The following is a 130460-nucleotide window of genomic DNA, read 5'->3' as shown; positions in this document are numbered from 1 at the left end:
GTAATATAAAGAATAAAGATTATATAAGAAAAAGGAAGAAGAGAAGAATAACTATAGGGGAATCACGGGAACTTTTATCTATAAGGCGAATAGTCGCCTTAGTTATAAATCCGGCCGGAGAGGGAGTAAGTATAAAGAACGGTAAGAATAAATTTAGTAATACTATACACTATAATAATAAAGGAAGGTATAGCGACGAGCGTGATATTATAAAACACGGCGAGTAATCGCCGGCTATTACACAGGACGCTAGAAAGGGAATAGTAATTAGTAAACGAGTCTGCTATATAATTACCGCTAACGGTTTACCGATTACCTAATAATACGTGGAAAGAAGTCGTGATATTTAGAAGGAGGTATATAGCCTTATAAGTACCGATTAATTATAAACGCTAACCGGATAGCGGACTTCGTATAAGGCTAAAGTTATATACACGTTCTGCCCCGGGGGGGGGGGATAGAATAGGCCTAAGGGACTAGCCCTATTAGAGAGGGGGTAGTATACGGAACTAAGTAGCACTATAGATTAATACTATATAGGATCGGAGATACGCTCAGATCGCCGAGTATTCAGCGAGACTAAATTACCACGTGTTAGATGCCCCTGCCTAGGAGATAGAGGCCGGATATATAATGGGACTATAACGGGTTCCCGTATAGATAAGACCGGGCGCCCGGCTTAACGTGGCTATGGCTGCCCTGGGCCGATGCCACTATGCAGGGCCGTGGCCTAGGCTTAGGCGTAGATATCCGTTTACGATATCCGTTTAACTACCCTAGCGTTGGCCTAGGAGTATATAGTGCTTATATAGTACCCCCTCCTTAGTATAGAGAGGGTAGCGATTATTCTGATTCTTTAGGGCCACCTATATTCGGACTAGCCGTGACTACTACTTAATCCACGTCTATTCCCTTTTAGACCCTCTCGCTACTACCTTCTTACTCCTTATAACTACCTATCTAATATAATAATCGCTCTACCTTTCTAAAGGGCATAAGGACCGTTAAGGAGTACTGATAGGAAAATAATATCCTCCTACGAGAATAATAAGACCTATAATATAGCTAGCCTCTCCGACCTTTTACTAAATATCGATAATCCCTTTAGCCTAGGCGCCTCCACGATATAGGTATAACGTGACTAAGCTATGCCCTAAACGGAGATAGACCTTAACCCTTACCCCCCGTCCCCTTAGCGTATAGTACCCTCTATTACCCCTACCCCGTCCCGCCTATCCTATCCTTATAAGGGTATCCCCTATAACTAGCTAACCGACGTATAGGTTAGGGAACGGATTAAGTGGTTCGAGGTATCGGAGGCGCGGAAGCGTAAACTCGACCGACTTATCGCCCTCGAAGCCGTTAGGACTAATTCCTTGATTTATCCTGACCTTAACGGCCGTGCTATTATACGATAACGTATCGCGGAGCCCTATCACTCCGTTCTAGATACCTAGTCCTTTATTCCCTCTTCTTCTATAATTCGAGGCCATGTTAAGGCTAATCCCCCCCGGACCTCTACTAGATCTAGGGCTAATTCCTTATAGGCGAAGGTTAACTACGTAGTCCCTAAGTAGAACGGTGAGTTATAGATAAAATACCGGATATTTATTTAGGAGGTAAAGTAACGGTTTATAATCGACCCTAATAGCCTTCCTAATAACACCTCGAAGAACTACTACGTTATAGCCTCCCTACTAAACTATCTTAAAGAAAGATAGTAATCTTACCTCCGGCACGCCTACGATAATAATTTGTCCCGGGTTATTTAGGGAGCCCTAGAAACCTAGTTAGGCGAATAAGTTAAGGATTATAATACGCGTTTACTTAAGGTCGCCCTTAATATATAAACTAATAACCGTTCGAACTAGAAGCCCGGTGAACCCTTTACGAAGTTTATCTAGCGGTGGGAAGCCCTAGAAGCGGAACTCCCTAGTCGCCTACTAGACTAATAGCGGATCTAGATAGTCTTTACTCGAGTCCTACCCCTAATCCGGGACCACGTCTTATCTATATATAGAATACCGAAAACCTACCTAGAATATAATAAGGAATATAAGAGGGCCGAGTAACTAAAAATCAAGCCCCTAATAAAGGGATAGTAGCCGAATACCCCCCGTACTAGCCGTGGCCGAGGAACCCTCCCTAGAATAATAGCGACTTCGAACCCCCCTAGAACCGCTAAGAACCCGGGAGAACTATAGGATTAGGCTAGGCCCCCTCGTACCCTAATTAAACTTATTATATACTTTAACTATAACTAGAAGGGTTATTACGCTAGTATTTACCCCTCCCCTACTCGTGCTAATCTAAACGAACTGCCTATTTCGCCGATATGCCCGATAGTAGGTCGCGTGGTAGGCGAGATAGCCTAGGAACTAACCCCGCCTTAAGCGGCGGCCGCTACTACTATACTAGTAAAAGCGCGCGTTTCCCTCTATTAAGGTAAGGAATAGGTATAGACCCCGGCTCTCCTGGATAGGGGAGCCAATATTAACGTTTTAGACCGATCCTTTCTAAGTCCTGACTAAGTCCCCTTTAGACTACCCCTCCCTATATCCTAGATCACGGAGGGATAAGAGAAATCCACCCTCGGCTCCGTTACTCGACTTATCTTCGCGACTAACCGATAGAAACGAAGAAAAGTATAACGCGTTAAATTCCACGTTATAAACCTAGACCCTAAAGGCTCCTGAATGATCCTAGGACGACCTTAGCTAGTAGCCGTTAACCCTATAATTGATTAGTAAACTAGTACCTAGAATTACCCCTTAGAACGCTCGGACCTCCACGTTATCTCGAGCCGATAAGAACTACGGAAAGCTATAAGGGAGGCCGCAACGGTTTTAACCCTATCCTCCTCTATATTAGTCTAACGCGTAGCTAGGGTAGGCCTTAATATTAATCTAATACCCCCCCCCTAAATCGGCTATCCTCCCTAAACTATACTAAGATTTCGCTAACGTATTCGATATCGATAATACCGGACGGCTCCCCGCCTATTAATAATAGGACCACGTAATTAAAATCGAGGAAGGGAAGAAGCCCCCTTTCGGCCCTATCTACCTACTAGTCGTATAAGAGCTTAAGGTCCTCCGCTATTATATCTAAGATGCTGTCCGTAAGGGTTAGATCCGACTATCGTTTAGTCTTTACGGGGCTCTTATCCTATTCGTCCCTAAGAAGAGTGGTAAGTTACGCCTTTACATAGACTATAGGGGATTAAATAAAGTGACTATTAAAGATCGTACCCCGCTACTATTAATTTATAAGATTCTAGACCGTTTATCCTTAGCGTAGTACTATACTAAGCTAGACCTTAAGGACGCTTATTACCGGCTCCGGATTAGCGCTAGCAATAAATAGAAAACAGCGTTCCGTATAAAATACGGCTACTTCGAATACCTCGTAATACCCTTTAGCCTAACTAATACCCCCGCGAGTTTTTAACGGTATATTAACTAAGCCCTCGCCGGATATATTAATACGATCTATATTATATACTTAGATAATATCCTTATCTATAGTAATAGCTTAGAAGATTACCGGAAGCACGTATATTAGGTCCTGGCTAGGCTCCGGGAGTAGTCCCTCTACGCTAACCCCGATAAATACGAATTTAAGACTCGCGACGTAGAATTCCTCGGTTTTATCTATAGCCCTGATAGGGTACATATAGATCCCGCGCGGGTTAAGGCTATCCAGGATTAGGAAACGTCTAATAGTATTAAGAAGATCTAAATCTTCCTCGGTTTTACTGGGTTCTATAAGCGCTTTATTAAAAACTATTCTAAAGCGGCTACCCCCCATACCGACCTCTTAAAAGGTGCTTAGTCCGGACTCCTACGCCTATCCCCGCGTGCCTATACCGTATTCGAACGGTTAAAACTAATATTCTAGGACGCCCCGGTACTATAATATTTTAATCCTATGCTACCTATACGTGTTAAACCCGATACCTTTATATTCGCTATCAGCGCGGTAATAAGCTAGTAAGAAGATAGTTTATAAAGACCCGTCGCGTTTATATCCTAAAAGTTATATAGCGCCGAGCTAAACTATAATACGCCCGATTCTAAGCTAATAGTAATAATTAAATCGTTTCGGATATAGCGGTACTATATCGCTTATAGTTAGAGCCCCGTTATAGTCTTAACGGACTACCTAAACTATTATCACCTTTTTAATAAGCTAAAGCTTAAGGGATAGTATGCCTAGTAGCTAGAAGAACTAGCCCCTTTTGATTTCGAGATTAGGTATAGGCCCGGTACGTTAAACCCCGTTAAAAGCCTCTCGCGGAAGCCGTAGTATACCCCCTACGAATAGTCCTTAATCGCTAATCGGACTCGCGCCGTAAAGTTATTTTTTAAGAAGTTTATACTTACCGTGATTAGCACGGGAACCGTATAGGACCCCGATATACCTATAGTATCGATAAACCCTAATATACCCCTGCTTATAGTATCGACGAACCTAAATATACCTATAGCGCTAACCGACCCTACCCTAGTAGAAGAGGTTGTCGAGGCGTAAGCCGAAGACCCCTTTTATAACTAGTAGCGGGAGGTCTATAGCGACGTGGCTATAAAGGGATATTAGTCTAGAGACGTCGAGGGCGTCCTCCGTTTTAAGGGACGAGTGTTCGTGCTAAACTATTCGGGGCTATAAGATAAAGTGCTATAAGCTTTCCACGATAGACCTAATACTAGTTATTACGGGGTCGCCTATACCGTAAAGCGCGTATCGGGCTTTTACTTTTAGGACTACCTCCTTCAAGACGTTAGAGAATTTATACCTACCTGCGTAGTATACTAATAAATAAAACCGCGGTATTATAAGCCGTACGGCGAGCTAGCGAGTCTTTTTATTCTAGATCGTCCTTTCGCGGAGATTTTAATTAACTTTATTACGGGACTATCGCCTATCTATTATAGGGGCAGGAAACGCGACGCGATTCTCATTATCGTATACCGTCTAATGAAGTACGCGTTATATATCCCTATAAGTAGTAGCCTTACTACTAAGGGACTTACGGATATATTATAGTATTATATCTTTCGAGCCTTTAGAGTCCCTAATAAGATTATATCCGACTAAGGGTCTTTATTTATAAGCCGTTTTTAGGCTACCCTTTACCGTTACTTCGGTACTAAGCGAAGCTTATCTATAGCGTAGTACCCGTAGACTAATAGCTAGATAAAGAGATAGAACTAGAACGTGGAATACTACCTTAGGGTTTTCTATTATTAGGAATAAAACGACTAGATAGACCGCTTAGCCCTTACGGAATTCACTTATAACACGGCGTGGTACTCCGCTATACGACGAATACCCGCGGATATACTAATAGGTTATAACCCGAGGGGCCTTAACGAAATCTAATTACCTAGGGCGGGGGAGGCTTATTTAGCTAAGGCCGAGATATACGCCGAGTAACTTGTGGCTAGCCGCCGCTCCCTTATAGACTTAATTAAAAAGCCTAAGGAATATACGAACGATACTATAATAATAGGAGGACCTAAAGATAATTTACGGTTAACGAATACGTCTTACTCTCCACGAAGAATATCCGATAGCGTAGGCCTGTAAAGAAACTTAGCGATAAGTTTATCGGACCGTATAAAATCACTAAGGTTATAGGCACATATAGACTAGTATATTAACTCGCCCTCTCGAAGACTATAAGGATCTATAACGTCTTCCCTATCTCCTTACTAGAATTTTAAAGGACCTATAATAGAAAGATACCCGAACTATAGGATATCGATATAGAACCGGACTCTAATAAATATAAGGTCGAAGTAATCTTAAACTATTATTATTAGTGGAGATAGCGCTAATACCTTATTAAATAGGTCGGCTATAATAACGAGGAGAATATATAGGAGCTAAAACGTAATATACCGAATAAGCTTATTAACACCTACTTTAAGTAGAAGCTCGATATAGCGGGAGTACTATAGAACCACGATATACCTGAAGTATCGTAGGACCACGACTAACCCGCTAAGTCTTTCTTCTCTATTCTTCTTTAATCTGCCCCCCTTAACTGGTTAAGCGTTTCCCTTCTTCTATCCCTTTTTCCCTCTTTTTTATCTCCTACCCTTAGGCGGTTACACGGTTATAAGTCACGACGGGACTATTAAGGGGGTATAATTAAAGTGGTGAGCGGGCGTACCCTATAAGTTATATTAAAAAAAAATAGTCCTCTATATATACCTTTAACCACCTACTATAGCTATAGATCCTCGGTGTAACCCCTATTTAATCCTCCTTGTATACCTTTAACCGCCTACTATAGTCATAAATCCTCGATATAACCCCTACTTAATCCTCCGTATATACCTTTAACCACCTACTATAGCTATAGATCCTCGGTATAACCCCTAAGGATACCTACTACGGTTATAGATTATCGGCGTAACTCTCTAACTCCGAATCTAAGGATATAGGTGCCTAAAGGCCCTCCCCGTTTTCCTCTATATATACCTCGCTCTACCCTATAGTAGTAACGCTTCCACTTACGTGGGTACTATTCCCTTCCACCTTTTACCCGTTAATGGATAGCGTATTATCCGAGAGAATAATAGGAGGCTTAGCCTTTTACTGTTTCTTCTTCTTTTTCGGTATGGGTATTAAAGGCGTTATCTTCTTAGGCGTAGCCTTCTTCTTAGCCGGCGCCTTTTTTTTCGGCGCCGGGGTAAGCGTTATAGGCTTAGACTCGGGGATATTATAGGGGTTAAGAGGGCCGTAGTATATACCGTCGTGGTCGTTATTATCGTCGGCGAATAAGTCAGAGGGCGTAAAGGCGGGAGGAGAGATATCTAGCTAGGGAAGAGATAGTAGGAGAGGAAAAGAAGTTAGTAGTATATTAAAAGGGGGGACTACTAGAGGGTTATACGCTATACTAGCAGTAACCCTCTTAAAGGCGACGGCGAGGTATTCCTACACGGCTATCTATTAATCCTATTAATCGATATACCGGCGAAGCGATAACGCTAAATTCTAGAGAGACTTAAGGATTTTATCTACTATTTTCTAGCGGGCGTCGTTAACTTCTTCCTTCGCCCGATAAGCGGTATAAGACTCGTCGGCGGCGGTAAAGGTTATCTCCCTCTTAAGCTTACCTAGCGAGGCCTTAAGGATATTCTAGTACTCTATAGCTATAGTCTACGATACGGTTAATATACGCCTATATTAGCTTCCCCCCTAAAAAGAATTTACGCGACGGCTATTATTAAGGCTATTCTTTATAGCGACGACGATAAGGACCTTTTATAACTAAATAGCCGCGTTATAGCCCGCGGTAAGAAGCTTATTATAACGACGACTATTATACCTAAAGTAAAAAGTATACTTAGCGGAGGTTATACTAGAGTGCCGGCACGACTTAAACCGTAGGTAAGACGTTTTATTACTAAAATTGATCTTAGCTAGCTAGCCGGCGTAGCGGGAATAAGGGTCCTTAAGGGTTAAGCCCCCGGAGGCCCCTTCCCTAATATCCACCACCTCTTAATAAGGGGTGGTTAACGACGATAACGCTATAGTCGTCGCGGTCTTACGCTTCTTAGAAGCGCTACTAGCCATTAGCTTAGATACCGGCCGCTTACTACTATTATTATTATTATTATTAGTCTCCTTAGGAGGTATAATAGCGGCGGAGGAGGCTATATAAGATAGTTAGCGAAGCTATATAAGTTATTTTCCCCTAGGACGGAGAGATATTAGAAGGATACTTATAAGATAATAGGGAAAAATTAGGAAAATTAAGGAGTTATAACACGTTAATAACTATTAAGCCCTGCCCCTATAAGGAAAACACTATAAGGGTTAACTTACGGAACGCGGCGGATATCGATAAAAATCGAAAATCGGAGGCGTGAAGAAGAAGGAAAACGGAAGAGAATAGAGTTATAGAGGCGTTAAGGAAGATATCCCCCTTAAGGGGTATATAGTTACCGTTCCTGCCTATAAAGAAGGTATAAGGGTAAAAGGAGTATAAGAGGAAGGAGATGAATTTCTATTTTTAGATATATTATATAATAGCGCCGGCTTTTTATTTAGATTAAAGAGATATTAACGGCGGTTCTTTATTTAGATTAAAGGGATATCGGCGCTAGTTCTTTATACGGATTAAAGGGAGGCCGACGCTAGCTATAGTATAGGAGCGAGGGATTAAGAATAGGACTATTATAGGACTATAACGGGTTAGTGTGCGGGATTAAGGATAAAAGGACTATAGGAATAGAGCAAGGGACTAAGGATAGGACTACGACGGGATTACTACGGGGTCGTATATAGGAGTAATAATAAAAGGATAGTGGGAAGATAGGCCGACGCCGGGTATAATCGGGAAAAATAGCCCTATCCGGCACCGGCCGTTCCTAAGAATAGGAGTACTCCGGGGAAGGTCGCCCTATTAGGTGCCCCTGCTTAGGAGATAGAGACCGGATATATAACGGGACCACGACGGGTTCCCGTATAGATAAGACCGGGCGCTCGGCTTAACGTGGCCACGGCTGCCCTAGGCCGATACCACTATATAGGGCCGTGGCCTAGGCTTAGGCGTAGATATCCGTTTACGATATCCGTTTAACTACCCTAGCGTTAGCCTAGGAGTATATAGTGCTTATATAGTGCCCCCTCCTTAGTATAGAGAGGGCAGCGATTATTCTGATTCTTTAGGGCCACCTACGTTCGGACTAGCCGTGACCACTACTTAATCCACGCCTATTCCCTTTTAGACCCTCTCGCTACTACCTTCTCACTCCTTATAACTACCTATCTAATACTATGTTAGCGTAGAGGGGGAAAAGTCCCCTTTTCCTCCTTAAGTTAAAGTCTTTATAATATACGACTAAAAAGTCCGAATAATACTATCCGTTATAGTGTATCTTTTCCCTAGTATTATAGTCTATTCCTTAATATATCGTATACCTCGCGAGGCGTGCCTCCTTATAGTAGTTATCTACGGCTTTAGTTAATAGTATTAACCTACTAGGTTAGTATAGCGTTAATTCCCTTTAGGTAGCTATCGTATTACGCTTATAGGATCTTCTAGTACGCGATTTCGATATTATACGCTTTCTAGCCCGCATCCGTAAGGTCGAGATATTATATAGAGGTACGCTTAGGCGTTATAGAGGGGAAAGAGTCGTAATTCGGTATTATAGGCTCCTCGGGGGACTAAGTCGGATCGACTAGACGGAGAAACCTCTATACGCTATTATAGGTGGTAACCAATTTATATAGGCATCGCCAGAGCTCTTAATCCTTATAGGTTTTATACGTAATAGGGCTAAGATACAATATCTTAATAGTTATTTATAGATTAACACGCTATATCGGCGCGGCTAGATAGCTTTTTAAATCGATAGTAGTAAAGGTAAAAGGGTGGGTAAAATAGGTATATCTTTACTTAGTAAGTAAGACCCTTAATTATCAGATAAAGCGTAGTCAAAATCGTCACAAAAATAGGTCAAAATTTGATTGAGGCAATTATGTATAATTATAACTATCTTAGACCGTCAGGGAAACGCTGCCACCGTATTTTATATGGTGCAGATTCTGTAAGCGTCCACCCGGATTATACTCTTGGCAATCCGGCCTATTACGTAACCGAAAAGACTGTGGTCTGTTCGACACAGCTCAGCACCCTAAGGTACGGTACCTTGGCAAGAGGGGCAAAGATCCTTTTGGAAGGGGGGCGACTTGTGTCGAACAGACCACAGTCTTTTCGGTTACGTAATAGGCCGGATTGCTAAGAGTATAATCCGGGTAGACGCTTACAGAATCTGCACTATATACAATACGGTGGCAGCGTTTCCCTGACGGTCTAAGACAGTTATAAGAGTATATAATTACCTTAATTAATTTTAACCTATTTTTACGATGATTTTAACTACGCTTTATCTGATAATTCAGAGTCTTACTTACTAAGTGAAGATATACCTATTTTACCTACCCTTTTACCACTACTACCGATTTAAGAAGCTATCTAGCTACGCCAATATAGCGTGTTAATCTATAAATAACTATTAAGATATCGTATCTTAGCCCTATTATGTATAAAACCTATAAGGATTAGGAGCTTTAGCGACGCCTATACGAATTGGTTACCATCTATAATAATATATAGAGGTTTCTCTGCCTAGTCGATCCGACTTAGTTCCCCGAGGAGCCTATAATACCGGATTACGGCTCTTTTCCCTCTATAACACCTAAGCATACGCCTACGTAATATCTCGACCTTATAGACACCGGCCAGAAAGTATACGATGTTAAAATCGCGCGCTAGAAGATCCTATAAATATAATACGATAGCTACCTAAAGGGGATTAACGCCATACTGACCTAGCAGGTTAATACTATCGACTAAAGCGGTAGATAACTACTACGAGGAGGCACGCCTTATGAGGTGTACGAAGCCGTTAAATACGATACGGATTAATACCTGGCCACCCGCTAAACCGACACCCACGAAGAGTATATTAAGCATGCACGGTACCCTATAAATAGCCTTAAAAAGCTCGGGGAGTGGTTAGATAAGTGGTAGCTACTGCTATAAAGCTATAAAGATACCGGTTCGAAGCCTGCCACGTATATATAGGTTATAGATTTCTTTAGGTATACGCCCCTATACCGGCCGCGATTAGACTAAGGCCGAGGGACGCCTTATAGATAACTAAGTAGTTATACCCGAAGACTTTCACACTCTCGGCTAGAAGTATATTAACACTAGACTTAAAGATTAAGAAAAACGCGGTAGCCACCGCGCTATAGTATTCCCTGTACTATATACCGGAAGCGAAAAGGGTAAAGATACCTTAGAGGCCACGGCTAAGCCCCGTAAGAAGGGCGACCGTGGGAAGAATAAAGCTAAGAATCCTACTACCGCGGTATCTATAGCTATACCTTTAGCTGCTTTACCTAACCGTTCCTCTTCTAAACGCCGTTAATCTACTCTATAAAGAGGTTAGATCTACCGCATATACGCTATACCTGGCCACGATATTAACGCCTACTTCTATGTATTCCCGGATACGGTATATAACGATTAGACACCCTTTAAGAGTACTAAAATAACCGTCTAACGGATCCTTAAATACGACCCCTTACTATGTGCGGAAGTGGAAGAACTACGCGCCGTAAAGAAGGTGAAGAAGGATATAAGCCGGGACTCTGTATAGCTTAAAAAGGCGTGACTTAACTATAGTAGCGTCCATAACGGCGTCTCCCACGCCGCCACCTTTACGGCTAGCACTACTACTAGTTACCCTCTTCGAACCTCTGCTATCCTTAATTCCGGCGCTACTATTTATATATTTAACGACTTTTCCCGTTTTTCTGATTTTATACCCGCTACGCTAGGAGACTACGTAGTCGTAGGCAGTTTATCCTTGCCTATTAAAGGTTACGGTAATATAACCGTGAGATTAAACGGACTAATAGGAGGCCTCGATTTCAGGCTATTAAATATCGTATACTATAAGGATTTTACCTATAATTTAATTTCTAACTAACGCCTATATCTTCGAGGATACTAGTAGGATTAGAAGCCACTAAATAACTGTATTCGGCGTTCCGATAGATCTATACTATGCTAGCTAAGTCACCGCTTCGATTAAACCGTTATTAAATACGTGCCCTCTAACCGATCTACGGCTGCTTTTCTAGGCTCTTCTTCTTCTTCTACTACCCGAAAAGCCGTCTATAAATTAACGATACGATATTTAAGTACTATAGAGGGCATCCTATAGTATCTACGGCTAGGGCACGTAGGCCCTAAACCACTTCGGCACCTAGAAGAGCAGACGCAGGGGTTTAAAATCAAGGGACTAATAACTATTAACTACGAGGCCTACGAGCTTATAAAGATAAAGCAGCACGTTAGTAGGCACCCTTATAACGCACCTGCTTCTATAGGGGAGCGGTAGGCAATTAATTTCACGGATTTTAACCGAATATCCGACGGAGACTCGCGGTTTATATTTTTCACCGACCGTTATAGTGGTTTTAAGGCCACCTACGTTATAAAGAGTAAGCTAGTAGTGGATATCCTCGTAATAATAAAGGAATTCCTCGCCTGGGTAGACTGCTAGTTAGGCTATAAGGTGCGCGTTTTCGAATCTGATAACAAGCTAACTTAATCCCACGATATCACCTAATTCCTGCATAACGAGGGTATCCTTTTAGAGGTATCTACTACCGATACTTAAGCGTAGAACGGGGGTGTCGAACGCGCTACTGCCGTGGTTATCTTAAAAGGTTATGCGATGAATATCTATATAAAACTGCCGCCGTTTATATAGCCTACGGCTATTCCTATGGCCGCGTACGTCTATAACCGAACGCTATAAAGGCAGTATAATAATAAGGATTAGAAAACGCTATATAAGGTCCTCTTTAAAAAGAAGCCGATTTTATTACACCTTTAAGCCTACGGCTATAAGGCGTACGCGATAATAAAGGACGCCTAAAAGGTGGCTAATAAGCTATTAAATCGTATCGCTCTACGCGTATATATCGGCTACCTTATCGGCTACGATTCTACTAATATCTTCCGTATCTGGGTGCCTGGCCTACGCCGCTATAACCGCGTTATTCGAACGCGCGATATGGATTTTAACGAACGCGCCTTCTTTAACGGCGATATCGCCACCTTTAAGGACGACCTCCGTTAATTAACCGAGGAGTAATTAAAAGACCTAATTAGTTAGATCGAGTAGGAGAGGGCTAGATATTTACGGCCGTTTACGGACGTATAAGCTAAGGACCCCCCCTTTTATATAACTACATATTTTAAATTATTAGATCCGGGGATAAACGCCCCCGGGTCCCCTTCCTCGACGGCTTTACCGTTAAGGTTATAGTCCGTAATACCCGGCCGTAAGGGGGTGGAGGAGGCTATCTTAAGTTAATTAGAATAAGATATAGGTCACGAATAGTGTGATTTAGCCGGTATAGCGCCTAATCACTATCTATATCCGCCCGATCTATTACTTCCTACTCTACTAGTAACCCCGTTATCGGTTATAACGCTAATAGCAGCCGTTATATTAGAAAACCATAATACCCTTACGGCCGTAGGGTTTTAGGATAACGGAACACGGTGCTATAATACCCCTATAATTATAGCTATAGGGCTCCTTATAGATAAGGGAGCGCGACTAATTAAGTAAGGAGATAGCTGGAAAAGAGACTATTAGGTTATAGTATTTAACGCTAGCCGTTACGCACCTAATATATATATATTAAATAGGACTCCGCTAACTAAATTACGGTTAAAAAGGTCCACGCCTATAGCGTTATAGCGACGCTTAATAATACCCCGCGAATCCACGGCCCGGCGGTAACCACCGGAAGCATATCCTAGGAGGCTATCTCGGGAAATATAACCCCGGCGGTTACTTCGGCGGGTACTCCGGCGGTTACCCCGGCGGCCATAAAGATCTACCGTAAAGACCTCCCTCCTCCTCCGAAGAACCCTTACGATATACCCTTATACCCTTACGGCCACCTATTCTGATAGGTATAAGAAGACCACCTACGGAGCCACGAGGAGATAGGGTCATAGATACGGGTACCGGCGTCCGTAGTAGATAGATATTAGGTTCTTAATTCGATATAGGTGATAGTATATAAGTTCGATAAGCATAGATTTCTATATAAATATAAGGTAAGGCTTATAGTACGAGGAGATTAGCAGTATTAATCCTCGCTTAAGGAGACGTACGCAGTAATACTAGCCGGATAATCATTCCGCGCGTTAATAGCTATCGCCGCCCGATTTAACCTTACGCTATCATAATTTAACGTTATAAACGCGTTTATATACGCGCCCCTCTCCCACAATATCTTTATATACCCGCCGCCAGACTTTCTAGCCCCTAGGAGTTATTTACACCTAAACAAGGCATTATATAGACTTAAGGAGTCTTTACTATTTTAGTAAAAGCACTTCTCGGCTATCCTTTTAGCGGACGGCTTCTAGATAATGCTATAAGAACCGTGTTATTTTCTACGCCGCGGTTTAATCCTATTCTTCTACGTTAACGATATCGTTATTACTTATAAGGAATAATATAAGGCGTAGATAAAGCAGGCCGTTAATAACCTATAATGCTACTATAACCTATAAGGTGGCGATCCTCTATAGTGCTTCCTTAGTATTAAGTTTATTCGCGACCGCGTCGCCCGTAAAATCTAGCTATTATAACACGACTACGTTACTAAGTTAGAACGCCTATTAAAGCCGAATAGTAAGTATAGCAGTAACTATCGCCTAATACACCTAATTAAGGTTATAGAGCTACTGCCCTATTCAGGGACCTTAACTAACGTTAAAAGCTATTAACGGAAGATAGGATTTATACTATACGTAGTAGTGATATCGTGGCCTAATATCGCGTTTATAGTATTTAGGCTATACCGGTTTAACGTTAATCCAGTGCCTATTCACTATAAGGCCGCCGATTATCTAATCCTTTATCTAATTAATAGCTAATCGTTTACGTTAGAACTAGGGGGTAGCGATACTATCGAAATCTATACTAACGCCTTATTTACCGATAATACCCTTAATCGAAAGAGCAGTTAAGCATACGTGATACGCTTATTTAGCGGTATAATAGCGTGGCGCGCTAATAAGCAGGATACGGTTATAACGTCCATAACGGAAGCAGAGCTATTAGCGTTAGTATAAGGTGTAAAAGAGGGTATCTTTATATAACGCCTATTACTTAGTATAGGAGTGGAATTTAACGATCCGGAATTAAGGATCTTATACGATAATAACTAAACGATTCGATTAGTTAATTAAGAGATTAGCACGTTAATAACACGCCTCCGCTATATCGATATCCACGGCCACTAGTTACGTTAAGTAAAGAAATAAGGGTAAATACTTATAACGTATATTACGAGCGTGGAAATAGTGGTAGACGGATTAACGAAGGCGTTATATAGCGAGAAATTTAAGATATTCAGGTCCTAGGTAGGCGTGATGGATATACGGGAACGGTTATAGCAGAAATAGCTAGAGGAAGTCCGGATAGAATATTTAGAGGACCTAGAGGATGAATTTAAGGGCGGCTATAGCGAATAGATTATATAGCTAGATTATCTACCGATTACGAATAGCTTTAATCGCCTAACTAACGTTTAGGGCGATTAGGGGGTGTATCGAGTAGACTATAGTCTTTTCGGTTATGTAATAGGCCGGATTACTAAGAGTATAATCCGGGTAGATGCTTATAGAATCTGCACTATATAAAATACGGTGGCAGCGTTTCCCTGACAGTCTAAGACAGTTATAAGAGTACACAATTGCCTTAATCAATTTTGACCTATTTTTGCGACGATTTTGACTACGCTTTATCTGACAACTTGTGTGACCTTGGTTGGCCCTTACCCACCAGACCTACAAAGTACACTAGGGTACCCCTAAGGTGAAGGAGTGGTCGAAGCCGCGACAACCTCACTTATTAGGTAAGACGACCCGTCTAATAACCCTTGGATAATATATTTCATTCATTTTTTATTTATTTATTTATTGATTGATTGATTTTCTCCTTATCCCCACCATAGGGATACAGATAAAGGTTCGTCTTTTTTAAGCCGCTCTCATGGACTCTTCACTGATCTCTCCCTTGCTCCACCTCCCTACCCTCCCCTGATCGCACGTCTCCCACACCCTCCTCCGCAGCGCCCTCAGGAGCCGCGCCTCCTCCTCGCTCCCGCCCCCTTGCTCCATCCGCACGGCCTCCTGCGCCTCCAACCAGCTCACGATCCCAAACCTCGTCACCAGCGTCGTGCTCCCCCCCTCAATCTCCGTCGCCCGGTACACGACCCGCAGCACCCTCGTCACGAGGTTCGTCCGCATGTACGGGTTCGCCGCCAGGCCCAGCACCTTCTCGAACCACTTCTTGTGGTGGAACACCGCCAGGTCCGCCCGCGTCCGGAGCCCGTCGAGCAGGTACGTCAGCAGCCAGCTGACCTCCGTGTAGTACCTGTCGTCCGGGGACGGCTCGCCGTGGAAGATGTCGTGCGCCAGCGGCATCTTGTCGGCCGGCCACACCGGCGACCGCGTCAGGTACATGTTGACTTTCGGGTAGAGGCAGTGCAGCGGGTTCTTGATGATGTCGACGGAATGGAGCGCGAACGCCACTAACGGCGACGCGACGGGGCCCGATGGCACGAGGCCCTTGGACGACTCGGCCAGCTCGGAGAGGAGGAGCCAGAGCTGGTCCTTTTCCTCGTACGACGACTCTTTGATCTTGGCCGCCATCTTGAGCAGGTTTGTGAGTGCTTCTTGCCTGATGCTCAAATGCTCCGACCACAACAGACGCATCAGCGCCGGGATGTATTCCCCGTCCACCAGGTCGTCAATGGACTTGGTGACCCACTTGGAGAGCGCCGAGTTGTCCTCTTCCGCGTGCAAGGGCGCCTGAAGAATGGCTTCGAGACGGCCATCGCCGAGTGCTTTGGTCGTTGGCTGCTCAGCAGCGTGGTGGTCAGCCTTGGAGGAAGTGGTCTTCACGCCAGAGTCGTTGGATTTTGAGGAATCGTCGTCATCAGCATCAGCATCAGCATCAGCATCAGCATCAAGCAAAGCGGCTTTAAACCGTGGCTTGACCTTAGCGGGAGCATGAAGCAGAGTATTCAGCCTCTCCGCAAGGACGTCGATCACCCGTTCGTTCTCTCCCGATCGTTTGGCATAACCCAAAAACGATGAAAGGATTCTGACGAGTGCCTCCATCTGCTCAGCGCTCGCGTCCTTGGCCGCAAAAGGGGCCTGCTCGACCATCGTCACCAGGACCAAGCTAACAGGCGAGCGCGGCTGCGACCTTGACGGCGATCCCCCCGCCTCGATGATCTCCTCCATCAAGTCCATATACTTGAGAGGAGAGATGGCGCACCTGTTCACGCAATTGTCGAGAAACTTCCACAGCATGTCCCCATGCTTCTTCCCTACCTCCCGCGGCACGCAGAAAAGCAAACCCGGCCCATTTTTACTCTGGACCACCTGGTTCTGCGTGGAAACAAACTCGAGCACCTCTCGGAGCCTGGCCAGCGACCGTTCTTGGGAGACACCGGCGTACACGCGTAGCAGGGCGACGAACGGCGAAGTGCCCAGTCCCTCGGCCTTGGCGAACCACCGCATGCCGGGCGAGTATCCCGCAATAGCGAGCAGGTTCTCCAGCTCCATCAACCCGAGCGCTTGCTCCTGCTGGTCCCGCTGGTCCTCCCTCATGTTCTCGAGCCGGCCCAGCGCGTCGAGGAGCGAGGACGACACGTCGTAGTTGGCCATCAGCGCCATCTGCGGGATCACCTCGTAGTACAGTAGCAACAGCCGGCTCGCGGCTTCCCGTTGCAGCACGTTCTCCTCCTCGGGGATGGCCTTGTAGCATTTCGTGACCTCTTTCATGTCCGGTATCCTCTGGCAGAACTCGTCGACAAGCCGACGGGCCGCGGCTTCCCATATGGACTTGTTCGCGGCGCCGTCGGCCGCCTCCCGGTGCATCCGCAGGGCCTCCCTCAGCTTCTGCAGAGCCAGGATTAATATACGTGTGGCGAAGAAGGATATGAGGTTCGAGTCGCTCGATAAACTTCGAACCAAATCCTTCTGCTTCAGCGGCGCTGGGAGGATGTTGCCCAGGAGCACCCACGTCGGGGGGGGGATCCGGTGATACCTCGACCTGTTACCGAAATACCTGGGTATCGGCAGCTGGACCGTGTCGAAAATGAACGTCGCGTATCCGATCCACGTCATGGACAGCTTCGGTTCGAACGAAAAGGCACTGTTCGCCAGAAAGTAGCTGGCGGCGAGCTCCGGTGCCGCCGCGAAGATGGCCACAATCAGCTCGCTCTGCCTCAGACTCGACCACGGGCGCATCTTCTGGATAAACTCGTCCAGCACGAAGTTGGCCACGGGCACCTCATCCCTGTACTTGTCCAGCCAGCCGACCCTCTCGAGAGCAAAGTCGTCCGAGTCCTTCACGTCTTGCGTAATCGCGTCTCTGCCTTTGGCGTCTTTGGGGTACAGCCCGGTCCCCGTGTATAGAATCCCCGAGCCCGGGGTCGTGCACGCGTGAATGAGAAAACCGTGCACCGTGTCTTTGACCGACGGTCGACCTTCCGCTTCCTCATCGTGCCTGTAGCTGTAGAGACCCGCCAGGCGATCCAGGGTTTTGGTCCCGAACGCTCGGAATTTGGCCTCGCGGGCGACCTCGTCATCCATCAGGACGTGCTTCTTCAGCGTCTGCAGCATGTCGACGATCAAGTAAGCCGGATCCTCCTTGAGCAGGAACGTCAAATGCGAGACGACCTCCTTCTGCATCAGCAACTCCTTCTTCGCGTCCCCCGGCAGGAATTTCAGGCACGTCATGAAAAGCTTGATGGCATTCGTCCGGACCGAAGGCTTCGTGGGGTCCTCGGGTCCGCTGTCGGTCGAGTTCCGCACCTCGAGGTTCCGCGCGAAGGAGGCGAATGTGAAATCCCGCGCCCTGAACAGCCGTCTTGCCAGCGCACCGCCGTCGAGCGAGGCGACCTCGCGCAGGAGACGCAGCGTGGGCGAGATGATGAAGCCGCTCCCCTTGGACGCCGAGAGGTTCCTCGCTATGAGCTTCAGTTGCCTCTCTTGGAGGAGAGTCTGCGCAATGCCCGTGGCGTCGGGTAGCAGGTCTAGAGACCCCGAGATGATCTGGAGGAGCAGCGCGAGAACGGCGGGCACGGCGGCCGTGATGCTGTCGTTGTGGACCTGGGAGCCGAACGCCCAGGTCTCCATGAGGTCGGATAGATACACCGCATCTTCGCTCGCGATTCGGGGTCTTTCTGATTCGAGGTATTCCCTGAGTAGGGCGAGGCGTTGTTGGTTATTCTCGTTCGTGTCGGAGGCGAACTTATCTAGGAAGACTTTGAGGGATTGGATGCCTGCGAAGAAGAAGGTAGGTGGGCATTAGTTAGTTATACGATACCATACCATGTGAGATAGCATAGTAATAAGCACATCCTTGCAGACGGGATTGTTCGACCTACCATGCCTCGCTCGCTTCAGATCCTGGTCGAAAGATAGGAGCTGTCGCAATTGGCGACCCGTGTGAATCTCCTCGAATGTCGGCGTCTCGTGGACCAATCTTTGTCTCTTGCGGCCGCCGTTCGGACCATCGACGTCCCTGAGTTGCCGCTTGCTCATTCTAGAAGAACTGAATTTGTGCCGCCAGGTATATCTGTGATCTGAAGATGTGGCATGTCTTCGCAAAAATAGCAAAATATCCCCACCTAAGGGACGAGGCCGGACCTGCTGGGGAAAATGCGATTTAATGTAAGGAAAATAAAAAGATTCTGCCGGGATTGACCGCTTTCGATAAGACCCGATGTGAGTTAGTGTGAGGCGGGTAATAGTGGGTTCCTTATGCTGGTTGGTTATTGATTTTATTTTATTTTATTTTGTTTTGTTTTGTTTTGTTTTGTTTTTCTTTTTTAAAGGGGTTTATTCTGGTGGTCCTCCCCCTTAAATCCTCCACGATATCAGTGTTCGAGGCCATCAACGTCCGACAGTGACCAAGCTCAGGACTTTAATTAATGGTATTTCTTCGCCACTTAATACTTCTCATGAAAATGACCAAGAATCGTGACATTACTAGGGAATCACGGGAGAAAAAAAGAAGAAAAGAAAGAAAAAAAAGGTAACGCCTCATCCCAAGGACAGCTCCCTCCCCTTTTCATGCTACCGTGAATCCAAACCAGACACGAGTAAGAAATGTACCAGCTCTTCGCTTTCCTCGCGGTGTATGTCCGCATCTCTATTATTCTGCTATTATGAGCCCCTGATCAAGTAGATGTGAAGTTCCATCTTTGACGTGACGGACACCCCCGTATACTATCCTCCTGTAGTCACGATTACAATATCCCGTAAGTTGTCCTCACGGAGAGATCGCAAGTCAGATAAATACGCGGCCTCCTATAACATAGCCCCCTGTGAATACGGAGGCTGCGCCTGTTTAGAGGTGAACAGGTTAGCCGGCAATTTGGGAACCGGCGTCGGGGGCGCCGCGCGCTCAGCCCGCAACAGCTCGCGCGCCCGATCCGCCTCGCGCGTCCTCCCACCCGTCAGGCGGCGGATGCGCGTCCGCGTGCTCTGCGCAATCGGCTGGATCATGCTCTCCAGGGAAAACGAACTCTCGCCACTATCCGCGTTCGGCCTCTCGTCGTCGGCGTCCGAGAACACGTCCTCGGTATTGTATTCGTCATCGGACGTGAACTCGCTGATGTGAGGCTGGTAGGACGCCGGCGCCGAAGGCGAAGTTATGGACCTCGTGTGCAGTGGTGGCCGGGGTGCTGTCGTCGTCGTCGCTGCCGCTGCCGCTGCCGCCGCCGCCGCCGCCTGGAAGGCACCCGGCGTCATGGTGTTGGAGATGCTCGGCTCCCTGGAAAAGGGGGGCCTGTCGGTGAATCCGTTCTGGAACGTCGCGTTCTCCGAGACTTGGTGGAGGATGGGGAGAATCTGCTCGTCGTATAGCTGCGGCCCCGACTCGTACGTGTCTGGTGAGAACTCGGTCACGGTCCTCGACGACCGGCCTTCGCTCGGCGGTGGGCTGACGCCTAGATCGTCGAAGAAGTCGTCCAGACTGTCTAGCTTATTCACAATGTCGCCCATGATACCTCCGTTCCCCCGACCCTCATCCGACACCATCGTATCTGTCCGATCGGGCAGCATCTGGAAGTAGCCATACGTGAAGTCGTCGGCGTGGAACTCGACATCCGGCGTCGAGGAGACGTCGGCCATGGTCCCCTCGGCATTCTGGCACATGTAAAACGCGGCATGGATGTTGGCACGCGTCGAGTCCGTCTTCTTTGCAGGCATGGGAATGGCCCAGCCAGACGACTCCGGGATACCGAAGAGACTCTGCGTACGCTCGTATTCCTTTCGGATCGTCTTGGACGTCGACCGCGTCATGCTCATTCGCAGGTGCTGTTTGTCCATGGCACTCCCCGACATGGTCATGATGTTGTCCAACACCCGGAGTGCTTCCATACAGTACTCTGTCTGTAACAATCGTAGCAGCGGGGAGATGAGGTCGGAGCCATGGCCTGCCAACTCCGGTCTCCGCATATCGACCTCCGGGATGACCGTGCTGAGGATGCTCATGGTTTTGATCTTCACCCACGGAGTCGAATTCGTGAGGAGACCCATCAGAAACACGATCATGTTGAACTCGAGTCTGGGGAGGAAACTGTCTCGCAAGGCGGAGAAGAGATGCCCCTGGAACTCGCCCGTCTCCCCTCTGTACTTCAGAGCGGCGTAATCCCCGAGGACTTCTGCAATGCTGTCGTAACCTCGAGCCTCCGCCACGGCGCAGAGAATCTCTGCCGCATGTAGGGCTTTGTCGCCCGGCATTTCCTGCTCCATCTCGTGCAATAGACGGGGGAAATGGGCCAGCACGGCGAAGAACAGTCGGCTATCATCTCCGACAAGACCGTCGTTTGGCAATTGGACCACTTTGTTGATAATGCCGAGCGCCGACTCCATGCAGCGGGAGGATCGCAGCCCCTTATAGAGCAGAGCTTGTAAACCGTCGAAAGGGCCCTCCCACCGCGAAGGTTGTCCGTCGGAGAGGAGCCTGCGCACGCTCGGGGACTGGAAATCCAACATCGACAAGAACACGTCGAGCATGTTGACGGCCTCCAAGAACTCCAGTTCGTTAATGGATTCAAGACAGGCGCACGTGGTCCAGAAGAGTTGCGGGAAATCGGTGAGGTTCTCCGCGTCGAGCTTGATAATGAGTGTCTTGAGAGTCGTCAAGATCTCCATGGAAAACGTTTGGATCTCCGAGTCCTCGTCCGCGATCGTGTTCGACAACCGAGCCAACATGTCGCCCAGCATGAACTGGTCCAGCGACGTGAGCACGCAGCGGAAGATCTGGAACGAACGGCACGCAAGATGCCGAACGGGGCAGGACGTTGCCCAGGTCAACGACAACCGTCCCCATTGCTCCTTGATGCCGGGATATGTCATCGAAAACGTCTTTACCACCTCGCTCGTTAGATATTCCATGCTTGCCGGAACCTTGTTGTCGTGATCGTCGCCGTCAACACCTTTGCTGCCGTTGTCGCCGCCTGCTTTGCCGTTGCCGTTATTATCTTCGTAACCCCATACAACCGACTTGTCATGTCGGCGAATCAGGTCGATCAAGTTTTCGATCGACTTTCTTGCTGCCGCCGGCGTCTGCTCGTCGAGCCGCGAGATAACAAGCTCGTGAACGAGATGAACAAGCATCTCCCGAGCCTGTTCCTGAACCAATGGTGTATAATGGTCCCACAGAACGGCGACGACGTGGAGGAGGAGGGGCACGTTCTCGGGAGCCAGTTGAACGGGGGAAACCATGAGGTCGACCAAGAGAATAAGAGACAGTTGGCCCAGGGAGAAGCCGGCCTGCTTCGTCCCGATCGGCCGGGCTTCGCTGAGATCTGCGCAGTATGGCAGCTGGACGATGTCGGGTGGCGGCGGTACGACCTCTCTCTTCTCGTTCGGCACCATGGCCTTGGGAGTTATCTGCATCAGCAGAAACTCCACCACCTTGATCCCAGGCGCGCTCGTGGTACTCGCAAGGAAGACCACGATCTGCCTGGCGTACTCCACGAAGCTCTGCTCCCGACGTTCGAGGCATAGGGAGATGATGAAATCGAGGATAAGCCGAACGTTGCCAGGATACGGGCCCGTGGCGAGAGCTTGCCAAAGTGCTTGGACCTCGTTATGGAGCGCCGCGCTCGACTGGATGGTGATCTCTAGCAAGTTGGCTAGAAGCACGTACGACTGCGCAGTAGGACCTCCGTTCGGATCCACCTTCAGCTCTATCGACTGGATCCACGGGAGGATAATGGCGACGACGTTCCGTTGAGAAGCGGGCTGGAGGTTCTTGAAGTAGAGCGTAAACTCGGAGAAGATGTGGAAGGCCAGCTCCGTGTGCTGCTTGGCCAGCCGCTTGGATATCTCAAACTGCGCGTTCTTGTATACCGCCTTGGTCTTGTCCGAGATGCTAATATCGAAGTCCTGAATCCTGGAGCTTCGGGCTGGCTGTTGTCGCTCCTCGAGTGCCCTCAAGACCCGCGCCGATTTCGACCGTATTTCGCTGCTGTCGTTCCCCAAGGTGAAAAGGCACAGGCTTAGGAGCCTCCAGAACGGGGATGGGTAGTCGGGATAACCCAGGAGCACCTGGCTCACCACGGCAAAGTAGCTCTCGCGCAGCTTGGGGGCCTCCGACAGGTAGCACCGAGCGATGCACCCCTGTTCGAGAAGATACGGATACTCCCGGTTATGCACGATCAGATTCTGCAAGGCCCGACGGCCGATGAGGTTCATGCGGTTGCTGTCGGAGTTGAATATCGCCTCGATCCAGGCAAGCAACCTCCGCAGGTCGAACTGCAAGGTGGCACCGCTCTCGGTCGTGATACTCATGGGACCGCCGCACAGCGCCGCCATGGCACTGAGGGCCGCGGTCCGGAGATTACGCTTTTCAATCTCCATGGCAGCCGTAACCGTGCCCCGCTCGCCATGAGATTGCTGGCTGATCAGGGACTGTCTCATGGTATCTTCCCTGACCCGAATCTGGTTTTGGTTGGGGGAGAAGCCACACCAGTCTTCCATGAGGGAGAAAGCGGACTTCCGGGACTCGAAGGACATCCACCTCGACGGGTCTTCCGTCCGGTTGATCCCCTCAAATAGCTCTTCCATCAAGCCGCAGTAATGGCGCCGCAGCTTCTGGAACTCCCAGTCCAGTTGGACTTCCTCGTCCATGAGGAAGAGTTTGAGATCCCGAGTATACGAGACGAGATTGCCCAGGATCCACTCATCCTTGTAGACCTCCGGCTCCTTGAGGAAATGCGACGTCAACTTGTAGATGTGCGTGATCTCGGTCCGAAGCAGGTCCATCTTGCGGTTCCGGCGCGGGTTGCTGTTGGCACGTTGATGAATCCTTGCACGGGCCTCGTCGTTGCAGCGAGACGCTTGACCCGCGAGCTCCTCCAACAGAGGACGGTAAATGTGCATGTTGATCGAGCCCATGGCCAGCACGACAGCTTCGCGGACGGAAGCAGACGACGCCGACAGGAGGGGAATAAGGTACTTGAAGAGGAGCCGGGCCGAAACAACCGTCTCGGTGCTGCCCGACTTGGACGTCCTGCCACCGTGCGGCGTCTGCGAGGCCTGGACCGGGGTGGTGATTTGAGTCCCCGTGTCGGTCAGGGTTGTACAGGCAAAGATGAGATACAACTTCCACTGCTCTATTAGGACTTCTGGCTGTGCCGTCGGGGCGCGGCCACTCATCCGTCCACCGCCCGAATCGCTGCCGTAATAGAGCCCTCTGGAGGGTTCGGAGAGGACGGTTATGCTCTTGTACATCTGGAGTATCCGATTGCATATCAGGTCACGAGCAATAGTGACCGTGAACGGGCACTTCTCGTAGGTAATCCGAATGAGGTTGGGGAAGAGCTTGAACCAAAGGGTCGTGTCGTACGACACGTCGCTCGTGCAAAGCTCGAGGAGCGCTCCCCGGTTGTTGCTGTTTTGCATTCCGCGCTGGAGTCTGCTCCTCTCGGCAACCGAGAGATGTTCATCCTTAAAGCTCATCACCTGCATTGAGTCGTTTTCCAAGACGTCGATCACTCTCAACCCGTCCTTTTCTTCGTTCTTTGTCTTGCCGAGTGCCTCGTCAAAGTCTCTGATGAGCCGGAGCACGGTGATGGCGAAGTAGCGCACCCGGCGAGACTGGGAGCAGAGGAAGAATAGACCGTGAGCTTCAGCCTGGTCGACCTCAGCCCAGACGCTAGACAAATCGAGCTTCGTGCCCCTCATGTTGCTCGCCTCGCCTTCTTCTGCTGCAGCGTCTCTGGTCCTCTGCTTGATCTCCTCGATCCAAATTCGCAGCAGCTCGATATATAGCCGCAGCGTGCTTTCGATGTGACCCGTGCCCAGCATACCCCCATCGGACATGGTCGAATACCGATCGTCAAAGTTGAAGATGAAGCGGGCGAACCCCGTAGTGACTTGCTGCGCATGAGATTGGCGGGCGATGGCTTTCAACGATCGGGCCGACGACTGAGCGATATTACCTTGGACATGGGCCGTACCAGTGCAGAGCAGGTTGATCAATGAGTTGAAAGGTATGTCGGGAGAGAGACAGCGAGGAAGCGCCTGGACGGCAACATGCAGCAGCTCGTAGAACTGTTGCTTCGAATCGTTCGGTGTTTGGTGATCATCGCGCCGCGAGAAGTTGAACGTCTCCGTCATGGGCGTCTTGGGCGGCCCCGGGCTGCTAAACTTCTCATCGAGAGCTGCCTGGCCCCCGAAGGTGTTGTCGCATAGGATGGTAATCTTTCCGAGGACTTCGCAGAAGCGATGATAGTACTCGCGAGTCCCGTCGCTGAGGAGGCCCGTCACGAACGGACGCGACTGCTCCTCGGACTCGAAAATGGGCAGAGCAGGGGTGAGCAGAGGGACGTTCCGCGGCGAGGCAACGGTGGTGGGTGACATGGGCGCACGTTCTGTGTTCCAATTGGGAGCGTACGAGACGGGGAACGGCGGACGGCCCTGAACGCCTTGTTCCAAATCCGAAATGATCATCATGAATGCTCGGATACCCACGACAATACGGTCAGGATCCAGTTGCTCTACCTTGGATTCCCTGTTGGACATGAAGAGGTCGGCGTGGATGAGGGGGAAGACGATGTTCTTGAAGCAATACTCGGGATATTTGAAGCCGATGAGGCGGATAATTTGAAGAAGCGGATCAACAACGGCCGCATCCGATGCGACCAAGATGCGCCTAGTTGGCGGTAGAACGATCTTCATCACATCGTCAAGCTTCCGCGCGGCGTTGGCAGGGCTGTCGCTGGTGCGGTAAAGGTAAGTCCACACAAGCCTAGAGATGACCTGGAGGCAAAGTGGTCTGGTATATCGATCTTTGATCTTGGTCTGCAAGGGCAAGATGAGCTGCATCCATTGCGAGCTGAACGAGTCGGGTGTCGAGACGCAGAGAATGGTTACCGCAAGGGGAAAGGCAAAACTCCAGTGTCGCGGCTTCAGGGACATCTGCGCAGGACGTGATCCCAGCGCGGCGAGGGCCTCTGGCCACTTCGGGTGGGAGAGCTCTTGAACGCTCGCCTTGGCCGCAATAGGGAGCAGAAGGACATCGATGACTTGGCAAAAGGCCGTTTTGACCTTCTGCCCATGCGATCTGTTGAATAGCCGTCCGAGGGCCACAAGAAAGTCGCAGGATTGCTCCCACGCCTCCGTGGGCGCTAGCTTCAGCTTGAGATGCTTCATTCCCCCGAGCACCAACTCGATTTTGCCCTCGATGTCGCGGCCCGCTGGGGCGATGGAGCTTTTCGCCGCCAATTCCTGCAAGGACCGGTCGATGTCGGTCAGGAATTTATCGGCGACGGACTTGAAGTTGATGCCGCTCATGACGCCCAGCAGCTGCGCGAATAGGTTCCAGTTGGCAAGCTTGAGTGGGCTGAACATGAGCTGTTCGGTATCGGCAACTTTGAGTTGCCCAAAGATGATGCCTTCCAGCTTTTCTTCCATTTCCACTGTCAAAAGGGGAAGAGTGGTCTGGCGAATGACCTCGAGCAATACGCGGCAGAGGATGTATATGGAAACGGTGGATCGGCGCTCGGCGTGTGCCACGAACTCTTGTTTGGCCGCCAAGGACATCCCGGGACTCGCTACAGGATTGTCGTGGTTGGGTGCGGCGGAAGCGGACTGAATGGGCTCTGTGTTCCTCCGTTGTAGAGGGCCTGGGAGGGTTGCTTTGGACTGTTGGAGCTGGCTTCGGGCTTCATTGGCGGCGTCGCTTTTACTTTTTCTCCAGAGCATCATCGAGTCGATCAGAGGTTTCGGTCGAGGCCGCGCAATGTGGCCGAGGGCCGCAATAATCTGGTCGAAGGCCGGATCCACGCCAATACCACATATTTGCTCGACTTGAGGTTCCGGGTCGAACGGCACGGTAATGCAATCGTTGAGCTTTTCCTCGGCTTGGGCAATAAACTAAACTGAAGCGTTAGCATCTGCATAAATTGGTAGGAAAAGCGCCGGGAGGGGGGGGAGGGGGGGGGGGGGGGGGGGGGGGGGGGGGGGGGGGGGGGGGGGGGGGACGCACCTGGGTGAAAAGCACATGCAGCGCATATTCTCCCACTGTCTTCTGCTGCTCGTCCTTGTGATGTTTGGACGAGTGGGTGTGATGATGCGCACCCTCGCGCCTCGCCATGCTATGCATGCGTTCGATTCTTCTTTGGGTAGCCGAATGGGGTGTAGAGTCTAGGGGCAGAGGTGCTCTCTCGGAAACATTGGTGCCCGGGCCGGCTACGACGGTTGCGCCCGACAGTGAAGTCGAGGGCCGAGAGGAGGCAGGGGTGTCAGCTTCGAGTCGTGCCACAGCATGAATATCTGGTCGGTCGGCCGCAAAAGCAGCACCAGCCGCAGCGATCATCTGCGGGCTGAGGGGACTAGAGGATGCGCTGGCAAGGCTCCCATTGCGGGAATGCTGGATACCATGGACAATGGAGGTTTTGCGATGGTGGCCGTAGGAAACGCTCTTGGGATCGACGACTCTCTCGATAACGACGCCGCTGAATGGCTGGCGCGACTGGGAGCCGAGCCCCCGCGGGGAGGCTAACGAGGAGGAAGAGGAGTTGGCAGTGGCATTCGAGGAAATGGAGGACACGCCGCAGATTTTCTCAAGGGACGATTCGCGCGAGTGGGCAACGGAACGGACGGAGCGAATGGAGGGTGGTACCGGTTGGTCCAACGCGCCGGGCCTCAGGGTGCGGTCCCAGTCGGCCTCGAACGTTTCTTCTTCGTCCTCCTCGTCGAGGGTGGTGACGGACCGTGGAGAGAACTTGAGCGGATCCGAGAGATGGTCGGGCAGTGTCTGGGACGGGGCTACTATGCAAGCAGAAAAAGAATATTTTGTCAGTCAAGGTCAAGGCCACTTTCTTTCCCCTTGCCGGTCGGTCGATGGGGGATGCGGTGCTACGAAGGAGGAAGCGACAGCGGAACCATGCAAGCCTATATCCCAAAGTCCCTACGTCATCCGGGACAGCGAGCGAGTCGAGAGAGACGGCAAGACGGAGACGTGAAACGCGGGGGGGTGCAATGGAGGGAACGAGGTAAATGAACTGACCCATTGTCGCGTTGGACCGAATGCCATAGTTTGTCCTACGACATGCGAGATGCGAGAAATCGCTACCGCCCAGCAACCGGCAGTAAGCGATACCAGATAGGCGCCTACTTCGTCGATTGTTTCGTTTGTTGTAATAGATTGAAGATGGAGAGGGATGCAGGCGTTGATCCAACGGGTTGTGGTTGGCAAGACACGAGGTGACGTTTAGTCAGGGTATTTTTAACAAATTAGCCAAGGTACCGGCGCTCCTAAACAGACTGAGTGTGAAACGGATCGTTTTAGGCTTAGGCGGAGCACGCGACAGGCCAATCAGGAAGAAGGACGCAAACTGGGGGTGACGTCCCCTGTACCCCTATTCAAGGGTCCATCCAGTGTTGCGGCTGCAAGTCCGTACGCTGCACTGACTCCAGACGCGTATCTGTACTACGCAGTATGTAATTACGGAGTGAGTACGCATACGGATATTAAACAATATACTTTTTAAGGTACTTCGTAATGGCAGGCGAGAAACTGAGAGGTTCAGGTGCCAGCCCGCTCACCGACCTCTCCTCGATGTATTCGTGTAAGGTGGGGAGATTGACCAATTTCAGCTGGAAAGTTAGCAAGGCTCTGCTGTGCATTTGCTTTTTCTTCTGCTTTTTTCTTTTCTTCTTTCCAGGGAATAAATAAGAATGATTTCTACGGTACTTGGACGTTTCCTGGGTAGGTACTTATATACACGTGTGGAGCTTAACAGCTAAACCCCATTTCAGAAACTCATACAAATTTTCATTTATTGTTTTCTTTTTCTTCGGCGACCGCGGGTGCATTTGTTCAATGGCGCAGTTCCAGCAGCAAGGCGGATAGGTTTCTCTGAGAGTCGCTCCTCCTGACGGGAATGCCTTGTTCTGCATTGATCTGACTTTAGTATGGGATTGCCCTGTCTATTATTGATCGAACGATTAACTGTTGATAGCGCCGCGTATCTGTTGACGGGATCAACCTGTCGAAAGGACAGATTGTTGCCTCGAACACATTACTTTGACATGATGACTGGTCTTTGATTGACTTTCTTTCTTTTCTTTCCGTTTTTCCAATGGGGAAACATTCCGTTCCAGTCCTCCGTATCCCCAACGGAATCGGAAGATACCTCTTCGATCGGAAGTCAAGGCACCCCACCGCCCATGGGATCCTACCTACGATAAACTAGACTCGTATTCGGATACCGAAGGCCAACGGTCTACGCTAAGAGCACTAGAGACACGTATTTCGCAAGCCCTGATACCTAACCCTATAGGAATAAATATGCGATCGTGGGGTCGCCACTGTGCCCTTGTGGCCTTGTCCGCTTGAGCCTGTCCCGCCTCGCCGTTCCAAGTATATAAAGTACGACGCAGTAAAATCTGACGTTAGGACTAGAATCGGTCACAGCTTGCCGAACTCGTCCGATTCTTCGCCGAATGCTAAATGCCGGTAAAATCAAAGAAAATAAAAAGAAGAGTAAACAGCAGAGGAGATCACAGATCCTGACGGCCACCTTCGATGGCCAGGGTCCGTAACGGGCCGGAGGCGGAGTCCTTTCCCGTGCCGGCCCCCACCTTTTAGGCGTCTTCTTCACTTGCCCCCCACCATGTGGATGCGTGCGGTTCCCAACTCAAGTCACCCGCATGTGCAGCTGTGGGGGGCGGGACATGAATGGCGAGGTCGCTGAGAGTGAGAGGGAGCCTTGTCAAAATGACCCCTTTTCTACTATTTTGTATTATTATTTTTGAGACCTTTATTTTACACTACATATGAACACCTGTCCTCTTGGCGTCAATTTCATCATTATCGGTCTTTCTTGCATCTGCGTTCCCCTGCTCTTCCCTTTTTTTCCGTTTTTTTTTTTCCCTTTTCCTTTTCCGCTACGCACTTACCTTGCCCGGCTCTCCTGAACGAATAGTTGTCGTCGTTACCTACGTTGTACGTGCTAAGCTCGGGGCGTGCTTCGTACGGTACGAAGTACCTATGTACATCCATCTCGTCTAATCTGTCTCGGACTCGGTATTCCGTCTTCTCTCTCCCATCTGGACTTCCGAAGCGGGGCACTCAGGGCAGGGTATGGGAGAATACCGAGAGGAGATTCTAGAAGCTCGGAACACGATACGCACAACACACACACACACACACACACCCGTGCTCTGTGCTTATTTAATTTCCCCAACCACCAACTTCGTACGTGCTCCGTGCTCCGTACACTCCCCCACATGCTAGCCAATCCTAACTCAGTGCAAGTACTCCGTACACTCCTTCCTCTGCCAGTCGGTGTGCCTACCGGAGGGATCCTTCAAAATTGTTTCTCGACCCATACCTGGTCCCCAAACTTTTTTTTACTTTTACTTTTTTGTTTGTCTTACTTTTTCTTTTGTTCCGTTCGAGCCTCTCTACCCCCTTATCTTCCACCTGCCTTCCTACTTGGCGAATTGGTCGACTTGATCTTGACCATTTAGGCCTTTCAACTCTACGAGGTACGAGTCCTTTTCGTTGTCCACACTCCTTCAACGCCTAAGGTACCAACCGGGTTCAGATGAACATTTATTCCCGCTTACGGAGTAGTTGGCGTTGATTGGACCCCGTTCCAACTAATAAACGTGATTTAGGTTCCGCCTCCGCCCCCCCCCCCCCTCAGCCTACCCCCATCCTCCGCATCGGATATACTCGTGACTCGTGCATCAAGCTCACCGGCTTCCGAATCGGCATTTGGGCATTTGGCTATCTGGGTGTCTGGGGATTTTGGCACATCTTCCTCCTACCTTCCGACAAATTTTCATCTTCTGCCTCAGCAACTCGTGTTACGTCTTCTCAACACCATTTTCGTACTGGCAGCCTCGCGGTGATTTCGTTGCCTTGCAAAGCGCGTTTTCGTTCGTGCACAATATTTTTTTGCCCCCTCACTTTCCGCGATCGACTGAAATAGAAGACGCAAACGAGAGACAACCGGCGACATGGCGCAACTGGACACGCTGGACATCGTTGTCCTTTCCCTCATCCTTTTGGGGACGGTGGCGTACTTGAGCAAGGGCAAGCTCTGGGCTGTTGAAAAGGACCCCTACGCCAATGGCTTCGGTTCCGCCAATGGCACCACCAAGGCCGGAAAGACGAGGAATATCGTAGAGAAGATGGAGGAGTCGGGAAAGAACTGTGTCATCTTCTATGGCTCGCAAACCGGCACTGCCGAAGATTACGCGTCGAGACTCGCCAAGGAAGGCAAGAGCAGGTTTGGATTGGAGACCATGACCGCCGATCTCGAGGAGTACGACTTTGAGGATCTCGACAGCTTCCCTAGCGACAAGATCGCCATGTTCGTCCTCGCCACCTACGGTGAGGGTGAGCCGACCGATAACGCCGTCGAGTTCTTCGAGTTCATCACCGGCGAGGGTGTGTCCTTCTCCCAGGGCAACGACCCTCCCCTGGGCAACCTCAACTACGTCGCCTTCGGCCTCGGTAACAACACCTACGAGCACTACAATTCCGTCGTTCGTGACGTGAACAAGGCTCTCCAGAGCCTCGGAGCCAACCGCATCGGTGATGCCGGCGAAGGTGACGACGGTGCCGGCACCATGGAGGAGGACTTCCTGTCCTGGAAGGAGCCCATGTGGGCCGCCCTGGCCGAGAAGATGGGCCTGGAGGAACGCGAAGCCGTCTACGAGCCTATTTTCGAGATCGTCGAACGCGACGGTCTGACCCGCGATTCTCCCGAGGTCTACCTTGGTGAGCCCAACAAGATGCACCTCGAAGGCGAGGCCAAGGGTCCCTTCAATGCCCACAACCCCTACATCGCGCCCATCGCCGAGTCCAAGGAGCTCTTCAACGTCAAGGACCGGAACTGCCTGCACATGGAAGTCGACATCAGTGCATCCAACCTCTCGTACCAGACCGGCGACCACATCGCCATTTGGCCCACCAACTCCGGCGACGAGGTGGATCGCTTCTTGGACATCATCGGCCTCAAGGAGAAGAGGCACGCCGTCATCAGCGTCAAGGCTCTGGAGCCGACCGCCAAGGTTCCCTTCCCGACCCCGACCACATACGACGCCATCGTCCGGTATCATCTCGAGATCTGCGCTCCGGTGTCGCGCCAGTTCGTCGCCTCGCTGGCCGCGTTCGCCCCGTCGGAGGCTGCCAAGGCAGAGATCACCAAGCTGGGTGGCGACAAGGACTATTTCCACGCCAAGACGGGTGCTCACCTTCTCAACATCGCCCGGTTTTTGGAGTCGGTCAGCGGCGGCGAGAGGTGGCCCACCATCCCCTTCTCCGCCATGATTGAAGGCCTCAACAAGCTACAGCCCCGTTACTACTCCATCTCGTCATCGTCCCTCGTGCAGCCGCAGAAGATCTCCATCACCGCTGTTGTCGACAATCAGCAGCTCCCCGGCCGGAATGACCCGTTCCGTGGCGTCGCCACCAACTACCTCTACGCTCTCAAGCAGAAGCAGAACGGCGACCCGAACCCGGAGGTGTACGGCCATACGTACGAGATCATGGGCCCGAGGAACAAGTACGACGGCATCCACGTTCCCGTTCATGTCCGTCACTCCAACTTCAAGCTTCCTTCGGACCCGTCGAGGCCCGTCATCATGGTGGGACCGGGCACTGGTGTTGCGCCCTTCAGGGGCTTCTTGCAAGAGAGGGCCAAGCAGGCGCAAGATGGTATTGACGTCGGTCGCACAATCCTCTTCTATGGTTGCCGGAAGTCGACCGAAGACTTTGTCTACCGGTCTGAATTCGAGGTATGTTGTTGTTGCCTGCTACCTTTACATGCTTTCTTTTCTTTTCTTTTTCTTCTTTTCTTTTCCGTCAGGAGTGACTAACCACGTCGGACCATTAGGAATACAAGAAGGCCATGGGCGACAAGTTCGAGCTCATCACGGCCTTCTCCCGCGAGGGCAAGAACAAGGTTTATGTCCAGCACCGCCTCAAGGAGAGGGCCACGGAGATCAACGAGCTGCTTGAGAAGAAGGCCTACTTCTACGTTTGCGGTGATGCCGCTAATATGGCGCGTGAAGTCAACGCTTTCCTCGGACAAATCATTGCCGAGAAACGTGGCTTGTCAGAGGCCAAGGGCGAGGAGATTGTCAAGAACATGAGGGCTTCCAACCAGTACCAGGTACGTCCCAACAAGTCGCATATATGCCTCCTTTTCTTCTTCCCCGGCTAATCTTTACTTTCTCTTTTTTTGCAGGAGGATGTCTGGTCTTAAAAGGCGACTTCGTCTCGGAACACATCGATGAATGGGAATTGGAGAAAGAAAGAAAAGAAACACAAAAAGCGCGGCGCTCATGGCATCCGGGCGGGATCACTGGCAAGGCAGCAGAGATTTAGGGTGCTACTCGCATCGGCTGCTTTCTGTCAGGATTCTTTGCCATGGTCGGGTTTAGGTCTACGTTCTTGTTTTGCATTGAGGACAAACAGCGAGCCAGCTTGTAGAGACGAGCGAGTCTGACAGGCCAGCCTCACCTCCCAACATGGGGCTTCTTTATTCGCATTTTTGTTATGCGTTCAAGAACTCTTGGTGTATGATCTGGTCAGCAGATGGATTCATCACTGGGTCGATTTGGTTATAAACGGCATGTATGTCTCCTTTTTTCCCGTGTTGCACTTCTAGATATGACTGAATTTACACACAATATCCTTCACTTGAAGACTCTGGAGATGGGAATCGGGAGACATGCCGTCAACTATACGCATAGTTCTGGACTGAGCGTGGCTTCTTTGATGATCGTGTGGCCACGTTTGGGTCATGGACGATTTCATTTACACTTGCTCTGTACGGAACACCTGCTTGCTACCCTGGAAGGCTATCCCGCATATCCAGCATCTTCAGTCAAAGTAGAAGCACGCACACCCTTCACCTTTTTTCCTGAACGAGCCCAGAATCCACCAATACGTTGTTTTTTATTATGCGCATCGTCGGTCTAGTGAGCCGACGTTGCAACGTGGTGCAACGTGGTAATTAGTATCTCACCGCTGACATGACTCGGGAAGTTTCCCTGCAATGGCACGTACTTGGCACTTTTCGCGATCCACTCCTCCGGCCGTCTCTCGGTCTTCTCTCGCCATTCGCTTACGCTGAGTCACAAGTGAATCCTCTTCGGCTGCCTGAGATCCGGGGCCCCATATACAGTGTAACTGTCTAACGCAGAGACAGATCGAGATGGGATGCGAGTAATTCTGTGACAGGGATACCTTTGAAAGGTGTCTTGTCTTGCCTTGTCTCTGGTCTTGTCTTGTCTTGATACCCACGCGACGAGGTATCACGGCACGGCCCATCTTGATCACTGCTCCACTCAAACGTCTCTTTCTGCACACCGAAGCGGGCTGGACTCGATGGATCCTACGAAAGCGCAGAGAGCCAAGACGAAGTCGGAAAGTGGGCGTTTATGATGTGATCGGCATGCGTTAGCTTGCTGGATGAAGAGCATCGTGCCGAAACCAGACACCATGACTTGCGAGGACGGGCTTCGTACGGTAGTAGGTATAAGATCCTTGGTATATAGGTATGTACGTCTTAGAGAGACTCTTACATCGTGCCATGCATATGTATCGACAAATATTTCTCTATTGGGTTCGTCATCTTTCTCTCGCTCTTGTCGGATGCAGCAGAAGGATTTATTTGTAGCCGCTTGTTTCACCACGATCGAAGAAAAGCGGGACGCGGGGAAGAAGAAGAAGAAAAATGCTGAGGGCTGAGGCCCCCTGGCATGAAGAACTATCCATGATTGGCCCGCTCCGTTCAGCTTTCTTTCTTTCTCCTCCTCCGTCTTCTGTTCTTCCCTTCCCTTCTTGGCGAACACTACCTGTTCGGTCTATTCGGTGACAGTGTACCCAGGTAGTTAAGCCCCGGTACAGTTGCTTTCCAGAATACTGTCCTGCACAGCTGTAGCAGTCATATATTCTCCCAACAACCAGGCGCACGGGTGGTAGCAGGCCCAGAAGCACCAAGGCGGAGAGACCGGTGCAGTTGGGTTTGCAAGATGCCATCCACTATACGTTATAGCCAAGTTTGCCCGTCTTTTGCTGCAAAATTAGAGAGGCTACCCACCATCAGGATATTGCCTAGGGGGGTGCGGGACTGGAATTATCAGATCGGATCGATTCCTGGCTCGGCTTGGACGGGAAAGGGTACGATGACCTAAGGTAGGGGAGGGAGGCCATCAAATCACGGAGTACGGTGGCTTTTGCGGCACACGTCTCCCGTTCGCCCTACCCTCTTTCCATAAGGTACGCCTGGTTGTTTGAAAGGTGAGAAGTGAGGACATGTGTCATTGGGCGACTTTTTCAAGTGGCCCGGGAATCATTGGTGTGATCCGCACTTACAAAGTACACTTGCAACCCTTTTTCAAAGTACGGAGTGATATCCGTACTGCGGAATGCAAGCGGGCTGGCTCATGGAGCAATCGGCTTGCATAATCACCAGCTGCGTCTTCACTTAGTTCAGTCTCTACAGAGTTACATGCGAAGTACATACTAGCATCTGGTCTGGACTTAGATACAGTAAACTGGGGCCATGGCAAATGGGCGATGTCTGCAGCGAGAGGTTTCTCGCGATACTTCGCACCAAATAGGAACGACATATCTATCCGTGCCTTGTGTGGTCATCCAAGGTGCTACAGCCTACACGGCAGTTTAAATTATATGCCAGAGAAATCCGCGACCTGAATCAACCCCTGGGATGGTGGTAGAAAGGCTCTGTCAACTTTCAGTCACTTACCAGCTTCTGTCAGTCCGTTCTTTTCTCCCCTCGTGTCTTCCCTTCCCATACCGACTGCAAGAAGTGACAAGACAACATCTCACCAGGCCAAGAGGCCATGACGAAGTCTACCAGATGCTCTGATACTCTCATCTCAGCCAGATCCATCTTTTTTGGCAAGTCAGATGCAATGCTTGGTCTTCTTCAATTGGAGTGCCTACATCCGCGCACAGTCGATTCTGGCCCGAACATTGACTCTCTTCTCCCACCCCTCTGGGTCTCCACCATAACGGGTTCTGCATGAGTAGGATAAGGGGCCACATAGCAATAAAGATGGCTTCGAGTCCCAGACATCCGGACTGGCTACTAACAGGCCAAATTACCTGCTTGGCCGTCACCTCTGTGGACTACAGTCTGGATGCAAGAGTGGATAACCATTCCTGATCAAGGCTACAAGTGCATCTTCTTGATGCATGTCGTCAAGTCTCCCTCGATATGGCAAGAAAACAGGAGAAACGAGGAAAAAGAAAGACACTGACTAAAGTTTCCTGCTTGATACCAAGGTACTGGACGCTATACCGTGGCCTTACTGAAGAAGCCGCCGCCTATTATCTTAAAGGCGTAGATTCCTATCCTATGTCTTGGGAGGACTACTGGTCCGCTGGAGATAGGGCCACTCTATGACACCCGACACTCCCCCTGGCTGACGGCACCGTGTTGCTGCTACTACTACTACTGTTGCATGATCTGCTGACACTACACTCTTCTGTCCTTTTGGCGAGCGCAGACGTCACAACCCGAAGCTGTGGTCCTCCGGCATCCACAGGATACTTGCATCCTGGACTAGACGAACAGAGACGAGCTTATAACCCAACGAAGGCGATATATAGCTATTACGCGAGAAAGCCAGCTCCAGAAAAAATATCGGGAAAGATTCCATTTCCATTACGTTTTTCAGGGGCCTATAAGACAGCAGGTCTCTGGTTGTTCGAAGCCAGGTTCATGCACACCTTCTTTCCTGAACCCCTGGCATTGCTCCCCTCGGTACGTAAAAGAATGGAATGGACAACACCTCGAGGACTGACTTCTGTTGCAGCTTCCATCATCATTAAGAGAAGCGTAGCCTCTCGCTTCCCTGTATTGACTGCTGAAGTGGGCATCTGCCTCGACATCGAAGCCAGGGCTCCCTCCTCAACGTCAAGCAGTTGGTCCTCCGTTCATTCCACTCTTGTCTTTCTGCTCTAATGGCTTACTGTCTATGCAAGGAAGGTTTGGTCGTCTTGTCACCAAAAGAATCCGCAGGAAGGCATGAGGAAGTCTAATGGGCTATATTACTTCGCATATTCTATCCCATTCAAGCAGAACCAAGGAGAGAAGGGGTCTGAACTGAATAGGGGTTGACATAGAAGCATCATTACGCCAAACTTCCGTTCGTCTCAAGATATCAAGGTACAGCCCGCTGCCCACTTGCCCTTTGTGGTGTACACTGAAATGGCTGAGGGTACATCTATTGCTAAATATACCTTACCTGCCTTACCTACGGTACGTTAGGCTAAGGTAGGTAGGCACACACAGTGGACAAAGGTTGCCTAGGTCTGCTCTAAGGACCAGAAGGAGAAGGAGAAACCCAGGTGAGTGTTCATCTCAGCAAGATGTAGCAGTCACAGACATACTACCTTACCTGTTCTTACGTACCTTACCCACGGGTCACTGCTGCACAAGATCTTCCTTCTTCTAGAATCTAATACTATGAGTCTAGTGTACTTGCCTGCCTAGGATAAGAGTTACAGGAAGGCGCTATTCATAGAGTCATCCTACCTTATCCAGGAGGTAAAGGTGACTTTCGACAGATTACTATCACAAGCAACTATCCCAGAAAAGATCTTCACCAAGAGGTTCATGGTATGTAATGTGTTGAGCCTAGTACTAATAGTATTGGGAAGTAATAATGAGCAAAGGGAGGTAGGGACATCCCACACAAGCACTCGCTCACCAATTACCTTTTGCCAAAACCTACTTCTACTAAGGTACTCTCTACTGTGCTGGACTATTTGCTTGTATGGTCCTCTCCTCGTATGCTTTCTCCTTTCTCCCTTTCCACTCTCTCACTAACATCACTTTACTGTTCCAAGCAAGAAGTTCGAATGTTCTGTCTCTAGACTTAACTTCCACCGGCCTCGCATTCTTACCAGTTATTTCCCTGTACCTTATCTCTATCCCGCGGCAGGAGCTTCTCGGAGTCCAGGAAGTCTGCTGAGCCTTACCTTGAGGCAAGTCCACTTTCCTTGGGCTGATTTGGAAACAGCGAGTGGCCGAGGGTCATCCTTCTTGTTCTTGTTCTTCGTCTTCGTCTTCGTCTTCGTCTTCTTCTTCTTCTCCTCCTCCCCCAGCCATCCCCTGCTCTTCCATCTTCGCCCATACCATCACCAATCTTTTCTTCGTCCTCCACTCTTCCACATCAGTCTCTCTCCATCTGATTGCTCTACGATAGCTTCTTCTGTCTTTTCTTTTCTTACTCACCACTCGCTTTACCACAGAGACTTTGGGTGCAACATTTGCCATCGTCCAACTCAGCTTGACAAGCATCTGCATCAGGACCGCTGCCATCAGACGGCCTCAAGGTACGTGATAGGTGTCTATACGAATCGATTCTTTGATCATACGAGCCTCTGCTTCCCATATCCTTGTCTGTGTTCTTGATATTTCTCACGATTTCTTCCACCACCGATCCCGGTTGCATCACGCTCTAGACCCTGCGGTTTCCCCCAGTCCTGTACCCCTTGATCCACTTCATGGGCCTATGCCCGGGTCTTCTCAAGATGCAGGGTCCTTCGTGCTACCACGATTCCCAGACTCGATAAGCTAACCATCCATCATCCGACAGACTCTTCGAGCACTGTCATCTGTATTTAGACATCACCGAGCAATCGTTTCTCCAAGGTGAACAGCAACTTTTACCCCTGCCAACGCAAACCTGCCTCTCTACTCCGATACCTTTACCCACATGATGATTCAACGAAAGCTGACTCTTGACTGATAGCAGGACACGCGTGACCATGACTTATCAGACGAGTGCCATGGACCCCAAACATGCGGTCAATTACACCGGTCCTCACGCTCATCACTACGCCGAGAATATGGCCCCCGATCTGAACATCAACGGTGCCATCCATCAGTTCCAGGGCTTGACTCTTGGTCATGGCATGACCCCAGCTGGCAACGGCATGGGTCCCATGAATCCCGGACATGCTTATATGTTCCCTCAGTCTCAGGATGGCCCGTATGTTTTTGCTCCTATGCCTCCCGGCCCTATGGGCATGGACATGCTGGGCCATGCTGCTCATCCCTACTCCCATGCCGCTCCCTACCTCCCTGGGCATGGACACGTCGCTCCTTTCGTTCCCTACCCCATGGCGCAGCCATTCACCCCGGGACGCCCTGGTGGGACACTCCATGACCGCACCAACCGTGCTGTCCACAGCGAGGTCCCTGATCTTGACAACCGCCGTGGCTCGTATTCGACCACCGAATCTACTCCAGCCACGCCCTTCTATTCCACTTTTGCCAGGCATGAGCATGCTCCCCGCGTTGCCGTTCGCGACCGTTCCGCCTACACTACCCCGTCGCCCCAGCAGATGGGTACTGTGACTATGTATTCCGATCCCGGCGTCAAGCGTAACAACATCACCTCTCCTCTCGACCGCACTCTCGATGAGCTCCTTGCCCAGAGCCCCGCCATTCCCAAGGCCGTCCCTGCCGTGTTCACCCCTTCTTCTCAGATGAAGACGCTGGAGCAGAGTCTCGAGAACCGCATCCCCGGCAACCGCAACGTCTATATCCGTGGCCTCCATCCCACCACTGACGACGAGCTTCTCCTCAAGTTCGCTTCCCGATTCGGAGAAGTTGAGACATCCAAGGCCATCATCGACACGTCTACTGGTGCCTGCAAGGGGTGCGTCTCCCTACTATATTCGATTGGCAGATTTGCTGACGGGATTGCAGCTTTGGCTTTGCCAAGTTCTACAATGCTCGCGACTCGGACATGTGTATCCGTGGCTTCCATCGACTTGGCTACGAGGTTGGCTTCGCTCGTGTAAGTTCTTTTCTGGCAGATTCTCGAGGAAATCGCCGCCTTGCTCCCTTTCCCCGTCCTCCCCCAAGGGAGTCACTGACATGTGTGTAGGAATCCTTCAACTCCCGCCTGAAGGCCGAGGGCGACGAGGGTTCGACCAACTTGTACATTTCTAACCTTCCCAAGAATATTACCGAGGTGGTATGTCACGCCTACTTCTGACGAGAATTCTAATTACAGACACTGAGTGCCGTTGCAGGAGCTGGGAGCCATTTTCATGGGCTACACAATTGTGTCGAGCAAGATTCTTCGTGATAGTCTGGGCAACAGCCGTGGAGTTGGTTTCGCTCGGTAAGCCTGCGAGTCCTATATTGACTTGTGCAATCCAGTGTGCTCATCAAATGGCAGATTCGAGTCTCGGGAAATCTGCGAGGAAATTATCAGGGAGTTCAGCGGTGTCCAAGTGGGCAATGGTCCTGCAGGTTTGAGCATTCGCTTTGCCGACACTCCTTCCCAGAAAGAGTTGAAGCGGGTTACTGCTGAGCGTCGCCAGTTCCGGACCAACGAGTATAACATCGGTGCTTATGGCACCCCCCTTGTCGGACTTCAGCCCAACATGTTCAATCAGTCTATTTGGAAGCGAACGCTGTCCCAGCAGGTCCACGCGTGAGTCTCTTCAACTCGTTTTACACGCCCCCTTCTGTGAGGTCTCTCTTGGCTAATACGGATATCACCGAGCAGTTCCATCGCTCGGGGTTCCAATGGTATCAACCGTGGCAGTCGATCGACGAAGTCGGATAGTGCAGCTAGTGCTCTGGAAGAGTCGCAGTACTGCCCGTCCTGGCTCTTCTCAGATACCCACCGTAGAAACTAACTTGCTGTTTCCAGACGCACTACGGAAGCCGCTGCCGCTGCCGCTGCAGTCTCATCCGAGGATAGCGACGAGGGCGTCACAATCCATGCCGAATCGAACGCAGCCGCTGCGAGCACCCAGTCCTCCCCGTTGGTGAAAAAAGCTCAGAACTAGGTTTTGGGCAGAGTCATCATGTCGCCATGGTGTGGAAGGTTTTCAGCTATGGTTCGTTTGTGGGGCAGAAATATTGTTCCTTGTGTTGCACGGGTGTAAGGAAAGAAAAAAAAGTAAAGAAGAAAAAAAGAAGATGGGAGTCTTTGTGTGTCTAGTGTTGCAATCATGGTGGCATCGGTCTGATCACGGGAACATCTTAGGTTCTGAGATGCCTGGTACTTTTGGTGCGTTATGCTTACTTAGGTAATCTCCGTCGGTTCTTGTACGTTAGCATTATATGGACAGACCCGGATAAGGCAAGAAAAAGATAACGTTAATGTCTTTGACCAGAGGCTCTTTATCTTTATACCCTCGGGGTCCAACCCTCAGTGTTGCGAAGTACTAGTATAATAAGCCAGAGTCGAGTCTGAATCGTCATGAAACTGGTTCGGGACGCAGCACAGACGTTCATACTTCCAGCATCCGCCGAAGCTCAGAAGCAAGATACGACTCCTGCTTCGTCCTTTCAGCGTGGCAGGGATAGACGAGGGTATGGAGAGAAGAACACACACATAGCCAATTAATTTATGTATTGTGCAAGTTACTCTCGTGTGTTTTCACATAAACCGTGAGACGCTAATGCAAGTGTTATTGGGGGTCAGGGGATATCTCGCAGCAAAAAAAGTCAAGTGATGGGGTAAACAACAGGGAAGAGCCGAAGAGTACAAACTCGGCCACAGATCATCCGAGGTATACCATCGACGATTGCAGTCAGTCCCGTCCCCAAGGTATGTAGCCAATCATTCCAATCTCCTCCTTCTCCTCTCATGTTTCCCTCCTCTCCTATATGAGACGTGTACTTAGAGCATGCGTCGGATCTCGGTTTCGTTGGCGTACTTGTCGAGGCCCGAGTCCAGGTGCTGCCACCACTCGAAGAGCATGCTTTCGCAGATGAGTTTGAACCAGGGGGTGAACTTGAGAGAGGGGTCGTTGAAGAGGGCCTTGAGGTCGTCGGCGGAGACGTATTGGGTGGCCCTGACCTCGTTGAGGTTGATGTCCATGTCGACGTTGGTCTTGATGAAGAGGATGTAGTCGACTGCGGTAGAGAAAATAAACGGGTTAGAGACAGAGGAGTGAGTGTTCTGGGAGGGATTTTTTTTGAGTTGAGGTGGTGGGTTGAGATGGACATACTTTCGTGCTCGCCCCACTCCCCGTTGCTGGGAGCCTTGTAGTGGATGCGGGTGAGGAAGCGGAACTTGTCGAGGGGCACCTGGGCGGGGTCGATGCCGAGCTCGTGGTGGAGCTTGCGCTGGGCGGCGCGCTTGACGCCCTCGACGGAATCGGGCAGGTTGGAGCCGGTCTCGCCGGGGATGCTGAGCGGGTGGGAGCAGCAGGTGTTGGTCCACATGTCCGGGAAGGTGATCTTCTCGGTGGCGCGCTGCTGGAGGAGGAGGCGGTTCTGGTCGTCGAAGAGGAAGACGGAGAAGGCGCGGTGGAGGAGGCCCTTGTTGATGTTGGTCATGAGGTGGCCTGTTTTCGGGGTTTGGTTAGCTATGGGTTTGCTCGACATTCCGTCTTCCTTCTGTTTATTGTACTTCCAACTCGGAAGGGGGACGGGACAAGGGGCGCGAGTTTTTCTCACAAGTCTTCTTGCTGGCAGTTCCAATGGGGGTATCGTTATCGTCGGTGACGATGCAGACCTCGTCCATGAGCCGGATCTGCTCTGCATCATGGCCGGAAAGGGCTTCGGTGCTGGTGGTGTCGATGTCCGGGAAGAGGCGTAGGATGTTCTGGGCCGTGATGGGCTCGGCGGTGGTGGTGGTGGTGGTGGAGGACATGGTGGAAGCGGTGGAGGGAGAGCAGACAGATGGAAGAGAAGGACAAAATAAAAAAGGAATGAAGACCCGAACGACTTGGGGGTTTCCCTGGAATCGTCGTATGGGGAAAGGGACAAGGGACAGACAGGTGTTTGTATGCAGTTGAAGGTTAGTAGCAGATGGTTTGTGCGATTGATAAGAGGGACGTTTGAAAAAGGCGGGGGGGCGAAAGGGAAAGGGGGGTTCGATTTAATAATTTGGTTGAGAAAAAAGGGCGCTTAAGGAGAAAGGGGAGGGGGGTCACAAGCCCCGCGTTGCACCCCCTCCACCACCAATCCCAATTTTCGATCCCCCCTTTGACTCCACCCCTTTTTTTGCCCCTGGGACTCCTGTACGTACCTACCCCCACACGGAGAGTCCCTGAAAAAGGTGGGGCCCAGGGTGATCCCACCGGCATTGGCTGAACGGGCTTGGTTCAGACTCGGGACCCGGGGTCGGCGTGTTGCGGGAACCGATTCCCGTCGAGTATTACGTATTTATTGAATTCTTTATCATGAAGTTGTTGAGTCTACCTCGTATCCTTATCCGGTTTTGGGGGATGTATAGGGGAAAGAAATCCAGAGCGATAAAGTTCTGAGTCCTGACTTGGTATATCAACCAAGCACAACTTACAAGTACGTTTGTCCTGTTCTGCCACACGCTCAACGGGCAAATGGCTATGCTATAGTCTATTTAATAATACTAGTGTATATAATCCATGAGACATGTCTCGTCTGTCCGTGTTCAACTCGTTCATTTTGAAACAAGAATCTTGATCAAGGACCTGTTCCTCCGACCGAGATGTGTGAAATGTCGTCAATCATACATCGATGCTTTGATCATTTTTTTGTTTAGCCGGCCGCGTTTCGGGACTCTGCATCCCGAGCTGCATCGTGCCAGTTTGTTAAATATGCGAATGTGTACTCAACAGTGGCGACCCTGTGTTACTCTTTGGTTAGCAATCTGTCGTTGTGTGGAAGAAAAAAAAACCCCGGAAAATGAGGGAAGGGAACAAAAGGGAAGGGGGGGTTTTTTTTTTGAACACGTACACAGCAAGACCGATAGTGACGCCGAACCACAAGCCTTCCAGCTTCCACCCAAGCCCAAAAGCGGTACCGAAGGAAATGGGCAAGGCAACGCCATAGTAGCCGAAGAGATTGGCGTAACCACCCACGGCAGGGCGGCCGATACCCCGCAGCAGGGCGTGGGCGCCGGCGCAGAGGGCGTCAAAGACCTGCATGAGGCCGATGAGGGGCAGGGTGTCGGCCAGGATCGCGACGACGGCCGGGTCCCGGGTGAAGAGGAGAGGGATGTGGTAGCGGAGGGTGCTGTAGAGGGTCATGTTGATGAGGCCGACGACGGCAACCACAACAATGGTGACGCGGCCGGTGGTCCGGGCGGCGTCGACGAGACCGGCGCCGATGAGGTTGGCGATGCGGGTGGAGGCGGCGATGGAGACGGGGAAGGGGAACTGGTAGGTGACGGAGGCGATGGTGGCGACGACGCTCTGGGCGGCGAGGTAGGTGGGGCCGAAGCGGCTGGAGGCGAGGGTCAGGACCTCGAAGGCCATGTACTCGGCCTGCAGCATGACCATGCCGGGCAGGGCCAGGCGCAGCATGACGCCCCAGTTGGAGAAGGCGCGGCGGCTGAAACCGCCCCAGCACTGGCGGCCGTCGACGAAGCGGACGTAGAGGAAGAGGAGGACGGGGAGGAGGTTCTGGGACAGGGCGGAGGCGACGGGGGCGCCGATGAAGCCGTAGTCGAGGCGGAAGACGAAGAGCCAGGTGGCGAAGACGTTGAAGGGGGCGGCCACGAGGAGGACGCAGGTGGTGGCGCGGAAGAGGCCCTGGGCCTGGACGAAGCGCTTGCCGGCCTCGAAGCAGAGGAAGGCCGGGCCGGAGAAGATGAGGACGCGGAGGTAGCGGCCGGCCAGGCGGGCGGTCTCGGGCTCGGGGATGATGAGGTTGAGGACGGGCTCGGCGTGGTACCAGAGGACGGCGACGGGGAGGAAGCAGAGGAGGAGGAAGCAGGTCATGCGCTGCAGCTGCAGGCCGACTAGGTGGCGGTGGCCGGAGCCGTAGGCCTGGGCGCACAGGGTGTCGAGGGAGGTGGCGAGTCCCTGGAAGGGCGCGTAGCAGGTGATGGCGGCCGACATGGTGGCCAGGCTGACGGCGCCGAGCTCGAGGGTGCCGATGCGGCCGGCGGCGAAGACGGAGGCCACGTTGATGGAGTACTGCAGCAGGAAGGTGACCACCAGCGGGAGCGCGTACGAGACGATGGTCTTGGTCTCGCGCTGCCACGTGGTGCGGAGGGTGCCGGAGGCGAGGGCGGCTTGCCACTGGTCGTCGATGTCTCCATTATCATCACGACCGCCTCCTTCAGGAGAGCCATTACCCCCGAGAAGAGGCGTCGATTCGTCATCCGGGCTCTGCACCGTGATCTGTGGCGGCGGCTGGGGCGGGAAAGAAGCGTCCTCCTCCTCATCGCCGTGGTGTTGTTGCTCTCTGGTCCGAGAACCAAACAGACGGCGGGATACCCTGGCAAGCCATGACGAGGACGATTCTTCCGACCGAAGATGTCGGTGATGCTTGGGCGGGATGACCTGGCTGTCCCTGAGGAGGCTGCACTCGGCACTACGGCTCCGTTTCCGCTCGATCGGGGTGAGAAAGGGGGCTTCCTCGTCGGGTGAGGCCACCGAGCTCATGACGGGACGGGAGGTTCCGTAGGCCACACCGCTAGGGCGACGGTACATAATTGGATGGGGCCGGTCGATGGAGGCTTCGGAACGGGAGTCATTTCCATGGTCGTCGTCGTCGTTGTCGTCGTCCGAGGAGGAGGAGCAGGTGGCCAGGTCACGGGCCAAGAGTTCCTCGACGCGGGGGGTGCCAGTCCATGAAGATGACGCATGGGGAACTGTATCCCGGATTGACGTCGCCTTGGGAGGGATTGGGCGTCCCTGTTCTTCTGGCATCCTGAAGTGTGAAAGGAGAATCGCTGTATGGGATGATTTGGGGATGATCGAGGGGATGATCGAGGAGGCCTTCTGCGCTGTTGCTCTGGCTGGGGATAAATGTTCTGGCGGGTTCCAAAGAAAGCGAATTGGTTTCTTCAGGATAACAAGCCAGAACCCCGCGTTTCCTCCGCGTCTAGGTGGCGTCTTAAATTCTAGTCGGACCAGGCGCGGGATCTTTTGAGTCACCGTCTTTCTTCTCACCACCTCCTCGGACAAAAGGCGCAACGCAGCTGCAGGAGCTTGTCAGGACAGTCAGGTGCACATGATAGAATTAAGCGGGTATTTTTATAGTGAATATGTGAATATAGTTATGAATAGACAGTGAAAATGTTGAATGAGTTGTCTGTCTTGAAGAAGGAAAAGAATAAGGGAAATAATAATATAAGGAAGGAAATGCCACGAGACAACTTAATATGAGGGTTGTCGCTATAAGACGGCTATAAGTTAGGATGACGCTAAAAGGGCGTCGGTGTCTCGGTTTCCAACACAAGGTACTAAGGTACCTCAGGTAGGTAATTACTCCGGATTCCGAAAGTACTACGAAGTACTCGGCACGAAGTACTATATAGCCCCTGTTTAATTGTTCAAAGCGGTATGTTCGCAGTTTACCATTTTAGGAAAATTAAGAAGGTTCGAGGAATGTACCTGCACTAATAATAGCACCTATAATATAAATTTTCGACACTATTATACGATATCTCTAGGTCAAGCTAAAATCGATCTACACCTTAAAGCTTTACCTAAGTACGAGGCAGTTCCTAAGGTATTAAAATATTAAAGCTCTCAGTTACTATAATACTATATCGACTTTAACGTGAGTTAGAGCGTATAGATCTTATACGTTACAACGATGATATATAACCAAGTTCATACTAGTCCAAGAACCCAAGCCTAATTTACCTAGGTACGATATGACCGTTTCAGGGGCCTAACACAGCTATACACATATATACTGTATACACATACAAGTTTCCGAGTATTTGGAAGAAGATCTCCAACGGCACAGCACTGAGATTCGGTACTCCGATGAATACGGTACATCAGCTAGCTTAGCCTGTCATGGAAATCGACATCTTGATACCTTGGGAGTGAGCCGTCTATCGTAAAATTGCTCAAGGGCAAAGTCCATCCGCCCATCGCGCCTCAAGGCGGCCTCAACTCTGCAGCCTACGAGTTGTGCAACGAACATGTAATATACACCGTATCATTTTAACCTGCCCCCTTCCTTCAGCTGACCTTGGGTAAATACACCCTGTTGGGACCATATATTTTACTTGCTGTCCTCCCATTCCGGGTTCTATGCAAATGCGTGTTAATATTGTTTTGTTTTTGCTTGCCACGTCGGACGGCGACGTGGGAAGAAGAAAAATAAAAATAAAAAAGGGGGAGGGAAATGAAACATACCTTTCTCAGAATGACCAAGCCCTCCAGAGTGTTGTTCAGACTAATATACTCTTCGTCCTCCAGCTCGGCTCGCTCGCCGTACGCCAGCAGAACCGGCGTGCTCTGCGTCTGCCAACCCGTGATGCTCTTGGGCCGTCCCGCCTGGCCCACCACGTCCACCGCCTGACCCACGCGCACGTTGACCTTGAGCGGCTTGAGCTCCTCGTCCAGCGTCACCAGGAACCGCGGGTGCATCGCCGTCACCAGAAAGTACAGCAGGTAGTGGGAGTCCGACGTGATAAACTCCTTCGCGTCCAGCATCGCCACCAGCACCGTCAGCAGCCCCGCCGCCGACACCCGCGAGAGCACCTGCCGGTCCGTGTTGAACGGGTTCACCGACAGCGTCCCCTTGCCCATGTGCAGCAGGCCCTGCGCGATCCGCACCATGAACAGCGACTCCTGGTCCCGGTGGTAGAAGCTCGCCAGCTGCCGGAGCAGCTGCGCCAGCCGCGCGTTGTTCGTGCCCGCCCCCAGGAGCCCCATCGCGAAGATGGCGTTGATCGCCACGTCGTTGTCGTTGTCGTGGCTGTACCGCGAGAGCGTGTCGTACACCTTCATCTGCGGGTTGCTCGGGCTGATCAGCCCCATCGCCAGCGGCACCGCCCGCCGGATGTTGGCCTCGCCGTAGTGCATCAGGTGCCCAAAGTGCCGCAGCACCATCTCCTGCCCCACGTCCTCGCCCATCGCCACCAGCGCGATCCCCAGCACCGCGTACTCCTGGAGGAGCTCGTCGCTCTTGTGCTGCTCGTCCGGCTCCTCCACGTGCTCGTTGCAGATGTGCAGCAGCTCCTGGATCTTCAGCACCGCCCCGGTACCCGCCCACGCGCACATCTCCGCCAGCACCGCCGTCGGCCGCGCCATCGGGTGGTCGACCGCCTTGAGCGTCTCCAGAATCACGTCCACCTGCTCCTGCCGCCCGAAGAAGAGCAAGCCGAGCCCGAGGCCCAGGAACCGCGTCCACTTGGACGTCAGCTGCACCTTGCGCTCGTCGTCCAGCAGCGTCGTCACAATCGCCTCGCTGACGTCGGCGTTGGACGATCCCACGAAGATCAGCCCGCAGGCGAGCGCCGCCATGGCCGAGATGCGCATCTCCACCGACGAGTCGGTGACGATGGGGAGCAGGAGCTCCAGCAGCTCCAGCTTGTTCGACCCGGCATACGACAGCCCGAGGCCCATGAGGCAGGCCGTCGTGACCAGCGGGTGCGCATGCGGGTTCCGCAGCTTGTCCGCGTCGCCCAGCAGCGCCAGCGCCGGTTCCGAGTCGAGACGGACGCCGGCGTTCATGATGCCGATGGCAAGCATGGCGCCGGCCATGATCTCCGGCTCAGCTGCGTACGTGTACTTGTCGACCTTGTCCAGCCCGTTCTCCACGTCCCACATGAGGAGCGTGCCCAGGGAAGCCACCGTCGACATCATGCCGTCTCCCTTGGTCTTCCACACCCAGCTCTCCTTGTCGTTGTCGACGAGCATCATCTTGTCGTTGCCGAAACCGGCATTCACAAACGCGTTGACAAAGGCCGCCGCGAGGTTGTGCCGAGCCGAGTCCAGGTTCGTCATGCCCGCGACGCGGCTGTTCTCCAGGTGGCTCTTGTAGATGTCCTCGGTCGTCTTGGGCTCCAGGATGTTGAGCTCCTTGCCCAGGGATTTGAAATGCTCCGACAGCTTGATGTTGGAGAGGCAGTCCTGGAGTTCCGGGTCCTGCTCGAGAAGCTTTTCGTAGACGTCTTCCAGCACCATGCGCTGCCGGGCCGCCAGGAAGGCGATTTGCCGTCGCAGGACCACGTCATGGCTCGCCTCGATATCGCCCTTGACGAGATCGGCATCATTGAACCGGATGGCGATCACCGCCGCTTGCGTAAATTGCTCATACTCCATGTAGATGTCGTGAGCCGTCTTAAGGAAGAGCACATTCTCGGGGTACGTGAGCAGGTTGACCATGCTGACAAGGTAGAGGCAGACACGGGCGTAGGTGTTCTCGTCGACATAGTCCCCCAGTCGGTCGATGATTTCCAGCTCGCTCATCAGATCCACGGCGTCGGCCTCGGCGTTGCTTTTCAGGAACAAGGGGATGAGGATCAGCGCGAGGTCGACCAGGTCGGTGGTGTCCTCCTCTGCGTTTATCCGCTTCCCGTACACCTCGCCAATCTCCAAGGCCAGATGCCTCACGTATTCGTGGCCCCACGAGCTGATGTCTGACGACGGGGCGAGCAGGCGATATTTGAGCGTGTCTTGCCTGTCCTCGTCGGAAAACGTCATGCCGATCACGGACAGGACATCCGCAAGAGAAGTCTTGTCGTCCCCTTCCGGCCAGCTATCGTAGAGTTTCGTCATGGTCTCGTAGTGTGGCCTGAGGAACTTCAGCGGCTTCGGCACCGCCGTCATCGAGGATGTCGACGTCTTGATGAAATTCTTCATGGCTTCCAATGCCGGCTTATACAGCGATGCATCGGACTCCTAGATATGCACATTGGGGTCAGAATCAAAGGAACGAGAGCGCAGGCCTGTACGCATACATAGGGCGCTTGATCAAGGGAAAGAGCCAAAGAGCCAAAGAGCCAAAGTGAGAGAAGGGGGGGGGGGGGGGGATGGAAAAACACCAACCGTCAAGCGCTCGACGAGCATTTCAAGTTCGTTCTTGAGCTGCTGGTCCTCCTCACTAAGTTCCTCGGCCGCTGATAAAAGCAGGTTAGCCAACGTTGCCCTTGCATATACCTCCCCAGTCATCCCGCGCCGGCCTCTCTTACAATCGATAATCTTCTCATCCTCCTTCTTGCCGTTCACAAGAGATTTTTCCTTCTTGGGCTCGTCGACGGCCTTGCCTTTGCCCTTGTCGGCAGCCGTGGGCATGTCGTTGTCCTGCGCCATCGTGTCTGGCTGAGTGCTTGGCTGAAGGGGACGAGGGAGGGAACAGTCAAGCAACACCCGTCTTTTTTTTTTTTTTTTGTCGAGTATCCGGGTCACTCGATAGGAGAGTTTGCTATTCTCGTTGTATGAAATTTGGAGAGGCGTTGTCCGGGAGGGTCGTACGGATTGATTGTTGTGTTAATTGAGCAGAGAGGGAGAGAAGGAAGAGGCTTGATGACGGGATGGAGTCTTGCCGATGGTGGGAGCTTGGAACAACAGCAGAGCAGCTCTTTCTCCTGCGTTTACGTGAGCTTTGCCGCCTGGTAAGGTAGGTACCAGGTAGGCAGGTACGGACTACGAAGTACATACCTTTAGGTGTTGTTGCTCCGTACTTGGGCCGTGCATCGTGTGAGGACCAGTGAGGTCTCGGTATTCCGGATAGTACTCCACAGTGCTCATGCAAAAGTCACGTGCAAGCGATCTCATCTCTTATCTCTTATCAAACAAACCTCATTCTTATCGATAAGCATTCCATCCATCCCACCCCAACTTTTTGCGAATGACGGGCGCCCAACCCTGAGGGGTTCTCACTGCCAAAAAAAAAAAAAAAAGAACTTGAGAAATCTCACAAACAATAACTTCATCGAGAGACCTTACGGACATACCCATCATCCGGAGTTGTAATTGTGCGCTCAAGATGAAGTTAGATACGCGAGCTTTGCGCTATTTGGCGTCTGAGGATTGGAATGTTCTCACTGCTGTTCGTTCCTCCCCGCCTACTGACCAACCCCCTGCGATGCCCCTCCAAATATTCATTTGATTTATAGTCGACTTATTTACTGTGCTTGGTCACTAACCTCTGCGCAGGTAGAAAGGGCGAGCAAAGACCATGAAATCGTGCCTACGCAACTAATCGAACGGTTTTCTCGCGTCAAGGGCGGTGTCAGTGGCGTGCACAAATCCATCTCTGCGCTCGCCAAGGTCGGTCTCATCGCCAGGGTGAAGGAGGCGAAATACGACGGCTACCGCCTTACCTATGGCGGCCTGGACTACCTCGCCATGCACGCCTACTCCACACGCAAGGAGATCTACAGCGTCGGTAGTCGTATCGGAGTGGGGAAAGAGAGCGATATCATGATGGTAGCCGACCATAAGGGGGTCCAGAAGGTGCTGAAGATCCATCGGCTGGGTCGCATCTCGTTCCGGTCCGTCAAGACCAATCGAGACTACCTAAGGAATCGTCAGTCCGGTTCCTGGATGTATCTTTCTCGACTGGCGGCCATGAAGGAGTTCGCGTTCATGAAAGCGCTGCGGGAGGAGGACTTCCCGGTACCGGAGCCTATCGCGCAGTCTCGACACACCGTTCTCATGTCGTTCGTCGACGCCTTTCTTCTGCGTACTATTAACTCCGTACCCGATCCCGCGAGTCTCTATTCCGACCTCATCGACCTGATTCTCCGGCTCGCGAAGCACGGGCTGATTCACGGTGATTTCAACGAGTTCAACATTCTCATCAAGGAGGAAAGGTCCGTCACAACCAGCGACTCGGGCGAAGAAGACGAATCAATAGCCCTCGTCCCCATTGTCATCGACTTTCCACAAATGATCTCGATGGACCACCAGAATGCCGAGATGTACTTCGACCGGGACGTGAACTGCATTAAGCGTTTCTTCGAACGGAAGTTCGGCTTTGTGGGCACACAGCCTGGACCTTTCTTCAAGGACGCCAAGAAGACGGTGGGTAGGGATAATGTTCGGCGGCTCGATGCTGCGGCCGAAGCGTCAGGGTTCACAAAAAAGATGGCCAGGGATCTGGAGAAGGCGATTCGGGAACAAGAAGCGGCCAAGGAGAAGGGTGACGAGCAGTACAGTGACGAGGATGAGGATGGGAGTGAGGAAGGTGAGGAGGGTGAGGAGGGTGAGGAGGGTGAGGAGGATGGCGAGAATGACGAGGAAGACGCCGAGGCCGCAACCGAGAAAGACGAGATTGAGGAGGGAGAGGCGAGTGCGAGTCAAAAAGGAGGAGAGACAAGAGATCAGCAGGCCGAAGACCCAACAACAGCAGCAGCAACGAGTGGGAAGGATTCCTGCATTCAGGGACTATCCAAACTGTCCGTCGCCGATGGAACATAGACGGACATGGACGGTCATGGACCCTCTCAGGCAAGACACAATACAAAGCCAAGTGGACGAAACGCGCTAGGTGCATGCAGTTCTCCGACCTCAGCAGGGCAGAGGGCGTTGTTGATGCCCAAGCACTCAAAGCAACCCATCTGCAAACTTGGGAAGCTCAACTCTCGCGGGGCAAACTTTGGCCTATCGCAAGCAATGCTTTATTTTCGAAACAATCGACTGCCTAGTGTAGTTCGTCAGTGCTTCACCGACCACCGACTCCCTTCTTTCGAAGGAGCTTGGGTCTTTTCCGACGCTACGAGTTTATGACAGCCTCAAGCCTGAGACCCCTATCCGTACATTACTATTCGTTAAGAACCGCCGCTTTGAACAAGCAAGGATCCCATCAGTCTGACGACAAATCGCACCGTCACCTGACCGTCGTGCATTGAATGATGTTTAAGGGACTGACGGGATTTGCTGGGGTTCAGGCGGCTTCTGCAGCAAGCTGCCAGCACCGTGGGCGAGAATGCCGTGGATACGCGCGGGCGATCCTTGGCGGCATGTACTTTCGTATCTTCGTAGACTAACCGTTGTTGGAATTGGCAGCCTGCGGGGCTAACAACTTGGAAGCTAACACACAACACCCACACACCACACAACCCAGACACACCACGCATACTCTTGCGTCACGAGGGAGTGAAACTTTCGGCTCGTGTTGCTTCTATGGGAAGACCGACAGAGTGACAAAGCATCCCGAAGCCCAATATGAAAGAAGACCTCTATCGATGTACTGTCACGTGCATGCACCCGCGGATGCACAGCTGCTGCATTGACCGAAGCGGAGGAGTACTCTAAAGCAATATCTACCTACCTACCTACCTACCTACCTACCTACATAACTCTCCCTCTCCCGGCGACCGAGTACCCCCGAAAGCCTAATCATTGGATGCTGCGGGCTGTGTCCCGTTGGCCCCCGGGGCGAACACCACCCGCCCTGTCCAGGGTCACGCTCCCCGCCGTCTTCTCCACGCCGTTGTCCCACGTCCCACGTCCCACGTCCTACGCCGCCTCACTTGCCGCCGCGATACCGGCAGCCTGTCTCGTTTGTGTTTCCCAATGCCCTGTTCAGCTCCCCAGTTCTTGGCCCACTCGTCGGATTGACCTCCCTGCAGTCATCCCGCGCCAGACTGTACGACGCACGATGCACGATGCACGGTGTCCGGTGTGTGCGGTGTACCTTTCGTCTCGCCTCCCGTCGCCTCGCGTCGCCTTGCCTGCCAGTTGCTTCTCTGTCTCATCCCATGTCTTCGGTTCTTTTCCTTTCCTTCTTTCTCTCCCCCACACCGTGTCCTGTTACCTCTTCGACCTTTTAGTGTGTGACTGAGCACATGGTGCCTACATAAGTGGCCGCTAGTTCTCTCATCTGCTGTTTCTTTTCCTCTCTTCTTCTTTCTCCCCTCCCCCTCCCCCCTTATCTTCACACTGGGAAAAACTTCATCGACCTTTTGTAGTCTAACAAGTCACACCCAAGTCTTTCTTGTGCCTCAAGCCCCGAGATTCGGGGGCAGTACTCTGGGCAAAAGAACGGGAAGACTGTTCTTTGTTGCTAAGCTAGTCTGCTGCTCGTCAGCCCCAGCCTTGAGCTTTTATATGCAAAGTCTTGTTGCTTCGAACTCCATCTCTCCATCGCACCAGTCTTTGTTTTGATCCCCCATCTGTGACACTCCAAAACTTTTACCCTCTTCAACCCGAGCCTGAGGTTCACACACACATACTCGCTCTCTCTCTCTCTCTCTCTCTCTCTCTCTCTCTCTCTCTCTTCAACGACTTACACCGTCCCGTACTGTGCTGTTCTACCTGGAAGGTATCGAAGCCTTGATGTCGGTTGAAACTCGCAGAAGCCTTCATTGTTGTCTGCACCACCCGTCCAGATTCATGTCTGTGTCGAGAACGCAACTTTCGAAAGGGCACACAGGAGATAATATACCCAGTAAGTGATAATCTCGTCACCTTTTCATGGCGAATTAGACAGTCTTTGGGATGTTTTTTTCAGCTCAACGTCCCGTTCCAATGCCTAGGTCCGCACTTACACACGGCCTAAACGCCCTGTCCTGCCCAGCATGGAGGATGCAGTAAGAAAACCCGACAACCTTTCCACGCTTCTTGACAAGAGGCGCCCGTCTCTGGTGCCGCCGAGTTGGGAAGATACCGTGCGAGTCATCGGCATGGCGGAGTGCAAGGAGGCCGGCTTGTCGCTGGCACATGCCTTTGCTGCGGATCACCTTAGCCAGTACCTCCTCGACGCCGACGACATGGCTGCTTACCCGCCCGAGCGGAAGTGGAAGCTTCACGTCGACATCATGACGTACATCACCGCCTCTCATTGTTGTGCCGGAATCGCCACCACCATCGGACCTGACCACGATTCCATCGCCCTATGGTAAGTGATATAGCCACCCCCGCCCCCCAATAACTGTCCCAAAAAGAATTTCATCTGACCGGAACTATGCAGGCTTCCTCCGGGGGGAGACATGGATGATTGGTGGACGTTTCTGAGAAGCGGCACGTGGCGTCTATACTACCAGTTCACGGCTCAGGGGAGACAGCGCTACTACGGCGAGTTTTTGCCCTTGCTGCACGACACCAAGCACGAGGTCATGGGCGAGCGTGACAACGATTGCTACTACCTCGTGTACATTGGGACCAAGCCGAACGCCCGCGGCAAGGGCTACGCGAGCAAGCTCATCCAGGACATGATCACGAGGGTATGATATACATGATGTTTGATATATGAGGATGCAGTACACCTCCCCTCTTGCGTCTTCCTCGCCCATGCCCTATTCGAAAGCGCACTCTACTAACACCCTGATGACCCATTGTCAGGCCGACGCGGAAAACCGTGCCATGTACCTCGAGTCGTGTTCCGAAGCCCACAACGCCTACTACGCCAAGTTCGGCTTCGAGTTCAAGAAAAACATCCACTTCGGCGGAGGCAGCACCCCCGTGACGCTCTCCATCATGGTCCGCGAGCCCCAACCGCCTCGGAATGTCGTGTACACCGCCGCCGTGAAGGTCCAGATTAACAGCGTCAACAAAGAGGGCGCTAGACTGGCTTGAAGGAGACGTCTTGCGGCTTTGGATCGCTCCGACTCTAGTTGGGTGTGATTCGGCTGCTTGGCTCTCGTTTTGTCATCCTGCTTGTGTGTCCCTGTTATCCAATGTGCTCTTCCCCCCTGAGATTGGCCCCCCCAAGAGACAGAGAAAGGAGGGACATGTCCGTGTGTTTCTCACCCACCGTCTTTACCTAGATCGTTGACATCACCTTGCTTCAACAAATTGCTTTTTGTTTGTTTCTGTGGTCCGAACACCATCTCGCCCAGAAGTCGGTCCTTACCTCTAGATACGCTTGCAAAAAAGGGGACCGACCACTCATTTAAATTGATATGTCCCGCATAGCAGAATTCTACCGAGCCTTTTCGTGCCATGTTTAGCAGATAACATGATTTCCATACGCCAGCCAGTATTCCCTCTCCCCAATTCGAACGAGCGACAGGGGTCAGCCAAGCCAACCAGCGGCACCACCGCCTTTCTTTCTTCCTTTCTTCCTTTTTTTGTTTCTTTTCTTCTTTTTTTTCTTCCATGTTAAACCCGACCCCAAATCAGTAGTCCAAAATCGCCCATGTCTCGTCGTCAATCGTGGTGTAGACCAGGCCCTGCGACAGGAGCTCATCCGCAGCACTGAGCACATCCCTCACGCTCATGCTCGCCGAACTCGCAACAACATTCAAGTGAACGCCTTCGTTCCCTCCCGGCGCGTTCAGGAGGAAATTATACATCCTCTGCGCCAGCGGCCCGCACCCGTTGAGCTTGCTCGGCTGACCACCACCAGCGGCCGCACCACCAGCACCACCAGCGCCGCCAGCGCCAGCACCGGCATTATACGCCGCCTGCCCACCGTCCACGAAGATGCCGTCTTCGCCACCCCCAGCGCCGCCCGGTGCCTTGGCCCCGCCGCCAATGGGCCCCCGCGTGGTATAAAGGTGGACGTAGGTACTCTCGAGCAGGTGGTAGTTGACCTCGTTGAAGTCGGTGACGGGGCGGAGGAAGTAGGCGCCGACGTTGCGCTTGCTGTTGAAGGACTTGAGGCGGCCCCATACCCGGACGTACTGGTCCAGCTCGATCCGGCCGCTGCCGTCCGCTACCTCGTCGTCTTTCTTGTCCGAGTCGGCCCACTTCTTGACTTCTATGATGCCTGTGCCGTCGTCGATCCGGTAGGTGATGTTGGTGGGTTGGGGGTTGATGGCGCGGACTTGGCCGACGAAGGTTATCTGTTTGCGAAAAACGAAACCTGCTGGTTAACGAGTGGTCTTGGCCCGTGGAAAGAAATACACAAGAGTGATTTGTTCAGGAGATAAGGGGGGGAGGGGTGAAACTGACTTGTGTGATGTTGACGCCGTCAATCCGAAAGTCGGCCCCAGGATATGGTTCCTCGGCGTCGATGATCTGCTTGATTGTAACGGGTCGTAGTGACTCATCTTGGTTGGACTGCCAACGGAGAGAGTGGGAAAGAAAAAGAAGGTCAGAAACCGTCATAAATGAGAGGGACACAGTATCGGACAGGAGTTCGGGGGGTCGTTATCTTACTCTTCCTCCGCCCTGGCTGCCTTGCTGCGAGCCACCGTAGACGAAGCCGCCCGAGTCCTCGGCTCCTTGGGCACCGTATGCCGGTTTTGTGTATCCTCCATATGCAGCTGTGGTTTCTCTTGTTCAGTGGGAGTTGCCAGAAATGGGGGTACAGGAGTCACATACACATTGTTGCGATGTACGACGACGAGTTGTGTCGAAAGTGGGATGTTGAAGGAAGATTGAGACGCGTCCAAGACGCGATCCATTTAGGCAGGGCGTAAATTGAAAATGACGACCCCTCATGGACGTCTCAGCTGGTGCCAGATGGTCCCTGTAGGAAGTGCGGGGGCCGGCCACACCGCTGCCTCTTCACCGAGCACCCGATCAAAGCGTCTGTCTCCGAGTTCGGTGTACGAAACTCGACAAAGATAAGAGACAACAATTCTCTGGGAAACCATTCGTTTGGGTTGGGTGCATAGGTAATTATAAAACCAAGGATTGCAGGCAGAGGGAGACTGCCTGCCTAAATGGGTTGGTACAGTACCTGCCATGCAATGCAATGCAATGCAATGTGCAAGGCCCTGATTCTTGATTTCGTCCGCTTACCAAGTGAACCCTTGGTTATCATCAGGGCGTCCGCTTCTACCAAGTACTGGGCAAAAGAAGGTTAAACGGTGTAGTCCCACGTTCGTACTCTCTACGGCGTTGTTCATACAGAGGAAATAATTTCGAGCTACCGAGGAAAGCCGATATTATGGGATCTCCCCTTGGCCTTAGCAAGGCCGCCCTAGCCCTCTCCTTCCAGACGGTCATCTTCCTCTCTCTGCCATCGAGCGTCTACGCCAGGCCGTCACCAGGGTGGCCGATGGTCATCAACACTTGGGGAGGCCCTTTCGTGAATGCCACTGATGCCGCCTACGAGGCCCTCCTAAGGAGGGACGTGTCCGCTCTAGATGCCGTCGAAATCGGCTGCACGGTATGCGAGGAGAACCAGTGCGACGGGTCAGTGGGCTTCGGCGGCTCGCCCGACGAAAACTGCGAGACCACGCTGGACGCCATGATCATGGACGGCGTCACCATGAAGTCCGGCGCCGTTGCTGGCCTGCGTCGCATTAAAAACGCCATCGGCGTCGCCCGTGCCGTCTTGGAGTACACCTCACACACCCTCCTCGCCGGCGACCTGGCCACCCAGTTCGCCATCGACAACGGTTTTCAGGAAGAGAACCTGACCACCGACGCCACCCTCGCCCGCTGCGCCACGTGGCGCGAGGGCAACAACTGCCAGCCCAACTACCGTCAGAACGTCTCCCCCGATGCCAGTGCCGGCTGTGGGCCTTACACGCCCCTCGCCCTCGACTCGTCTTCGCCGGACTACTTCGGCCTCATAGCGCCGGACGCCGCGCAGGCGAGCCACGACACCATCTCCCTGATGGCCATCGACGCCGCGGGCATCATGGCGGCCGGCACCTCCACCAACGGCGCCTCGTTCAAGGTCCCCGGCCGTGTGGGCGACGGGCCTATCACGGGGTCGGGGTCCTACGTCGACGGCGATGTCGGCGCCTGTGGCGCCACGGGCGACGGCGACATCATGATGCGCTTCCTGCCCTGTTACCAGGCTGTCGAGAACCTGCGGCGCGGGATGAACCCGGAGGAGGCCGCCTACGATGCCGTCCTGAGGATGGTGCGTAAGTATCCGGCCGTTGCGAGCGGGATCGTGGTCGTGGACAAGGACGGCGAACACGGAGCCGCTGCGTCGGGCTGGGGGGGCACGTTCACCTACGCTTTTCGGGGAGGGCTCATGAATGCTACCAACGTGGTGGGAGTGCCTAACATTTGTGTTCCTGACTCTCTCAAGACGCAGCCGTGATAAAGGAGAACAGACAAGGTAGAGAACGAGCACGAATTTGAAGTTGTGAAGTTGCAAGAACATATAGTTGCCCTCGTATCCCTCGGCGGTCATTACAAACTATTAGCTGGATTAATACACAGCGTAGAGTCGGCTTGATTCAAGCTCGATGATGAAGAGTGATGGTATTCACATTATTAGGTCGGTTGTGAACTACCTAAGGTAAGGTAGGTACCTTAAAAGACTCCCAGGTTCGTAGGTGTACACTACCTAAGGTATTGTGCGTGCATTGTGCTGCTGATCGTGGTGTTGGAGTGACAGGGACCGACTTTGAAGTATAGATACTCCCTCCCTAGTTTTCTATTGGTAATTTCTTATGTACATATACTCACCACTCCGCAATCGTTGTCTGGATAAGATGAAACGACCATCAAGACTTAGTCCTTCGCACAACGTCTCTCCCGACGCACGGACGCGACTTTGGTGCAGACCAGGTACAACTGTGTACATTCCCAATTCCCCTACAACACAACTTCCCTTCTGTTCTCAACACCGAACAACCATCCTGTCTACCCGTCCTGTCTACCCGTCCAGCGATCCAAGTTGTTCGGCTGTTCACACGACTTCACGATCTCCATGCTCGCCTTCGGATCACCCGACCGACGACCCATTCCCTCCGGAGATGTGAAACAAACTGGACGCGACGTCGAATGATTTAGCATTCGCGACATCGATCACTTAGCTCTACTCAACCTCTTCCATGCTTCATAGCGCCCAGCGCCGATTCGCCGACACAGCAACAAATAGCGCCTAGTATATAACGAGAATGCAGAGCCGGTGGACACACTTTCGGAACCTATTCTTTCTCAACGATGAAGAGATGGGGAAGAAAGACGACGACCACCAAGCTGCCCGACCCACGGCCTTGCTGCGCAACCCCCAGTGGCAGCCTACCGCCAAGGTGCCAACGCGTCGCGTCCTCCGCCGCTGGACGACTCTGATTCTCGTCGCCGCCGCCGTCTGGTTCTTCCTCAGCTATCTGACCTTCGACTTGGGCTTCGGCACCGGCCGGGATCCGTCTGCACGTTACTACGGCCAGAAGGGCTTGGGCATGGGCATGGCGCCAGAGCGCGACTACAACGGAGCCCTCAGGTTCCCCGAGCTCGCGGAGTCTCTGAACGCCATCCCCACTCAGAGGGGAACCTCGCACAGCAGGAACGTGCTGTTTTTCGCCGCCAGCCTCAAGAGCGCGTCCACCTTGCTGCCGTTTGCCTGCGCCATGGGCACGGAGCGCAAAAACTACGTCCACTTTGCGCTCATGAGCAGGGACGCGATCCGCTTGGAGGATCTGCAGCGGATCAACGGAATCGACGGCTCGTGCCAGGTCATGTTTCACGACGCGAGGCCGAATTACGCCGACGTCTCGGCCGACCCGCGGATGCAACGTGCGACCGCCAGGGCTCTCTTCCATATCAACACATTCATGCACCCGCAGGCCGTCATCGTGGACGGCACCGACCGGGAGGAACGCTGGTTTCGCGACGCGACGAGGCTGCAGTCCGAGTCCATGAGTCTGCCCCTGATCGAATTGCCCAGGGACGCGGCTGAGAGCTTGACCTGGTTGACTAAATTGGATAGTTACTCTCTTGCCGCCTGGGACAAGATCAAAATCGACATTCTAATTCAAGCGCCGCCGAAAGGTTCAGGTTCGTTGTTGAGGCTACTCCAATCTCTCAACGCCGCCGACTTCCCTCCTTCGACCATCCCCCATCTGACCATCCAGCTACCGTTCGAAGTGGAGGCGGAAACGCAAGTGTTTTTGCAGAAATTCCGCTGGCCGCCACCCCGTCTGGTAGAAGGCCGGAGCGGTGTGCAGATGCTGTCTCTGCGACACCGCATCGCACGCCACCGAATGACCGAGGAGGAGAGTGCCGTCAGGTTCCTCGAGTCGTTTTGGCCGCAGTCTCCTAGATTCTCCCACATTCTAGTCCTCTCGCCTCAAGCGGAGCTGACTCCTCAATTCTTCCCTTGTACGCAGCCATCATCCACCCACTGAACATTTTTGGGTATCTTTTGCATGTCTAAACTACCGTTGGCTCACTCCTTCTCATAGATCTCAAGTTCGCGTTGCTCGAGTACCGATATTCCCAGACCGCCTTGCTAGAGGACTGGGATGAGAGGCTGCTGGGCATTAGCATGACTGTTCCTCGTACGTACATCAACGGCTCCGAGGACTTCCTCGCCCCACCCGAACCAACCGATCCCGAGCACAAAAAGGGGCTTGGGACTTCTTTCTTGTGGCAGGCTCCCCACAGCGACGCCATTCTCTTCATGGGCGATAAGTGGATCGAACTCCACGGACTCGTATCGAGAGTCCTGGAGCAGCAGCGCGACACAGAATCGCCCGCCCTTCTATCGGACAAGTCGGTTAGCAAACACTACCCCGCCTGGCTGGAGCAAGCGCTCCGTCTTTCCCGAGCACGGGGTTATTTCACACTGTATCCGAGCCCCATCACGGCGAGCACTGCTGCGACGGTACATAGAGATCTGTTCCAGCCTCCTGAGGAGTATGTCAAGGATCTCGAGCAGGAACGAAAAGACCGTGTAGTGACCCAGGCGGATCACCATGTGCTGGCCGGCCCCCTCGTGAACGTCCTCGACACCCTGCCCAGCCGCGGCAACTTGCCACCGCTCTCGAGCATCCCGCTGCTGCATTGGGACGGCACGGCCACAGGTCTCGGCGATTTGGATGATGCGGCTAGGCAGTACACTGCTAAATGGCGTCGCGAAGTCGGCGGATGCAGTGAAGAAGAGGCCGACAGGGCATCGGTTCATCTGACGGCGAAGGATCTCTTCTGTGAGAAGAACGATGAGGCGAATGTGCTATAAATGCTTTATGTTTCATGAATGGACAGATTGCGCTGCCGTCTGTGCTTTGTATGTATGGCCAATTCTTTTTCCTTTCTCTTTCGGATACCCTTGGGCTGTTTTTGAAGCGCCCATCACCGTTACGCAGACATATCAAAACTGGGACATGGGAACAACAAAATAAATCAAACATCCTCATGATACGGGCCTGAAGAACGGGAAGCTGAAATTTCCACGTTGGTATAGGCTAGATAGGTAGGGTAATGGTACTTAGTCATGGGGTGCTTCCATGTGCGCCGATCTTGGCGATGATTAGGAGGACGATGCACGTCCCCACGATGCTCATTGCCACGATGGTCAAGACCTAGCCGGTGAGAATGAAAGAGTTAGTGGACTTGCAGAAGAAGAGGACAGGATAGGGGTAATAAGACAAAAATCGAAGATGAAGGGAGATGATAATACGCACCAGCTGCGTCCTCCACCCCGTCTGGACAATGGCGGCTTTCCTGCCATATTTGTTTACGGTTTCTTGACACACAAAGCGTCAAGCGTCAGCGATGCTTCGTCTCGATCAATCGGACCCTGCAGGGCGTCAAAAACACCCTGTGCGGAATAGAACCAGAACCAGACTCAAGACTTACTGACGTAGTTCCCAACTCCGAGGAACAAGCAACAAACAGAGAGGGCCCAGAAGGTAGCGCCTAATGGCCTGGCCATCCGAAGCTCAAGCTCGCTTGGCTGGTTTTTGAGATGGAAGGAGAGAACAATGGCAACTGATACGACCGACATGTAGATGGAGAGGCGGAGATAGGACAAGAAAGCTATAGTCGCATATTGTGTGAGCAAAGATGGCAACAGGTAGAATGGGCGGGATGAGAGCAGCCATTTCGAGTCGCCCACGCTCATGGGATTTGCTGGCTCACTCCATGGAGACAACCCAGGGAGAGACACAACGCCTGGCCCTTGTTGTAGGCGGGAAAAGACTGAGTGAAGGGAGATGCCGAGGATAGGACGAACAAGGCTTGGGGGCACAATGGTCGCGCGCATCGCTCGTTTCGTTCTCGAAGAGGAGGGACCCAAAGGGCCAGGTCCAGAATCTTGTCGGCGGTAGCCTAGGTGATGTGTCAAAAAGACGGAGGACAAGATATAAAGTGCTGAATACACGGGTGAGGTTCGCGGACGAGAGTGTAAGAAATACATCGCAAGGCTCATCACTCACCCCGGCTGGTCGACAGAGACAGGTCTGCATAGAGTCGATGATTGGAAAGGCAGGCAACTTGTCGCCGGGGCTGCAGTTAGATCTTCATCGTCAATATGGCCGTCGGCCATGATTGACCCCTGAAGCCGCGGCTCGCGGGCTCTGTTGGAATAGGAAACCCCCGGCAGACCCTGTGCTAGACTAGAACATAAACGCCTGATCAATCAACGGGCCTGCGATTGAAGTGACCGTGGTCCTGTAGATGATCTTGCGGTGTATTACGGGTAAAGCTCACAGGACGGGCATAGCAGAATTGGTAGAAGGACGCCAGGCAAACGCGGATAACTTCTTGTTGGTATATACGGTGTACCTCAGTGAGGTTACAGTTATGAACATTGCGTAATGCTACAGACAACCTGGGAGGTCGGTCAGTTACAAGTTGACAAGTCCCAGCGCTAAGAAAGTACCTACAGGTACGGAGTTAAGATACCTAGGTACCTTAGGATGTACATCAGCAACGGCGTACCTCAGGACATTGCGCTGTGCTTCAAACTTTGTACTAGGTACCTTACTCTGGATAAGGTAGGTAATGTAAAAAATATGGAATCAAGGTACATTGCGTTTTGCCACCTCGGTCATGCTATATGAAGGTAACGTCTGACCCGTTGTGTCCAAGAAAATAGACCAAGAGAAAAAGCACGAAGCATTACGGAGTACTTCTAAGGAAGCGTAAGGTACCTTAAGGTTCGAGCAGTTTCTACGGTACTTGCTCTTAGCCGGCATGGGTGTGGTTGACAGACGGGAAGAGACCTTGTCCAGGTTTGCCTCGGCACTGATAAGTTTATCGATACGCCTTATCGGACCTAGATCCCCACAGCCAGGTATCAGATGCCAATGCAAACCAATCCTCGACCATCACAAGGCTCATTTCCAGCCGCCCCCCACTAAAACCACACCCCCGGCTGCGGCTACTATCCACTAATTTATCCCCTGCTCCAGTCCTCCAGTCTGGTCTCTATCCCGACCTATTCCTCAACGCAACTTCCGACATCGAAACTGAACTTCATCTCGACTCTCCCCTGAACCCACTTTAACCACACTTCAAAACGAAAGCTATTCATATTCAACTTTAGTACTTGCGCCTTCTTTCTTTATTCAAAATAATTACATTATTGACCAACCACAGCGACAGCACCTCCGTCACGCCTCTCCCGAGCCGTGACCTCTTCATCCGCGACAAGACCACTGAGCAACCAATCGACCGACCGACTGAACTCCCTGCTCCGTGGACCAACCATCCATCCATCGATGGCGCCGCAAAAAGCAGTCTCTCTTCCCGTAATACCCCTCGCACGCGGTACTGTCCTTCTTCCCGGCATTACCCAGCGCATCCCCGTCTCTGCCTCCCGCCCCGACATCCCAGCTCTTCTCGCCAACGTCTACACTCGCGCCGCATCGGCTGGCCCCAACGAGCGCGTCGACAATGTCCCCATAGCCTGCGTCCCCGTCGCCTCGCCCTTCGTTGGCACCAACGGCCAGCTGCTCATCAACAACGGCGAGCCCATAGACGAGTCCCAGATTAAGCACGTAGACCCGGCTACCGCGACCAAGGCCGACCTCTACAACTATGGCGTCGCCGCTCGTATCACCGGCATCGAAGGCCGCGGTACTGCCGAGTTTGCCCTACGCGTCGAGGGCGTTTCGAGGGTCCGTGTCGAGAAGATCACCCAGGAGCGTCCGTATTTCGAGGCGAAAGTGAAGCACTTCCCTGAACAAGGTGCGTACATGATATGTTTACGGCCTTCTGGCCCTGTCAGATCCGTTTTCTTGATTTGATCCCCTCCCCTTGTCGTTTACCAGTACTGATACCAAAGGGGGTGTTTTTCTCCTCTGCGGACACATAGTCGCGATGGATCAGCAGGTCCAAGAACTGTTCTCGCTTCTCAAGCTCCGGTCCCGCGAACTGGTACTCGCCCTGCGCGTTTCGTCCCTCCTTCCCGTGCCCCGCTCCGCCGAGAATCCCGGAATCTCTCCCCTCCTCATCCGACGACTCGAGACGTTCATCATGAAAAAGGAAGTTCAGGATGCGAGTTCTCTCGCCGACTTCATGGCCAACCTCGTTGAGGCATCCTATGAACAGAAACTCGAGGTCCTCGCTGCTCTTGACGTCAAAGTCCGCCTCGCGAAGGTCATTGAGCTGCTAGATCGGCAAGTCGGGGGAATCAGGAACAACTTCAAAATCACGTCCATCACGACCGTACCTATCCAAGTGCTGGATAAGCTGCCACAATTCAGGCAACGGTCTCGTCCCAATGGCGTCCCCTTGCCCGCCAACGGCTTTTTCCCACCCGGCGCCTCCAACGGTATGGGCGCCGAACAGGACGACGACCAGGAGCCGAACGAGCTAGACGAGCTGCGCAAGAAGATCGACGCTGCCAGGCTCCCTCCAGAAGCTGCCAAGCTGGCGGACAGGGAGCTTCGGCGGCTCAAGAAGGTGATGCCAGGGAATCAGGAATACCAGGTCACGAGGACCTGGCTCGACGTTCTCGCGGAAATCCCCTGGTCCGCGGTGACCGAGGACCGCCTGGGACCCGATACACTGGTCAGGGCCCGGAAGCAGCTAGACCAAGACCATTACGGCTTGGACAAGGTCAAGAAGAGACTCGTGGAGTACCTTGCGGTTCTGAGGCTCAAGCAATCCGTCAACGACGAAGTCGACGAGCAGATCAAGAAGGTTGAGGAGGAAGCTGCCGCTACCCCAGACGCCCACGAAAACGAAGCCGCCGAAGACTCCCCTGTCTCCCCTGATCAGCGGACATCGGCGGGCGACAAGTCCAATTCCCTTGTCAAGTTAGAGGCCCTCAAGTCTCGTCGCATGACCGACAAGTCACCCATCATGCTCCTTGTGGGTCCACCAGGCGTCGGAAAGACAAGTCTGGCCAAGTCAATAGCAACCGCGCTCGGCAGGAAGTTTCACAGGATTTCCCTGGGCGGTGTGCGAGACGAAGCCGAGATTCGCGGCCATCGCCGAACCTACGTAGCTGCTATGCCCGGGCTGATTGTGCAGGGCCTGCGGAAGGTCGGGGTGGCGAATCCGGTCTTCCTCCTGGACGAGATTGACAAGCTGGGCATGTCCAACATGCACGGTGATCCGTCGGCGGCCATGCTCGAGGTGTTGGACCCGGAGCAGAACAGCACGTTCACCGACCACTACGTCAGCATGCCCATCGACCTGAGCAAAGTCCTCTTCATTGCGACGGCCAATAGTCTCGATACCATCCCGGCGCCGCTTCTAGATCGCATGGAGACCATCTACCTACCAGGTTACACCACACTTGAGAAACGACACATTGCCATGCAGCACCTCGTGCCCAAGCAGGTCCGGGTCAACGGCCTCTCCGAGGACCAGATCACCTTCAGCCCGGAAGTCGTGTCCAAGATCATCGAGTCTTACACGCGGGAGTCGGGGGTCCGGAACCTGGAACGCGAGATAGGTTCCGTCTGCCGTGCCAAGGCGGTCGAGTTCGCCGAGGCCAAAGATGGCGGACAACTCGAGTCGTACAGGCCGCAGTTGACGGTGGACGACGTTGAAGCGATCCTGGGCATCGAGAAGTTCGAGGAAGAAATCGCCGAGAAGACCAGCCGTCCGGGTATAGTCACCGGCTTGGTCGCCTACAGCTCTGGTGGGAACGGGAGCATCCTCTTCATTGAAGTGGCCGACATGCCCGGCGACGGCCGTCTGCAGCTTACCGGGAAGCTGGGCGACGTGCTCAAGGAGAGCGTTGAGGTGGCTCTCACTTGGGTCAAAGCCCACGCCTTCGAGCTCGGCTTGACTTCGGAACCTTCCGTCAACATCATGAAGGACCGGAGCATCCACGTACATTGCCCGTCTGGTTCGATTCCCAAGGATGGTCCTAGCAGCGGTATCGCCCAGGCTATCGCTTTGATTTCTCTCTTTTCTGGCAAGCCTGTGCCCCCTACTATGGCCATGACCGTAAGTTTTGATTTCTCTCCCATTTCTCTCCCGTGAACATCCCCCGCGTTGCATATCCGGTTTCTTTTGTCTAACGTGACATTATCTAGGGCGAAATTTCTCTCCGTGGTCGGGTCACTGCTGTTGGTGGCATTAAGGAGAAGCTCATCGGCGCCATGCGGGCAGGAGTCAAAACTGTGCTGCTGCCGGCGCAAAATCGCAAGGACGTCAGGGACCTTCCCCAGGAGGTTAAGGACGGGCTTGAGATCCTCCACGTCAGGTATGCATATATTGTCCCCGACGCTTATTCTCACATCTCAACCCCTTCTGCCCCCACTCGGGCGCCCCTTTAGCCGTTGTTACTGACATTCGTTGTCTCCCTCGCCATCTAGTCACATCTGGGAGGCCGTCCGGCTCGTCTGGCCCGATTCACAGTGGCCAGGCCTGGAACATTATGTGGCGATCGAAAGTCGCCTATGAGAGAACGTCACAGGCGCTTTTGCCCTTGTCTCTTTTTCAAAGCCCGTGGTTCCCAGTATTGGCAATTTGAAAAAGTCAATAACAGGCAGATACGGAAGAAGTTGTAGGGGCGGCGTTTAGTTGCCAAGCATCTCGTCAGGCAGTGTCATTTTCTTCTTTTTGCCTCTGTCAACTAGAACAAGGCGCTTCCATTTGAATGGCGTCGAGATGTTGTGGTCAAGGATTAGTCTCTTCTTCCTGCACTCCATCCCTGTGTACGTAATTGTCTTATATCATCGGCACATATGTTTTCAGCGGCAGTCTGTCAAACTCGACCAATCCCTGGCTTCACAATCCAACCAAGTCTCTAAGTCTCTGTTGTTCCGTCATAATAATAATCCCGAGACGCACTCCGTAGTGATTCCCTGACTTGACCCATCACTCACTCTGTTTTCTTGTGGGTTTACTCATGGTGACTGGTTATCTGCAAAGGTCCTGGTTATCCGACTCCGCCCCCCTTCGGACCACTGACATCGAAACGATCGGTCAAACCCCCAGACGACGATCGCTGGAGGGGCTATAAAGGACGTGTTATATGGCCGCATAATCAAGGCGTTTGGGCGGAGAGAGCAAAGGTGTGAGATCCTGACTGTGGTATTCCCCGGGCCGTTTACGCGCGAGGCCATGCCAGAAGACCGCCGCGAGTCCTGGGGAATATCCGTCCTCGGGTGCTAGTTGCATCAGTGTCATTCTGTCAAAGGACAGGATGCCTTGCCTCGTGCGGTCCGCCGGGGCGAGATCCCTGGGCAACCAGGGCAGTGAAAACACGTCAAGTCTGAAAAGTGTCACTAGAGTGCTCCTCCAATATATCTAGTGATGCAAGCTGTGCGTCGAAGCCCACCATCAGTTCGAAGGAAGCAGTGGGCAATGACATCATTTCTGTTACAGATAGTGAGGGAGATGGGCGGGAAAAGAAAAAGAAAAGAAAAAGAGGGGAAAAAAAAGAAGAGACGAAAAGGAAAGAAGGTAATAGGGGGGCCAAGGGCGATCTGGGTGGCGGTGGCTGTCTGTATCCCGCTATGTGCCCACCGGAATTGCTCCGTCCCTCAGCACATATGTACGGAGGTATCTACCGGTACACGTGTACTTCGTGGGCCCGAGACCGGGTACCCCTGAAGATTTGTCGGGGAGGTCAATATCACTAACACATCCAAGGTGACGGTGCTAATGTATATACTTTGCATTGCATAATAAGCAACGCGGAGCCTTTGGATATATCTCCTGAAAAGGGCTTTTTTCTTGAAAAGATTTTTAATAATAAGCTTTCCTATTGCAGATTCTATACATTCACTGCAACCTCTGTCTAAATATATATGTATGTATGTATATATCTGCATGGGAAGTTGGTCATTCACGCGCGTGGGTTGCCTTGCGCTTCTTAGTGCTTGTTGCTCTGTTACTCGTTGCTGGTTGCCTGGAATGACTCTTAGTACGAAGTATTTCTCGAGTGTGACTAACAAAGGCTGCTGTCATCCGAAATGGGAAATCTTCAGGATGGATCCATCTGGATTGACCTGCTCGTAAAAGGAGGTCTTTCTTTTCTTCTTCCTTTTCTCCCTATTTATCCTTACTACGTATATCGACAGAGAGAAGGTAAAAAATAAAATAAAAATAAAAAAAGCGAGGACAAATTTGAGGTTTGCCCTGGCAGGTGTACGGGGAGGGTAGTATCCGTACTTCGTTCGCGGCGGATGGACGTCGCAAGCCTTGCCTTCTAAGTACCTGGTAGTAATTAGCGCGAATTGTTCGGCGTCGCCTCCGTAAGGTTAAGGTAATGAGCTCATGTCACTCATGTCACCGCGTGGTGGGTACATACATAAGTTGTTCTAATGTACCCAAGGTAGACGTCTGACCCTTGCCCCTGAAAATCTCCACGCACCCCGGCCATGAAAGTGGGATTTCATGTGGGATGCTCACAGGGACTGACAGGGATTGGGGGAGGGTCGGCTGCAAAGAAAGAAAAGGTGCAGCGTCGCGATCAGCGCAATCTGCAAACCTCTTTCGTCTCATCTATTTTCTTTTTCGTCATCTGAAGGTTTTTGGCAGGGCCGTGCGCAGGTTCCCCCCTCTTTTCCTTGATTTTCTCTACCTACCTTCTTCGGGAACTCGATTCATCGCATTGCCGTTCTCCGGAATTGCAGGCAAGCAATCACGCCTGCGCCTACCTATCATGTGTAGTGATAACCGCCTCGCTTTCCCGCATACACCAAACCAGATATGAGACGTCACTGACATGTACTTGCTACGTTATTTTGGCCTTGGAGAGTGCCCTGAAGGGACGATATACATGGTACCTACACACAGTACCTAGGCTCCGCCTTCGTGGCCTCATATTGGTGGTCCGTGACCGTCTGCACCCAATTCGTTGGGACTTGAACCGTGCAACCAGATTAATTCCATGGTGGACCGTTAGCTACATACTTTGAGCAAAATGGGACTCGGTAAAACAAGCGAATCCGAAAGGAACGGGACGAGGTTGGGTCATCTTTTAGTCCTTCCGTGTCCGAAGTCGGCCACATTGAAATTCTCCGGGATCAATATTCAATTTCGCATAATATAAGACAAAGCTCGTGGATCTGGCTAAGGACACATCGAGGCCCGTGACATTCGAATGAGGCTTGGAATCATGGAGTTGCTTGGATCGAATAATACTTCGCAGTGGGTATGGGTGCCACTGCCTATCTAGTACTAAGACTTTACCAAGTGAGAAAGTAAATAAAGAAAAGGCTGACGTACTTCCTACGTTGTACGGAGGACGGGAACGTACGAAGTATTACACGTACAACATCGCCAAAATACTGCGCCATTGTGGGAGGTGGAGCCCTGACCCTGTCGGAACCACGCGTGACTCTGGCACGCAATCAACCGATCATCTGGGCGGGAGTTGCGTTCCCCTTGTGCTTGACGGCGGGGGGCTTTTTACTTTTTTATTCCCACTTCAATTACCAATCATCTCCGTCATATTCCACATTATTATGCCTTCTTACGTGAATTTCTTACTGGGCTCTGTACGAAGTACTAGTTTCCAAGCTCCACGTGATCGCAAAGGCCAGCTGTTTCATCAGAACCAGTTCCGCCGCAGTTCATATATGCCTGTATTGCTGCGAATCTACATATCTCCACACGCCACAAGGATGACAGATGGCCGTCTCCGTACGACTTTCTCCGTACGACACGGGACCTACCGAGTAGGCAAGGTAGGTAAATAATAGGCACTCAATATAGGTGTCATTGGATACCTCCTTCCTGTCCGTTCGTTGTATCCCTAGTCCTACTAGCGCTATGGACTGTCGTCGCTCTTGGGCCTTGCTTGTTGAAGTGCCGAAGCCTCGTACTCGTACGGTCAAAATTACAGGGAGTTAGCGTCCCAAGCTGTTGTCGCGGACAGATTGAGGTCTGATGGGTTCCACGAATGTAGTAACGACTCGGCCGAATGATCGTGTCGCAAATTCAGGTGAGGTGGGGTCACGGGACTCGCGAGTACTTACGTCGTGCACTTGATTGTCCGTCACCGCACGAAATGATGCTTTACAAAGTATTTCGTGTTCGACGTCGACTCACTTCCAATTTATGGCACTTCAATACGGATAATAACAACAATTTGCATACTTCCGCATGGTAGGGTTGTGACACCTCTCGTTGGGCAAGGAACGGTTGGTTCGGGCCTATATACTCAGTAGTATAAGCATAGAAGGTGGAACGAACCAGAATGACCTGGAAGGCCCGCAACGGTCGGGTTGTGGTAACTTCTCCGTAGGTAAGGTAGTTAGAGAGGGGCTGTGGCGGGTGTCAACATCCGCTACGGAGTAAAAAAGTCACCCTTCCTTGGCACGGATACCCTGTACTCCGCACTCCGTCTGAACACCAGTAATTACCTACAGGTTGCCTGCTTGCATATGCCCGGCCGGGCACACGTGTCGGGTATGTAACAGTGAAAGTCACGCCGGGTCCTTTTGTCGTGCATTTAACGCATAACAATCGTCTCAAGACCTCCGATGATGGCTTCACACCTCAGAACGCATAGGACGATACTTGGTCTTACATACTCGCTAGGGACGCTGCAAGAGGGAGACACTCGATGGATAGGTATGTATTTAGTTAGTGGGTAAATGATTGAACCACTCGGAGAGCTCACCGAGTCGTTCTTCGACACCACACCATAGCCCTCAAGGTGGCCTAAGCTCTTTTTTTTCTTTTTCTATTCTAATAACAAAGAGGGGAAAAAAGGAGAAGGAGAAAAAGAAACTTGTCGTCTTTTTTTGACTTTTTCTTCGACTCCCAAGTAGAGCAGGAGAGTGGGGAACTTTTGTTGTCCCAGTTGCGGGCGTTCCATTCGTTATCAGTCGATGGACGCCCGCACCATGATACTTCGTACGTACAATGTCTGCAATATCCAATCCAACTCCATCAGCTAGTCATCGAGTAATTATTACCTAGTTCCCACACAGACGTGGCGTCGTGGCAGTGTTCGATTTCCCGTCTGTATGTACAACGTACATTCCATTTTCCCCACGCGTCGGAGACTAAAGAGAAGAGCCCAAAGCGCACAAGTGCTGTCCTTTAATTACCAAGTCACCGGCGTCGTCTGGTTGTCCCTTGTTCGGCCCATTCCTTCTCCGAGTATGATCGACCCTAGCCGTCGGCCCCGCACTCGGTCTCAGGGGAAGACTTCGAGAATCTACGTTGTACTCCGTAGAAGCTCCGCAATTAGACCGCAAAAATTCCCGTTTCTGTCTATTCCTACCTATGACAGCTAACGCTTAAACTCCGCATGCGAAGAGCCACCCCAGTTCGACGCCAATGCATCCTATCCTACATGTACTGGGACAACTCGTCGACGGACGGGTAGGAGAGCAGCATATGGCATGGGCATCCTCGGCAAACCCTATCGGAGTTATTTGAGTAATATCAACAGCGCCCGCAGGCCTACAAATGTCACAGCCGCCTAAGTATCTTCCCAAACTACGGATACCTATGTATACAACGTACAACATACAGATGAGGAGCCAGACGCATGGTCGCTATTCTGCACTGGCAATCGGGGCGCCGGATGAGAGATTCCATCGATCGTCCCCCCAAGTATACTGGGCCCTTTCTTCTTCATTTTTACCCTTCCACTGCCAGACGAGAAGGGAAGCCGAGTCAATATTAATTGGCACGATATACATACGCCCGGAAGCTCCGAGTTCGATGCGATAAATATCCCAATACCAGGCGTCAGTAGGTGGTGGTGGCCAGTCTGGGTTTAATGAGATTAATGAGATGCTTCGGCTGAATTGTTAGTGCGAGCAGTATTGATGCACAGAGGCACAGAGGGACCAACCCGTGATGTGTACTTCGTACAACTACAACGCACGCACTATCCGAATTGTCCACTTTTCAATCCCATGCGCATCCTCGTGACGGTGGCGCCGGTAGCGAGATCTCCAACGTGACTCTTCCTTTACTTGAAAGATGGGCAGGGCGGATTTCTTAAACGGGCCAAGCACTTTACGAAAGTACGTACTGGGCAACCTTCGAAGCCGAGTCCTTGCCAGGTCCCACCCTACAGATCCCGCGGTTCATCTGACTTTGGTTAGCGCGGCCCGTTTCTGGCACTGCTGCCCCAATCCCGGGGTCCGGGCTAGCCTGCCAATGTGGGTACTGTGTGCGTGCAAGGACCGGGGGTAATTGGCTACCTTCTATATGCTGGCCAGCCAGATGCCTCTGCGTCACTCCATTGAGTACTCCACTCCATTATGCTTCGGAGCTGCAGAACGTGCCGTGCGACAAAATGGGGAAAGCTGGACAGTAGCCGCCGGCACTCTCCGTCACCACCAGGATCTCTTTCCTGTACCGGAGCCATCCCCAGAAGGTCCAGAAGACGAGCGAGTCGGAGGCACTAACGCGAGCGGCAATAACGGTCTGGATCTATGTATTATGTACGAAGTATTAATCGTACTTTCGTACACGCCATGCACCTTCGAAAGAGACGCCTCATCGGCAACGCAGAACTTTCAACGTGGGTCTTGGGGGCCAAGACGTCAACTTTGAGTGTCCCATGAAGACAGCGATAGGACTAACTTCAGAGACTGAGTAGTAGGTATTGCACTGTGTACTTTGTCCTATATAACTATACATAACACCTATTACCGAGTACCGGTCTTCCGCCACCCTATTCGGTCTTTAGGGTCTTCTTAAACTCTTTCTAGATTAGATAATCCACTATATCTCTACTACCCGGAATAGGTGGGTTTCCTAGTATCTTAATATATATAGATGTAATCCAAAGAAGCAGTATAAGCTACGCTATATAATTACCTTAGCCCGTTATTAAAGCTATCACTACTAACCCCCTAGCCGTGACTATAATATCTACTCTACTACCGCTACTAATTAGTCGGCAGCTATTACTACAACTCCTAACTACTTTATAGCCGGGACTATAGCAGTTATTATAATCTTACCTAAAACTAACTACCCGGCATCTATTAATTTAAGGAGGGTGGCTCGAGCCAAGGCTTTACAGGCTAAGGCATTAATAGCGGCGGTATATAATATAGATTATGATACGGGTAGTATCAAGGAATAATACCTTAGAATAGAACCGGCACTTATTTATATAGAAGAAGATTTAGCCCGGACAGATTAAGTCCCGTCGGGCCCTAATTACGTGGCCTGACTCTATTAATCTTAATAACGTTAGTAAGCGTCTCGGAGTCGATATATTTCTCCCCCGGATTATTACTTTCTTCGGAGCCTTCTATTACTTCTACTTCTTCCGGGCAGTAATACACTCTAACCCCTGTTTAATTGTGTATAAAGTACTTGTGGATTCCGAATAAACCAATAGTATCGCGATAACGAGCAGAGTAGAATATAACTAGATATATCAAAAGTGGAGATTTTATATGTAAAATACAGGGGTTTAGATATACTAAACCAGGGACACTCAGTATCTTGTCAAACCACTATATCGTTCCTTAACCAAACTTTCCTAAATAGAAAGGTTTTGAATATACCCTTTAACACAATTAAACAGGGGGTGTATAGTAGGTAGTTCCGTCTACTCCTAGGCTAAGGGGGCCCTTTTTATTAGGGTGATAATATTCCGACTATGTCAACCGGATAATTCGACTATAGTACAGGTGTTAACACCTGCCATAACTGATAACTAAGCCGTCCGCGCTAAATTGATCCTATGTCTATAACGCCTGTAACGCCTAATTGCAGACAGAGGTTATTCGTCGGTTTAAAGAGTAACAATAATAATAACAATAGCTATAAAGCTGTAAATATCGTAAATAGCAAAAACGGCATTTTCGCATTAATTAATTGACTAGTCTACTGCTGCTGTAGCTCTCGTTGTAGCCGCTTAATCGCTCTATCCGTACTAGACTAACCACATGTCCTATCGGAAGCGTTTAGTATACGATTCTCTGCCTGTGGTATTCCCCGACGACCTCTTCCACGTCCTATTCCCCGTGTTCCTCGCGGGCGCCCGCGACCACGGCCACGGCTTCGGCCATAAAAGGGATTAATTAAAGATTGCGACCGTAGGATTAATTAGGCGTTATAGGCGTTATGGGTGTAGGATTAATTTGGCGCTGCCGGCTTACTTGTTAGTTATGGCAGGTGCTAACACGTACACTATAGTCGGATTATCCGGTTAATATAGTCGGAATATCCTAACCCTTTTATTAATATAGATTATATAATAAAAAGATTACTATAGAGCTGTTTGACTATATTATCGGTATCTGCTAGTAATAGGTACAGCTTCCTCTTAATCCTGCGATTCTTTATAACTTCGGGGTTACCTTATTTCGTAATTCTACGCGAGTTGTGGCTATACAGTTCTCGTACTAGTACTTTCTCTTAAATCGATGGTAGGTACTGACATCCTTTACCTGGGTAGTGCTCCCTGCTAAAAAGACCGTGAGCCAAAATACAGTGGTACCTACTGCGTACTTCGTATTTGGGCGAAGTAAGGCACTGGTACACAGGCAAGTGGCCAAGGGCACGGGCAGGGATTGGAGAGACGCGACTGGCTCGGGTCATCCCATCCATTTGATGAAGGAAAAACTTCAGTTCCATCTCCCAAGAAATCCCACTGCCCCGCTCCAGCAACGGCGATATCCCAAGAGGGCTGCGGCATCCTGGCGCAATGCATCCAGCAGCGGGCGCCCGGAGCATCGAATCTCATGGGGTCACATTGCTGCGTTACATTGCATATGGACTTGCCAGCGCCCGGTCCTCAGACGCAGTCCTAGCCCTCCTTCCCCAAAGTAATCGTAATTACATTGTACGACCCTCTGCCTAGCCAAGCCAGAAGAATGTCGCCAGCCTCTCTCGCGGGAAAAGCGCAACGTAAGATGGAGCAGTTCGGACTCGTCTTGGGGGACCGGGCACTGCATGAAAGCGGCGTGATAAAGTGAAACGAGGGTTGTTCCTCCATTAGCCGCTGACCTCCTTGCTCTGTCTTCAGGAGGCTCGGCTTCGACGAAGAGAATCGCAGTTTGATGACTCGCGGCGGCCAATTCGAGTATCTGGACCTGAACACGGATATAGTCACTCCCGAGCGATCCGGCAATCCCCTCATCCTGCCACGGCATAGCTCGGACATTTTCAATACGCCTTTGTCCTTGACTCTGTCGAGGTTAGATGCAGCTCCCGATGTCCCCCATCCCCACCTCCAGACAACCTTGAACACTGCAGCAAGCCAGAAGAAAGCCAGCAATCCATCAGAAGTACCGTACCTAAGGCACTCACTGCACACTGACATTCAGGCCCCAGCGTAGTAATCAGCACAGTCAAGTCATTCCCAAGAGAATTTGGCTTGCGGATAATTAGTAAGACATGTCTCAATGTCTCTTTGCACGTTGGATCCATCTGACTGGGCTGCTCAACGTACAGTATGTACGAAGTACTTGGCATAACTCTGCAGGCCTGTGAGCAGGGGGCTGGGAAGGAGGCTTGAAAAAAAGAAGGGTGAAAAAAAGAAAAGAAAAGCAACGACTTTAACGGCATGGCGCCCCCCTGCTACCGACCGGTAAGCAGCTTGGCTTCTTTTTTCCTTCTTGGAACATCAAGAATCAAGATCGCCCTAAATTATGCAAACCCGAACGCCTAGTTATTTCGTCTACCGGCTGCTGATCACCGCCTATCACCCACCCACCCTTGCATCTGCATCCCGCACGCTATGCCTTCTGGTATGGTATCCCACCTACAACGTACACCACGAAAGTACGAAGTACAAGTATTTACATGGATATATCTCTTCCTGATACCGGTTCGACCACCTACATACCTACCCAGGGCACTATGTGCCGCAGTGGGAACTGCGAACTAGCCTAGGCAATCAATAGCTAATCTTACCTTCATATCTCATATGCTTATGTACATACATATGTAGCCAAGGTCTAGGGTGGTTGGCATAAGTCCACGTGCTCTACTATTATTAACATATTATTCGCAGATACATTACATACGCATTTGTACACAGATACCATGATACCTAGGTATCTGCTTCATATGGTAAGGTACTTGATACATACAACTGTACTGCCCCCAACCCGATGGGAAGATTTGATCGTACACCATATCCCCGCTCCCTTTCCCCAAGAACAACAGTACCTTTTGGTAAGTAAGTACTCCGTGTTATGCATATAATATCTTGTTATGGTCGGCTTTGTGCCGCTATACTCTCTTTCCCGTCTATCGGCGTAGGTACCTAACCCTGGACAATCATCAGCCCTCTCAACCCCCATGCGGCCCTCTTCTTTGACCCCCTCCCCCCCAGTTCGTAGCTCCACAGCGAGGTGCTAGGGCGCCCCGATGCACTTGTCATTTCCCTGGCTCCCCACTCCCGTCCTTCCATGGTATGTACAGTAGTACCGTAGTATAGTAGATACGTACCTACCTATGTAGTACCTAGGTACCTACCTACAGTGAGACACCTAACTATTAGGTACCTAGGTAGTGCACCGGGTCTTCCTCTCTCCGGGCGGTGTTGCCCCTCTCTCCACTTGCCCACTTGGAATAAACGGTACATAAGGTAGGTAGCAAACTCGGTAGCAATTTAGGTAACTGCCAGCCTGCCATCTGCTACCGGTTCCGACTACTCGAGACAAGGCCCGGACCCCTCCATTCCCAGAAGTGAAGCTCCTAGGGCTACAGCATCCATACGTATCCACCTGAGCCACCCCCTCCTTTCGGTTCCCGCAGTCATTTGGCATGTTGAGCCCTCCCGAGCGCGGGAGTTTTTTCTCATCACTCACTCACAACTGTCCGACGAACTACTTTGTACTTTGTATAATCGAAGGAGCCGAGCTGCCGCCATCGCGTGTCATCAGCTCACCCTGCATCACCCGTACTCCGTACGAAGATTTGATCCTCAAGTCTCATCCAGCTTTGCGCTTTGCCCTCGCCTAGTCCATCTGGCGATGCCTACCGGGGCGGGGGGCTATGCTGCGGAAGTAAAAGGGTCCCGAGAAATAGTGGTGCCGAAGGATGGACTCGGCCAGCAATAATCTCCCGGCAGTAAGGTAGGCGTCGGTTTTTATTTTTATTTTTATTCCCCGTCCCTCGCTACCTAATTAGACCGCCGAGAAAAGATAGTCGAAAACCTAAGGTACCGAAGGTATACAGTTATACGCAGCGTATATGTCTTAGACGATGGCGGTGATGTCAACCTAAGATACCTTATCGGGCATTGCGGAGTACTTGGAACCTTTCCCAGAAGGTTGAACATGCGACAAAAGGCGCTCTGCAAGACTGCAAGTAGTAATTTTTTTCTTTTCTTTTGTTCCTTTTTTCCCCTTTTTTCCCTTTTTTCCTTTGCTTGTTCCCTGACGGGTCACTGGGACGTTCATTTTGGGGAGAGGGGCTGTCCGCTCCCTGCTACGTTGGGGTACTCCGTACTTTGTGGCGTATCTACCTCCCTTGTCCCTGAACACCCAGATGCACGGAAAATTGGCGTTATTGGGTCGTCGGTCTGAGAGGCGCACGTCCAGGGCCATCATGATGGCATAGTCCCTCCACTCTTGATTAGAGAGCGCCATGCCACCTCCCATCGTGACCGGGGTCTTCCCTGGTGCCCTGTGCTTTGTCGACTACACAGATCAACCCTGAGGGAACCCCTGCTTCGTCTCAATTGGCTTACCCGTCCCCCCTCCCCCCCATCTGCTCCGGTAGTCCAGCACCGAGTCGCACAAAAACCGACCGGGAGCCACCGATCAACTCTCATCCAAATCAGCTTCTAGACCTTCCAACTTGCATCTTCAACTCCTTTTGGCCGACTAATACGATAAGAAGGAGCGAATTCCGAGAGGAAAAGAGACGCGTCCACTCCGGACATCTCACCCTGACCTGCACTCTTGCCTGAGCTTCCAACCTTGAGAGCTCCGTGAGCTCCGTCTGCCCTTTTCCCTTGGCCGCCATTTCACTTCACCTGGCGCAACATCACCGACGAAAGACCAACGAGCACCGCTGCATGCTGTACCGCCGGCACTCCGATTATCATTGCGCGGGTATTGTTACCGTGCAACATCTCTACTGTCTTCTTCTCTTCTTCAGCTGGACCTAGACTCCAGCTTTCCCGCGTCATCCCAGCTGCCTCTCGAAGCCTACCGAGTCCCCGGCTCTCGACTGCGCCTGTCGCTCCTGCTAAGAGCTCTCTCATCTTTCAGACACGTCGCGCATTCCTGCGAACGGCGTCTTTGCTACTCAGTCGCTGTACCTAGAAGCATCCGGACCAGCCTCACCATTCACGTCCTGCACTGTCGTTTCCATCAGTCGATTGGCACGTCCCACGTGACGAACCCACGAATCTAACGACTCCCCGAGTTAATCGTTCCTAAACCCGCGCGACTTTCTTCTAAGCCATGCAAGTTCCTCCATCCAGGACAAAGTAATAACATTTGCGAGGCATCCGAAGGTTGTCTCCGCGACGCAACACAAGCCGCCGTCGACACGACGCCGGGACCTCAAAAGGCCTGCCAGGTGGTCGGTCTTCAGAGTGCTTCAGAGTGCACATCATCGATGCCAGCTAATAGCAGAGGCTGTGATACGTCGCCTATTTCACGCGGCCCGTGCCGAGGCATATTAGACCTGGCGTACTTGGCCTCCGACCTGACCTGGGCCGAGAAACGAGCAAAACCCGGGCCCCTTCCTCGATCCATAGCAGCAGCATATCCCTCGCCGCCCATGTCAGACTCGCCTCCTTCTTTCAAGCCCCACGCGACGCAAGACGCTGGGGATCGAGACAGACAACAGAGGAACTACCCAACCGCCGCCGGCCCGCAAGATGCCTACTGGGTGGGGTCCACAACATTGACACAGGGTCCCATGCAAGGAGGACAGCCGCCGATGCAGCCGCCAATGCAGCCGCCAATGCAACCGCCCCATGCGCAACCGTACATGCCCGAGACGTCTGAAAGGATGACGCACGCCTATCCTCGAGCAGACGATGCTGCTGCGCCAGGAAGCATCAGCACGTTTCCATCGCACATGACGGGGCAACAACATATGCAGCAGCGGCCGTTTTCATACCCGGCCATGCCGGGCCCGTTGCCTCCCCCTCCTACGCCAGGCTATCCGGCTCCCACGCCATCATCGCAATCGACCACCGAAGATACTCCGCCCATTGCCTCTCCGAAATCCCAAAGGAAGCCGAAAGGGCATGTTGCGTCAGCATGTGTGCCCTGTAAGAAGGCCCATCTCAGGTGAGTCCCCGCCCAGGTGCTGCAATCTTAGGGCATGCCCTGCAATATACGTGACCTCAAGTGGCTAATACATTATTTAGATGTGACGGTATGCGTTGTTTTTCCCTTTTCCCTTTTTCCTTTTTTTTTCTTTTTCTTTTTCCTAGTTTCTCTTCTCTTCCTGTCAACATCCCTCAACCCTTCCCCCAACGTATGCATTTTCCGCTGCACTGCTATGCAGAGCATCTCGTTGCAGGATGCTTCAGAAAACCATCCTACCACACAACACCAACACAGTCGAGTTGAATTTGCACGGGGGTTTCCCATCGGGGCGGTACGACAGCATTTGACGACGACATCAGGAAGAAGGCAAAGACCAGGAGAAAAACAGAGGGGGGAGAGACTGGTTCGAACGGTCATCTTAGAGGCGCCAGTGGCGTGTCAACGGTGTCGTGGCGACTGGCTTTCGATACTGTGGCTGGTCGCCTTTTGCAACCGTGCTCGACTAGCACAAGTGGGGGAACTTGGCCAAACAATGGCACCTCAACTGGGTTCCTTGGAGCGAAAAGTGATGGCGTTCCACGGTGTTGGTTCCGGTCGAAGCTACCGATAGCCCACTCCAGATTGGGCGGGGCATGCGGCGATTTGACTAGGCGCTAAGAATGCTTTGTGGGGATTGATTCCCTTGCGGATTGGACGCTCCGAGAGACAAAGTGTCCTAGTAGCGTTAGGGGGATGGGAGCAAGTGCCCCGATTCTTTGTCGCAACTCACCATGATGACCATGATGATATTATATGCACCTTATAGAGCCACATGCTGACTGGAAACCTCGATACAGCTCGACGCCCGTGTTCTCGATGCACAAGTAACGGAAAGGAAGACGCATGCATTGACGTGCAACACAAGAAACGCGGCCGGCCGCGGTTACGAGACGACCGAGAAAGCCGGCTAGGTCCAGCCAATTATCCCCAAGATGCTGGTGGAGTGAGAAGGCCTCTCAGCCTGTATTCTTCGGGCGGGCCAGTTACAGGGTACGATGACCCCATCCGACGTAGTCAGACACATGGAGTTCTAAAATCTCAAAAAAGGGAACCAATCGCGCCTAGGTATCTTGAACGAGCCGCCTCGACCGATGCGAATATCTACGTGCCGTCGCCGGTCCCGACCCTGGCACCGGAGCCAGTGGCTTTCCTCAGTCCCGACCTGCATATCGTCAAGGTGTCTCCCACCTTCATCGACGCACTCGGTGTCGCCAATATACGGGGCAGGAATCTGTTCGACATCGTCACGTCGGCAGATAGGGCGAAGATTCAGAGACATCAGCAGTCGATGCAAGAAGACCGCGCCAGGAACGATCCGATGTACTTGCCCCCGATTTTCGGAAAGCAGGAAGAAGAGCGAGTGCTGGATACGCTGCGGTTCGACGCAGATGAACTGTCACGAATCCAGATGGATCGCCGTGATGTCCTCGTCTTTGCGGGTCCGGAAGGACAGCCGAGGTCTTTCAGCGTGCGCATGGGGACAGCCAAACGGGATTCGATCTACTTTGTCGCTGTCCTCTTACAGCTGCCCGTAGGCTTTCCCTATCCCACCCCGTCCCCCCAGGGAAGAGAGGCAAGCTACCCCTCGTACACCCCGCTGCCGCTTCCTCATCAGCAACACCAGCAGCACCAACCGCATCCGAAGCAGCAATATCATCTCTCCTACGGTCAGCCTACGCCCTTGTCTGCCAATTTCGACATGAATAGGCAAAGATTTGGGGAAAGCGCATTGGCGCCGCGGCCGAGTCCCGGGCACCCCCCCCACATGACGGCCGGTCCGAGTCCAGGGCTGAGCCCGGGCCCCAGTCCTGTATTTAGCACAGGCGGTATGTCCGGCCCGTATGGTGCGTCTCCCGGCCGGCCGGATTTTGTCTCGGGGCCTTCGTCTAGTCAGGGACCTCGCAACGACCTATTATCGAACGCACGGCCGCCACCACCACACCACCCTTCGTATCAGCTTCCTCCGATTCGATCTCCACCACAACATGGCATGCCCCAGTCGGAGCCTCCTGCCAGGAGGGAGGAGCGGTCTGGTCGGGTCGACATAGAAGGCTTAATCGAAAAGCCGAAATAGGTCCTGCGCCCATAGCAACGGCTCCTTCTGTGCCAGCGCTCCTCCCTCATGCAGTTCCCACGGTTCGTTTCTGAGGATTTTCGAGTCTCATTCCAGCGCCCAGCACACTTTGTGTTTTTAAGTCAGGTGTCAAGTCTTCTTTTTCTGTGCTCGGGTCCTTTATCCTTTTCAAAGATACCACCTGTACAACCAACGCTTTGTCTGTTTGTCTCGCTTTCTCATATATATACCTATATTAAGCTGCATTTCTACGTTTTTGTTGATATTTCTTTCTCTTCTTTTTTCCTCTTCTTTTTTTCTCTTCTTCTTTTTGTCTTCTTCTTTTTGTCTTTCCTTTCGCTTGCTCTCGTCTTTAATATCGGCGATCTGGAAGGCTGGCGTACTCTCGCAACATGTTTAAAAATGTCGTTTTTAACCGTTGTTTTACTTTATGTTGGCTTATGGCTGCTGAAGATATGACTGCAGATGGCGAAGATGTAGGATACGGCGGAATGAGATGGTCATGTTTGGTTCCGGTTGGTTGGTTTGAGTTTCTTTGGTGCGGGAGGAACTGTCGAATGGAGGACGTTGATAAGGGGTCATGGTGGAAACTTGCAGGTTTCATGGTTCGAACGAACCGCCATAGCATAGTGGCTGGGACCCAATATACTCTAATACCTATCCCTCAGGAGGTTCGCGTGCATTAAGATGACGCTATTCGTCTCACCGGCTGCTACTCCGTATGGAGGGACACGTCGAAGTAAAAGTCAGGTCTGACGCCGGAGGGAGACGGTTTGGCTGTCAACGTGTCTGCATGTCGGGCCGGCTTAGCTGGTGTTCGAAGGAGGTCTCCTCATCTCGGCTGGTCGGATGAATTGGCACCTGTCAGAGATAAAAAGTGCGATGTGCCGAGTCCGAGCAATAATGCTTGGATGCCGCGAGTATAAGTACACGTACATACGAATAGGTAAAAGCAGTTGGGGGAAGTTGGGTGGTGTGCGGGTTTAAAGACTGGTGGGACAAGGGGCATAATATTCGCGAGGGCTGCGACAGAGATAAACTGGGCAGGGGCTGGTAAGCGGCCTGACCTCTGACAGCAGATACCTATCTGCGCTTGTCCTGCGGGTGAGATCTACTCCGTACATGAAAGCAAGATGCTAGCCCTGGGCTACCCAGCTCCATGTCACTTGTTCTCTCTCGCCTCGTGCTGTGCGGCGTGCGCTCTGTCGCTAATTAAGGAGGGGTCATTGGTGTCGGGGTACGCATCAACATCAAACTACGAATATGTACGCCGTAGGAGTCCGCGTCAGATATTTGTTGGACTCTCGGCTTTTATCTCCATACAGCCGTCCATTAATGTTAAGTTGTTAAGCTGTGGCCCCGAGTCGCTTAGCAACCACTACTCGAAGGAGTATTGATTCACGGCTGTTTCGGGCCGTCTCTTGAAAGAATTCAAGGCGCTCACTGTGTCTACCTATTGTCATATGTAAGTGTCGTTAAAAGTTTACACTGAACCCAGCCATCTGGTAACGTTACCCGGCGGTCGGGGGGTGGAGAAGTGCACAGGGCAAGCAAATCGATCGTCTTCCGTGCCACCGGCCTAAGGGAAAGAAATCTCCGAGTGGGAGAGGAGGATACCGGATTTAATACCCGAGTCCAATCCAGAGTAACGGCATTTTACCTAGTTGCGATCGTGGGAAAAATGGGCTGGAAAGAGTTGAGAAACCGAAGCAATCGTCCGTATTGTTCCATTCCTTCGATTTGGGCGGTCAAACGACATATGTAAGAGGACGGACGATATTACAAGAGACCTGTGAAGGAACATCTGCCTCTCTAAGGTACGTACCTTTTTTGAAGGTGGCTTGCCATACCTTTGGCCTTAGGTAAGGTACCTTAGGTAGGTACTTCGCCAAAAGATGACAAGAACAGTCACACGTGACCACGCGACGTGAGAGATCATAGCCAACCAGCTGGGAATTATGGACCACTCGCGTGAACTCCCTGAACTTCCCAACCCCCATGCCAAGCTGGCCTTGCCAAAGCGTTCATCTCATTCTCATCTCATTCAGCGGTACCTACACCAGCAGTTTGAACAGAACTGGGTCATGGTAGATTGAATCCATCGAGTGTCACGTCACCTGAATGACACCAGCTTCTTGAAACCGAGACTCGGCGAAACTGCAAGGTTACGAGGAGTGTGAGAGAGCAAGCCGGTGATCCTCTCATTAAGGTAGGCCAAAGGCCACGGGGGCATCTGCTTGGTTTTTTATTTTCATCCCTTCTCTTGAAAACAGAAGGGAGCAAAAGAAAGATGGCCACCGAGCCAATGGATGTCGATGCACCGACTGGCCTTAAACGCAAAGCCGATGGTGAACCCGCCGAGTCTCGTGCGCCTCGTAGGATCAGGGTTAGTCCAATATTTATCGCCCACCCCCGCTTCTTTAATGCTTACTATCCGGCACGAACCTCTGACTCGGTAACATTAACACTTGCAGGCCTTGGATCCGGATGTTGTAAACAGAATTGCGGCTGGAGAGATTATAGTTGCCCCCGTTCACGCCCTGAAAGAGCTGATGGAGAATGCCGTGGATGCAGGCTCGACTTCAGTTGAGGTCCTTGTCAAGGAAGGGGGCCTCAAACTCCTACAAATCACCGACAACGGCTGTGGCATCCGTGTAAGTCCTCTGCCATTTTACGCTACTGTCCTGTCTCACTGACACCACCCCCTTTTCATCTCGCAGAAAGAGGATCTTGCTATACTGTGTGAACGCCACACAACATCCAAAATCACATCGTTCGAGGACTTGACGTCCATCTCGACCTACGGCTTCCGTGGCGAGGCCCTTGCAAGCATCAGCCATATTGCTCATCTTTCTGTCACCACCAAGACAGCCGACTCGGATGTGGCATGGCGGGCTCACTTCCTGGACGGCAAACTCGTGCCGGCAAAACCGGGACAGTCACCGGCCCCAAAGGCCACCGCCGGCAGGAATGGTACCCAAATCTGCGTCGAAGACCTCTTCTTTAACGTCCCTACGCGAAGGCGTGCGTTTCGGTACCCTTCGGATGAATACAACAAAATCATCGACATGGTCGGCCGCTATGCCGTCCATTGCGAGGGCGTCGCCTTCTCCTGCAAGAAACACGGGGATCCGGGTACGGGCCTCTCCATCCAGGCCAGCGCCAAGACTGTGGACCGCATCCGCCAAATCCACGGCGCCAACGTGACGAATGAGTTGCTGGAGTTTTCGACTTCCGAGGATCGCTGGGGGTTCCAGGCTGACGGCTTCGCGACCAATGCCAACTACCACGTCAAGAAAACTACGCTTCTGCTATTTATTAATCACCGCTGCGTCGAATCGACCCATATCAAGAAGGCCATTGAGCAGGTTTACGCTGCTGTCCTCCCCAAGAACGGACGCCCTTTCGTCTACCTCAACCTGAACATTGACCCAGCCAGAGTCGACGTCAATGTCCATCCCACGAAACGGGAAGTGCATTTTCTCAACGAGGACGAGATCATTCAATCCATCTGTGAGCACATTCGCTCCAAGCTGGCCGAGGTTGATACGAGCCGAACGTTCTTAACGCAGATGGTATTACCTGGAATGCAATGGGAAGATAAAGACGGTGCAGGTGCAGGTACTGGTGCAGATGAGGCCGAGAGAAGTCCGGCACCGGATGCGTCGGCTAAGAAGCGACCCCGAAGGAATTCCAATAACCTCGTTCGAACCGATACGTCCCTTCGTAAGATCACGAGCATGTTCCCGACAGCAGCAGCATCAGCATCAGCAGCACCAGCAGCACCAGCAGGCGAGGGCAGCGATAGAACCCCTGCTCCGGAGCTGGACGAGGATGTGCTCGCCATGCCCGAGGACGTCCAATACGAGACTGTGGATCGGGAGCCGACTCCGTGCCGGCTGACAAGTATCAAGGAGCTCCGGGCCGAAGTACGAGAGGACATCCACCACGACCTGACGGAGGCGTTTGCGGGGCACACGTTCGTCGGCGTCGTGGACGAGCAGCGGAGGTTGGCCGCCATCCAGGGTGGTGTGAAGCTTTACTTGGTAGATTACGGGTTCGCTTGTTTCGAATACTGCTACCAGGTCGGGCTGACGGACTTTGGAAACTTTGGTGCCATTCGATTCAACCCGACCTTGGACCTCAGGGAGCTGCTGCGCATAGCAGCAACACGTGAAAAGGAGGTGATCGAATCGCCCGGGGAGGATTTTGAGGTGGATGTACTTGTTGAACGGGTGGCGAGCCAGCTGGTTGAGCGTCGCGAGATGTTGCTCGAGTATTTCTCGCTTGAGATCACACCGACAGGCGATCTCGTGAGCATCCCGCTTCTGATCAAGGGATACACGCCGCCTGTGGTCAAACTTCCCAAGTTTCTTTTACGGCTTGGTCCGTACGTCGACTGGATGGATGAAAAGGCATGCTTTGAAACCTTCCTGAGGGAGCTGGCTTCTTTTTACGTCCCGGAGACACTACCCCCAAGTATCCCTTCTGGCGGCGAGGCGGAGGAGGGGAGTGCAGAGGCAAAAGAAGGGGAATGGGAAGGGGAAGGGGAAGGGGAAGACTTGAGCCGAGACGGGCCCATGTACCAGGAACTGTCCAGGCGGCGCAAGAACGTCCGCTGGGCTATCGAGCACATCTTCTTTCCGGCGTTTAAATCCAGACTGTTGGCCACGAAGGCACTCATGAAGGGAGGCATCTTGGAGGTGGCGGATTTGAAAGGATTATATCGGGTATTTGAACGGTGTTGAGATGGCGTTGACATTGGCGACGCTTACTATACCTACTTAGCTTAGCTGGGTAGGGTGAATACCAAGAGTTCGACAAACAATATTAACTACCTTAACTTTGCTTGCCACGACCGACATACTTATAGGCACATTTAACTCAGGCAGATTGTGGAAGAAGAAAGTCCCTCAGGCTTCCGACCGATTGGGAGAGCTCCGAGAGGACGTGCGGGTAAAAGTGGATCCTCCCGTAACTAGGTAATGTAAGTACCTAGGTACCTTATGGTGTGTGCTTGTACCCATACGATGCGTTGTACTTACCAATACTGTACCTACTTCGTAGCTCCCGGTGTGGGCTCCAATCGGTCGCTCCGCAGCTTCCAGCTCACTGAATTTTAAGCGGTCGGTCACGACAATTTTTTCCGCCCTTGAATGTGAAAAAAAGAAAGGAAACTCTAATGTCAAAATAATTTAACACTTTCCCACGATAAGCGATTTTAAAACGAGAGCCAACGAGTACAACAAAGACAATCGATTCCTGCCTATTTCAGGCAATAAGATGGGGAAAACACGCCGCAACCGCGCCCGGCCCAGCCGCAAAGACCCCATCCAGAAGACGGTCAAGCCACCCTCGGATCCCGAGCTGGCAGCACTGCGTGAGAAGTCCATCCTCCCCGTCATCCGCGACCTGCAGAGCTCGGATCCCAAGGCGCGCACGGCTGCCGCGTCCGCCGTGGCCAATCTTGTGGAGGATGCTCGGTGTCGCAAGCTGTTGCTGCGCGAGCGGGTCGTCCACATCGTCCTTTGCGAGACGTTGACGGACTCGGCGCTCGAGAGCCGGGCCGCCGGGTGGGAGATCCTGCGCGTGCTGGCCGAGGAGGAGGAGGCTGATTTCTGCATCCATTTGTATCGGCAGGATGTGCTGACTGCGCTCGACTTTGCGGCCAAGTCTGTGAGTTTTGGACACCGTCCCCATGCTTCTCAATTTCATTCCATTATTTTTTTTGGACTCTCGTACCACGAGCTCTACCAAGTGTCCGTTCACACTCATTTACCGACTAACTCCCCGTCAGGCATTGGAATCACTGGCCTCTAAGGAGGGGAAGCTCACCAAAGCCGAGCTCAAAGTTGTCTGGAACATTATCGGCTCACTCGTCGCCCTCACCTCCACGCTATCTGAAGCCGATGATGAGATTTTAGAGACTGTCGTCGGTCGCGAGTACATCCTTACATTGCTATTAACTGTGATCGCCAGCTCCGAATCACCAGCCAGCATCCGGCTCGACGCTCTTTCGTGCCTCATGACCCTCGCGGAGGACAACCGCCCGGTGGTAGAGCTTGTTATCGCCGACCAGGATCCTAAGCCATTTACGGCACTGCTTCAGCTACAAGACAGCCGGGGCGTCGGTCGCGTCCTTGTCTGCGGCGTGCTACACAACGTCTTCTCGGCCATGAAGTGGTGTGAAGGCAGCCCAGGGAGCAGGCAATTGTCCGATGCGACTCTCGTGAGGACACTCTCGGAAGAGCTTCAAGTCACGGTGTCAGACGGGGATAAGGGCAGTGACGAGTTACCGGAGAACAGTCAATGGTCCAAACAGACCGAGGTTTTGCAGCTGGCTCTCGAGATCCTGGCATCCATCGGAACCACGCTTCAGGAGTCGATGGCGAACAGTCATGCAAGAGACGAAGAAGAATGGGGAGGCATTGAAGACGACGATGCTATGGACGAGGACAAGGATGCAGGCGACGACGACACAAAGGATGAGGAAGCGGATGACTCCAAGGTCGAGGACGAGATGGATGAGGATGATATCGCCGATATCCAGGCAGACATGGCTATGGTCACCGGTGCAGATGACGATGAAGACGAGTCTTCATCAGAAGATCTCTCGACCCTCCGGGAACTTGTCCAAAGAGCCATACCGGAGATCATTCGCATGATAAACCTGTCGGCACAGAAGGCAGAGTACGTGCCGCTGCAGGCACCGGCACTCTCCGCGCTCAACAACATGGCATGGTCTGTCAGTTGCTTCGACTTCTCCGTGGACGAGAACGCCTCGATCCTGAAGGTCTGGGAACCAGCAGGAAGGTCGATCTGGGAGAACGTCGTCGGCGCAGTCCTGGCTTCCAACACGGCCGACGTCGAATTGGCCTCCACGGTTACGAGCCTGGCCTGGGCTGTATCACGCACCCTCCCGGGAGGCCGGCTCCAACTCGAGGGGGGCGAGCACAATAAGTTCATCTCCCTATATCATGCGGCGAGGAAATTGGACCAGAAGGCCCAGAAGGCCCAGAAGGGCAGCAGCACCGACGGTCAAGGACAGAATGCCCCGACCAAGGATGGGGACGAGGAAGATCCGTTCCAAGGCCTGGGCGTGAAGTGCATCGGTGTGCTGGGTCAGCTCGCGCTCCATCCGGCGCCTGTGTCCCTGAACAGAGAGGTCGGGGTCTTCTTGCTGACCCTGCTCTCGGGTCTTCCGGAAACTCCCGTGGCGGACGTTGTCGAGGTATTGAATCAGTTATTCGACATCTACGGGGACGAGGAGTACGCTCAGGACAAGGAGGTTTTCTGGAAAGATAATTTCCTGGAGCATTTAGAGCAGGCACTGCCGCAGGTGAAGGCGGCGGTCAAGAAGGTCGACAAGAGGACTAACTTGGAACTGCGGTCTCGTGGCGACGAGGCCGTGTTGAATCTTGGGAGGTTTATCCAGTACAAAAAGAAACACAAGCCTTGAAGTCAGAATTTGGACGGGATAGTAGAGGTTTTAATCGGTTGTGCAAGCCAACATACCCAACATGCGGGAAACCTGGCAGGCACCTCCTCCATAGGTACTATGTATTGATGGCTCTGCTGGCGGGGGCCATGCGATGGCGCGTGGTCGCCGTGATGGGCAACCCAGCGACGAATCAGTATGGAACTGGATCGGTTGGAGGAGCAGAGCTCTAGTCTAAATTGGCCAGTCAGGCTTTTGATAGCGAATGATGAATCGTTGTGCAACAAAACTCACATAACACCGTTTACTCCCCAGCCTTATCCGTAATTCCCAGATAAAATAAGCCCCGCAGAATCAGAGTAAAAAACTAAGGCCATGATTGTGATCTATCCCCGCATCTCTCCGCCGGTGGCACCAAGTGGTGGGAAACGGGTCTCCAGTTGGGGAACGAGACAAAGTTGCTGTTCCGGTTCTGTGTTCCGTGCTCCGTGTTCCGTGCGTGAGGAGGCGGAGGACCATCAGCCTATCGGCTTCATCTTTTTCTTCTTCTTCCCCTCACCGCTGGACCTCCCTTTCTGGAATTGCCGCCAGCTATCAATACGTTGGTCGCGCGTGGCCTCCCAGTCCTGTTCGTGCTGTCGTTTCCGCTTGCGTTGATCCAGCTCCTCGTCCTGCTTCCGCTGCTCGCGGCCCTCCTCCTGCAGCTGGCCCTTGAGCTGCCGCCTGCGCCGGTGCTCGTTGTCGACGAGGACTTCGCGCGTCTTCTCGCGCCACTTCTTCGCGAACTCGGGCGCCTTGAGCTCCTCGCTGTCGACGGTCCACTTGTTCTCGCGGATCAGCAGCATGCGGGCGTCGGCGATGGCCTCGTCTAGGCGTTCTCGGTGTTTTTCGTCCATGAGCTCCAGCTGGGCCTTCTTCAGCCTGTCGAAGGCTTCGGGCGCTTTCGGGTTCTTGGTTTTGTCCGGATGGATGAGGAGGGATTTCTTGCGGTAGCAGAGCTTGATGTCGGATTCCGGGACGCCGGGCTGTAGGTCGAGAACGGCATAGGCGTCTAATCGGAAGGCCTTGAGAATGCGCTCAATCTCGGCATCCTACATTGAGAGTGCATCAGTGATGGGGGTGTCGTTTCGAAGGCGATCGCGACGCCGCTCACCTTATCGAACTCCTTGGCCTCCGATTCCAGAGCGTCAAGCGCTTCCAACTCGTCTTTGACGTCCGGATTAGCCATTTCGGATTTAGATCTTCCTTCCTGTCTATGTGTTTCTTTCTCTTCGTCTTTTAGTTGGCGCAGAAGGGTATCTGGTGTCGTGAGATTCAGGAGAATTCAGGGTGAAAGGAGATGCGAGGTTTTGCGATCACAAATGTCTGGTTGTCTTGAAGCTTGTTCGGTGACCACACATATTGCCTCGTACACAGGTATCAGCTCGCCGTACCTTGAATGGTGGGACCAAGTACGTACGTAGTACATAGGTACCCACCTTTGAGAGATTAGATAAGATAATAGATAAGAGATAAGATAATCTGATAAGGAGTTTCCTGGTGCTACCCTGCACCGCCCGATTTTTTTCCCAGATGGCAGTGGCAGACTGGACATGTTCATGTCCTTGGTGAATTCCATTTTGCGATCACGTTTCGCAAGGGCCAACAAAGAAAGCTCTCGGAGTTTGGGGACTCGCCTGCCTTTCCATTAGCGATCATACCCCAGAGTTCTCTTTTAACTTTCAACATGGCCCCTCGTGAAGTCTCGCCCACCCCGTCTGACGCGGGTGTCGACATTGGCGACTCTCTGTTCGGTCAAGGTTGGGGCACAGGCACAGACAATGGAGGCGCAGGAAAAGATGCGGACGTTGATATGGATCAGATCCTGAACGGGGCTGACGACGATGACGACGACGGTGATGAAGCCTTCATTGCGCTGCAGCAAGCTGCATCGTTCAGGAAAGCTTCCAATCTCAAGGGCAAATCGGTCAAGAAAGGAGGCGGCTTCCAGGCAATGGGTACAGTCTCCCCGGGTCATGCAATGTCCCGCTTGTTTCGTGCACATTGACTTACGAAAAACTACAGGTCTAAACTCGAATCTCCTTCGTGCCATTACGCGGAAAGGCTTCTCGGTCCCGACACCCATCCAGCGGAAGACCATCCCCCTTATCATGGACCGCAGAGATGTGGTAGGCATGGCTAGGACGGGATCCGGAAAGACGGCCGCCTTCGTCGTTCCCATGATTGAGCGGCTCAAGGCACATAGCGCCAAGTTCGGTGCCCGAGCCCTTATTCTATCACCGTCCCGCGAGCTGGCCATTCAGACATTACGCGTCGTGAAGGATTTCAACAAGGGCACCGACCTCAAGGCCGTTCTCCTTGTGGGTGGTGACAGTATGGAGGAGCAGTTCGGCCTGCTATCAGCAAACCCGGATATCATCATCGCCACGCCAGGCCGTTTCTTGCATCTGAAAGTGGAGATGTCTCTGAACCTTTCGTCCATTCAATATGTGGTCTTCGACGAGGCGGACCGGCTGTTCGAGATGGGATTCGCGGCCCAGCTCACCGAGATCCTTCATGCGCTACCTCCTTCAAGGCAGAGCCTCCTCTTTTCCGCAACCTTGCCGTCGTCTCTTGTCGAATTCGCGCGAGCCGGTCTACAGGACCCGACACTCGTGCGGTTAGACGCTGAGACAAAAGTGTCACCGGACCTCGAGAGTGCCTTCTTCTCGGTGAAGGGGGATGAGAAGGAGGCGGCTCTACTTTACATCTTGCACCAGGTGATCAAGATGCCACTAGGAACACCCGACGGCGTGCCGCTGGACGTGAAGCCATCTAAGAAGCGAAAGCGGGGCAAGGACGGCTCGACTGGCAAGGGCAAGCCTACGGAGCACTCGACGATTGTCTTCGCGGCCACTAAGCACCACGTCGAATACCTCGCAGGGCTATTGCGGCAGGCCGGATTTGCCGTCTCGTACGTGTACGGCTCATTGGATCAAGAAGCACGGAGAATCAACACCGAGAACTTCCGCCAGGGAAGGGCGAATGTTCTTGTTGTCACGGACGTCGCCGCACGAGGTATTGATATCCCCGTGCTAGCCAACGTCATCAACTACGACTTCCCGCCCCAGCCCAAGGTGTTCGTCCATCGCGTCGGGCGAACAGCACGAGCTGGGCAGAGGGGCTGGGCCTACAGCATTGTACGAGAGCTCGACACGCCCTATCTCCTCGATCTGCAACTCTTCCTCGGACGCAAGTTCGTCGTCGGACAAGAGAGCGCGGACCCTTCCTTTGCGGAGGACATTGTAGTGGGCGCCCTTCCTCACGAGGGGCTCGAGATCCAAATGGAGTGGCTGGCCAAGACGCTAGGGGAGAGTGCCGACATCGCGGCCATCCGCGACGTCTCCGTCAAGGCAGAAAAGCTCTACTTGAAGACACGTCACTCGGCGTCTAGCCAGAGTGCCAAGCGCGCTCGGGAGATAGTTGCTTCCAATGGGTGGACGCAACGCCACCCGCTGTTCGGCAAGGTTAACAACGACCAAGAGCAAGCACGAGCCGCTCTCTTGGCCAAGATCAGTGGATACAAACCACAAGAAACCATTTTCGAGATTGGCCGGGGCGGCAAGGGGTCGAACAACGAGGCGGCGGAGATGATGAAGCAGTTGCGGAAGAGAATTGTGCCGCACAGAGGAAACAAGAAGGAGGAAGACGACAAAGCGAACCACGAGGATGATGATGTCGACTCGGAAGATGCCGATGAGGTCGAACATGGCAGTGCGAACAACGGGCGTGCCGGATCAGATGCCGCAGCGGGCCAATGGTTGGATGACGGTGATGATGGTGGTGATGGTGATGATCACGACGATGATCACGACGACGACGACGACGACAACGACGGCTTGGAGGTCACGGTATCGAATCCATCAGACAAGAAGAAGGGCGAAGATGCATGGCGCGACTCGGAGGTGTTCATGTCGTACACGCCACGGACCATCAACGCGGCGGAGGAGCGCGGATACGGAGTGCAGTCCGGCGCGCAGGGCTCGAGCTTCGTGGAGCAAGCGCGCGACGCGGCCATGGACTTCAACAACGACGACGCGGCCAAGGGGTCCGGGGAGCCGGCGAAGAAGGGCATGCGGTGGGACAAGAAGCAGAACAAGTACGTGGCGCGGGCCAACGACGAGGACGGGTCCAAGGGGGCCAAGTACATCCGGGGCGAGAGCGGGACGAAGATCGCGGCGAGCTTCCAGAGCGGGCGGTTCGAGAAGTGGCGCAGGGCGAACCGGCTGGGCAAGCTGCGGGTCGGGGAGATGGAGAAGTCGAACGCGCCGCAGCTGCCGACGGGCCCGCGGTACAAGCACAAGCAGGAGAAGGCGCCGAAGGAGGCGGACAAGTACCGGGACGACTACGAGGTGCGGAAGAAGCGGATCGCGGAGGCGAAGGAGAAGCGGGTCGGCAAGTACAAGGACGGGGCCGGCAGCCGGAAGGAAATCAAGGGGGCGAACGACATTCGGAAGGCGAGGGTAGAGAAGGAGAAGCGGAGGGCGAAGAATGCAAGGCCATCGCGGAAGTGAGTAGCCAAGACAAAAAGCAGAGGTGATGATAGAAGACACCTCGGAAATAAAATTGAAATATAACAAAAAGAAATGGGCTCGAGGCTACTCGGGGGCGCATCAGTTTGCTATTCAGACCACATTATTTTCATAAAAGTAAAACAATGTCTTACTCGTCTTGTGGCTTTCCAGTCTCGCTTGCCTTTGTTGTCTTGGACTTTGTCTCGGGGATTGGGTTTTTGTTCCAATATCGGCCTAGTCGACTTCCCTTATCATCACGATGCAGCTGACATGCGTCGAGTTGTCGGGGGGTACCTAGGAAAGGGGTCTCCCGGAGTACGGTGTACGTACACGTACCGATACCGTAGGGAGTGCCCGATACGGACCGATCTTTCCTCCATTCGGTTAGCGGTTAGTACCCACCGGCTTTGCACAACGGCTTAGTGCAAAGCCGGACCGGTGACTACCTTATTTCGTCATCGGGCTTGTTCACCACGCTAAAGTACGTACGTTGTACCTGGACTGTCTGGACAGTCTCTTTAGGTACACTAAATTTGCTACCAACCTCTCTGTCTCTCTGTCTCTGCCACCACCGCCACCAAACCCATCCCATGATATATGTATCCAGAGTACAATTGTACTCCTCCGTACCCATGCAGTAGCTCCCGTATAATGAGACAATGGACTCACCAAGAACTTTAGCTGGAGTTTACGGATAAGACAAAGTAGAAGTACTGCCCTTGACGTGCCGTAACTCGGCTTCTAACGTCCTCGAGTACCTTATTATTAACGCGACCTGGTCAACCACCAAGTTTTACCATCAACTCAAAATTCTCTCCCCATTATTATTAACACTTTACTTGTTGGGTTCTACCTAGTATTGATTGTTACTTGTTACCCACCTGGGTTATTCATTAACTTCTAATTGTCTTTTATTCCGAATCTGAAAGATTCTCGGAGTTTGTGACTTCTAGTGTGCAGAGAGAACTTGGCTTCCGACACCCGCTTGCCTCTACTTACTTACCATGAGTCGAGGCCGAGCAGGAAGGGAAATGTCCACCGGAGAAGATGGAGGGGCGGATTCCCCGTTTTCAGCCACCGGCTCGAATCCAGCCGTTGCAGCTACAGAGAACACGCTACTGTTATACCCCGACTCGTCGTCTGCTGCTCGTTCAAGTTGGTCTCGTCGTCAGTCTGCCAGGGAAGCCGAAGCCGGCCTACGGCATGAGGACGATGAAGAGGGGGGGGAGGGGCTGGAGGGCGAGGAGATAGATCCGAATGAGTTTGACATCCTCCTCTCCAAGTCCGTCCCCACGAGCGGCGGCTTCCTCGAGCCTGCGGTCACCGAGACGCCCATGTTACGCGGGCCCCGTCGTCGCCGTCTGAGTTCCATTTCCGCCCGACGTCGTTCCAGCACCTCCCTCATACCGGGTCATCGCCCGAGCATCCTCAGGCCTACGACCGAAGGCGACGAATCTCCGTCTTCTTCTTCTACGTCCATCTCAAGGCGCCTGTCGCGCGAGCTCTCCGAGGGAACCATCTATTCCGGCTCCACTGCCCGGGAAGGCGCCCAGGTCGATGAGCGATACCCCCTCCTTGCGCCCTGCGATAGCGGCAGCAGCTTCGCCCTGGCCGAAACCACCCCGGAAAGCCCTTACCTGATCGATATAAGCCACTCCCGCTTCTGGCTCATCTTTACCGATATTCTCCTCAGCTTCTTCATCTCCTGCTTCGACAGCACCATCATGGCCTCCTCTCATCCCGTCATCACCTCGTACTTCAATGCTTCCAACAGCGCCGCCTGGCTCTCGACCGCCTTTCTCCTCACCTCCACTGCTTTCCAGCCTTTGCTGGGTCGTATTTCCGATTCCCTGGGCCGAAAACCCCCTTACATGTTTACTAAAGTCATTTTTGCTGTTAGTACCCTATGGTGTGCTTGTGCGGGGAGCATGACGAGCTTCATCCTAGCGAGGGCGGTTTGCGGAATCGGTGCTGGCGGGATGATGACCTTGGGAGGCATCATCATGAGTGACATTGTCCCCATCGAGTGAGTCGCCTCCTTTTTTTCTCTTTTTTTCTCTTTTCTTTTTATTTTCTTCTTCTTCTTTTCTTCTTCGAAAAGACATTTGGGTGTTTGCTAGGGGCTGACGTAGATGGTTCTCTCAACTCGTCCCCCCTTGTTTTCACAGACAGAGAGGCGCATATCAGGGATACATGAACATTATATACGGTGCTGGCTCTGCTCTAGGCGCAGCACTGGGAGGTGCCATGGCCGACCACCTCGGCTGGCGATGGGAGTTCGGCGTCCAGGTGATCCCGTTGATCCTTCTCTGCTTCATAGCCCACGTTGCCATACCAGACGATCTGGGCCTCGAGACGAAGAAGGAGTCTTTCATGGAAGCCATGAAAACCTTTGACATTAGGGGTTCAGTCTTACTCACAGTCTCCATCACCTTTTTCATCTTGGGCTTGGTGAGTCCTCGGGCGTCAGGAAATCGAGAGTGGGTGTTTCTGATATACTGATACGATCTTCTCTTCGTTCTCTCAGAATCTAGGTGGCAATGTCCTACCATGTGCGTTTATTTTATTGACCGTCTTCCCCCATGCGACGAAGAAACAGAATTCCGTGCTGATCCAGCAGAATAGGGTCTCACCCTTTTGTCATCGCCTCCCTCGTCATATTCGCCGTCTGCTTTCCTTCTTTTCTTCACAGCCAGTCCCTGGCGGAGCGTCCCATCATGCCTCTCTATCTCATTACCCAGGCTCCTCGAGCAAACCTGATATTTGGCAACTTCATCGCCTCTATATTATCAAATGCCGTCCTCTTCAACATGTGAGTATCACTCCTCCCCCTCCTCTTCCCCCCTTTTCTATTTGGATGACTTGTTCGCATTAAGGTAACTTACGCCGGACTCTTCGACTCGCGTCTTCTTCTAGTCCGCTCTTCTTCCAGGCCGTCCTCCTCACCTCCCCTACAACCTCGGGCCTCAACCTCGTTCTTCCCACCCTCGTCTCCTCCGTGGCCGGCACAGCAACCGGGTTCCTGATGGCCTACACTCGCCGTCTCAAATGGCCCAGCATGTCCGGCGCCACTCTCATCTTCATCGGAACCACCATCCTCTCCTTCCTCCGCCGCGGGTGGCCAGACCCGCTCTACCTCCTCGTCCTCTGCCCATCCTCCATCGGCCAAGGTTTCCAGTTCCCGGGTACCTTCATGGCCGTGCTCGCCACGTCGGAACAGCGCGAGCAGGCCGTGGTGACGTCGACCCTCATAGCCTGGCGCGGCCTGGGCAACATCCTCGGCGTGGCCGCCAGCAGCCTCGTCGTGCAGAACGCCCTGACCGTCTACCTGCAGCGCTTCGTCCAGGGCCCGCTCCGGGACGAGGTCATTGAACTCGTGCGTGAGAGCGTCGAGGCCGTGGCCCGCCTGGAGCAGCCGTATCGCGACCAGGTCGTCATGAGCTACGAATCTGCTTTGCGCATTACTTTTACCTGCTGCGCCGTGCTTGCGTTCATCTCGGTGTGCCTGTTGTTGCCCATTCGTCTGCCCAGGTTGGGGCAACGCCAGTAGGTAAAACGAACCATCTCTGTCCAGATTGATCTGGGATGAACGGATATGAACGGTAGCCTTTTCTTTTTTTTTCTTTTCTGTTTTTCAGCTACATGCATGGTTGGATATCAGATACCCGGCGGGAAAGCAAAGGAGGGAAAGATCCAACACTTTCGAGTACTTTGTTCCCAAATGAATATAAATGAATATCAATACAACATACAAACAATAGCTTTGTTATGCTCGCTTCAACGGCACCATTGCCGATGTCGCTCCCTCTGCTGCCCTCTCTGCGCATGTAGGCAAGATGGTCGAATTTTACACACCGTGGATATCCTCCAATCCAATTCCCCCTTTTCTCTGCCGTTCAAGCCGACACAGCGACCACGAAGGAAGGCTGAACCCCCCTTCGAATTAACCGGTTACACCCCCCCCCCCGATGACAATCTATTTATTTCTACACAGCACTGCCACCCAGGAGGAGGAAGATTATGGGTGCCCTCAATGGACGCCATTCACCCCATCCATTCTGAACGCGTCGTGCTCCTCCTTGGTGCGGCGGTACATCTCCTGCGCCTCCCTCTCCCGCCGGCTGACGAACCCGACCTCCTCCCGCAGCGCCTCCAGACGCCGGGCAATGGCGACTTCCTCCGAGATCGCCAACGTCTTGAACCCGCTAAGCGCCTTGTTCGCCTTCTCAAGCGCTTCGGCCGCGGAGCCGATCTTCTCCTTGAGCATTTTCTGTCGCTTCTGGTAGCCACCCAGGTGCAGCGCGAGTTTCTTTTCCAGTTTGGCACCCTCCTCTGCCGAGGCGATGATGGATTCTTGGACAGCCTAATAAGGGAAAACAGTGTCAGCGCGATTGGCACGTACTGGAAAAGGAGGGGGGGAGGGGGGGGGGAATTGGGTTATGTTTGGCGGTGGGCATGTTAGGGGGAATACGTACGTCAAACGCAGCTCGCATCGTGGCCTCTTCCTGACGGGGATTGTCGCCGTAGCAGCCAAGACCGAGACGCAGCGAGTCGCGGCCACGCCCCTCGAAATACGCCTGGATCTGCTCCAGTTTCGGGATACTTTTAGTCTCTACGAGGATTTGGAGACGGGCATCGTCAAGATCGCTGTCGCTGATGGTAGCCAACGGGGGAACGCCCACGCCCCCCTTGAGCTTGGATCCCGGAAGCGGGAATTTCGCGGCGTCGTTGGCGACCAGGGCTGCCGCCTCTTTGGCAATAAGCACCCGGGCCTCGTCCTGGACCTGGCTGGCGGCGGCGAGCATAGCAGCGACGTCCACCGTCGCAGGGCGAGGCAGCTCCTTCTGCATGACTTGCGTCCGCCTCCTCCGCTCCAGCGCCTCTTGGACCTGGCGAAGCTCCCTCTCGCGGCGATCCCGTTCGCCGGCATCCTCGACCTCGACTTCCTCGCCGTTCGTCGTCTCCTGCTGCTCTTCGGGGAGCTCGAGCTCCCACTCGGTGTCCTTGGGCTTGGGGAGAGACCCGAGGCCCTTCTTGACCTGGTCGCGCAGGGTCAGCTCCCTCATCTTGAGGTCTCGCGGTGTTGCTGATGCGAGCGGCGGCGCGCCATCTGCCGCGTTCAGAGCGAAACTGTCTCGAGGCGTCCGGAAGGGAGTCTGTCCGGTCCTGCCCGGCGTCGCCCCGATGCCCCCTCCTTCTTGGCCGGGTCGGAGCGGAGTCGCCATGGGGTTCGGAGTAGCAACCACCTGCCTGCGGGGAGCGATGCCGTCGAAGCCAGTGGTCCCGGCGCCCTCGTGAAGAGGCGTGTTTTCGCCCCCCAGAAGAGATGACTGCGTGTTGGTTAGGGCGCGGATATTCCTGATTTCGTTGGCGATGTGGTCCTCTTGCGGAGGGGCACGAGGCGTGCGGATCGGCGCGCTGCTGTGATGTAGAGTCGAGTATTCGCTAACAAGGCCCCGTGTAGCATCGTTCTCGCTTTGCCGAGCGACGGTGCTCGCCTTTTCCCCCATCATCCCCATCTTGACAATCGCCTCAAGCTCGGCATCGCTGACCTGGGGTGTTGGGAGGTTCAACGGTCGTCTCTTGCTGCTCTGCTCGGCTTCTCTGATTTTCTGCATCTGGCCGGCTTTGATAGCCGCCTGAATGGAAGCCGACGGCGCGTCCTTGTCCTTTTTCCTCCTCTTGCTGTCGCCGTCCTCGTCGCCGTCGCCCTTTCGCTTGCTCGCTAGGTGTTGTTTCCGGGGATCGAGGGCCTCTCGTTGCTTCTCATTGCGGACTTGTTCCTCGGCAGTGTCGTAGAACCCGAGCGTGGGCTTCTTCTCAAAGGGAATGTCGGCGTTGTAGTCCATCTGGCCCTTCTTGCGCGTGACGATCTTGATGTTGATGCCGGCCGTCTTCAGCTCGCGGCGCTTCTGCAGGGCAGCGAGACGACGGGACTCCTCCTGCTGGCGTTCCCGGGCTTTCCTCTTGGCTTTCTTTCCCTGTGTATTGGCAAGACGCGCGCGCGCTTCGCTCAGCATTTCCTTTTCGTCCTCGTCCAGGTCGATGGTGTCGGGTCGCGCGGGCTTGGTTTCGGGATCGGGGTCGACCTCTCCCGGCCGTAGGCGACGAACGTCATCGGCGCTGGGTGCCTGTGTTTCACCGCCCTCGGGGCCGGTCAGTCCGAGACTGCTGGCCTCGCGAGCCTCGGCTTCGTCGAGGAGTTTCTGGTAGCGCTCCAGACACTGATTCGCGGTACGGCCGACGATGGGGGCGATGGTGCGCCATTGCGTCGGCATCAGCTTGGCGAGGTGCAGCAGCTTCTCGTCCTCCTCTTTGCTCCATTCGATCTTCTTGATGCTGGGGTCGAGCCATTCGTTCCATCGCGCTTTGCACTGCTTGGGGGTTTTACGGGCCAGAAGGGACGAGACGCGTGCCCACTGGTTCAGCCCATATTTGGACACGGAGGCCTTGAGGATTTCATCCTCAATGTTGGTCCACACGCCTCCTTTTACGACGGGCATTGTGGTGGTGTCCGAACGTGACTGTGGTTTGGTCCAGGTTGGCGTTGGACGGCTGTCCTTCTGTTGTTTCGGGAGCGAGGTCAGAGCTGGAGAACTGGAGACAGAAATCGAAGACATCGTTGTTACGATTTGATAAGCTCCTGGGCACGCCAAGAGTTCTGTGATTAGATAATACAACTTCGTTGTAGTGCTGACTCAGCTTGCTTAGCCTACCAGTTCTATCGTACCGTAACGTTGCGGACGTTGGGAATAAATGTCCGAGCTCCGATGTCCGACGGCATGGTGGGGTTGCATCATGAACAGGATCCAATAGCAAAAAGAGGTGCTCCAGGTCTGTACGATTGAAGTCCATGATGTCAGGCCTGCGTCGGTCGAGGTACTTTACTCCGCACATTGTACACTTACATAATTCATGGCGGCAGCGCGGTACCTACGGTACCTAAGGTACCTAGGTAGGTAATTAATAAGACATACCTTAGACATTGTAGCATACCATGTTTGTACCTGGTAATATATGGTCATGGTGCGCGACGCGTTTGTCGGGACGGCTACTGTGAATGCACTTCTGAATCCACGCTTCCGCTCCAGGGATGCATAGGCATTGGCATGGGCGTGGGGCCTCTCGGACTTTGCTTGGTTGGTCATCACTTTCAGACTGAGGGTCCGAGGAGGATTCCACTTCGCCCACCTCCGCCCGGCATGCCTTCGTCTTATCTAAAGGTATCTATCTTATTTTATCTTGGTTTAAACCTCCTCCATGATCCAATCTCCCGCGACAGTGCCATTGCAGGTCCTTGACACTCGATGACGCCCACGACCTTTATTACTTTGCCCTTGATCTGACCCAGTCGCGGTTGGGTAGGTTGGTTAGTAGATCTCACCTTGCCTAACCTTGAAGTTTCGCCCAATCCATTGTTCGGCCGCTCTTTAGAAGCAAGGGAGGGGTATGGCCTGCATTCAACGGATTCATCCACGATAACCCCCCAATCCAAGCCTCCCGATTTGAGGTTATCGGAGGAAGATTCACCCACACAGGTCCAAGACACGTTCTCCAGCCGAGATTCCCTGGCGACCATTGAAGGGGGAAACCCAAGAGAAAAAAAGAAGAAAAAAGGGAAGAGAAGGAAAAAACCGCCCGGAAATTCAACTCTTCTCTGCACTTGTAAAGGAAGAGAATCACAACCACCGCCATGTCTATTGCGAAGGACCCGCCCACTGGGGCTCTCAGTGTTGGGCCTGCGGGCGACCCCGTCGAAGCCGAAACTGCCCAGCTCCTCGACAGCAGTGACCAAGACCGCAGCGCTGAGGCACCAAAAAACGCCTGGGCGGGAGCGAAAGACTTTGAGGGTCTCCGATGGTGGCAGATGCCTTCTGTGAGCAGCGGACCACTGTTTGGGGGGAGGGGGGCGGGGGACTCTCCCCCATGCGTTCAACTGCTGACCTTGCTTGCGTGCATATAGGTTAAATGGATCTTGGGCCCGTTCTTTCTGTTCAGTCTCGCGTTTGGCGGCGTCCTCGTGCCTAGACTCAATCTGTGAGTTACCGACGGCCGATCTTGCGCAGTCGCACTCTAACGCCGGACGTGTGTATAGGACCCTAGATCTGATATGCCGGAAACACTTCGCCGACCAGAACCTTGTTAATCCGGATTTTATATATGCGCCGATTATCCTGGGCGCGGACAACCCGCAATGCTACATACCCGAAATCAAGAAGACCGTGTCCATGTTTACCATGGCCATGAATCTGATGATTGGCATCATGTCCGCCATTACGGCCCCTAGGCTCGGGCAGCTGTCCGATAGATATGGGAGGACCAAGTTCCTGGCGTTGGCTTCGTGTGGTGGCTGCGTTGCCGAGTTTATCATCATCCTCTGCGCGAAGTACCCCGATGCGATACACTACAACTGGCTGCTCGTTGCCTCGTTCTTCGACGGCCTGACCGGCTCCTTTACCACCGGAAATATCCTCACTTACTCGTACACCAGTGACTGCACGCCGCCATCGAAGCGCGCCGTTTCTATCGGCTATATGCAGGCCTGTCTTTTCACCGGTTTGGCGTTTGGCCCCCTCCTGGCGAGCTACTTCGTCGCATTTACCGGCAGCCTGCTGTCCATCTTCTACGTCACCTTGGGCTGCCACATCTTCTTCGTGCTGTTTGTGGGATTCGTTGTGCCCGAGTCCCTGATCAAAAAGCGCCAGCTGCGTGCTCGGGAGCGTCATGCCCGGGAAGTGGCAGCCGCCTCGGCCAGTGGGTCCTGGCTCTCCTCCGTTCGCAGGGTGAACGTGCTGGCCCCTCTCAAAGCTCTCTACCCGACCGGTTCCGGAACGTCGATGCCACTGCGGACGAATCTATTGGCGCTGGCAGTCATCGAAATGATCCTTTTCGGCTCCGCTATGAGCGCCGCTACGGTCATTCTCCTGTATTGCGAGTCGGATTACACGTGGGGCTGGGGCACGGTCGAGAGTTCGCGCTTCATCTCCATTCTTTCTTTAGTCAGGGTCGTCGTCCTGCTCGCCCTCCTGCCGGCCATCAACTACTTCTTTCGCACAAGGCCAGCGGCTCGTCGCGCGCGAAAGACCGGCAGCACCGGCATTGTCGAGGCCAACGAGGGTGCGGATGGACTGGATTGTTGGTTGCTGCGGCTGGCCCTCCTGTCCGACATCGTGGGCTCGCTTGGCTATCTGTTCTCTCGGACAGCGACCCTCTTTGTCATCTCCGGAATGGTGACTGCGCTTGGTGGTCTTGGGAGTGCCACGATCCAGGCAGCCGTGACGAAACATGTTCCCCCTGACCGAGTCGGGCAAGTTCTGGGCGCAATCGGCGTGCTACACTGCTTGTCGAGGATATTGGGACCCATCGCCTTCAACAGCCTGTATGCTGCTACTGTCGGAAAATTCGATCAGGCCATTTTTGTGCTACTGGCCGCGTTGTTTGGTGTGGCATTCCTTGCCAGCTTGATGATTAAGCCACATGGTGAGTACAGGCACTTCTCATGATCGCGTCGGAGTCGGATAGTCTGGATGTGTAGTCCCACTAACGGGACGCAGTTTATCTCAAGGAGAATGAAGAAGAAGCAGAACAGGCCGGAGAACGTGAGCCTTTGCTCCGGTCTCGGTAGTTTGGGTTGTACGCATCCGAAACAACTGTCGATCCGCCTGCTACTGAGTTGAGCACTGATGTTCTTTGCCGGCCCCGGAATCTCTCGATGCGACGACACTGATGCTCCTGTCCGGCCAGGAATGAGTATGATGAGATGTTGTGGCCTTGTTACTTGTATATAATGAGAAGCGGGGGGTGGGGGGATCGAGAAACCGAGAACGTAGGGGTAATATAATTGGTTGTATGTTTCTTGGTAATAGTTCCTTGAATCGGAATGAGATTGTAAATGCCAGGAATAAATATCCGGGACAAGGGTTCAACAGAGAGAAGAAGAAAAAAGGCCAATCAGGTGAAAACAAAAAAAAAGAAGAAGAAAAGACAAGAGGAAGAAGAAGCAGAACATGGATCGTCCTCAATTGTCCCCTGCATAAGGCACCGAGTAATGGCAGACTATTATTGTCAACCTCCTTATTAGGTAGTGTGTTGTATTGGGACAACAGGCTGGTACTTTTAGCAAGACCAAGGTGTTGTCATAAGGTAAGGTAGCCAGAGTGATTAGGACATCGTAGGTACTAACAATTTCCTCAGACTTGCCTCCACTAAACCAAACCTGCTTTCTGTCATGCGCAACAAAGCCTTCCGTGGTACTTCCTACTCTCATGTTTCAAAGAAAAAGACTCCTATCCGTCGCAAGTCGAGTGCATCTCCTCATTCCCGGGCGGACGATGAGCTCGCTAGACAGAATCCATTTTGGCCCCTATGAGGTCACTGAGCAGGTACGTCTCCATACTCAGTGCTGTGTTTCCATGTGCATAACATCCTCTTAAATTCACGAGTTCGCCGTCAAGTTAAAACAGTATTCACGATTAATGAGAGTCCCTGGCTAAGCGAACACCCAGGTCTTCCTGCGCACACCGCATTCCTTCGCTCTCGTGAACATCAAGCCTCTTCTGCCGGGGCACGTTCTCGTCTGCCCCATCAAGCCGCATAAGCGGCTCACCGATCTCTCACTTCCAGAGGTCACTGACCTGTTCAGCACAACACAGCGCGTCCAGCGCATGTTAGCACGGCACTATTTCCGATCCAGCCAGGGGCGCAATGGCGCTCCATCAGAGTCGTCTCAGCCGCCACCATCTCCGGACGACGGCTCATTTAACATCGCCCTACAAGACGGCGCACGTGCCGGCCAGACCGTGCCTCACGTTCATGTCCATATTCTCCCGCGTATTCCTGGTGCAACGGACAAAGATCCGGGACCAACCGATGAGATCTACGAGCAAATGGCGCACGAGGACGGCAATGTGGGTGGTGCTCTATGGGATAGGGATGTGTCCATGAAGGGCCGGCCGAAACCCGGTGGCCAATTCCCTCGGATCGAGGACAGTTCAAGACAGGCGAGAAGCTTGGAAGATATGGTCGCCGAAGCGGATATATACAGGGCTGTCTTGAGGGACATGGAGGAGCCCTGAATGAGGAACGCGTATCATATGGAGTCCCTTCGACCTCCCAGACGACCGCTTTTTGTTATAGACATTATAGACGTCACCTATCCCGCCCGTCCTGTTCACACTGAGCTGCCCGCCCTGGAGGAGAAATCAAAGCATAGCTTGAAGCAGGCAAGCGCCAAACGGCTTGGAGGAGAGGAAGATGGGCACTGCCACTGCACGGTGCTTACCTTCCAAACATGCATAAAAACGTACTCCTAGCCCCGATAGCTTGATGTACCTAAATAAACCATTATAATGTCCTAAAGTGTGATGGCTTAATAAGGTGGGTCGTTTTAATTGGGCCTGGTACCGAATCCAAATCGCGACGCGGTCAAGGACGTGTCACGCATCGCGGGGACACGACAAGGACAAGGGCAAGGAGACACGAACCACAGCCTGTAACTCTCAACCTTGACCTAACACAAGCCTCAACGTCAACAACCAGATTGAGAACGAACCCAGCATGTTGACCGCATCCTCCCCGATTAAGTTCCCTCCCTCATCCTCACCTCCTAGCACCAAGCGGCCCCGCAGAACTGGCGATAATCCTCCTCCCAAGGTAAAGCCTAGAGTCCAGAGCGGCTTTGTGCTCGACGATGGCTCCGACGACTCTGGCGATGACGGGGATGACCACCCACCCCTAAAGAAACTCATGACAGGTCCCTCGCCATTTACTGGGCTGCCTACCGAAATCCAACAAAATCCCTTTCCCACCCCGAATCCAACCACAAATTCTCAACCCGTTAATCTCGCTCATTATGATCTCCCCGTTTCCAGTTTCGTGTCGCTCTCTGAGTCGGCATTGGGTCTTGGAAAAAAGCGGGCCTTCACCATTCGCTCCAGCTCTGGGAAGGCGATCCCTATCAAGCAACGGAAGCCGACGTCGAATGTATCCTACGAAAGCATGGTCGCTGCGAGGACCAAGACGAAGGAAGGGCGTGCGAAACGCGGATATTACGGCGTTGATATCAACGATCTCATCGATACAGCCACCAAGGAGCTAGCCGACCGTCGAACTCAGCGAATTGAGCCCTCGAACTCGAACGACGTCGTCCGTCCTTCGACCGAAACGGCCCGGACGACGGGTTCCAGACCTAGGAAATCCCTTCTATGGACGGAGAAATACCGGGCAAGGACCTTTATGGACCTCTGTGGCGACGACGGCACCAACCGAATGGTGCTCCGGTGGCTGAAGCGGTGGGATCCCTTGGTTTTCCCAGGAGCCGCGAAGAAGAAGAACCCTATTATCCGCAGATCCGGCATCAAGGATCGGGCTGAGGAGGAAAAGCCACACCGCAAAATTCTCATGCTGACGGGACCTCCCGGACTTGGAAAGACGACCTTGGCTCACGTCTGCGCCCGACAGGCTGGCTATGAGGTCGCGGAGATCAATGCCAGTGACGAACGGAGCCGCGATGTGGTAAAAAACCGCATACGAACCAGTCTAGGGACCGAGAGCGTCAAGACCGTTGAGAACGTGAAGACGCACGGAGATGAGGGCTACAAGCAGAAACTGGCCCGGCCAGCCTGTGTCATTGTGGACGAAGTGGACGGCGTCGTCAGCGGATCCGGGGCCTCTGGTGAAGGCGGTTTCGTGAAGGCCTTGATCGATCTCGTCCTTCTCGACCAGAAAAACAGCGCAGCAGCGGGCGCGTCAAGCTCGACCTCAACGAACCGCAAGAAAAAGAAGGGCGACGACTTCAGACTGATGAGACCTCTAATTCTGATCTGCAACGACGTCTATCACCCATCTCTCAAACCTCTGAGGCATTCCAACTTGGCAGAGATCATCCACGCCGGGAAGCCAGGCGTCGAAGCAGTTGTGTCACGCCTCGAAACGATTTTCCACAAAGAAGGCATACCCTGTGAAAAGGACGCTGCAAGAAAGATCTGCGAGGTTGCCTGGGGTATGCCGAATGGGATAGATGCGAAGCGAGGTGTCCATAGCGGAGCTGAGGGCGACTTGCGAGGCGTCTTGGTCGTGGGAGAATGGGTTGCCGGGCGATATAGGGCCACGGCGTCGAGCGGCACACCCCTGACACGGAAATGGCTGGAAAAGCATGTGATGCAGGACCTGGCCAACGGAACCGGCGGAGCGCGGGGCCTCGGCAGAGGCAGCGTGAAGGACATCGCCGACCGCATCTTCCAGGAAGGTGCCGGGTTTCCCAAGCTGGGCCTCCCCAAGCGCACGGAGATGCAAAAGCAGCAGCACGAACAGCCCAGGGCGCAACTGGGATTCGCCGAGCACCACAAGAAGCACGCCATGGAGCGCCTTCAACAGATGATCGACATCAGCGGAGAAATAGACCGGATTGTGACGGACGTCATGCTGGAGTATCCGAACCGCGAATTCAACGACGACTCCTTCTTGACCAAGCCGAACGCGGCCTACGACTGGATTCACTTTCACGATGCGTGCTCGTCTAGGCTGTACTCAAGCCAGGAATGGGAGCTCGCGCCGTACCTTTCCCAATCCCTGCTTGCATGCCACCATTTGTTCGCGTCTCCGAAGCGGCACGTGGCTACAATGGGCTATGATACGAAATGGGGGGGCGGCGACGCTGAGAAAGAAGCCCACGTGCTGCCCTTCTCCGGCCCGCGCGCCGACTTTGAAGCTCGCGAGGCCGAGAAGCGCAACCGGGCTGTGCTGCAGTCCATCCAAGGACAACTCGGCCCTAATTTGGTGCGATCTTTCCGGAGCCCGGAGGACATTGCGACGGGGTTTTTACCCTATCTCGTGCGCCTGGTCTCGCCGGACGTGAAGCCGGTCATGGTCGGAGGCGGCGGAGACCAGAAGGGAGTCGCCAGTGTCCGCAGGGACGCCGAGAAGGCCATTGTCAGACGGGCAGCCGAGGTCCTCGCCGACGTGGGCATCACATTGCAGAAGGGGAAGATTGATGGCGATTCTCTCTTCTCCAGGGGACCCCAGTGGGTCTACCGCCTGGAACCGTATGTTTTCCTATATTTCTCCCCCCTTTTCCATTTCAACTTTCTGCCGAGAGACGAATTCTAACCCGAGGGACAGGGATCTTGATGCTCTGGCCATGTTTGAGACGGCCAGCAGTATCATTTCTAGCCAGGCACCTACCCGCTACGCGGTGAGGCAAGTTCTTGAGCAGGAGCTCAATGCCACTATCGCGAGACGTGAGAAGGAGGCCCGGCAAGCGCGCCTCAGGGGCGGCCAACCACTTTCGCACGAGAGACCTACTGAGCCCGACGACAAAGAGAACTTGCGACAGAAGAAGGAATCTAATACCGTGCTGCCGGTGGGATTCAAGAAGGATTTCTTCGGACGGATCATCGAGACTAGGCCGCTACAGGAGTTAGACCCTAATAGCGCTGAGAGGATGATGAAGGCGAGCATGGGGAAGAGGAAGGTCTGGGTTACATATCATGAGGGAATGAATAATGCGGTCAGGAAACCCATTTCCCTACAGGAGTTAATGAAGGGAATGTAGAGTAGAATAGACCTGGGGAATGGGGGAATTGGGATGTTATACAGCGTTACAATGCTGGCAGTCTGACAGTCTCTGACAGTGCGGTCCCTGTAACTCAGTGGGAGAGAAGAACATTTCAGACTCGACCTTTGTCCTGTTGCAAAAGCAAATCAGTCTGGTCAGGGTAGGACGATGAAGGAGGGAGAATTGACTCTACCGCCCCGAACTACGCGTGATGGAAACAAAGTCTTCTTGAGACGATACGACGGTGGTGCAACTCTCTCATACCCTCTCATACACACGCCCTTTTCACTCCTTCTTTTTTTAGACATACAAAGTACACATCCCAAAACGATGCAAAAAAGCCCCAAAAAATATCCCCTCATGCACTTGCCAGTGCTGACTGCTGGCCTTTGAAAAACTTCTTGGATTCGGCACACCGCTCACTCTTACAGCCAGGGCATCTCAGTTCCATCTGCGGCGAGCAGGAGATCCCGCTGCCCAAGTGCGCCTTGGCCATGTCGGCTAGGGCGCGGATGAAAAGAGGGTTGCCGTTCAGGCTTTCCACGCGCTTGACGGTCTCCGGATGGCCAGAGTCGGGAATGACCTCCTGATCGAGCTCGAACAGTGTTTCGATGTGGTCCGAGGTGAAGGCGATGGGGATAAGAACCAGATCCTTCTGACCCTTGTGGATATAACCCTCGACGGTATCAGACGTTTGAGGGCCCAGCCAAGCAGAAGGACCGACCTGCGACTGCCAGCAGAGGCGATACGGGTTGGAGAAGTTCAGGCGCTGCATGACGGCATAGACCGTCGCAGCCACTTCGGCCGGGTACGGGTCACCCCTGTTGACAACCGACATGGGGAGACTGTGGGCCGAGAAGAGCAGGACCGCCTCGTTGCGCCGCTCCTCCGGGTACTCGGCGAGCGTCTTCTCGATGTTCCGCGCGAAAGCCTCCACCAGCCCCGAATGCACGGGCCATCGGTCGATGACGCTCCAAGCAATGGTGCCGTCGCCGTCGCCGTCGCCGTTGGTCCTATCGGCCGCGGACTTGCCCTCGAGCCGCTGGCGCCATTTCCACAGCTCGTTGAGGCTGCTGCCCGTCGTCGAGCACGAGTATTGCGGGTACTGTGTGAAAGCGACGGCCCTGCCCCCTTTCCCCCTGCCAAACCCGTCGTCCAGTAGTCGAGTGTACATTTCGTCCGTCAGGGGATCGGCGTATCGGAAGGCGACGTAGGGTTTATGCGGCGCCGTCTCCGGGGAGATTTCGTCGAGGATCTTGCACATCTCCTCGTTCTGGTATTCCGACCATTTGCGGATCGGCGAGCCTCCGCCGATGTCTGCGTACTGCTGCTTTATCTTGGGTGTTCGTCGTTTGGAAATCAGGGGTCCGAGGTAGCTCTGAAGACGGCCGAGAGGGATCAGGTCACCGTCTGCCTATTGAGATAAAGGAAAATCAGTCAACAGCTTGCAAGGCCGGGCTATGGACAGCGGGGGGGAACAAAAGTTCGCACGTACGAAGAGCCTGCTCAAAAAGTCCCCCACTTCATCTGTTGTGGATGGTCCTCCCATGTTCAGAAAGACCATGGCCGTTGGGCCCTTTGCTCCAGCAGCATTCTGTGTAACCGGAGGAGGCACTGTCGCTAATCTTCGGGATTGAGATTGGGCGGCCCCTAGGTATCCAGGGAGAGCTGGGGACGCCGCCGATGCCTGCGACAGGCTCCTGGTGAAGTGCGTCGCTGCCCGCCGGGCAGTCATGGCTGGGAAGAGCTGATGTAGTGTGGTGTTGTCGTGAGGGTCGAGAAAGAAAAGATTACAGAGAATTGACTCGATCTCTTTTCCCCCTTCTTTTTTGGCTGTACGATGTAGGAATAAACTGGCCTCGGGGACGGGACGGGAAGATGCGAATGCAGTAGTAATTATTATTGATTACTTATTACGCTTACAACTTTTGGTCTCGGAGCTCCGTCCTGCGTCATGGTGCAACTCGGAAAGCCAAGAAGGCCGAGAACACCAAGTAATAGTGAGGTACTTAGTATCGGGGCTGTATAGGATGTACGGTTTAAGTACCTCAACATCCCCATCTTCTGTTGACCAATTGAAGCTGTCGTAATCCACAATCCAAACAAGCCGGAAAAGGAAAAAGGACGAAAAAAAAAAACCCCCCAGGGGCACTAATATCACGTGTTCCCGCGCCTACGTCTGTCCGTCATGACGGACCCGTACCGCGAATTCGAGTAACAGCTGGTCGCGTCTGCCTGGTGTGCCCTCCTAATGATGTCAATCGACACTTGGCTTATGTGCGTATCCAAACTAAACTTCCCCTTTTTGCCTCATATACTCGCCTTAGATTAACACAATTGCGCAGAGCACAAGCAGCCGACTTTTCTTCTCGCAATTACCATCATGGCCGACCGTGGAGAGTACAAGCGGGAAGGGGATGAGGAACCCGAGGAGGAGGTCGATGAATCTGTCAGTCTCACCACCCGACGCGCATTCACGATCATCATCTTCTCATATACTCACATGAGACCAGGATTACAAAACACAAAAGGATGCCATTATTCTGGCAATTGAAGTCAGCGACTCCATGTTGGAACCCCCTCCAGCATCCGGCTCTAAGAAGGCAGACAAGGACAGCCCAGTCCAGGCGGCGCTGAAATGCGCCTATCAACTCATGCAGCAGCGCATTATCTCTAGTCCCAAGGACATGATGGGCATCCTATTCTTCGGCACCGAAAAGTCCAAGTTCCACGACGAGGACGGGAGGGGAGGCCTAGGATACCCGCACTGTTATGTCTTCATCGACCTGGACGTCCCGGCGGCCAACGACGTCAAAGCACTAAAGAGTCTTGTTGAAGGAGCCGACGCCTACGAACACGACGACGATGACGAGTACGAATTCCTGAAGCCGGCCAAGGAGAGGGTGCAGATGGCCAATGTCTTCTTCTGCGCGAATCAAATATTCACCACAAAGGCCGCCAACTTTGGCAGCCGTCGACTGTTCGTCATCACTGATAACGACGACCCGCATCCGTCCGATAAGTCGGCCAAATCGGCGGCCGCGGTACGAGCGAAGGATCTCTATGATCTCGGCGTCACCATTGAGCTCTTCCCGATAACGCAGGGCGATGGTTCTTTTGATCTCAGTAAATTCTATGATGTATGTACCCTTTACGCACCCTTTCTGTTTCCCCCCTCTACACTTTACACCCATGTCACATTCCCGGCTAAATCCACTTTACCTTCTCTCAGGACATCGTATATCGCGACACGGGTGGCGAAGGCAATCTCACCGAAGTTCGCAGCTCCAAATCAGGCGATGGCCTGACACTTCTAAACTCTCTAATTTCAAACATCAATTCAAAACAGACGCCAAAGAGGGCTCTATTCTCAAATTTGCCGCTGGAGCTCGCACCGGGTCTGAGGATATCAGTGAAGGGATACAATGTCCTCCATCGTCAAACCCCAGCGAGGAATTGTTACGTCTGGCTGGACGGCGAAAACCCCCAGATGGCCATCGGCGAAACCACACGCATGGCCGAGGATACAGCCAGGACAATCGACACTAGCGAGATCAAGAAGGCCTACAAGTTCGGCGGCGAGTATGTCTACTTCTCGCCGGAGGAACAGAAGGTCGTAAAGGACTTCGGATCGCCCATCATCCGCATGATCGGCTTCAAATCCGGCGCGTCAATCCCCTTCTGGGCCAGCGTCAAGAAGTCGACGTTCCTGTTCCCCAGCGAGGAGGACTACGTCGGGTCTACGCGGGTCTTCACCGCCCTCTGGCAAAAGCTAGTGAAATCCCGGAAGGTTGGCATCGCATGGTGCATCGTCCGCACGAACGCCAACCCTGTGCTCTGTGCTGTTGTGCCGTCTCGAGAGAGCTCCGGGGAAGACAATGGCACGCCGTATCTTCCGGCGGGTTTGTGGCTTTGCCGTCTCCCGTTCGCCGACGACTTGCGTGACGGCCCCGCGGGGGGCTGCGACTCGGCTCCCGTCTGCGCGTCCGACGACCTGGTCGACAAGATGCGCGTCATTGTGCAGCAGTTGCAATTGCCGAAAGGCACATACGACCCGACGCGGTACCCGAACCCTGCGTTGCAATGGCACTACAAGATCCTGCAAGCGCTGGCGCTGGAGGAAGAAGTACCCGGAAAGCCGGACGACTCGACCGAACCCAAGTACAGAGCCATCGGTAAGCGGGCGGGCGGGTACCTGCAAGAGTGGGACGAGAGGCTACGAGAGGAGACGAAGACGGTATTGGGGACGAGGAAGTTCAAGCGGGAGCTGGAAGATGATGACGATGGCGTGGAGTCGAAGCCGGCGAAACGGACCAAGACGGCTTCTGCGAAGCCCTCTACATCGGGCATGACTGACGCCGAGCTGAGGTTTGCAGTGGCCAGCGGTTCACACAATAAGATGGTCGTGGCCGGGCTGAAAGATCTGCTTGTTTCCAGGGGGCTGAGCTCCGCAGGCAAGAAGGCCGACTTGATCGAGAGGTTGGAAGAGTGGGCGGAGGAGAGTATATAATCAGGAGCCGTCTGTTTTTTTGCATGTCTCGAGCATGAGCTTTGTATCCATAGGTGGGAGAGCAACGCTGGGGTTGGGGAGGAGACCGCTGTCGGCTTTTGGGCTGGGAGTGTTCGATATAAAAGAGAGCCATCATCACGACAAGTTGTCGACGCCTTTTTCTTCCACCACCACCATCACCACACCACTATAATTGCATAGTGTGTATGAGATACACTGGGCGGATTTTCTGTTTATATCGTGTAGGCATTTACTCAGGATGTAGGTAGTCAGAGTCAAGGCTGTTTTGCTTGCAGAGTACCGTAGAACATGGGAAGCAGGTTAGCTCTGGCCCGACCTCGGCACGCGCCCTGTGTCTCTTCTGGCAGATGTACACAGTATGTATGTACTCAGTACCGGGCGACAAGTGTTCAACGAAACGGTACATGCGAACTACGTGAAGATATGATTGGGTAATCATCGCACTGTGAGGTACCTACCTTAATTACCGGTAAAGAATGTGAGACGGTCCTTCGTAGTCCCAAATACAACATACTCCCTGATCCTCATCCTCATATAACCTACTCGGAGCCATCGCCATCTTCTTAATTAGTGTGACTCCGTGATAGATGCTGGTCGGCACCCCACCGCTTGAGACAATGTATGTCCTGAGGAGGCAGTTAACTGTCAGACCCGGCGGTCGATTGACAAAGGGGATGCAATCACGCCGCCATCTCCATCTCGGGCCACCATTCCTTCTCGATGATTATCGGCCTCGATACATGGGCCTCTCATCCGTGGACGCGGCCATGAAGCGTTCCAAGGCGTATGCTCACCTCCGGAACTGCAACCTCCGCTGCGGGTTCTGCCAAAACCATGACATCTCTCACCAGCGTAACGGTCAAGACCAAGACCTGACCCGAAGGAACTCGCCGAGTGGTACATTAAGCTGCAGGATGTCGGCGGAGTCCATAATATCAACCCATCACTCCTGAGCACGTTGTCCCGCAAGTAGCGCTGAGCATCCTGCACGCCCGAGATCTGGGTCTCCGGTTGCCCATCATCTACAACACGTCTAATTTTGACTCCCTCGAATCTCTGCGCCTCCTGGATGGCCTGGTAGACATTTACTTACCGGACTTCAAGGTCTGGGAATCGAGTACGTCAAAGCGCTTGCTAGAGGCGGACGACTACGCGTCGGTTGCCAGGGAGAGCATCAAGGCCATGCATGCCCAAGTCGGCGACTTGTGCTTCACGGAGGGAACGGTCTCGCGAAGAAAGGAGTTCTCGTACGACACCTTGTCATGCCGGGCAAAGAGGACGAGGGCAAACGGATCATGCAGTTCCTCGCCGAAGAGGTTTCGAGGGACTGCTTTGTCAACATCATGGAACAGTATCGCCCCGATGCTCACGTGGGGAATGCCAAGAGGCGAGGCAGAGCCGCCGAGTCTGACGGGGAGTCTGGATCCGATATCCGGTGTCAGGAGATCAATCGAGTCGTCACAGATCAGGAGATGTCGTCCGTTCGCTCGGCCGCCGAGACAGCTGGGTTTGTGGCGCTTCTGCGATCCGCCAAGACACGATGGCTTCAACATTTGAATGCTGCTTGCCAGGAACAGCGCCTCCCTGCATTCTCATTATGGACTTTTATTGATATTGACTGGACAACCATTGGAAGATATGGGCCAGCATTTTGCTGAAAGCTCCTTGCTGTTTGGCTTGCGAAAGGGGGATTGGGTCTGTGCCCCCCCCCCGCGTCCCCTTCCTCCCTCAAAGACGTTTATTGTTGCACTCGGGACAAAGAAACATCCCAACCAACTGACCAACCCGGTCCCTGGCCATGGGGATCTTACCCTGTTATTCCCAACCGACTGGGCTATTCAAAGCATGGGGCCTATCATTGTGCTCCGGGATTACAGATCGAATTCCCCACGTCGCGAGTTTGTCCCCTTCGGATCACCATGCCGCCGCTTTTGGACTTGATAGACCCCAAACCTCCTCCGATGCGGCTCGATTCTTTGTTATGTCAAGTACAGGCTTCTTTCAGGATATCCTAACCGACGGGTACTGGAACTCGGTCAACCATGACAATGACTTCCATGACTTTTTTTTTACTCTGATGTTGGGACCTTGAAAGATACGAGGCGTCGGCGTCGACTCTGGGTCAGCATTATCCTTCCAAGGAGCATCCACCAGGTCATATCTTTCGGCCTATATAGCCATCCATCCATGCTCTAGCTCCACTAGCCCAGATTACACACCATTCTCATGGATGCATCACGACCCCAGTCTCAAGATTCGACGCGAACTGTCGCTAGTGACGATGCGACCGCCGTTTCATGCGCCGGCGTTGCAGTGGCGTCAAAAGGTACCTTACAACCTTCACCGGGCCGTCTCTTCCCTTTCGCTGAAAACTTAAACTTATCCGTGATGATCGAGTTCAGCCACCACAACGCCGTCCAAGCCGCCGAAGACTAGGAAAAGTACGGGGCCGCATAGGCCGTCGGTCTCGACCAATGTCCCCGTCGGTCGTCGAAACTCGCAGGCACAGCGACAAAGCCGAACCACCCTCTTCCACTCTCCCCAGCCGACGTTCGAACACCTCAACATGGAACGGTCATACTTGCTCAGCACCTTGGAAGCGCAAGGCCAGAAGTCGACAGACGCGATGAGGCGATTATCATCTATTCAGGAACAGCTGGGCAGAAACCCACCTTCTCCGCAGCGACGCAAGATCAAAAAGCAAGCATGCCTCTTGAAAAGTAAAATTGCCGAAATGGCCGAGCAGGAGAGAGTCATCCTAGGCCGGCTCGCTGAGCTACACGTCGAGCTGCAGAATCGAGAACGGTGGGCGCGAGTCCAGAGGGAAATGCAAAGCCCGTGCTTCGCCGTCGAGTCGCCCATCACTCCATCATGCTGGGTGGGGTCAGATTCCACCCCGAGTGATCTGATACTGACCCCGACCATGCCGACGCCACTTGATGCGACCTCTCCCGAGTTCATCCCAGGAAGCCGTTCTTGTGCCCTGGCTGCCTACCGTCCGTGGTCGCAACCGCCCTATCTCGAGGACGGAATCTTCTTGTCACCCGACACCGAAAGCGCGGCAGAGTTTCATTCATTTGGGAGCCCGGAGGGGTTGCAAATGTGGAGCAACAAAAGACAGTTGGGCAATGACCAACTTCGATTTGAATACGACGGCAACACGTATCATGGCAGTTGCTTCGCAGACGATCATGGTCCCTCGAATCCTCGGAAACACCTGAGTACATATCCTAGTCGCGAAAGGCGTATGAGCCTACCGTCATTGAGATGCATCTGGCCCGGGTTGGAGGAACCGGGAGCAGTTGAAGGAACACACGAGGCCGAGAAGACATACTAATTAGAGCAAGCATCTAGACCGAAAGAAGAGGACGTGATGGAGCCTGCTTTTTTTTCTCTTCGCAGAATGACAAATTACATCGAATTACTTTTCATATGATTACGTTGGTTTGTTTTTCTTCTTGTTTTTCTTCTAAGGGGTGTGCAGGCGGAATCGATTCTTTGCTCGTCTGGGTTTACGAGAACACGCGCAGCATGCATGGGGTATACTTTGTAAAATCCACACTCCACACTCCACGCTTGGGGTAGGCTGGCATCGCAATGTTTCCAAGGCCAGGCCACCACTTGGGCATCTCTTCGGAATCTGCGTAACGGTTGCTGTGCAATGGCGCTGTGCAAGACGAGGCGAAACTCTGGGGTGTGAAAAACGCAGCCTCTAAACAACTATGCGAATTCGTTAAACTGGCCGTCATCGAAGCCAAGGTCCTGAGCTGACAGCCGTTTCCTGTCCCTCTGTTGCGATCGAACGGCAGAGGCCCCGGAAGGAGGCGGCGGGGGCAACAACGGATTCGTCCCGGTGGTATTGAAGTTCTGGGCTGATGATGGCGGTGGCGGAAGCGAAAAGGACGACACGTCCTGGTTGTCTGAAGGTGTATCGCTTTGCTGCGCAGGTGGGGGCCGTCTCCGACCAAACCTGCCGCCCAGGTTGACGGTGATGGTCTCCCCTTCCTTGAGGCTGTAGTCTCGCTTCGGCTCTTCCTTCGATGGCGTAGTCGCCGCCAATTGATTTTGATCTTTCGCGCCACCTCCTCCCCGAGAGGGAACACCAGCAACGGATGCGTCTTCCATGCCCAGGCTCTTCCGCGCCTCCTGGACAGCGACACCAAAATCGAAGGCGTCGCTCCGCTCCTCAAACCCAATGCCCAGGAAGGCCTTGCGGCCCGCAGGATCCTGCACGCGCAGGGCAAAGAAGCGCGAGCTGTCGATCACGGGCTCCACGACGGCGGGGGAGACGTACGGCGCGGCGGCAAAGAGCTGGCCCGAGGCGGGATCCTCGAGGATGATGTCGACCTTGAGCCGCTCCCTGTCTTTCGGGTCCGCGGCCGACTCGTCCTCCCAGGCCGTCTCGAAAATTCGCAGGCGCGCTGTGAAGATCAGGCGTTGGTTGCCGTCGGCGGTCCATTGCGCGGCGGTGTGGCCCTTTGTGCTCGTCAGAGGCGGAATGTTGTAGACGTGGACGGTCGAGCCGACGAACAGGACGCGCTGGATGGCGTCGCCTGGGAGGGATTGGCCGGTTGCCGGGTCTATCGTGGGTTCCATGGTTTCGACAGAATGGTTATGGAGGTCGGATTGACAGAGGTAGAGTCGGCGCTTTGGTTGAAAGGACTGAGGGTGTCATGGTGGAGGATGCCGGTAAGAGGGGGGGGGCTCGAGACAGGCTCGCATTCGCGGATAGGGAGGGGAGGGGAGGGGAGGGGGACCCCTGACAGTGACAGCAAGCTAGGTACCTAGATCAGGGGCCAAATACACTGTAGCCTGCACCGTTTTGCGGGGTCATGCGAGGTACAGAGGTACGTAACCGTAAATCCCAGATACTGTGCTAAGTACCGGGCCGGGTAAGATACGAAAGTTCGAGACATGGCTTGAGGTTCTCGGATAAAACATTACGTCTAGCCACTTCTAGCTTAGCGAGGGGCGGGTGGGAACCACGATTAGCGTTAGCGTTAGGTTGGAATCTGTGGGACAGTTACCTGTCGCCCTGTCTGCCTCCCTTATCAATGGGAAATTCCCCAGGTCGTCAAAGACGGATGGTGTTTGAGTCACCTGCCGTCTTCAACACCTGCCAACGTCACCAGAGTGACCCAAACCAACAAACATTCCGGCTCAATGGCGACGGAAGACCCCCAACGTATGTCTTGAAGTCCCCGGTTAGCCGATCATTCTTCTCATATTCGTCAAATAATGGAAAGCAAACTGACAAATGTTCACTTGCAAGCGGCGAATATAGCTTCTGGCCGAGGCCACCCACCAGCTTCCGCTGGCGAAGGCGACCAACCGCAGACACAAGCTCTTCCTGTACGAAGCGGCCCTCCGCAGAGCTCGGACGACTTTGAGTATGTCCCGTCGAAAGCCCCGCATTCTCACTCGGTCATGCACGAATTGGTTGGTTAACCTTGTCCTTCTTACAGCATCGTCGCCGCCTACCATGCGAAGCTGGCCGACCACGACATCACAAAGCCCGTCGCGGCCATCGAGGCCCTCGTGGCCCTCCTTGCAGCCTCGCATTACACCACCGTCTTCGAGACGCTCGAGACGGTGAAACGCCACTCCTTGACCCTGCGCGCCTCGGTCCGCAACCCCACCCCGCTTCAGGCCGGCACCGACCTCTTCCTGCAGTATCTCGTCTCCTCGCTTAAGCAGCAGGAGGCCAAGACCGCCGCGCCGGGAGGCGGGACCACCTACCACCAGAGCTTCGAGGACGTCCTGCGCCACCTGGTCCTCAACAGCCGCCTCTTCGCCGACCGCGCCATTGCCGCCCGCGACGGTATCGCCGAAGCGGGCTGTCGCTTCGTCCGCGAGGGGAAGACCCTCCTCACCCTGGGCGCCTCCCGTTCCGTGGCCAAACTGCTCTTCCGCGCCGCGTCCCGCCACCGCGTCGACGACGTGCATTTCAAGGTCGTCTACGTCCGCGACGAGCGGCGCCCGGACGAGAGCGACCGGTTCGTGGCTTCGCTCCGCGAGAAGGGCATCCCCGTCGCCGAGATCTCCGAGCTGTCCATCTCCCACGTCATGAGCCTGCGGAACCAGGTGCACATGGTATTCGTGGGCGCCGAGGCCGTCACGCAAAGCGGCGGCATCATTTCGCGTATCGGGACCTTCCAGGTCGCCAAGCTGGCCCGGGAGAACAAGCCCCGGTTGCCCTTCTACGTCGCCGCCGAGACGCACAAGTTTGTGCGCAAGTTCCCGCTTGGCCAGGCGGACCTCGGTTACGACCAGACGGTGCTCGATTTCCAATCGAATAGTCCCAGCACCGTGCCCGAAAATGCAGTCGACTACACACCTCCCGAGTACGTCACGAATCTCATAACGGAGAACGGCGTCAAACTCCCGAGCTATGTTCTGGAACAGCTGCTGGACATTTACGGTGCTCTGAACGGTTAACGAACAATACAAACGGCCTTGCCTAGTCCGCCCCAGTCCCGCCTAGTCCGGCTTGAGGGCGGCGGTATGCTCTATGCAAGCATGGCGTTGGGGGGGGGGGGGGGGGGGGGGGGTTTGGGGGTAGGGAAAATGGAAACGCAACACGCTTTGGCTCATCTCCTACCTCTTCTCTGAGAATAAGGGGGCTTTTGCGACACGTAAAAACATCGACTGCAGCCTATTTGGGTTCTGGCCAACCTGATGCCATGACTTCTCGATTGCCACAACTACCTTAATGCTTAGACCGTTGAGGCTGAATATAATCGGGTCTGGCCAATGCTGCACTTCTAAAGACAGCCCCTTGCCTTGACCCACTGGGACAGGCCGTCGAGATGGGCGATGGGCCCAGGTAGCGGTTTATTGGATGGACTCATGAATGAATACAACGACTTGGAGTCTTGGCTCCAGAAACTGGGGGGAAACGGATGGGCAAGGCGTTGTCCCAAACAGATATTCTTGCTTTCGGTAGAAGCGCTTCTATAATTATACACAACGCTACACGGCGAGCTTAGGAAACATGCCTTTGGAGGACATGACAAAATGAGTTACCGACTGAGGCTTGCTGACCTGACTGCGTTTGGCGTGACTGATGATGTCCTAGCGAAGACTGCGTTATAGCGAGTCGCCTTGAGAAAATAAAAAGGGAATTGCTGAAATCTTTCTTCGCCCAAATCGAACTGCCACTATTATCCAAAGCGAGCCAGATGTGGCCAGATTTTCTGCCAGATGGTATCGGAAGAGAGAGATCACTTCAGCGGACATGCGGCTTATGAGATCTAAGAAGCTCTCTTTGGCGTATCCCGGACGAGTCTGGCCCCGGCCCAAGCGAACGGGTAGTTTCTCTGATACCAGTTGACACTGAACTCGTACACACGGACGCGATCAGCTACGAGGGCCGCATCTTCAAAGTAATGAACGATGTCCGCTTACAATGATTTACGTCCGGCGATCCGGGGGTGTGTGGCCCACGAGCCCCCCAACACGGTGTTGTGCTTACCGTCGAAAAAGTCGGCTACGGGAAAAGGTCAGACAGTGAGCGTTTTGACGGTCCATAACGAAGGCGATCTGCTCCTCTTTCGACCGGTCGGAGGATGCACGAGACGAAAAGGTGGGGTAAACCCGGCCTTACCAGAATAACCCGGATAGAGCGGCATGGGCTCGAAACCCTCGTGCTTTTCCAGCGGTGAGCTTGTCCATTTCCACACGCCACCTAGCTCGGCCTGTCCAGCGAGGCGGTCGCCGTTGGCCGTCACAGGGACAGGGTGCCAGTCTTGGAATCCAACATTGGCACCTCGGAGGTCGACGAAGAGTTCCAAGTTTTTAGAGGGCGGAGGCGTCTCATCCACCCCACCATTGGAGAGGTGCCTGGGTCCATGTGAGTAGGGAACATTTCCAGCAAAGTGATACACACGCCAGCCAGCTCACTTGTTCACGGCAGGCACGGTCGTCCCCAACGTGTGCTCCGGTTCCTGTCTCTGTTTCTTCAAGCGGTGAACGTAACTGTAGATGCTTCTCGTTTCCTCAAAGGTGGGGATGCGGCCGCCCATCCAAGTAGCGCAGCCCGACAGCTCGTCATAGGAGGCGAAGACCGGCCAGTCAAGTGCGTGCTTCAGGGGTACCGGTCCGTACACGGTACGGACGGCGAAAGCATCCAGGAACGAACTCGAGATTGTGTCATGACCGTTGCAGTGACCGTTCATTCCCTTGTCCGACCGTACTGGAGCTGAGAGTTGGACCCACGATGCAGGCGTCTTGGGACTATCTGAATTAGTTCTAAGGCCACTAGACCTTAAATGGATTTTTAAGTATAAGGTCGATCCTATAGGCTACGTTAATAAGTTTAAGGCACGCCTTTACGTTTAAGGGGATTAATAACCTAATAACCACCTTAACGCCTACGCCTCCACCCTCGCTAGAAGGACCTTTAGGTCGCTAATAGATATTATAGCCTACTTCGATCTCGAGACTCAGTAACTTAATGCCGTTAACGTATTCACTAATGCCCTGCTTAACGAGGAAATCTATATTAAGGATCCCCCTAGTTAGTAGTTACTCTAGTTGGTTACGGGCCTTAAAGCCTACGATTAGCTCAAGAATATTTTAAAGTAATCTATATATATCCCTAAATAACGTAGAGGGATTTAACGGCTACGCCGGGCGTTATATAGCCCATAGCGTTCTCTAAAGCTATAGCACTAATAGCTCTCTTCCGTACTAGGTAAGTGTGGTCTAAAGCAATTAACCGAAGATAAATACGTCTTTAAGTATAAGGTCCTGATTACTTTCTTTTACGGTAACGATATTATCCTAATCTACTATAAGGAATATTAATCTACTGCTAATAATCTAGTATAGTAGATATAGAAGAGTGTTAAATAGGTAGTCGTAAAGAGTGAAAAGGTAGGGTTAAGCAAGGAACCAGGTATAATCATAATAGGATTATAATAGGGTCAGAAGGTGGGTATAGCTAAAGAGTTAGATTAATCGCTGGCCTCCCCCTCTAAAGGGGAGGCTCCCTCGCTCCTTAAGGCTACGCTCTACTCCTTAAGGACTACTTATTTACTTCCTCGAGGGCTACCTTATTTACTTTGAGGGACTATTCTATTTACTATATAATAACTTACTTTATTTATACCTTAAGGGGTCTTAGACTAGGTATACCTGGATCCCTGTGGGTTTATACTAGGGTTCTATTATAACCACTGCTATAGGCACCTAATATAGCGACCTCCCCCGGATACTCCTGTTCTTAGGAGTGCCCGATCCGTGCCGGCCTCTCGGCTCCTCCGAAAACCTAGTCTCCGAGTCTATCTCCCACGCCCTAATACCCCGAACCAGAGCTCTCCACGACGGGACCTAATAGGTCCCCGCCTGGTTCCTATACGGGGCCTTTGATATGCCCTATCCAGGCATATCTCTGGCCAGCCAGTACTATCGGACCTAGGGCTTCTAGGGTTCGGAATAACGACCTTTAGGTATAGAAAATAGGGTGTAATAAAGATATCTTCTACTAAACTAAGGGGGAACCGCGCCGAGGATATATCCCTCGGCCGGTTCGGTCTAACTATAATCAGAGTATCTATACCGCGCTATTCCCGCGCGTAGTCCGGGCGCTATACGTTCCTTATCCGTATAAATAGTACCAGAGCTATATATTCTTTATCCGCGCGAATAGTGCCCGCGCTATTCACTTTATAGCTAAGCGGATAGTGCTTAGGCTATCCTTACTAGAGGCGTATTATATACCCCGGGTAATAAAAGCCTTACGTCCCGCAGGCGTTAACCGTTACGGAATTAATAGTGCGAGGCGCGTAGACTCCTACGCTCTAGGAAGGTGGCGCTACCCGGTTATAACTTAATAACTGTATACGGCGATAGTGCTTATAATATAAAGGAAAAGGTGGTTATAGTAATATAATATATTACGCTAACTACGCTAATTACTACTCCGTATAATAAGATACGCGAGGGGGAAGTAAATCGCTAGGTGGCGATAGGGGATAAATGGGGAGAGTTAAGAGAGAGAAAAAGTAAATAAGAGAAAGTAAGCTAACTAACCGAATATATCCTCTCGGCGCGTCCTTACGCCCGTGCCTAAACACTTATTCTAAACTACTATACCTAAACCCTGGTACTCGAACTATACGCCGAACTTAAAGTACTTTATAACGCCCTATAGGCGATCGCGGTTCTCCTCCGTTATCTAGCCTTCACTAGTTAGATCTTAGTGACCTTTAGCGGCTACGGGTTAGTATCTAGGAAACCCTAATATAATACCTCGCGATTAAGAATAGTCGTTATATCGTCTTCTATAAGACTAGCTTTTGTATCCTTAATTATTAGCTATAAGATTTTATAAAAGGCTATAACGCCTTTCTTACTATAGGACTTATAGTAGCGCGCTATAATTATAGCGCGCCGAATAACCGCCTTAGCGAGATCCGTATTATCGATATACTGTTTTACTAAATATTCGCGCTTATTATCCTTTAGCGCGCCGAGTACGTCTAACTTAGCGAGGTATACTAGCTTACCTATATATTAAAAGCCCACGAGTAAGTTTAGCTTTACGGTGTTCTAGACTTCGTGGTTAACTATATACTTATTAATAAACACGGCCGCTTAGATAGTAACCGGGAGCGGTAGCACGGTAGTATAGAAATACTACTTAATCTTACCGAATATCTAATCTCCGTGCGTAAACTCGGTAAACTGTATTAGCTAGGATAGGTTATTTAGGCTAACCGCGAAGCTCTTCGCGGCCTAGGTATATAGCACCTTAAGGCTAGAGCGGGCGAATATTTATTTAGCTAGAGGCGTTAATATATAACCCTGGTAAGGGTATTTAGTGCCCGTAATAGGCGAGGGGGTGCTAGCGGCGCTTAGGGTAGCGCTGAGTCGGAGCCCGGCGAGGATATTAGCTACGCTATAGATAATTAGCGCGGGGGTGGTTTATAGTAATTATAGGAAAGCTTAGATTTTAGCCGCCCGAGGTTTAATATTAGCCGGGTAGTCGTTTATTTTGCCGATAAAATCGGCGCCGCTAATCTTATTACCCTATAGTATTTCTAGGGAGTTAGTTAGTCTAAGGCTTAAGGACGCTAGTTTATAGACTATATACAGGATACGGGCGGGTATTATAGTATTACGTAGCTATAGGGGGGGGGTGCCGGGGACTAGGGTCTAAGCGGTCGCCGTGGTGTTATAAGGTAGTAGGGAGCCTAAGGGTATAACTATAAGGCCTAAACGGCGGTTAGTAGGGGGATTAGGGAGGAACTAGCTATTTACGGCCTTAGGGGCGTTATAGCGAGCTATAGCAAGGTACTACTCGAATATTTAGGAATACTAAGGCTAATTAGCGACATCGATATTATTATCTAGTAAAAACTACGGCTAGGGGTATAGGGCAGTAATCTACTACGTAATAGTTACTAGCACGACGCGTTTTACTTCCTCGGCTAGGGTAAACATAGTCCTGTGGAGGCGGCGGTCGAGGGGGTTATCGTATCTAGCGTTAATAGCTTACTAGCGATACCTTATAATAGTGCTTTTATTATCACGGCGCTACTACTTAAATACTAAACCGGTAGACTATAGCCCTATAATAATATAGTTCTTATTACTAAATAGAGTAAGGGCCCTAAAGTAACCATCGAATATAAGTCCTTTACCCGATTTCCCTTTAGCGAAGTACCGCGAAGATTTCTATTAGAACTTATAATCCTTAGACCTATAGATATCGGTTAGATATTTAACGATATAGTATAGTAGGAGGCTTATTATAAACGAGGGGAGAATATTACGAGCGCCGGATAAACTAAGAGAAAAGGGTATATACGAGATACTATAAGATAATAACTAGGGAAGCACTGCCTATTTACCTTATATATTATAATAGAGATTATATATAAAAACTAGGGATTATAATACTTACGAAGATAGCTATGATAATAAAGAGTAGGAGAAGATTAGTAAGTATAGCCGGGCGTTTAGAGAACTTTTTATAGCCGGGTAGGAGGGTAGGCTAATCTAGTAGAACGGCACGGTTTATACTATTTTTATTATTCTTCCGCGTTATTTTCCTTTTATGTACCTGCCGTTTAAAGATCGGATAACCCTTATACCTTCCTTTACCTGAGTTCGAGGTCGTTCGCTATACGTGAATAGCGCGTGGTTACCTCGGGTGACTTACTTTCCTTATTCGGCGCCTAATAAGGCTATAAGGCTATACTAAAGCTCCTTAAAGGTTCTTTACCCCGAGTATTCTTGAACCTATCTATTCCTTTAACGTCCCCTGGCTTAAGGGTTTTATCCGGCGTTATCCCTTTTATCGTAGCTCGCAGTGTTTCTAAGGCCCTTTATCGTGCCTTAAAGGCTTCGACTATTTCTAGTACGTCTATCGCTTCTTTTAGTATCTATATATTCTAATAACTTAGCTAGCCTTTCCACCGAATTAGGTACTCGGTATAAGGCTTACCTCGCCCTTTCCGGGTAATTCTCTTATTTAGGATAGCGTCGATCTTATAGTGCTCGTATAGGTCTTATTATTCGTGCCTATTATTATCTAGGTTACCGAGGCGAACCGGATTACTATTAGTTTCCCGACCCGGGAACAGGTCCGATCCTAGCTCCTATACTAGCTAAAGATAGGTAATACTAATAACGGGGTAGATATTAAGTATAGCGGGGAGATCTAAACGGTATACGAGAGGTAAGACTTACTCCTTAACCTTAAACGGGCCTATTCGTTACTAACTAAGTTTAGTGGACGGCTTACTAAGTAGCGAGTAGCTATACTTAAGCTTAATAAAGACGAAGTCCCCTAAGGCGAACCGAATATTATAATACTTTCTATCATATAGCCTTTTTATATATATCTAAGCTAAGGCGATATATAGTTTAGCGTCTTCCTGAAAAAGTTCTCGGGCAAACTACGGGTTAGTATCTCCGATTATATCGAGGGGGCTATTAGTTCGGACACCGTATAGTAGTTTATTTAGCGAGTAGCCTAAGACTTCGCTAAAGGCGTTATTTAGGTTAAATTATAGGGCGATAATACCCTTTATCTATAGAACGTCCGGGTAAGTGGCGAGGAATATACGAATAGCGATCTTAACCGTCTAGTTCTTCTATTCTAATAGCCTATCCGTCTACGGGTGCTATACTATTAAGAACCTAAATAGTATACTAGCTTCCTTCTAAAGTGCCGTCTAAAGGGCTAATAGAAACTCAGGGTTATAATCCGAGATAATACCTTTAGGGATACCTTAGTTACCGAGCTAGAGGAATTAGAAGAGGACGTGAGCCTAGTCCTCCGCCGTATAGGTGCTATAGCTAGAGATAAGAAGAGTAGCCTTCGTGAACTTATCTATTACCGTGAGGAGGGAGTTAAATAAAGGGAACCGCTCCCTTTATTAAGGAGAACCGGCTAAGGGTACCTCGGGTAAGCCGATAATAAAGTCTATAGTAATAGTATAGAACGGGATAGGGGGAGTTATAATTAGCTATATCTCGCTAAGCGGGTATTAGCGATTAGTCTAATTAGTAGCGTATATTAAGTAGTTAGCGATATAAGACTTAATTTCCTTACGGAGCTTAAGAATAGCGAATCGGCTAACTAACTCGTATTAGGTTCGCTTAACACTAAAGTAATAACGTTTATTATAGGCGGCCTAAATAAACTCCTAATATAGGGAGAAAGGGATATAAAGGCGACGCTTCCCGTTCTATTCTAGGTAGTAAAGGAGCCTATTATCTAATTCGAAGGGGATCTTAACCGGCGAATTATAATTCTATCGCTAAGTAAGGATACGTCCTTATTTAGCGTTATTAGCGTAACTATCGCTAATTTTTTATTATAGGTCGGCGTTTATCTTAAGCTTAGAGAAGTAATAAATAGCTTAATCGCGCTAAATCCGTTCTAGCTCGCTATTATCGGCCTTTTCCGGAGGATCCGTTATAGGTAGCCGTAAGAGGGCGTTAGCTACGATATTTATTTTACCGGGGATATACTAATAGTCTAACTAAAACTAGCTAAGGAACTCTAAGGAGAGGAAAAGCTTTATATTTAGCCGGGTCTTATCGGTACTAGATAGCATAGTCGACTTTATAATTCTAGTAGTAGCGGCGTGATCTATGAGAATAACGGTCGGATTACGACGGGCGGACTATATAATAGTCCGGGTCTTACGAACGGCCTATACTAGGCAGGTAACCTTTAATTCGGTTAGCTAATACTTCTACTTAGCGGTATTAAGGCCTTTACTAATATAGAGTACCGGACAGATAAGGGTCTTACTAATAATACCCTTAGTAAGCTATTTAGCTTCGTTAATAAGTTAGAATAGTATAGCTAAGATTCTATACTTTTTAGAGGCATTTAGTTAGATAAAGAGGATCTTTCCTGGGTTATAATAGAAAAGGCAGATATCGGAGGTAAATACGTCTATAATATCCTTAAATAACGCTATTTCCTTAGCCGTGAGCTTAAATACCGTTCGTCTAGTATAGGCCTTATATACTTAGCCCCAGTCTTTTCCGAGCTAATAAGCTTCCGCGAGTAGGGTAGTCTTCCGTTATTAAAGGGAGGCGATTCGGTGGGCGAACCTCGGGATAAGGTACCGTAGCTATCCGGTTATACTAATCTATTACTCGAGCGATTAAAGCGATATTAGCGGATAGATCCTTTATAGGGTATCGGTATATTCCTTTATTTTAAAGAGGCCTAAAGTATCGACCTTAAATCCTAAGAGCTATACTAATAGGTAACTGATAAACGATTTACCCGGGGAGATAGAGATCCGCTTCCGGCTAAATAGTAATAGGATAGTCTTTAGATACTAGGTGTATTCCTCCTTAGTATCGGAGGCCACGACGATATCGTTAATAAAGGCGGCGGCGAATTTTTTATATAGTCGGAGTAGCTTATCTATATAGCGTTAGATATAGGCTAGCGAATTACGGAAGCCTATAAGCGCGACCTTTAAACGTTTTTATCCTTAATACGAGATACTAGTAAACCTTTTACGGTACGGCTTATACACCGGGAACTAGTAGAAGAAAGCTTAAGCGTCGATAACGGAAATAAACTTCTTCCCTCGGAGCTAGCGGATTACCTCGTCTTATAATAGTATCGGGTATACGCCGGGAATAATGACTTTATTTAGGGCACGTAGATTAACCACTATCCGGCCCTTCTATTTCCCGTTCACGGTTCGCTATATAATAAATACTAGGGCCCCGAATAGCATAGGCTATATAGACTATTCTATCCGTCCTTACTTATAGAGTTCGTTAAGAGTTTTATCTAAAAATCGCTAGTCGTTACGGCTAAGGGGGTATAGCTTCTAGCTGATCTTTTAGTTATACTATCCGTTAACTAAAAGAACCTTTATATACTCCTCCGGAGGTATATCGATAATGCCTTAGTCGGTCTAAACCTTTAGATACTTCTCGATAAGCTTACTAAACTAGCGTACGAACCGGTTATTATAGCGGTAAATCGTTACTCCCTCTTTAGTAGTCTTTATAAGGGCGTTTAGGCTTTTAGCGATACCTAGCTTATCTTTAGGAGTAATATACCTATAGAAGACGTCCCCTTCGGTCTTACTAGGTGGTTCTTCCTTTATACGCTTAAGTAGGATATCTCGCGCGTCGTTATAGTCGGTGTACTAATAACTATCTACCTAGAATAACTCTATATAATCTAGCTTAGTGCCTTTAGCGACGACTAATAGCCGGTTATTAGTATTAAAGATAGGTATTATAGACTACTTATTAAGGATATAATTCGGAGAGCTCTCTATATCCGGGAAAAACTCTATCGAATTAAGTTTAATATCGGGCTTATTAATTAGTATAAACCTATATATTCGTGGCGGGATAACTAAATATTTAGCGGCCTTAAGTTTCCGCTAGATTAGAGAATATTTAGCGAATACCCTTACGGGAACCGTTAGGCCCTAGTAGGCGCCAATACGAATAGCTTCCTGCGTGTTAAGGATATGTAGCCTATTAGGATAGTTAAACTCCTATCCTAGGAGAAGACCGGTATCGAGCTTAGGGATAATCTAGGCCCTAATATATAGACGGCTAATCTTTTTCTTATTACTTACTATACCTTAAACTAGTATAGTAAAGGTAGTCTATCCTAGGGTCTTTATTAATCCTATACCTTATAATACAGCGCGCTTAGTAGAATCGATATACTTATCGAGAAATCGATTAAGGAGTTACTAGCTTATTATATAGCGGGAGGCTCCTAAGTCAATGTAAATATCGAACGGTACGCCTATAAGGGAGCCACGGGCTTAGATCCGGGCGTATATATACCTATAAAGACTATTCGAAGAATCCCTGACTTCCTAGACGGCACTATTAATTAGCGGCGAGTCCTATCCGCTCTACTCCTTTAATCGGTATAGCTAAGAGTAGGTCTTCTTATATCGGATAGTCTTTAGATTTAATCTTATAGGTTAGTAGTATTTACTATACTTCTGATATACTTAGTAAAGATCGGCGTATTTAGGTACGAATCCGGGTCCGTTAACGACCTAATATAGTTAGTTACTTTATTCGCTATCCGCGCTATTATCGTCCTCGGAGTCTATAGAACCCTCGGAGTTCCTTTTAGTATAATAGTACTTAGTTCTATATTAGCTTTATCTCCGGACACGGGCTTAGCGGCGGCTTTTTCGGCGGAGGCGTTAACCTAGTCTTAAGAACGGTCGCGGCGATAGTCTTTATATCGGCGGTTAGACTATTCGTTAGTATTATTAGTTAGGAGTCGCTAACCCTTATTATTAGTATAACGGTTAGCGTTTAGCGCTAGTAGCGCGCGGTTTTTACTTAGACGACGGAGCTAGCTAGGACTAGGGGAATAGCGGTTAGGCTATAGCATTTAGCGGCGCTTAGGCGTTAAGCGCCTATCGTAGTACCGCGGTGCGGGTTACTAAACTACTACGATAAGGGGTAAAGCGCTATATATTCCGCGGTTTAGTTTAGGGAGGCTATATTGGCTAACGTGGTGCTTTTAAGCCCCTTAGGTATAGTTCCGGTACTATCCTAGTATTAGGTTTACTAGGGAATTTAAGAAGTTAGCTAACTTTACCTTAGGGCCTAGTCGGACTATAGTCGCGGCTAGGTTAGCGTTAAGCTTATCCTATATAATAGATAAGAGCTTTCCCTAGAGCTTATCGGCGGCCTTCGCGAGTTAGGTAACCCTATTAGCGAATACGCGGATATTATAGCGGTTTACTATATCTTCTAGAGTGTATTTTTCCTAGTATAATCGGTACTTAGCTTCTTCGCGCGGGAGCTAGAATCGGCTCTCTAAACTATT

The 130460-nt window shown here is 52.2% G+C and overlaps 36 protein-coding genes across 36 annotated transcripts; 21 read left to right on the top strand and 15 right to left on the bottom strand.

Moving 5' to 3' along the window:
- Positions 1-15601: 15601 nt before the first annotated feature.
- On the bottom strand, positions 15602-19273 carry SODALDRAFT_346983 (hypothetical protein). The gene is made up of 2 exons (XM_028613278.1): positions 19039-19273; positions 15602-18933 (listed from the first exon to the last, which is right to left on the bottom strand). The coding sequence occupies exons 1-2, from the start codon at positions 19193-19195 to the stop codon at positions 15614-15616; spliced, it is 3477 nt and encodes a 1158-aa protein (XP_028469639.1). The 5' UTR covers positions 19196-19273; the 3' UTR covers positions 15602-15613.
- A 690-nt stretch (positions 19274-19963) lies between these two features.
- Positions 19964-28335, bottom strand: SODALDRAFT_302734 (cell morphogenesis protein PAG1; the record flags this gene model as incomplete). Its single annotated transcript, XM_028608937.1, has 4 exons — positions 28182-28335; positions 27159-27940; positions 20535-27046; positions 19964-20444 (listed from the first exon to the last, which is right to left on the bottom strand). The coding sequence occupies exons 1-4, from the start codon at positions 28183-28185 to the stop codon at positions 19964-19966; spliced, it is 7779 nt and encodes a 2592-aa protein (XP_028469638.1). The 5' UTR covers positions 28186-28335.
- Positions 28336-31144: 2809 nt separating this feature from the next.
- SODALDRAFT_318644 (NADPH-cytochrome P450 reductase) lies at positions 31145-33399 on the top strand (the record flags this gene model as incomplete). Its single annotated transcript, XM_028609386.1, has 3 exons — positions 31145-32929; positions 33028-33306; positions 33382-33399. 3 exons carry the CDS (start codon positions 31145-31147, stop codon positions 33397-33399), a joined length of 2082 nt encoding a protein of 693 aa, XP_028469637.1.
- Positions 33400-38945: 5546 nt separating this feature from the next.
- On the top strand, positions 38946-40988 carry SODALDRAFT_318643 (sporulation-specific protein; the record flags this gene model as incomplete). Its single annotated transcript, XM_028609385.1, has 6 exons — positions 38946-39841; positions 39892-39982; positions 40073-40162; positions 40221-40312; positions 40370-40627; positions 40850-40988. 6 exons carry the CDS (start codon positions 38946-38948, stop codon positions 40986-40988), a joined length of 1566 nt encoding a protein of 521 aa, XP_028469636.1.
- Positions 40989-41626: 638 nt separating this feature from the next.
- On the bottom strand, positions 41627-43004 carry SODALDRAFT_326011 (Isopentenyldiphosphate isomerase). The gene is made up of 3 exons (XM_028610053.1): positions 42610-43004; positions 42159-42497; positions 41627-42063 (listed from the first exon to the last, which is right to left on the bottom strand). Exons 1-3 carry the CDS (start codon positions 42803-42805, stop codon positions 41828-41830), a joined length of 771 nt encoding a protein of 256 aa, XP_028469635.1. The 5' UTR covers positions 42806-43004; the 3' UTR covers positions 41627-41827.
- A 397-nt stretch (positions 43005-43401) lies between these two features.
- On the bottom strand, positions 43402-46221 carry SODALDRAFT_286677 (multidrug and toxin extrusion protein). Its single transcript, XM_028608551.1, has 2 exons — positions 43873-46221; positions 43402-43762 (listed from the first exon to the last, which is right to left on the bottom strand). Exons 1-2 carry the CDS (start codon positions 45792-45794, stop codon positions 43675-43677), a joined length of 2010 nt encoding a protein of 669 aa, XP_028469634.1. The 5' UTR covers positions 45795-46221; the 3' UTR covers positions 43402-43674.
- Positions 46222-46683: 462 nt separating this feature from the next.
- Positions 46684-50221, bottom strand: SODALDRAFT_326009 (26S proteasome regulatory subunit rpn-1). Its single transcript, XM_028610052.1, has 4 exons — positions 50024-50221; positions 49881-49951; positions 47241-49733; positions 46684-47133 (listed from the first exon to the last, which is right to left on the bottom strand). The coding sequence occupies exons 1-4, from the start codon at positions 50142-50144 to the stop codon at positions 47107-47109; spliced, it is 2712 nt and encodes a 903-aa protein (XP_028469633.1). The 5' UTR covers positions 50145-50221; the 3' UTR covers positions 46684-47106.
- Positions 50222-50712: 491 nt separating this feature from the next.
- SODALDRAFT_885 (serine/threonine-protein kinase RIO2) lies at positions 50713-52167 on the top strand. The gene is made up of 3 exons (XM_028615756.1): positions 50713-50883; positions 50991-52032; positions 52059-52167. The coding sequence occupies exons 1-3, from the start codon at positions 50821-50823 to the stop codon at positions 52070-52072; spliced, it is 1119 nt and encodes a 372-aa protein (XP_028469632.1). The 5' UTR covers positions 50713-50820; the 3' UTR covers positions 52073-52167.
- A 115-nt stretch (positions 52168-52282) lies between these two features.
- SODALDRAFT_353942 (hypothetical protein) lies at positions 52283-53068 on the bottom strand (the record flags this gene model as incomplete). Its single annotated transcript, XM_028613672.1, has 5 exons — positions 52283-52439; positions 52505-52551; positions 52628-52868; positions 52909-52959; positions 53046-53068. 5 exons carry the CDS (start codon positions 53066-53068, stop codon positions 52283-52285), a joined length of 519 nt encoding a protein of 172 aa, XP_028469631.1.
- Positions 53069-54150: 1082 nt separating this feature from the next.
- On the top strand, positions 54151-55760 carry SODALDRAFT_346975 (acetyltransferase). Its single transcript, XM_028613277.1, has 3 exons — positions 54151-54678; positions 54751-55003; positions 55122-55760. The coding sequence occupies exons 1-3, from the start codon at positions 54359-54361 to the stop codon at positions 55353-55355; spliced, it is 807 nt and encodes a 268-aa protein (XP_028469630.1). The 5' UTR covers positions 54151-54358; the 3' UTR covers positions 55356-55760.
- SODALDRAFT_286670 (replication protein A, subunit RPA32) lies at positions 55472-57296 on the bottom strand. Its single transcript, XM_028608550.1, has 4 exons — positions 57048-57296; positions 56883-56989; positions 56676-56783; positions 55472-56566 (listed from the first exon to the last, which is right to left on the bottom strand). The coding sequence occupies exons 1-4, from the start codon at positions 57049-57051 to the stop codon at positions 55898-55900; spliced, it is 888 nt and encodes a 295-aa protein (XP_028469629.1). The 5' UTR covers positions 57052-57296; the 3' UTR covers positions 55472-55897.
- Positions 57297-57455: 159 nt separating this feature from the next.
- SODALDRAFT_326004 (asparaginase) lies at positions 57456-58865 on the top strand. The gene has a single exon (XM_028610051.1). It carries the CDS (start codon positions 57619-57621, stop codon positions 58729-58731), a length of 1113 nt encoding a protein of 370 aa, XP_028469628.1. The 5' UTR covers positions 57456-57618; the 3' UTR covers positions 58732-58865.
- Positions 58866-59242: 377 nt separating this feature from the next.
- Positions 59243-61896, top strand: SODALDRAFT_785 (hypothetical protein). Its single transcript, XM_028615692.1, has 3 exons — positions 59243-60740; positions 60824-61651; positions 61825-61896. The coding sequence occupies exons 1-2, from the start codon at positions 59537-59539 to the stop codon at positions 61597-61599; spliced, it is 1980 nt and encodes a 659-aa protein (XP_028469627.1). The 5' UTR covers positions 59243-59536; the 3' UTR covers positions 61600-61651; positions 61825-61896.
- Positions 61427-63141, bottom strand: SODALDRAFT_326002 (hypothetical protein). The gene is made up of 5 exons (XM_028610050.1): positions 62798-63141; positions 62596-62690; positions 62220-62399; positions 62045-62106; positions 61427-61942 (listed from the first exon to the last, which is right to left on the bottom strand). Exons 1-5 carry the CDS (start codon positions 62905-62907, stop codon positions 61853-61855), a joined length of 537 nt encoding a protein of 178 aa, XP_028469626.1. The 5' UTR covers positions 62908-63141; the 3' UTR covers positions 61427-61852.
- Positions 63142-63820: 679 nt separating this feature from the next.
- On the top strand, positions 63821-67572 carry SODALDRAFT_302715 (ATP-dependent protease La 2). The gene is made up of 4 exons (XM_028608936.1): positions 63821-64553; positions 64681-66770; positions 66860-67029; positions 67142-67572. Exons 1-4 carry the CDS (start codon positions 64085-64087, stop codon positions 67227-67229), a joined length of 2817 nt encoding a protein of 938 aa, XP_028469625.1. The 5' UTR covers positions 63821-64084; the 3' UTR covers positions 67230-67572.
- Positions 67573-67989: 417 nt separating this feature from the next.
- Positions 67990-68420, top strand: SODALDRAFT_727 (hypothetical protein). The gene has a single exon (XM_028615621.1). It carries the CDS (start codon positions 68085-68087, stop codon positions 68382-68384), a length of 300 nt encoding a protein of 99 aa, XP_028469624.1. The 5' UTR covers positions 67990-68084; the 3' UTR covers positions 68385-68420.
- A 3742-nt stretch (positions 68421-72162) lies between these two features.
- Positions 72163-73388, bottom strand: SODALDRAFT_353932 (hypothetical protein; the record flags this gene model as incomplete). The annotated part of the gene is made up of 8 exons (XM_028613671.1): positions 72163-72194; positions 72301-72507; positions 72645-72709; positions 72775-72813; positions 72867-72911; positions 73027-73149; positions 73229-73295; positions 73382-73388. 8 exons carry the CDS (start codon positions 73386-73388, stop codon positions 72163-72165), a joined length of 585 nt encoding a protein of 194 aa, XP_028469623.1.
- Positions 73389-75133: 1745 nt separating this feature from the next.
- Positions 75134-76227, top strand: SODALDRAFT_353931 (hypothetical protein; the record flags this gene model as incomplete). Its single annotated transcript, XM_028613670.1, has 6 exons — positions 75134-75140; positions 75259-75456; positions 75571-75673; positions 75736-76002; positions 76037-76099; positions 76164-76227. 6 exons carry the CDS (start codon positions 75134-75136, stop codon positions 76225-76227), a joined length of 702 nt encoding a protein of 233 aa, XP_028469622.1.
- Positions 76228-79110: 2883 nt separating this feature from the next.
- Positions 79111-82263, top strand: SODALDRAFT_668 (hypothetical protein). Its single transcript, XM_028615571.1, has 4 exons — positions 79111-79972; positions 80053-80060; positions 80791-80983; positions 81041-82263. Exons 1-4 carry the CDS (start codon positions 79290-79292, stop codon positions 82065-82067), a joined length of 1911 nt encoding a protein of 636 aa, XP_028469621.1. The 5' UTR covers positions 79111-79289; the 3' UTR covers positions 82068-82263.
- Positions 82264-82505: 242 nt separating this feature from the next.
- SODALDRAFT_353926 (hypothetical protein) lies at positions 82506-83228 on the bottom strand (the record flags this gene model as incomplete). Its single annotated transcript, XM_028613669.1, has 4 exons — positions 82506-82657; positions 82853-82908; positions 83008-83057; positions 83190-83228. 4 exons carry the CDS (start codon positions 83226-83228, stop codon positions 82506-82508), a joined length of 297 nt encoding a protein of 98 aa, XP_028469620.1.
- An 849-nt stretch (positions 83229-84077) lies between these two features.
- SODALDRAFT_325997 (DNA mismatch repair protein hexB) lies at positions 84078-86903 on the top strand. Its single transcript, XM_028610049.1, has 3 exons — positions 84078-84453; positions 84542-84721; positions 84788-86903. Exons 1-3 carry the CDS (start codon positions 84358-84360, stop codon positions 86813-86815), a joined length of 2304 nt encoding a protein of 767 aa, XP_028469619.1. The 5' UTR covers positions 84078-84357; the 3' UTR covers positions 86816-86903.
- A 329-nt stretch (positions 86904-87232) lies between these two features.
- Positions 87233-89788, top strand: SODALDRAFT_325996 (hypothetical protein). The gene is made up of 2 exons (XM_028610048.1): positions 87233-87743; positions 87865-89788. Exons 1-2 carry the CDS (start codon positions 87351-87353, stop codon positions 89524-89526), a joined length of 2055 nt encoding a protein of 684 aa, XP_028469618.1. The 5' UTR covers positions 87233-87350; the 3' UTR covers positions 89527-89788.
- A 210-nt stretch (positions 89789-89998) lies between these two features.
- Positions 89999-90733, bottom strand: SODALDRAFT_341504 (hypothetical protein; the record flags this gene model as incomplete). Its single annotated transcript, XM_028613039.1, has 2 exons — positions 89999-90596; positions 90659-90733. 2 exons carry the CDS (start codon positions 90731-90733, stop codon positions 90024-90026), a joined length of 648 nt encoding a protein of 215 aa, XP_028469617.1. The 3' UTR covers positions 89999-90023.
- Positions 90734-91107: 374 nt separating this feature from the next.
- Positions 91108-94058, top strand: SODALDRAFT_302706 (DEAD/DEAH box helicase; the record flags this gene model as incomplete). The annotated part of the gene is made up of 2 exons (XM_028608935.1): positions 91108-91502; positions 91570-94058. The coding sequence occupies exons 1-2, from the start codon at positions 91232-91234 to the stop codon at positions 94056-94058; spliced, it is 2760 nt and encodes a 919-aa protein (XP_028469616.1). The 5' UTR covers positions 91108-91231.
- Positions 94059-94855: 797 nt separating this feature from the next.
- SODALDRAFT_325993 (MFS general substrate transporter) lies at positions 94856-97807 on the top strand. Its single transcript, XM_028610047.1, has 5 exons — positions 94856-96084; positions 96227-96509; positions 96586-96610; positions 96684-96870; positions 96975-97807. Exons 1-5 carry the CDS (start codon positions 95090-95092, stop codon positions 97606-97608), a joined length of 2124 nt encoding a protein of 707 aa, XP_028469615.1. The 5' UTR covers positions 94856-95089; the 3' UTR covers positions 97609-97807.
- SODALDRAFT_302701 (myb-like DNA-binding domain-containing protein) lies at positions 97711-100642 on the bottom strand. Its single transcript, XM_028608934.1, has 2 exons — positions 98534-100642; positions 97711-98421 (listed from the first exon to the last, which is right to left on the bottom strand). Exons 1-2 carry the CDS (start codon positions 100559-100561, stop codon positions 98089-98091), a joined length of 2361 nt encoding a protein of 786 aa, XP_028469614.1. The 5' UTR covers positions 100562-100642; the 3' UTR covers positions 97711-98088.
- Positions 100643-101555: 913 nt separating this feature from the next.
- Positions 101556-103606, top strand: SODALDRAFT_522 (MFS general substrate transporter). The gene is made up of 3 exons (XM_028615440.1): positions 101556-101934; positions 102022-102095; positions 102154-103606. The coding sequence occupies exons 1-3, from the start codon at positions 101752-101754 to the stop codon at positions 103559-103561; spliced, it is 1665 nt and encodes a 554-aa protein (XP_028469613.1). The 5' UTR covers positions 101556-101751; the 3' UTR covers positions 103562-103606.
- Positions 103607-103978: 372 nt separating this feature from the next.
- On the top strand, positions 103979-105196 carry SODALDRAFT_529 (Bis-triphosphatase). Its single transcript, XM_028615454.1, has 3 exons — positions 103979-104201; positions 104253-104440; positions 104564-105196. Exons 2-3 carry the CDS (start codon positions 104324-104326, stop codon positions 105131-105133), a joined length of 687 nt encoding a protein of 228 aa, XP_028469612.1. The 5' UTR covers positions 103979-104201; positions 104253-104323; the 3' UTR covers positions 105134-105196.
- Positions 105197-105803: 607 nt separating this feature from the next.
- On the top strand, positions 105804-108609 carry SODALDRAFT_269415 (hypothetical protein; the record flags this gene model as incomplete). Its single annotated transcript, XM_028607652.1, has 2 exons — positions 105804-108100; positions 108177-108609. 2 exons carry the CDS (start codon positions 105804-105806, stop codon positions 108607-108609), a joined length of 2730 nt encoding a protein of 909 aa, XP_028469611.1.
- Positions 108610-108718: 109 nt separating this feature from the next.
- Positions 108719-110499, bottom strand: SODALDRAFT_286647 (ferrochelatase). Its single transcript, XM_028608549.1, has 2 exons — positions 110108-110499; positions 108719-110026 (listed from the first exon to the last, which is right to left on the bottom strand). The coding sequence occupies exons 1-2, from the start codon at positions 110345-110347 to the stop codon at positions 108971-108973; spliced, it is 1296 nt and encodes a 431-aa protein (XP_028469610.1). The 5' UTR covers positions 110348-110499; the 3' UTR covers positions 108719-108970.
- A 353-nt stretch (positions 110500-110852) lies between these two features.
- On the top strand, positions 110853-113365 carry SODALDRAFT_346960 (Ku DNA-binding complex, Ku70 subunit). The gene is made up of 4 exons (XM_028613276.1): positions 110853-110889; positions 110958-111061; positions 111126-111752; positions 111845-113365. Exons 2-4 carry the CDS (start codon positions 110996-110998, stop codon positions 113120-113122), a joined length of 1971 nt encoding a protein of 656 aa, XP_028469609.1. The 5' UTR covers positions 110853-110889; positions 110958-110995; the 3' UTR covers positions 113123-113365.
- A 171-nt stretch (positions 113366-113536) lies between these two features.
- SODALDRAFT_459 (hypothetical protein) lies at positions 113537-114194 on the top strand. Its single transcript, XM_028615391.1, has one exon. It carries the CDS (start codon positions 113731-113733, stop codon positions 114094-114096), a length of 366 nt encoding a protein of 121 aa, XP_028469608.1. The 5' UTR covers positions 113537-113730; the 3' UTR covers positions 114097-114194.
- A 1278-nt stretch (positions 114195-115472) lies between these two features.
- On the top strand, positions 115473-116671 carry SODALDRAFT_454 (hypothetical protein). The gene has a single exon (XM_028615388.1). The coding sequence runs from the start codon at positions 115710-115712 to the stop codon at positions 116478-116480; it is 771 nt and encodes a 256-aa protein (XP_028469607.1). The 5' UTR covers positions 115473-115709; the 3' UTR covers positions 116481-116671.
- SODALDRAFT_325986 (DUF1681-domain-containing protein) lies at positions 116518-117817 on the bottom strand. Its single transcript, XM_028610046.1, has one exon. The coding sequence runs from the start codon at positions 117737-117739 to the stop codon at positions 116864-116866; it is 876 nt and encodes a 291-aa protein (XP_028469606.1). The 5' UTR covers positions 117740-117817; the 3' UTR covers positions 116518-116863.
- A 435-nt stretch (positions 117818-118252) lies between these two features.
- On the top strand, positions 118253-119676 carry SODALDRAFT_302687 (translation initiation factor eIF-2B subunit alpha). The gene is made up of 3 exons (XM_028608933.1): positions 118253-118328; positions 118416-118533; positions 118609-119676. Exons 1-3 carry the CDS (start codon positions 118307-118309, stop codon positions 119579-119581), a joined length of 1113 nt encoding a protein of 370 aa, XP_028469605.1. The 5' UTR covers positions 118253-118306; the 3' UTR covers positions 119582-119676.
- Positions 119677-120396: 720 nt separating this feature from the next.
- SODALDRAFT_346957 (hypothetical protein) lies at positions 120397-121325 on the bottom strand (the record flags this gene model as incomplete). The annotated part of the gene is made up of 4 exons (XM_028613275.1): positions 121046-121325; positions 120750-120985; positions 120618-120632; positions 120397-120521 (listed from the first exon to the last, which is right to left on the bottom strand). Exons 1-4 carry the CDS (start codon positions 121318-121320, stop codon positions 120397-120399), a joined length of 651 nt encoding a protein of 216 aa, XP_028469604.1. The 5' UTR covers positions 121321-121325.
- Positions 121326-130460: the final 9135 nt, after the last annotated feature.

This window comes from Sodiomyces alkalinus, assembly GCF_003711515.1.
Source record: "Sodiomyces alkalinus F11 unplaced genomic scaffold SODALscaffold_1, whole genome shotgun sequence".
In the NCBI taxonomy this organism is placed as follows: Eukaryota; Fungi; Ascomycota; class Sordariomycetes; order Glomerellales; family Plectosphaerellaceae; genus Sodiomyces; species Sodiomyces alkalinus.
The sequence above is the reverse complement of the archived record's forward strand: the minus strand, read 5'-3'. Positions and strand labels throughout refer to the sequence as shown.

Bases quoted from the DNA above. Each gene is read 5' to 3' on its own strand.
- SODALDRAFT_346983 (XM_028613278.1), bottom strand. From the start codon at position 19,195: ATGAGCAAGCGGCAACTCAGGGACGTCGATGGTCCGAACGGCGGCCGC. The intron at 18,934-19,038 runs GTAGGTCGAACA...TCTTCTTCGCAG, and splicing joins TCTGAAGCGAGCGAGGCATG to GCATCCAATCCCTCAAAGTC.
- SODALDRAFT_326011 (XM_028610053.1), bottom strand. From the start codon at position 42,805: ATGTCCTCCACCACCACCACCACCACCGCCGAGCCCATCACGGCCCAG. The intron at 42,498-42,609 runs GTGAGAAAAACT...CCCCGAAAACAG, and splicing joins AACTGCCAGCAAGAAGACTT to GCCACCTCATGACCAACATC. The intron at 42,064-42,158 runs GTATGTCCATCT...TCTCTACCGCAG, and splicing joins GGAGTGGGGCGAGCACGAAA to TCGACTACATCCTCTTCATC.
- SODALDRAFT_286677 (XM_028608551.1), bottom strand. From the start codon at position 45,794: ATGCCAGAAGAACAGGGACGCCCAATCCCTCCCAAGGCGACGTCAATC. The intron at 43,763-43,872 runs GTACGTGTTCAA...AGAGTAACACAG, and splicing joins GTCACTATCGGTCTTGCTGT to GGTCGCCACTGTTGAGTACA.
- SODALDRAFT_326009 (XM_028610052.1), bottom strand. From the start codon at position 50,144: ATGGCGCAGGACAACGACATGCCCACGGCTGCCGACAAGGGCAAAGGC. The intron at 49,734-49,880 runs GTTGGTGTTTTT...GTGCATATCTAG, and splicing joins TGCTCGTCGAGCGCTTGACG to GAGTCCGATGCATCGCTGTA. The intron at 47,134-47,240 runs GTATGTTTCATT...GCATTTGCATAG, and splicing joins GCTTGGTCATTCTGAGAAAG to AACCCGGAATGGGAGGACAG.
- SODALDRAFT_885 (XM_028615756.1), top strand. From the start codon at position 50,821: ATGAAGTTAGATACGCGAGCTTTGCGCTATTTGGCGTCTGAGGATTGG. The intron at 50,884-50,990 runs GTTCGTTCCTCC...ACCTCTGCGCAG, and splicing joins ATTGGAATGTTCTCACTGCT to GTAGAAAGGGCGAGCAAAGA.
- SODALDRAFT_346975 (XM_028613277.1), top strand. From the start codon at position 54,359: ATGGAGGATGCAGTAAGAAAACCCGACAACCTTTCCACGCTTCTTGAC. The intron at 54,679-54,750 runs GTAAGTGATATA...GGAACTATGCAG, and splicing joins CACGATTCCATCGCCCTATG to GCTTCCTCCGGGGGGAGACA. The intron at 55,004-55,121 runs GTATGATATACA...ACCCATTGTCAG, and splicing joins TCCAGGACATGATCACGAGG to GCCGACGCGGAAAACCGTGC.
- SODALDRAFT_286670 (XM_028608550.1), bottom strand. The intron at 56,784-56,882 runs GTAAGATAACGA...CTCCGTTGGCAG, and splicing joins GCAGCCAGGGCGGAGGAAGA to TCCAACCAAGATGAGTCACT. The intron at 56,567-56,675 runs GTCAGTTTCACC...TTTCGCAAACAG, and splicing joins ACGGCGTCAACATCACACAA to ATAACCTTCGTCGGCCAAGT.
- SODALDRAFT_326004 (XM_028610051.1), top strand. From the start codon at position 57,619: ATGGGATCTCCCCTTGGCCTTAGCAAGGCCGCCCTAGCCCTCTCCTTC.
- SODALDRAFT_785 (XM_028615692.1), top strand. From the start codon at position 59,537: ATGCAGAGCCGGTGGACACACTTTCGGAACCTATTCTTTCTCAACGAT. The intron at 60,741-60,823 runs GTACGCAGCCAT...TCCTTCTCATAG, and splicing joins GACTCCTCAATTCTTCCCTT to ATCTCAAGTTCGCGTTGCTC.
- SODALDRAFT_326002 (XM_028610050.1), bottom strand. From the start codon at position 62,907: ATGGCCGACGGCCATATTGACGATGAAGATCTAACTGCAGCCCCGGCG. The intron at 62,691-62,797 runs GTGAGTGATGAG...CACATCACCTAG, and splicing joins GTCTCTGTCGACCAGCCGGG to GCTACCGCCGACAAGATTCT. The intron at 62,400-62,595 runs GTTCGTCCTATC...ATGCGACTATAG, and splicing joins CCATTGTGCCCCCAAGCCTT to CTTTCTTGTCCTATCTCCGC.
- SODALDRAFT_302715 (XM_028608936.1), top strand. From the start codon at position 64,085: ATGGCGCCGCAAAAAGCAGTCTCTCTTCCCGTAATACCCCTCGCACGC. The intron at 64,554-64,680 runs GTGCGTACATGA...GCGGACACATAG, and splicing joins GAAGCACTTCCCTGAACAAG to TCGCGATGGATCAGCAGGTC. The intron at 66,771-66,859 runs GTAAGTTTTGAT...GACATTATCTAG, and splicing joins CCCCTACTATGGCCATGACC to GGCGAAATTTCTCTCCGTGG.
- SODALDRAFT_727 (XM_028615621.1), top strand. From the start codon at position 68,085: ATGCAAGCTGTGCGTCGAAGCCCACCATCAGTTCGAAGGAAGCAGTGG.
- SODALDRAFT_668 (XM_028615571.1), top strand. From the start codon at position 79,290: ATGCCAGCTAATAGCAGAGGCTGTGATACGTCGCCTATTTCACGCGGC. The intron at 80,984-81,040 runs GTACGATGACCC...ATCTCAAAAAAG, and splicing joins TCGGGCGGGCCAGTTACAGG to GGAACCAATCGCGCCTAGGT.
- SODALDRAFT_325997 (XM_028610049.1), top strand. From the start codon at position 84,358: ATGGCCACCGAGCCAATGGATGTCGATGCACCGACTGGCCTTAAACGC. The intron at 84,454-84,541 runs GTTAGTCCAATA...TAACACTTGCAG, and splicing joins GTGCGCCTCGTAGGATCAGG to GCCTTGGATCCGGATGTTGT. The intron at 84,722-84,787 runs GTAAGTCCTCTG...TTCATCTCGCAG, and splicing joins ACAACGGCTGTGGCATCCGT to AAAGAGGATCTTGCTATACT.
- SODALDRAFT_325996 (XM_028610048.1), top strand. From the start codon at position 87,351: ATGGGGAAAACACGCCGCAACCGCGCCCGGCCCAGCCGCAAAGACCCC. The intron at 87,744-87,864 runs GTGAGTTTTGGA...ACTCCCCGTCAG, and splicing joins TCGACTTTGCGGCCAAGTCT to GCATTGGAATCACTGGCCTC.
- SODALDRAFT_325993 (XM_028610047.1), top strand. From the start codon at position 95,090: ATGTCCACCGGAGAAGATGGAGGGGCGGATTCCCCGTTTTCAGCCACC. The intron at 96,085-96,226 runs GTGAGTCGCCTC...TTGTTTTCACAG, and splicing joins AGTGACATTGTCCCCATCGA to ACAGAGAGGCGCATATCAGG. The intron at 96,611-96,683 runs GTGCGTTTATTT...CCAGCAGAATAG, and splicing joins AGGTGGCAATGTCCTACCAT to GGTCTCACCCTTTTGTCATC.
- SODALDRAFT_302701 (XM_028608934.1), bottom strand. From the start codon at position 100,561: ATGCCCGTCGTAAAAGGAGGCGTGTGGACCAACATTGAGGATGAAATC. The intron at 98,422-98,533 runs GTACGTATTCCC...TTCCCTTATTAG, and splicing joins CGATGCGAGCTGCGTTTGAC to GCTGTCCAAGAATCCATCAT.
- SODALDRAFT_522 (XM_028615440.1), top strand. From the start codon at position 101,752: ATGTCTATTGCGAAGGACCCGCCCACTGGGGCTCTCAGTGTTGGGCCT. The intron at 101,935-102,021 runs GTGAGCAGCGGA...GCGTGCATATAG, and splicing joins GATGGTGGCAGATGCCTTCT to GTTAAATGGATCTTGGGCCC. The intron at 102,096-102,153 runs GTGAGTTACCGA...ACGTGTGTATAG, and splicing joins CTCGTGCCTAGACTCAATCT to GACCCTAGATCTGATATGCC.
- SODALDRAFT_529 (XM_028615454.1), top strand. From the start codon at position 104,324: ATGTTTCAAAGAAAAAGACTCCTATCCGTCGCAAGTCGAGTGCATCTC. The intron at 104,441-104,563 runs GTACGTCTCCAT...GCGAACACCCAG, and splicing joins CCTATGAGGTCACTGAGCAG to GTCTTCCTGCGCACACCGCA.
- SODALDRAFT_286647 (XM_028608549.1), bottom strand. From the start codon at position 110,347: ATGACTGCCCGGCGGGCAGCGACGCACTTCACCAGGAGCCTGTCGCAG. The intron at 110,027-110,107 runs GTACGTGCGAAC...TTATCTCAATAG, and splicing joins ACTTTTTGAGCAGGCTCTTC to GCAGACGGTGACCTGATCCC.
- SODALDRAFT_346960 (XM_028613276.1), top strand. From the start codon at position 110,996: ATGGCCGACCGTGGAGAGTACAAGCGGGAAGGGGATGAGGAACCCGAG. The intron at 111,062-111,125 runs GTCAGTCTCACC...ACATGAGACCAG, and splicing joins AGGAGGAGGTCGATGAATCT to GATTACAAAACACAAAAGGA. The intron at 111,753-111,844 runs GTATGTACCCTT...ACCTTCTCTCAG, and splicing joins ATCTCAGTAAATTCTATGAT to GACATCGTATATCGCGACAC.
- SODALDRAFT_459 (XM_028615391.1), top strand. From the start codon at position 113,731: ATGCTGGTCGGCACCCCACCGCTTGAGACAATGTATGTCCTGAGGAGG.
- SODALDRAFT_454 (XM_028615388.1), top strand. From the start codon at position 115,710: ATGGAACGGTCATACTTGCTCAGCACCTTGGAAGCGCAAGGCCAGAAG.
- SODALDRAFT_325986 (XM_028610046.1), bottom strand. From the start codon at position 117,739: ATGGAACCCACGATAGACCCGGCAACCGGCCAATCCCTCCCAGGCGAC.
- SODALDRAFT_302687 (XM_028608933.1), top strand. From the start codon at position 118,307: ATGGCGACGGAAGACCCCCAAC. The intron at 118,329-118,415 runs GTATGTCTTGAA...TTCACTTGCAAG, and splicing joins GGCGACGGAAGACCCCCAAC to CGGCGAATATAGCTTCTGGC. The intron at 118,534-118,608 runs GTATGTCCCGTC...TCCTTCTTACAG, and splicing joins CAGAGCTCGGACGACTTTGA to CATCGTCGCCGCCTACCATG.